The following is a 135,554-nucleotide window of genomic DNA, read 5'->3' as shown; positions in this document are numbered from 1 at the left end:
ATTACTTTACATTGACCTGTCAACATACATTGACATTGCTATCATATCTTATGATGGAAATACAGATGATCATGTTGTTATAACCTTAAATACAGTTTTAGTAGGTCTGTGCTGTTTTTCAAACCAACTTGTAAAAACATCAGCAGAGCAAGCTACTCACACCAACAAAACACAAAGTTAAATGACGAAACATATAAGGCATATTGTACGTTGAAGTTTACAAAAGAATTTGCAAACATTTAGCTGACAACAACAGCAAAAACATTTTCTCATTTTGTTCATTTTGTATGTTGTACAAACACAATAAGTTCAGCTCTGTAGAAACTACTGATCTGAGTTAACTGTTATGGCTTAACTCTGCCATCCCACACAAACTTCACACATCATAGCTACAGTGAATTCAGTCGTGTAAACTCAGTGTAGATGATGGAAATATGCGTCTGAAGAGGTAACCCGGCAAGGAATGGCTTACTCCTGCATTAAATGAATTAATAATGAGATTAGCAGAGATGAACAGTGGGTGGAGGTTGAAAGAGGAATGCAAAGCAATTGGAGAACATAAGAATCTGAAATTGTATTTTCCATTGGTCTAGCTTGAAAAACCGGGGAGAGGCAGGGGCAACACTAGTGACAAAATATCTTATATCGGCTTTTTAAGTTTAAAGGTATATTACAACTGCATGGCATGCTGTAAATATGTTGGTTATAATGTACAAAATGGACAAGTGCATCATGATTGAATACAGTACCACTTCGATATTTTGCAATGAGGCTGCCCCACACAACTTTAACAGATCAGTCTGACAATAAAACAGTTTTTATACAAGACCAGTGTCTTTCATTTCAGCATCCTGTCAGTGTTTGGTAGATATACTCAGCATTGATTATTCCTGTTTTCTCTTCAAAAGCAGTTTCTTTACTCTAATGTTTCCTTCCTCCTCTCTCAACTGCCACCTTTTTCTTTTAATTCTTTCTCTTTATCTCCCTCTTTTCAAAGTGCAGACTCCTTCCTCACCTCCCTTTCCTTTCCTTCCCAACTTCTCCAACCACTCCCCTCTGCTCAAGTTTTAGAAAAATATCACAACTTCCTTTCTTTTCTCTTCTCGCCCTCATTCCCTACACCCTCACTGACATCTTCCTTTCTTTGGTCCACAGCGAGCGTTTTGTCTGCGTCGCTTTGGGACTGTGATCCCATCACAGAGCTGTTGTTGTGACAGTGGGATGCAGAGTGAAATGTGGTGGAGCTGGCAGAGACGGGTGAAGGCGTGTCCGCATCTCTGTCAGGTCCAGAGCTGGAGGTTGGAGATGGAGGGGGGAGGGAGGAAGAGATGGAGGGCTGGAAGAGGAAAGGAGAGAAGAGTTATTGCTTTGTGTATATGTGTCTACGATGTACCCACCTTGCCCCTCCTTTTTATTGTCACATGTGCATATGTTTCTTCGTTGGTTTGCTCAGGTTTTGTGTACATTTACCTGTAATGAGATACTGGACTTGTTGGTCTTCTCTTTGACTTTAGCCAGAGCTCCTTTAAGTCTAGAGGACTTCTCTGTCATTTCCAGGGCAGCTCTCAGCAGTCTGGGAGTCTCCTGCCTGACCGGGGCTGCCGGTACCTGACGGGGTTCCTTAGCCTCTTCTTTGGGCTCAGGTTTCTTCCCCTTGGTAAGCATCTTCCTGTGGTTGAGACAATGACTTCAATCAGACTTAAGGACACTGTAATAACTACATACATGCAGACAAAGCTGTTGTTAGTCTCCTGGTAAATTATACAGCACTAATAAAGGACAAATACAGAGCAGATTTTTATTGATTATTGTGGTAATGTTTAACGCCATTCATGGTTGACCTGGCCTTCTTGCGGAGCAGTTTCTTGGACTCAGGGTAGTGGACCAGGATCTCATTCAGGTCTTTCTTGTCCAGGATGAAGAGATTGGCAAAACCATGAGCAATCACATTGGCTGTGCGCCTATTACCCCCGCCTACTGCAAGCAAACTGCCAATCAGAGAGAGAGAGGAGATAATTGCATGGTTTAATGTGACATTTTCTATCATATCTGAAAGCAACTCCAACAAACACAAACACCAAGTGTTAAAATCACACAAATATATTTTCTCTTGTCTTTTTGGTCAATGTGGTCATTGTCCAAAATGCTCTGTTGTAAAAAGTAATCCAGATAAATGCACAGCAGAATATTCAGCTAGAACCAGGGTGTGGGGTTAGAGGGTCAACAGGTCACCTGATCTCTCCAAAGACTGATCCTGCTCTGAGAGTGACAAAGACCGTCTTCCCATCGGGACCTCCAACCACCTGCACTTCCCCTGCCTTTATGATGTACATCTCCCGACCCACCTCGCCCTAAGCAACGAAGGGGGAGAAAGGCAGAGTCAGATGATACAATGACAATGACCTATACAAGTCTTCTACTAACAAAATACAGGCAGGCTTGCATACGGCATGTACCTTTTTGCAGACATAATCCCCTGGCAGGTAGACAACAGAGCGCAGGCTTTTCAGCATATCAAAGATCATCTGTCGGTCACAACCCTGTCAAGAGGGAAAACAGACCAGTAAGGGAAAATATACTGTATATACTTTCTGCAAATCTCTGGTGAGCTTTATATGGCAAGTACACTAGCATTACAACACAACTGGGTCTTGCAGAAAGACTGTTATATACCATGTCATTTTTCATGTGTTTTTATTCATTTTTACCTGAAATAGAGGGACTTTGCTCACGATGGAGTAGTTGACGTCTATAGCAATGTCCAGACGCATTTTATCTGGCAACTGAGTCAGCAGCTCCTGCTCATCTGGATGGAAAACAGTAGTAAGTACAGTATGACTGAAAGTTCAGATGTACAGTATACACAGTGGGGTCACAGCATGTTCTCCTTACCCAGCATGCCTTGAGATTGCCAAGTGTAGTTGTACCAGGTTTTGACGCGGTTCTGGACGTCTTTGGGGATGCGATATGAGGACATGTATTTAATAGTGTTGTCCATACATGTGCGGTAGTAGGTCTGACCTGCTGTGGCTGCACCAACCACATCACGCATCTGAGAGTCAAAATTAGTCAATCGTAAGATAAAGATAAAGTTAATTTAACACAATTATTGCACAAAGAGGTTTATGATGTATTGCAGTCCTTACTATCAGAATAATAACACACTGCAGCTTTTAAAGTTAAATATGTATATGTGGAAGGTAAAAATATGTCCATTATATTTATATGTCTACCTGTCCAATCATGATAGAGAAGGCAAAGACTCCAACAAAGTAGTTGATGAGTTGGAAGACAATCTCAAACAGGGTGGTGGGGTCTGGCAGACCTCCAATGGTGATCAGGGTCTTCACCGCAAAGTAGTAACAGCGAATGTAGCTGAGCAGAGAGAGAAAGACAGGAGGCATTGGAAAGAGGCAGAACAAGAAAATAGCTTCAAAATCAAAACCATGGGCAGGTGTTTTAAATAAATGATAAAAGTAAAAAGATGCAACTAAAATAGACCATGGGTGGTGTGTGTGTGTGTGTGTGTGTGTGTGTGTGTGTGTGTGTGTGTGTGTGTGTGTGTGTGTTTATTCTGCCAACCTGTTTCCCTCGCCATTGTACACCCATTTGGTAGATCCCAGTCCTTTTAAGGCAGAGCCCCAGTAGTAGAGACAGGCATTACAGTGGAGACAATAAAGAAGATAGGTGGTGGTACGGATCACCCTGAGAGAGAACGAGACAGCAGTACATGTGAATACTCTGAATATCTAAACCTGGTTGTTTGTTCAACTGTTGCCCTTCATGGAACCTCTGTCCACCACATACAGACAGTATTTAGTAAGGTCGCAGCTAACCTGTAGATGTAGGCTTTGGTCAAGATGGCCTCTAGACGCTCGTTGAACTCGAAGAAGGAGTTGATCTGGGATGCATTACGAGAGAAGAGAAAAAATAAATATTTGTAAAGTTTGGTTTCAAAATTGTCTATTTGAAAAAGTGAAATCTAAATAACTGAAAGCTGATTTACCAAAATGGATAAATGATGCCTTGTAAAATTAACATTTCCTTTACATCGGCGCCATACTTAATGATACTGTGTTTGATATTGGCATTGCAACATTGCTGTGTGTGGTTCAGAATATTTGATACACATTACTGGTGACAAAGGTTTGAATATACAGTAATAAAGCCTCACCTTCAGCAGCCTGGGTAAGCGGAGCAGGGGGTTGATGCCGGTTTTAAAATAGAAGAGCTCCAAGGGAACAAGGCTGGCTACATCAAACTGAAAAACAGTAAGGTACCATCTCACTCTGACTAAATTGCCTCAATGATTGATTCACCAATTAATATTCAAAACACAGAGAAGCAGAACATAAAATCGACTTTTATTCAGTTCTAGTTACTTACTTTGAAGCGTTTGGTTTTCATGTAATTCTTCCTCATCTCTTTTTTGTCACTCTGTGATGAAAACAAAATCATTACAGACCAATTCGTCCCAGTTGGTGGGATGGTGCTCGATTACAGTAAAAGCTTCCAGTGTCACACTCACCACTATGTCCCCTCCACGAACAAACTGCAGACGTGGCTGGAAGACGGTGATGTCCAGGATGTAAATGAGGTCACACAGGTAGTCAGTCAGCAGCCAGTAGTAAATATTGTCTGGAGTCTGATAGGGGAAAGCCCAGCGCACCGGGATGAACCATACGTTCCAGTTCCACGCAAGAGAAACCAAAAACATCCACAGCACATACATTAGGTCTGCGGAAGAAGAAATTAGGGAATTAAACAACGAGATAATTGACAGAGGTGTAGTTGTAGACAGACTGGAATCAGTCTTTATTCACAGAGCAGACGTGATGGTCACTAAGCAAGCACCAACTACCACTATACACTGTTACAACTAGAGCTTGATGGGAATAAGGGTGTGACAAATAAGCAGGATCTAATCTGTATTATTATTAAACATTTATTTACATTATTGAGAATGTGGTTTTGTGCATAAGGAGAAAGAATGGCAACAGTAGAAAGTAAGGGAAGAGAAAAGGGTAAATGACAGATGATTAGACAGGTGTCTGTATTGTGACAGAATAAAACAGTAGATTCACCTTTACCCAAACTAAATAATACCTGGTTATTGAGCTCCACTCACATATAAACACTATAAGTCAAAAGAATATTTCTTGTGAGTTAAGTTTCTTTGGGGACGAGCACAGAGCTCAATAAATGTTTCTCAAACCATGATCAATGTTATTTCTAAAATTTGGTCACAACTTCGTGGCTGAAAAATGAAAAAGGGTGATTGATAAGTTTGTGGCATAAGGTAAAAGCTAAAGCTAAAGTTATTAACTTCAAACTTTCTGCATGACCACTCAGATAGTTGAACTGCACACGTGTGTCACTCCTCTCCTTCTACCTTAGGCCACTAGCGTATCAATCACCCCCTCATAAGAACCAATAACTTCTGAGTAGTTTGAGTAAAGAAGATTCTACTGCACTGTACAATATGGAGTAGGTGGCAGGGGGTGGCGTATTCGGCTGGGTTCTCACTGGTGAAAGGGTCGATGCTGGCGGGGAAACAGTAGTGTACACAGGCTCGTATCCACCGAGGAGCTTTCACCTTGCAACAGCTGCTAGACTGCTCCTCCTCTGCCTCACTCTCCACCCCGCCTTCTCCTCCTCCTCCTCCTCCTCCTCCTCCTCCTCCTGATGGACCTGCTTTTGCCTCCTTCTCTCCCCCATCCACCGGCTGCGCTCCAGGAGCAGGCTGAGGAGCTGAGGCCTGAGGAGGAGCTAAAGGGAGGTGAGAGGGGACAAAAGGTCACAAGAAGACATGACAGAGATTTTAAAAACACACAGGTTTAGAATAAGAATTACAACGTGTTGCAGACGAGGTGTTCTTGCCTGATGGGATAGGATGCTAAGAGAAAGGTTTACAATCTCAGAACGGATCAGAGTGCTTCTATTATAAAGGGCACAGAGGTGTTAGCCCTGGTATTTTGGTCTTAAAGCTGAATAATGCAGTTTGTGTTTTTAATTTGGTAAAAGGATATGAAAAACTTTCTGTACAAAATGTCAATGAACAAATCTGGAAGCACCCTTGACCCATCCTTAAAGCACCTACTTTAGGGACCACTGAGCTCCGTAGCTTTTGAGGGACTAAAGCATTTATTTAGGAATTGACGAAGGACACTGGTGGTACATGTTTAAGGAAGAACGAGGGGAAGGTGGCAGGCTGGATACAAGCAACTACTGCTTCTACTCACCTGTGTGAGTGAGTGGGCAGTTTCAGCTTATTCATTAAGCTTTTTGTTTATATAAAGGGCGGTCCAAGGTGTGGGTATAACTTTGTGTAGTTTTGGGTATGAGTGGGTGGTTCCCCCGGCTGGACAATGCCGACTCTCTTAACCTGGAATTAAAATGTATTGTAACACCTGCTACTGTCTATACCAGCTATTATTACCTGTATATTTCTGACTCACACTTATTTTGTATGTCAGCTTGCTGTAACAGAGGGTAATAGAGAGAAAAGAAGAAACTCTCACTCACAGGAGATGACGCTGTCTTCATCGGAGCTGTCAGGGTCAATGAGTTTCTCCTTGGCTTTCTCTGTCCTCTCTTTAAACATCCTGACCAGCTCCTGCAGACGCTCGTTCACCACTGTGCTGGTCTGACTGGCTGAAGATGCTGGACGTTCTTTAAGACTTTAAAAAATAAAGTCAAAAGATGATGTCGAAATGATGTTTGTGTGTGTGTGTGTGTGTGTGTGTGTGTGTGTGTGTGGGTGTGTGTGTGTGTACAGTACTCACATGTCGTCTGTGCTGTGCAGGCTGGACTGGCTGGGCCAGGCTCTGACAGGGATGCTTCCATCTTCATCATCATCTTCACTTTGAGATTGCAGCCTTCTACTGTTAAGGTTAAGTAGAAACAGCAACATCATTGGTTCAACTTTGAGATAGTACTGCCTTTGTTGTCTCTTCTCTTTTTTTTGTCTTAAACTAAAACACACTGTGATGTGGCTTTAATGTGTAGCATGTAAAGTGGTATTTGTAAATGGTAAAAGGCACACACAAAATCACATCATTCTCATATTCACAGAGTTGTGCCTAAAAATGACAAATTTTGCCCAAGACAAAAGAAAAAAAAACTACATGCTGCTTTCATGCTCAAACTGTATTTGTGACTGTGAAAAATAAAGATGAATAATCACTGAAAATGATAATGTAATAAGTGAATGAATAACGACAGATGGGAAAAATTAGGGATTAATAAAGCACAATGTGAGGATGAAAAGGATGGCAACTAATAGGGAGATATTTACTAAGGGTATATTTACATCTTTGTCCAGATAGTCCTACGATTCCTTCCACTACTGTTGTGCATGGTCAGAGCAGGAAGACAGGGAGAGAGAGGGTTTGTGTGTGTGTGTGTGTGTGTGTGTGTGTGTGTGTGTGTGTGTGTGTGTGTGTGCGCACGCCAGGGAAAGCATGAGGTTAATCCAAGAAACAGGGAACATGTGAAGATAAATCACCTACAGTACTCTACAGGTAGGTGACACAGTGAAGATGCAAGTGCAAGATTGTAATGCATCGGTTTATTGACTTCTGGTATGTTATGTCAACATCCATACAATAGCCAAAAGCACACAAATCTGTAAAAGTCATGCAGAAGTGAACAGTACCATCACACTTCACAGAAGAACAGCACAACAGAGGACAACACAAGACAGGAAACACTTCCACAAACAATTTTTGCTCCACAGTGATTCATACAACAAACTGTCTTGTGTTTTTGCACAAACAACATGTGCGGATCTGTTTGTGTGTGTTATATTAGCAGCTCTTATTTCTCGTTTATGCACAAAAAAAAAAAAAAAAAACTTTTTCTGAAACAGCTTACTTCTTGCACACACATGCTTTCTGCGGGACACTTAAATACAGACCACAGTAATGATTCTACTGACTCTGGACAGACTGTACAACAAGAAGATGAACAGTAGAGGGCGTAGAAGTCATTTCAAACAGCACTAAACAGAGGGAAGACTGTGAAGCGATTCATTCCAAAATAATAAATGTAATGACTTATTAAATCCACAAATAATAATTACATTTAAATCTGTGACTGAAATTGTTATTTTAATCAACAAATGGTAGATATTTCCAGCTATAAATATTTGATTCTATCTTCTTTTTGATCAAAAGACTTCACTTGCAAACAGAGAAGCTAGCACCATGACAAAAATACATCCTACTGATGCTTTCCATTTCTGTGTTATCAAAGATTTTGCTGTGAATGCATATAAGATAAGTTTCCTTACTCTTTATCTCCTTTGCTGTAGTGCAAAGCATGAGGGCAAAGAAAAAGATTAGGAACATCTTAGTGCGCACCCAGATAAGAATTTCTTGAATTTCCATTTCAGAAACAGATAGTGTCTACAGTACACCTGTCAACATCTTTCAAATGTGACATATAATAGCATATATTACATTAAAGTACAATTGTCTTAGATAACATACTTACCCCAAAAAAAGAAAAATGTTTCATATTCTGTAATTATGTCATTTGTTGTTTAAGCAGCTACTTCTCACCTCTGACGACCTCCAGATGGGGTCACAGGGACGGTGAGGGTTGTAAGTTTGGGGTCCTGTGGGGTGAGAATTTGGGGGATAGTACTCTGCTCCTCATTCCCTCCTCCTCCTCCTCCTGCTCCTCCTTTTCTCTCATGGTCTGAGTCAACGTCCTCTACATTGACGGCCGGACGAAGGCTGAGGCTGGAGGTCTCTGGAGAGGTTGACAGACACAATACATTTGTTGTTATTTAGTCATGGGCATCACCAATAATGGTATGAACAGTATATTAGCATTGAGACAAAACTGAGGTAAGTCCACTTGCAAAGACACGATATACTGTAATAATACATGAATGTTACATTTGGCAGCATTGCAAGATGCAAAGCAGGTCACAGTTACAAGCAGAAGCAGGGCAGGACAGGGAGGCAGGCAGATTTAGCAGGACCTACATCAGACTAATGCAAGAGGATCCACCTTTGAACTAGGCCATGTATAAAAGTGCTCTGGTAGCTGAGAGGACTAGTTTACTCATCTAGCAAACCATTCAGTCTGGCTAATCTGGCTCTTGGCACACTTCTTTAAATAAAAAAGTACCAAGAGTCAGTTTTCTGCCTCCTGATGTACATGTTCTATCAAAGCCATTCAAAAAAAATCTTTTTATTGGTTTTGTTTTTCTTGACGAAATGTTGAAATAGAGTGAAAACTTCCATATATTCTTTTTATCCAAAAATATACCTATTTCTTTCCTTCAAAGCTCAACTGAACAAAGTAACATTGGTGCTCAAGTAAGATCAAGATTTTGTCTGAGACAGATAAAGAAGATAGGGAAATGCAAATATATACAAAAATCCACTAACACAACACGAAACAGCTAGCTTTTTTCCTGACAGCATGTTCATCCTGCAGAACATGTTGTCAGTGAATCTGCCATGACATCTGAACTCAGCTGATACAGCTGTTACTTTTTTTGTATATTTCTTTGATGAACACTTTTAAATACAGTTTAGTGTCAAATCAGCTGTTAATTTAATTTTAGGGCTAATTTACGAATCAGTTTATTCTGCTTATATGTAGAATTACTGTTCATCATTATGACTGAGTTCATGAATGCACATTGTATGCAAGGAATCACACGAGGACAGTAAACTTTCCACTGCTTGCAGATTCACCTGCGGGTCTTATTGCTGAAATGTCTGAGTCATCTTCAATGAAGAACGCTGGGTTAGAGAGACCAGACAGCTGGTGGGACGGGGAGTTGAGCTGCTTTGACGGGGGGCTGACAATTGGAGGCAGACGTGGATAGGATGGCACATTGGGCAACTCGAGGGCGCTACCACTGGGGGAGGATGGAGACGGGGAGCGGGACCGGAGCTGAGGATGGTGAGGAGGAGGGAGAGGGGAGTGTCGGACGAGTCGGTTGAGTTCTACGTCTTGCTTCTGTTTTTGCTGTTGTTGCTGTTTCTTAGGCATCTTGGGGCATAAGGCTGTTGAGGCGGTTCCGGACGTTGAGGAAGTACTGCTGCGTCCGGCTGGGAAACTGGGAGAGTTTCTCCGGGATGTTTGAAAAGCTCTGGGAAAGACTGGACAGACTGGGACCGACTGAACCCTCTGAGCTTTTGGGCAAAATTTCAGTCAGAGTCTGGGCAATGTTTCGGGGGACCTGTGTGAGTCTGATCTGGGAGAGCTCTTGGCGTAATTCAGGGGGTAAGGTGGGTAAGTACTTGGTCACGTCAGAGAGTTGGGTGGGTAGCTTAGGCATGGAGGGTATTTTCGGGGGGGAGATGCCGTTCTCTTTGAAGAATGCGTTGATATTGCCGAGGCACTCAGAGGTGTGAGGAATGCGCATCAGGCAACTCTTAAACGCATCACAGCTGACTGGAGCTATAGAAGAGACAGGTGGATAGGCAGATATATAGTCAGAATACAAGCAGGATGGGAGATGGGCACTGTTGACAGTCTGAATGACAATGTCAGTAAGAGTCTGAGCCTGACAGACGTCCACTCTAACTGACACAGAGATGCAGTGATGAAATCAAATACAGTGGTGGCTGTGTAGATGTATGTGTATGTGATGGGACAAGTTTGTAGAATGACAGTCATTTAAGAAGCTTGAGAGTTCAACACAACATAACCAATCAGGCAGACATACATGCAGTAATATGACAGCTCTAATCACGGCAGTATACAGAATCTGTAATGAGAAAGATTTTCCTGATGAAAAACAGAACAACATAGTAAAATAGAATAGCACATACCACCGCAGCCATCCCCTGTAGCTTCCTCCTCCTACAATAAACACAGTGTATGTTAATGAATGGCAGCAGAGTGATGAGCAACAGTTGTATGTGAACATGGTTGGTGCTAAAAATTTAATTGAAAAAAAATTATAATAATTGAAAAATAAAAATGAATAAAAATGTCAATTAATTGCAAAACATAATTAATTGTAAAGAGATTTTACAGTGGGTATATTGATGAATAAGCTCAGACTATTCAGGGGGTTAAATTAACTGACACATGTATTCATCACTGTACATGTTCAACCCCTGGACATTACTTTTTCAGCAGCTTTGTCAGCGTTGGTGCCTTGACCGTCTTCCTCTGCTTTCTGCGGCTGCCGGGTGATAGGCTCAGCTTCTGAATTGGCTTCCTGGGTCTTAGTCTCTGGTTCTGGTTCTGGTTCAGATTCAGGCTCCGACTCACAGGACTTAACTGATTCAGGACTTGGAGGTGGAGATGGGGAGATGCACTGAGGCTCTGCTTCCTTCTTTGGCTCTAGAATTTTTTTTTAATTGAAGATATTATAGAAACAGACCAGACCTTTTCCAGCTAAAATCTTTTTGAGGGGATTATATTGTCAATTCAAAAGAAAGATAAAAAAAAAAAAAAAGAAGTGTTTTCTCTTGACCTCTACCTGGTTCTGTGGTGGCAGGCTCCTCGGTCTCTTCCTCTTCCTCCTGTTCTTCCACAGCAATGCTCTCTTCCCTTCTGCAGGACAGGACAGGGAACAAAACAGTTGGACAGTGCATCAAACAGACCGTCTAGCAGCGTGAAAGGCTGCATTTCAAATACAGAAAATCTTAATACTTGTCCAAAGTATTATTACTTGACTAATTCAATTAATATCTGTTTACATGGCTTTATAAAATCTTGTTAACCCCATCTGAAAATGGAGATTTGGCCATATTTGTGCTGGTTAGAAACATGAAAACATAGAACTCGAATGTGGCTCAGAGAATTATTCAATTTATATTTCGGTGTGCAGAACACATTAGGTAACATGCAATGTGTTGAATTGATGTCGCAATGGAGGCACACAGATGTGATAACAATGTCAGGTCCTTTTATAGACTGCCCTTACAGTGAAACATGTGACTATTAATTAAAAATGGTTCTCTCTTCACTTAATTTGAATTGAGAAATGACCTGTATGATACAAACTAAACCAAAAAACACAGGTGACATCCACCAAACTGCCACACTACCTTGATACTGAAAAATGAGGAAGTATGAACTCTGCTGACCTAGTAGTTAGTCTTTTCTCTCTATGTTAGCATAACACGACTGACTCGGTGACCACTGACCACCTGTAATAGGCAAGCTGACATAACGCCAACTGTTTGCATCAAGATAGTAATTAAGTTAAGCAATAATAAGTAATAGGCGCATTCATTTCATGGCATATAGTAATCTAATACCTAAACGCGACGTTATCACATTGATACTCACTTTCTCTGTAAATATTCACGTGCTTTTATCGTCAATAGTCCCGACTCAAAATATCCACGAGCATCGACACACGACAAGTAACTCAAACTCGGCTGTGGGGTCGTATAAACCTGATCAAGAGTTAAACATTTTTAGAAAAACACAGAGAAAATATTCGTCCATCATTTCCCCTGCGTCTCCAGACGTGAAACAACAGCAGCAGCAGCAGCAGCAGCAGCAGCAGCAGGTGTTACCGGGGGAACCGCTGAGAGAGAGTGGGAGGGGGGCGGGTGTTGCCAAGAGAAGCTGTGGTTGCTATGGCACGGTGGTGTGATGCTTTTATATATTGTGCTGATGCAGCGCGCGGCAGGGATCACGTAACGAGAACCCACGGGATTTGGAGCGAGACCTGCCAGCCAAATGACAATGATGCAGACGTGGAACTGGGGATACTGTGGCTGTAGGGTCTCCTCAGTGGTGGTAAATTTATTTAAGTACTTAACTTTCCTGCAACTTAAGGTCAAGGAGTTGTACTTTAATGTTACTTTATACTTTCACATTCAAACGGAAATATTGCACATTTTACTCCAATGCATTTATCTGATATTTGAGAGTTGGTACTTTGCATATAAGATTTAAAATAGAAAACCTACGATCTTCTTATTCCAGATTATTGCATTGTTACAGATTAAACTACCCATGGGCAAAAATACATTACTGATAATAAAATAATTCGACAACCATAAGTCTCTGATATGGGTCATTATGCTTCATAATACTTTTGCTTTGCTTGCTAATGTATTTTTACTTGAAATAAAAAAGTATATTTTACATTTTAGCATTGCTACTTTTAATTTTTTCCAACACCAAATTCAAAATCTCATGGTGCCAGAGACATTGACAACATGCATAAATTTCAACTCAAAATAAAATAATTGTTAAGATAGTTTTTAAGTAGATGAATGCTATAAACGTTTTTATCTAATAGACACAGCACAAGAGAAGAACTATACAAATTCTAGGCGAAAGACTAAGTGGGTTAAGGGTCCTACAGAAGATTTTAAGGAGGTTAACTGAGGAGAACTGAACTCTTACTCTGTGACTTTACTGTGCTCTTCTTCACTCTCTTCTTCTTCTTCTGGCACTGGCAGCCTGCTCACAGTGAACACACATTGTCACATCATTTCACAGGGAGGCTCCCATTGCCAAAAATACAAAAATGCCAGAAAAACACACACTTTCTCTTTCTTTCTCTAATAGGACACATTGTCTTACTCGACTTCAGGCTCATCCAGCAGTTCTTGACTCCCTAGTGAGAGTTTGATGGAGTGTCCCTCACTGGCCATCTGTCTAATGGCCATCTCAGCTGTCTGCCTGGCCACCTCCTCAGCCATACGTGCCATCTCCATGCGCTCCTGCAGCAGACTAAATAGAGAGACAGACACATTGATATGATGCGTGCTGTGCGTGCTTATTAGTTCATTAGTAATGTGGTAAATCACATTTTGGATGTGTTCTTCTTTATTGTAGATACTTTGGATTCCACAGCAAAACCTTATGGCCCTGCAGCCAACCAGGTTAATTTAGCCTTGTCAGTACGTTTCGACTACTGTGAGATAGAGATTGTTCAATAAATACTCTTAACTTGCAGTTATTTAAATTATTTGATATGATACTGGACTTCCAGCTCTGGCCACCTCCATCCTCTTGTGCTCTACCTCTCTTACCGTTCCTCCATGGTGGCCAAAGCTCCATCTTCAGCCTCCTTCTTGATGCTCTCAATAAACGGCGTCCAGCGGCCTGTCTGAGTCTCGGCATCTTCCTGAGATATTTTTGTCACACACTCTGATGGCTCTGGTACTGGACTGGCATCATCGCACTTCTGGGACTGCATGGATGCCATGGACAGTGAACTGGACTGTGTCTGCTGTGTTGCCTCCAGCTGTTGGTGTGTTGCCGGCGATGGTGGAGTCAGCGATGTGGAAGGTGCTTCAGCTTTGGAACCACCCTCACATTTCTGCTGACCCTCGTTGTCTGACTCCATGTCTTCCAGTACCATGTCAGGTTTGAGTTTGGATGAAGCTATCAGAGGGTGACAAGGGTCAATTTGCGTCTAAGATGCAAAACATGTAAATGACATAGGACCTGCTGGTGATGGATTCGGTTCTAGCTTTGGATGTACAAGGGATATTTGGACACAAAAAGTGGAACAAGAGGTATGTAGGACAGGACTGGTCTGTTTATGATACAGATATATACACAGATATTGAACTGTTGAGGACTCAAGGAGGTAAGTAAAGGTGTTTGTGGGGAAAGACATTATCAGACTTCAGTTGTTTTCTTTATCTTCAAAGTAGTTTCTTGTAACAAACACCACGTAAATTGGTTCATACTGAATCTTTATTATACCTGCAGTGTTCTTACATTACAGCATATCATTATACCAATGTATTGTACCACCTTGTCTACTTGACAGTCAAAATGTTTTGAATGTGAGCAAGTGTGCGTCTTACAAATCAAGCCAAACCCCCTGACACAACATCACACCACATACCCAGGCCACATTTCACAGTTCAAGGCCATAGACAGAAATCACATGGATCACAGCAGGCCTCATGCTGCAGTTACAACCTCAGTTAGACCCTTGGAAAAGCTTACACATACTGTAACGTGATCAGGATCCAAACTGACCTCAACTTTCTTTGAGCACAAAAAATACAGATTTTAAGGAGTAGGACTTACAGATGAAAAACAATCTACAATAACATTTTCCTCTACAGAAAATGTCAAGTATAAATACTGATAGAGATTACACTTTATCCACATATAACAATATTAAATGAACATAGCTGCCATTTAATCATTATTTCCAGATTTCTGTTGGAAAGGAAGATTTTACCTTTTATCCTGAGAGACTTCTGAAAATAACTACATTTATGTTTAAATGTAAGATCAGTATATCACACTTTTTTTTCTGGTTATGTTCTTATGCTGGATATGAAAATGGCAACATGAATATATAGTCTGCATTTCCATAGGCTAAAGCACAATAAAGTAACGAAAAGATCTCACGTATGCATTCCTGTGCATTAAACCTACAGTTATTTCAAATAAATGGACATGGAAAGTATTTCTGTGTCAAACAGAAAATGTGCAAATTTAAAATCACAAAGTCTGAAGATAAGCAGCTACCTAATTACCTACAGAGTATATAGTACACATTTTTATCAAGTTTTATCAGTGCACACATTTGAAGTTGTTATACATTCATGAAACTGTACACTGAGTACAGTAAGGTGAGCTGAATATATCTCTATATTCTTGTAGTATTTTACAGCTGCCAAAAGTTTCTGTACTGAGCTGCACACTGTACAGCAACTGTGGCTCTGCCAATAATAAAATTTGTCTATTGGTGTCTGTCTGTGGGAATCAGAGCATCCCCCAGTCGTCTCCTCCTGCTGTTTAAGGGGCTCGCAGCGCCTTCCCCCCTGAAACAGAAGGAGAAGAGGGACTGAGTTAGGCTCCGACCACCCGACCAAAACACCTCTTCAAAAACTATGGGGGGAAAAACAAGAGGATGCTTCAACAGAAAACACACAGATCCACAGGAGTTACTCAAAAGGATATTTCACCAGAAAAATAATGACTTGAATTGTTAAAAAGATGTTTTCTGCTAGTTTACATCAGACATGATTTATTAGCAAGTTAACACTCCTCTGCAAAAACATTATGCTATATGATATAGATCCACTTGATTGAACTGTGAATTGTGGCACTTAAGAACAGTGGTACTGGCAAGATGTCAAACACAGGGTTTCTATGACTACAGGAAAGTATAATAAAGTGCATAAAGCCTCAACTCACCTTTCTGTAGAACTTCAGCTGCACCCTGAGAGCAAAAATAAAATAGAAACACCAGTTGTATGAGTTGAATTGCTATCAATATAGTTCTAGGAAAATGTAAGTGACAAGACAATACCAGTTGAGATGGTAAAGGAGAGGTTGACAAGTGGAAAGGCAAGAAGAGGTGAAGGAAGAAAGAGGCAAAAGTTACCTCAGCATCATCTTTGGGTTGAATGGCAGGCTGAGGCAACTTCAGGCCCAGTCCTGACACGAACCAGCCAACCACACTGTGGAGAGACAAAACTAATCAACTGTATGTACCGTCTGTTACACATTTAAGTGTGGCCTGTTGATGACAAATTAACTCATTTAAAACCCTCATATCTGTTGCACTCAACACTGATATTATTTTTTAAAATAGCATAAATATAGAATAGGCGTTTTTCATGGAAGACATTTTGTCACTGTAGGAAAAGCAAAGGTGTAAATGATAAAATCAATGATGGCATAATTCTATTTAGTTTGAGCGTCCTGGTGCTGTGCACGTTGCTCACTGTCACACTGTTTACTGGAACCACTGAATATAATGGAGTCATCATTGTTACACTTGTGCTTTTCCTACTATGACAAGTCAAAATGTCTGCTGTGAAAAAGGCCCATTATTTAACACTCTCTAGACAAGAATACCCACTGTCATCAGCCTAAAAAAAAAAAAAACACACTACTTTAAACACACAATCAGATGCAGTTATCCAGATTCCTGTTTTCTTCATGAAGATCATCGAGTGTCATTTTATCCTGTGGAAAGAAAATGACGTCCTCTCATTAAAAATGACAGCGAGGGATCAAAACGTACCCTGAGGCCTTGCTGTCAGTGTCCAGTGAGATTCCACTGAGAGATTCAGGTGGTGGAGACAGAACTGCAAAATTAGAGAGAGACATGTGGTCAGTGTACAACATACTGCACAAAACACGTATCAATCCCACAAAGTCGCAAAATGCTTTATGCATCTCTATGTGTGCTCATATTCATATTCTTGAGTGTGTGTCAGAACGTGTGTGTGCATGTACGTTTGTCCAGAGATGAGCGGGAGGACTTGGCTGATGGTTCTATGGGCACGGCACCAGGGGGCAGTATAACTGGCTGGGGGATGATCTGCTTTATCCAGTTCACCATGCTGCAACAGAGGAAGAGAATGATCAGCTCTGAACACATTTTTACTTCTACCTGCTACCTGCTGTTTTTAATTCACATGGTACAGGGATCCAGCAGATCCAACTACTGTACTTTGAAAACTTTGGTCATATGTTGGTGTATCAGGGTTCAGCTTTAATAATTGTGAATGTATGGTTAGAGGTGATTCATACTCACTTGGGAGGGAACTGAGGGTTCTGACACTCTACCTCCGACACCTCGTCATCTGACATCATCTCCACCACTGGGATGTGTGGGAGGGGATCATAATCTAGAGACAGACCAATCACATAGCTCAGTTAGGTTGGGAAATTACTGATCTAATTTAACACAACTTGATTACTTTCAAATAAATTAATATGTAATCATCACCAGTCAATAGTCATCCTCTGTAAATAGGTAAAACTCCCAGAAACATGATAAAAGAAACATACCTGGCATTGTTGCTACATCATAGACCTGAAACAGCAGAGAAAAATGCATTTAAAGTCAAGCCATCAACTCCACACAGCTCTACATATGTTTGTGTGTGAGTGGGCGAGTAATGTGATCAGGGTGCGATACAAATGGGGACTAATGTGAGTGAGTTATTTGTCACAGTAATTTGATGATTTCACATGAAAAAAAAAAGAGTTTAGACGTAATTTAAATCCTTCTTTAATTCAACCTTAAAACTGAGATAGATTATGTATATTTTACTTTTACTGGATCACAAAAACCCTAGAATCACTAGAAACATTAAGTATATCATTTTGTCTGAGAAGTAAAGTGAAGATGGGTGTCACATGAAGAGGCTGATTTAAATAGCAGTGAAGTTAATGGAGAGGTTTAACCTGGCTAAACCCCCTGTAGATACCTTTATAAGATTAACCTTTACACATGATTACCGTAGTCTTATAAGCCTGTGGGACGATATTAAGTTGCTTGAGTCAAGTGTCACAGAGATCAAAGACGTTAATTGTCTTGATGCTGGCTCGATTAATCCATTTACTAATGTATGAGCAATGGTGGATTTCCTTGAAACTGATTGCTCGGCTGAATAGACAAATAAATGAAGTCCTCTGTGTCTCACCTCAGTGTGTTCTTCATCGTTGTCGTCGTTAGTCTCTCTGTACTTTTCATCAGGCTGAGGTAGCACCTTGGTCAGACCCTGAGTCACCCAGCCAATCACTCCAGACCTGAGAGAGGAACAACCTTTAATTAACCTTTGCTAGATCATATTTTTCTTTAAATATTCTCTATATTTCTAATCATACTGTACCTCTCTCCATCCTCTCCTGACTGGGGGGTGAACAGGATGATGAAAAAAGGAAAAAAGAAAGAGGAAACATTAAGAGGCAAATGGTTCACAGGACAGAATAGATAATATGTATTTAGCTTCTAGCAAATCACTCTAACTCAAATTACTGTATGAGTTTCTCCCCGTTGTTCAAAATTATAATAATACCTTTACTAAAGTAGCTTTTTGTGATAATCTATAGCATTCAACATATAGAAGGTTAGAGTTTTATCTATATGGTTATGGATATGCTGTTATTGTTAAATTACATCTCCCCCTTACTGTTTTTTTAAGCATTAACATTAACTCCTTGACTCCTTAACCGGCCTATTTAATAATGGGGAAAGTGTCTTTAAATGAGAATTAATATCTAAAATCCACTGATACACCAGTCAAATCAGAAACAAAACATCATCACCCGCAAACGCCACAATAGAGAAATGAAATACACTGAGCCGAATTTTGGGAAAAGTGTTGTGAAAATGTGATACAGAAACTCAAATACAGTAAAATGTCGTGGCATTCCACATTTGGCCACTCCATGTCACTCGGAAATTTCATTCAGAAGTTGCATTTAGGTGTCCTCAAGAAGCAGATCATCACAATGGACAAAGCTGGCTAAGATATGAAAACCAAATATCAGCCTGATATACTTTACAAACAAATATCTCTTGTTGTCGAATTCCTATAATTTAGAGTTGTCTCAAAGACTCTGATTTGTAGTCAACACAAAAAATACACTTTGGCCTTGTTATTAGAGGACTACATGTTCACTCAGACATCTATACACTCACCCTGGCATCAGAGTTGGCCCTGCTGAGGCGAGGGGAGCTAGTAGGTTGTGGCAGAGCGCTGACGAACCCATTGGACAGCCAGCCCAATACTCCAGTCTGGCCCTGGCTGTAGAGGAGATGAGGAAAGATGGGAAGAGTTCAGTGCGTCTACACACACACTACACACACAGACACACACACACACACAGACAAAACACATTCAAAGAAGCTGGAGTAAGGTGAAATTTACCCATCCTCTGTGACCTCATCTGTGTTTTTCAGTGGAGGACTCTTCACTGTAGGAAGGTTAAAAACAAAAAATACTCATGTTTTAGACAGACAAATGTATGTGAATATACATATCTAAAAGGTGCATAGTATATAACAAGTATAAAACAAGTTGAAAGTAGTCCTCACCCTCTCTGTTTTTTGTAGTGGGCTGTAATGTCAGAGAGAGAGAAGAGTGAGGAAAAAAATACTCAGCACATACTCTGTATGTGTGATGACGTGTGTGTGTGTGAGCGTGTTATCGTACAGCAGCAGGGGAGTCGGCAGCTTCATCTGTCCCGGGAGCTTCAGGGAGTTGGGGGACCACTTTCACCACCCAGTTAAACATCCTGTTGAAAACACAAACAAACACACACACACACACACACACACACACACACACACACACACACACACACACACACACACACACACACACACACACACACACACACACACACACACAGACAGCCTCTTAACAAGCCCTTCATCAAACATTGTTGATAAAGCTGATGATAATTCCTGATAACTCTTTCCTGGTGGCTTCATCAAAGTAGCCACTTCATGTGTCAGGCAGAGAGCCCTTAACTGGAGCTAATGAGGTCTGTTGACTTGTTCAGTTTTGCCTTCATCTCATGGGGACAGTTTTGGCCCAACCTGAAATTTCTCTCTATGGTCTCGACTATTCTTTTCCATATAAATCTTGAAAATTGTCTTTAGTTTCTCACCAGACACGTTTACAAACATGTATGTGATGCCTGGAATATGAGTTAGAAAACTGCTGAATTGAGTTTAATTATAACATTAGTCAGGTAAAGCTGGGATCTTGTATAACTGACTATATTGGTTCGTAATGGGTAATGTAAACTTGACTTTTCAATCTATCAAGTAACTGAGAGTAAACCTGCACAGGAGTCAAAAATCAGAGGAAGGGCAGAGGTTAACCTCATCCAAAAAGCAGTGCAACAAAAGCTACTTTAGCAGCAGGCACCACGGGTGACAGAGGGTTAAAATCAGTTAGACAGAGAGAAATCGGTCACAAATGTAGAGGAAGAGGAAAATGTAACTGATAGAAACACAAGCTATAGATTTACAGAGCCAGCACAGGTGCCACTCATCTGATCTAATCTCAAATGTGCGTTTTATCCCCTGTGAGAGTTTATCAGCCTGTTGAGCTAATCCACTTCAGCAACGGGTCAAAGAGCCACTGACCCTGCAAGATTTCCGGGTAATGGACCACAGCACACAGGTCGAAGGCAATCAGGACAGGAAACCCTAGTGAGACTAGAAGACCATGTTTCTGTCTGCCTGATGATTCATGACCTGAAGGCCTAGAAGAAGTTGGAAGTGTCACATTTTTAGCTGCAGGAGAGGTTTTCTATGGAGAATCTGTTTATGGAAAATCCACATACAAGGCCTCTTTAAAAAAGCAGTTTGATCTGTTGTTGTGATCCCACTGTGATCCCTGACACAATGTCCCAATCAGATCACAGGGGCTTCTTCCCTGACCTAATCTCACATGCATAGCATTGTATTCAATAGTGCAGCTCTGTTCCCAAACTAATCTACAGCTTTCCTCACTACTCCTGACATACGCCTCCATCAGCCTAGATCATTCTCAGTCATCAAAAGAGCATAAATCGTGAGGAGGACACCATAAAGATATAATTCTTCATCAGCTAAAAGAGTTGGAGGGATTTTTTCAGTTTAGGCTTCAGGACAAACCCTCACTAGCAAACACCAGAGGCTATTGTATATTTCTCTATATTACTTTTACAAATATTTCTGATGCAACTTCACCCACTGCCCCTAAACCAAGACACTGCTCATCACTAATCACTAATGCACCTTTCTTTATCTACAGAATAATATACTTGTTTTTCTTACCTGTGCGTCTACAGGTGGCTCTGCATACCGGTGGTGTAGAGATCCAGAGTGCGGCACAGCCAGCACAGGTGTGCTGGGATTTCCACAGTGGCTGCCTGGGGCTAACGGGATTAACCAGCACCATCTGAAGGTCAAGGCACAATCCTGGACTGTGAGCAATCGCAGATTAACTGCAGAGTAACGTATTGTCAGGACATTATCCCTGTAATCTATAAACTGTTGTCCAACCCCCACCAGGGAAAACAGCAACAAACAAAAAGTGGTGATTTCCACCTGTGTGATAGAAAGTGAAAATGCTCCTTTTCTATCAGTTGCAGACTACAACCATTAAAAACAGTGCAATGTGTAATACTATATGTTTGTATCTGGATCATGAATTTTGTTTTGTGTTAAAGTATTACACACTGCCTTTCTGCCAAAGAAGGGGATGATTTTTTTATTTTATTTTACATAATTTGATTCCCATTTCACTTTGAGTGTAATACTATTTACAAAAACAATTAAAAGTACACATTTCAAAACATGTCTCTTTGCTGTCCTTTATGCACAATGCTCTCGTTGGTATATGTGGCAGCTGCTCTCTCCCCTCCATCTCTGTTCCCCATTATCTCCAATTCCATCCTCATTACTGTTTTATCCCCGGCAAGTGACGCAGTGCCTCTTGCTGACTGGCCGGCAACAAGCTATATAAAGTCAGCCTTTTAACTAAATAACATTCAGGAGGAGACAGAGGGGAAGGCAAAGCTTATTAGTCAGTCTCAGGGTCTGACCAGGGCTCTGATGATCTACTTCTTATCTTGTTCCTTCAGCCACACGAAGACCTCAGCTTTACCAGACATTTGTATGAATGTCATTCCTTCAATTTGGCCTTAAACAGTAATCTATTCCCTTTTGCCAACAAAGGCCAAATACCCCAATAGACAAATGAATCATCATTGTAATCTTACTTAAGTAGGGAATTGAATAACTTGCACTTGTTATTTCTTGTAAAATATCTGAGTACTTCCATTACTGTTTAACAATAAGAAGAAGGTGACAGTGAGGATTTAAGGGAGATAAACAGCATGTAAAAAACAGTGAAAGAAAAAAGGAGGAGGAGGAGGAGGTCAGAAATCAAAATGAAGATGTTTGGTGGAGAGGAGAAGAGAAAGCATGGCATGATGCCTGAAAGTGATTAGTGGGGATTTGGGGCTGCCCTCGCTACTTGACCAACTGGTAAACAGGACGTGGCACATTTGCTTGTATGGGTTGTTTTGTAAGAATAAGAGAACAGCTCCTGTGATGGACAAGTTTATGGAGATACAAATAAACAACCTGTATGAGCATAGGTCATAGTGAATTACACATGTAAACGTTTGGGGCAGATAATCTGAAAGCCAGTTAGAGGTAGAAAAACATCACCAGGTCAGACGGGTGGATAGATCGCACCACCTCTAGTGAGGCCTGTTGTTGTGTTTGAGAATGGGAACTACAGAACAATTTATGGTGCTGATGAGGCAGGAGGCAGTGGGCAGATCCCATTATCAGCTCAGCGGTGGATAAGCTGGGAGAACAGCTCGATGACACAGACCCTTGGCCCTTGGCTGGAAAATGCACCACTGAACTGGCCTCAATCCGAATTGAACAGCTGGATACGACAGTGGACAGGGGCAGTTTGGGCAAAGACTCGGGAGAGCGGAAGAGAGTGAAGATGAGTGTACATAAACTGAACAACTACATAAATTGGTGGGAAATCAAAGTTGTTATGCACTACTTATGTTTTATCAAATGTTTTCATATTGAATTTAGTGTTGTATGAATGGAAAAGGACAATATGCTACAAACATGTGAGGACATACAGAGAGAGAAATGAAAAAAAAAACCCACAGAGACACAGTGAACAAGATGAAAGAGAAAGCGGGTGCAGAGGTAAAGCTATAGTGGATGATCTGTGACAGAGGCTAATCCTGATTACCTCTGACATAAAGACATGCGGGAGGGCGCTCTCAATCACTCAAAACAGACAAAGGCAATCACACATGGACCTCATGTGCATACAGTAGCACACGCATACACTCTGTATACATCACATCTGTGCAGCAGTACTCAGATTCTCAACTTAGGTAAAAGTAGTAAAACCACAATATAAAAGTACTCAAGTAAAAGTTCTCATTATGTAAAATTGGCCATTTTGGGATGTTGTATCATTAAATGACTAATAAAATCAGATTATTCTTGTTGTAGCTAGTACAGGTAACTAATTTTAATTACTTTACACACTGTTTGGTATTGCAATATTTTTATATTCAAATTTTATAAGATGCTCAAATGTTTTAAAAGAAAGTCTTAATCTGCAGGGAGGGAAATATTGTACTTTTTACTGAACTAAATTCATCTGACAGTTGTATTTACTAGTTACAAAGCAGAATTGCTGTGATGAGCTTATAAAATATAATGTATTAGTATACAGAAATTAGAGTATTTAGAATAGCTTCGATCAACTCCAGTTCAACCAGCTATATTCAAATGCTGCATGCATATTGATGCACCATTAATGGTAATCCAATGGTATAAAATGCTACATAATATGCACTTTTACCTTTATGCTGCAATTACATTTAGCTGATAATACTCACATGCTCTTACCTGAGTACAGTTTAATTGCAGGGCTTGTAACCTATGCCTCTCAAACATATCAAGTTGTATGAAATCTGTTAAGGAGCATTTAAGAAGAAGAAAAGTTCTGTAAACGATCACTGCCACTAGATGTCGCACTAAACCACCAGCATCTCAGAGCAGAAAAAAATGCTTGGTCGGCCATACTTCCGGAGTCGTTTGACCTCAACTCTGCCTCCCCCTCTCTTCACGTTCTCAGTTAGCAAGGTGTCATGAAGGCCAGTGAGAGCGGCCACTAAACACACAACAAGTAGCATATTAATAAAAAGTTACCCTGTGTACGAGAGCCGACAAAAAAAGAAACAATCCCATCACAACCGTAAACCCATGCTAGCATTGCCGAGATATGCTCCATAACAAAGCTGGCAGTGGTTAGCGATAGCAACATTAGTGCCGAACACTTATAATATCGCTAACAGCAAGTTAGCTAACGTTATCTTCTGTAGCCGGTCATTAATGGAAATAGACACAATATGACGTAGCAAGTCAAGTTACTTACACATGGAGGAGGGAAAAAAGCCAGTTCCGAGTCAAGCTACATCGCTTTAGCCGCTCTTTAGCCCTTTAGCTTCCATCTCCGTAGAGGCAGACCAGTATTGGCTCCAAGGAAAGAAATCCAGCCTTGGACTTATTCGGGGGGGAAGGGGAGACAGGTCGGTGGATGGAGTGAGTAAAACTCTAAAAACCTGTTTTGAAGTTGACATGTTTTTTGTGGGCCAACGACAGACCCGTTTCTTCGATGGAGGAAATTCTGAAAAGGTCGCTTGCACTTGAACGCTGCATTCTGCATTGCGCCATCATCTCACCTGTGGGCGGTCCCTTCGTAAAGGCAAAGATTACTCCATAACTTTCTCAACGGTCACTGATAAAGGTAAGATGGCCGAATGTTTAACAGGAGGGACTCACGTGCACTAACCAAAATAACAGAGAAACTCACCAATAGAGGTGTGACTTCATTCTCTGCTCAGGGTGCCATTACTCCACTTTTTCATTACATAGAAAATCATTCTTTGCCGCTATATTATTGTTTAAAATCTCATTTGCAGAACCAATAGGAAGATATGTTGAGTAGAACAAAATGTAAACACTTAGCAAGTATTATTACCTCCAAACTATAATAACATACAGTGCTTCGGTAAAGGTACTTACTTAACAGCATTGTATCTGTGTATAATCACATATACACACGTATTAAAATGAGGATGTACTTCCTGCTTTACTCTATTTTATCATTTTGTTTATGTTTGTGCTAAAAGTAGTAAGCATTACAAAGATTTCTCTTCAACATTTTAGAGACAATGACTCCCTCTTGTGGCCAAAACTAGAATCAACTCCTTGAACTTGACATTTGCACAGCAGGATAAAGGTGTATAATTACATGAAGCCATGAACTGCAGCGTTGTGTTGCTTTTACCTGTGAGTTTTATTGTGAAATCTCTATTGTACTCTACACAGGAGTGCACAGGCCTAACAGAACATGCCCTGCATGCATCAACATCATTGTAATAGTCTACTGCTGTTCTTACAGAAAACCTGAACAGAAACAAAATGTACAAAACTACAAATGATTAGTAAAAAAGGGAAGAAACACATTTTTAAAAACTGTCCCTCATGCTATTTATAGTAAAAAGACATTACCCCCAATATTCACAGAAAAAAGGCACAATGAAACATGTAACACAGGCCAAAACAAAATACAAGCACAATGTCAAGGCAGAAATATAAAGCTGAGAGGTTAATGATTGTAGCATGTGAATACTGGCTTAAGACAGAGAAAAGCAAGGTAAAGACAGACAGACAGATAGATAGTGACAGGATCACAACACATCCTGCAGATGTTTCTGTGCATGAATTATCTTTTAAATGCTTGAGCTGATTTTCCACAAGAGTGGAGAAGAAAATGAATACATTTGGGAGCACAGACGCGGGGTGAGTTACAGCAATTAAACAGAAAGGACAGACTAAGAATGGAAAAACAAAAAGTAAAAGAGGAAACAGAAAGGTTAGGAGAGGGGGGTCGCAGAGGAAGTCATCTCCTGCTCATGACAACAAGCAGAGCAGAAATAAGAAGAGTTGAAAAGGAGGAGTGGACTAAGTGGCCCAATCTAGGTCAGGAGGCACAACGCCAGCGCTGCCCCTCCCCAAAATCCCTCCAACCTCCCTCCCTTGGAAAGGAAATGCTGGCAGAACTCTGCCTCTCCCCCCCTTTAATCTCTGCCTCCCCCACTTTCTTTCTTTCCCTCTTCACCTCATTCTCTCTCATTTGCCCTTCTCTTATAACTCCACCACCATTTTTTATACCACCTTCTTTTTTGCATTTTTCCCCAACTCCCCTCTCTCCACCCTCTCATGCCTGACACTACTAAATCAGCAACATGTGGGTTTAATGGAAACCAGACCCTGACCCATTCTTCTCTGGCCTGCAGGGTTCTCCCTTGTACACTTAATTAGCTTCGACTCTGTTTAGCTTTAGAATGAAAAAGGAAGAGGAGATACAGAAAGATAGATACTGGTGCTATGTTTTTACTCTTCACAGGTTGAGTTGAGATGGACAGAATTTGTATAAACCACAACACTTTTCAATTCTACTTGTTAAAAGTGATTAAATTGCCCCCTCGTGTATTTCATTCCAGCCGTGGCACCAGTCATATATCAATATGTCTCCGCTGGGATTGTGTTTTTAGTGCTGCAGTCTGAACAGTTATCATGGCTGTGGTGGGAGGAGGGGAGGCTGGAGCCCGTGTGTCTGTGTGCAAAAACTCTATGTGCCTTTGTCTGGGGAAGTGGTCTCTATGTGTTTTTGTCTGCATATGTGGACATGCATGCACAAATGAGTGCACTTAGGGTTTTTTTTTTTAGATCATATGATGTTGGGGCATGTGTGCATGTGTGTGTATATGTGAGAGAGAGAGAGAGAGAGAGAGGACAGACATAATGGGCTCAGTGGGAGACGGGCGGTCATGGACGCACACAGCTGTCTGACATTCCTGCGCTGGTCGGAGGACGAGCTTCTCCTGCGAGTGTCTGTGTGTTTACAGAGAGTTCTGCTTTGCACGAACACACACGCACGTCAGCAGTGAAGCAACCTCAGCAAAATAAAAACAACAAAAAACAGAATCAAAAGTGCAAACTATCTGTTCTAAACAGAGAGAAGAAGTCAAGATTGGCACCTTGGCACCTTAGTCAAACGTATGAAAGACTTGTTCATATTAATGCATGTATTTGTATTTGTTTTAATCGTTGTGTGTATGTACAGTGTGTGTGCTTCTGGTTAAACTATGTGCATTATTGACTTTGTCTGCATTTATACTACAAATACACCATCTGTCCCTCCTTGGTACAATTAAGAGTTGATCGAAACTCAGATTCCTTGAGTGTCTTGTGTCTTTTACAGTACACATTTGGTGACACATTATTTTTTTTAAGTTGGATGGAAACGGGCATGATTTTGAATAAAGAGGTCCTTTTTCAGACATTTGAAAGGCACAAAGGGAGGCACAGGAGAAAAACTTCAAGGCCAGTAGAGGGGAAAGTACACTGTAGCTCCATAGGCACCAACTTTACCACTTAAAGATTGTTTCACATGAGCAATAAAAGTTCTCACAATGAATGGGACTCAAAAAGTTGACTTCTCCTCAGATTTCTTTGACTTTAGTACTGAGTCAAAGCTTCTTTCCACCGCGCCGTGAGTAAAAAATTTGATGCCAGCGTCTGCACCTGACAAATGATCAATACCCGCTCTATGCTCTCTAATTCCGTGCGTCACACCCAGTCCTGCAGTGAACGCTTGCAGTGCACCAAGGCCCTCGGCGTCTCTTTGTTCTGCAGAGTCCTGAGGATGGCGTAGATTAGGATGAGGATGCACAGGATGAGTACCAGAGGAACGATCACCATGATCAGGGTCATGACCTTTGATTCATCGTCAGCCACAGTCACGACCACATTCACCTCTTTGTCCTCCTCTTCCTCTGTGCTGTCAGGCTTGGAGTTTGGGTCTTCCTCTGAGTTTGTGTCTTTGTCTCGGCCTCGGTCTGGCTCTTTGTGCTCGTCTTTGCCTCGGTCTGAAGGCTTCACTGGTTTGTCTTTCGGTTCCTGCTCAGTGTCAGTGTCGGGCTCAGGTTCAGGGGCTCCCAGGCAGCCCATGAAGTCCTTCAGGATGGAGCGAGGGTAGCCTTTGTCTGCTTCTGTCTTGCGGTTGTCAAACCTCCAGTAATTAGTGCCTTTGTAGAAATATGTGTAAGCTGCATGAGAGAGAGATAAAAGACATTTCAGTCCGACAACTCATGTAGAATGGATAACTGAATCAATATAGAATATGTACAGCACTGATGTTTGGCATCAAGGCTCTGGCCTCGTCACTAACCACTAGGAAACATGGAGTTCAGGGAGTGGGGGGTGAAGATGATAACTTCCCCTCTAGGGCAAGGTTGAGAGCCTATAGGTGGATGTTGGGTGAGTAGCATAGCAGCAGAAGAGTGAGCAGATTATTCATTACGCCAGTTTGCCGCCATAATTAACAAGGTGCGTTGGACATATGATGCAGTGAGAAGAGTGTGTGAGTGTAGCGGTGAGCTAGCTGGCCTTGCTCATTTCTGATATAAAAAAATATTTTGCATTTAATCTTGTCATAGATATATTCACCCGTGTTTTTATTTGCTTTCTTGCTAAGAGTTAAAGGAAAAGACTGATACCACTCTCCACTGTATACCACTGTATGCTAGACATGAAGCACAGACATGAGACAGTTAGATTAGCATTAAAGACTGGAAACAGGGAAACATATTTGGATAAAGTCAGGCTAGCTAACAAAGCTAACCCACTAATTGACTTGTTTTTCCTTGTTTAATTTGTGCAAATACTGAAGTGTAAGAGGGAAAATTTGCCATTTTATGGAGGGCAGAAAAAATAGGTCTTCTGTAATGTTATGTTTCTATTTTCAGTCTTGGTGCTAAGCTAAAATAACCAGCTGCTGACAGTAGCTAGATATCACTTTCCTCATCTAATTCACCTTGAAAGCAAATTATCCTACTTTCCAGACTGTCTCACTATTGCTTTACTTCTGTCAGTCTGATGGGCTTGGCTTTACAAAAGTGATCAAATGATTGAAGGATTGCAAGAATCATAAAATGGACAGTGGTATCTTCTCGTCTTCTTTTAAACAAAGTTTACCTCCCAAAATGTTGAACTATTCATTTAATAACCATAAAGAAAAAGCTGGAGAAGTATTTTTAGACAAAAGGCAAAACACAGCAAAGACTGAATGACTTCTGGTTCATTTTACAATATGATTATTTTAGTCCTTCAACTCTTTTTGTAAATTAAAGAATCTATGTAGATATTATCTAAGAAAGTTTGCAATCCCATGAAGCCCATTTAAATGACAGACTTGCTCTGATTCTGCAAATTGTCATTTCATTTGTAACGAGTGCCTCATTTACTTTACCATTCGCCTTGACAAGGTAAAACTAAGTTCAGTTTTTGTGTAAACAAGAAAGCACAGTCAGGAATGTTTCTTTAGGAACCAGTTTAGTCTTTGTACTCTCCCCTCCATTCCCACACTTCAGACCAAATGGACTTTGCAGGGCCAGAGCTGACTCTGGGGTTCAACAACAGAATTTACATAAAATATCAAACTACAAGAAAGCAATAAAAACATGAGCTGAGTTGCTTTAAGGCAATAAAATTTGGCAGTGAGATGCAAAAACAAACAAACAAACAAAAAAACCGCACACAATCTTTTTTGGGGTGAATTTCTGGGTGTAAATGTGGCTGTGTAGTGAAAACCAGGCTTGCAGAGACATTCGAACAGTGTGGGTGGAGATAAGATCTGACTGTTACAGAGTGCATTTAGAGCAGCTCTGCCACAAATCTAATTTCCAAAGGAAGGACGGGCCAACCCTCAAACCAGAGCTCTCATTCCTCCTTTCTCTCTCGCATCCCCTCACTTTTCTCTCTGCTCTGCTTGCTTCAGCCTCACCAATCTCAAATGTAATTTTTTCCTTCTGTCTTTTACACACCCCATTTCACCCATCCAACCTTTCACTCTTTCCCTCCCTCCACCTCTTCTCCATCATACTGTTCTTCTGCTTTCAACACTCTATTAACAGCTTCTCTGATGTTCCCTTGTTGCAAATAAAACCTCTATTTGTCTTATTTAAGTTTTAGTTACCGCCATCATCACTGAGGAAGGCTCCTTTGGGTGAGGGAGGGATCCTGCCCCATCTGCTGATTGGCTTGGGGAAGTCGCGGTCTGTCGTCCGGGTTTCCTCATTGTATCGCCAGTACCTGCGCACAGACGTACAAAGATTTATACAGTATACATTACAGTATATTCAATAGCTGACTTTATATAGACATTGATAACAAGTGATGACACATTTTGTTGACCTTGTTGCATGTTTGTGTGTGAGTGTGATATACCTGTCTCCTGTGAAGAAGTATGTGTATCCGTTGGGCTCCCACCAGATTGCTGTGTCAATCTTGTGCGCAGGAACTCCTTGTCCATACTCATGTATGGGCTGTGGGTATCCTGGCAGCACGTCGGCCTCCCTGAACACCCAGTATCTATCATCTGCAGGGACAGAAGGGTTAAAAGTGTTTTTCAAATGTGTAAATGTTTCTCCAAAAGACATACACTACAACAATGTTTGTTACCTGGCTAGGAGAATGGAAACATGAGGGGAAGTTAAGGAGGGAGAAAAACAGAAACAAAGAAGGAAAGGCAGGACCATAAAGCATGGGCAGAGAAAGCGATGGTGAGAACATCTGGCACAAGTCATTGGGTTTACTCACTCCAGAAGTAAAGTAGAAAGGACATGCAAGGTAGAAATGCTAGGCATAACACTGATTTTCCAAGATTTCCTTATGTGGAAGCCAGTTTCTCCCCTAACCATAACCTTTGGACACACTTTCAGCCACTTTCCACCTCTACTGCCAGGGTGCTACAGTAGTACAGCACAACACTAATAGCTAAACTTGTGCACAAGGGTTTTCACTAGTTATAGTGCACACCTACTTTGAAACGCTGCTTAACCATTTTGACCTGATGTTTTGTCAACTACAGCGGTTAAATCATTTTGGCTTCATATTCTGGCCACCATTTCTGCAGGTTTTGTTGCATATGCTATCCAAGAATCTTTGGAGTAGATGCAAAAATGTTTTCCTCAAAACCCTCAAGAATGAGATGAAAAAGCAGGAATAACGACAACAACAGAAATCATTAATAGAACTCTATGGATGCTTACAGGAATAAATCTGTGATCAAGAGCACAGAAAACCTTGAAAATGCATGACAAATCAGCATATGGCTTTGTTGTTGAGGTGAAAGCTCTGCAGCTGTTCACATCTGGAGCAGTGCAGTGCAGAGAAGGCTGATGCAATCCTCCACCTCTCTCATGAGGCCTTTTGGGGCTCAGCTGGACTGGAGTCGTACTGGGCCAGCAACAGCTGCCACGCTGCACAGACCTCATTCAAGACACTCAGTGAACTCAGTAACACAATCTAATACACTCATGGTCGCAGTCATACGCACACGCATAGACGCACAAACTCAATACTCCCTCTTTGTCTGCAGCCATATTATCAGACTGTTTAAACAGTGAATTGTTTGGCTGGTGAAGTTATTTTCTTTTTCACGTAACTTCAAGTGTTTTAAATATTTCTGTGTGTGTGAGGGAGTGTGTGCCAGCTACAGGGAGTTATAGCCGTGTTGAATTATTACCACCTCCCTGTAAATCACACTGAGTGGGGGAAAAAATGCTGAGTCTGCACTGTTTCCTTTCAGCCTGATTAATTCAAATCAAAGCACAGATTTGTGTTTTGCTCTCCATTTTGGGTTTACGGAGCGCACTCTTAAACAGCTACACGCTGGCTTTAGCTTCGCTCGGTGAAAAGCAGCTCGACCCTTTGTTATGCCTTTAAGCAAACCATAAAAAAGCTCACCCATACTCTTCTAAGAATGTCTTGACGTAAACATATCACGCAGTCTGCTCAGCCTGTGGAAATTGTGTTGGCAGAGTGACAGGTTTTACTGTTAATAAACAGCCCTGACAAACCTTTAAAGAAGACAAATTTTCCATCGTGGCGTTCATAGGCAGCGTCGATGTCACTGGGCAGGCCGATCCAGAAGACGGATATGGGCATGGGGTAGTTATCCAAGACCCGGTTCCTCCGCACCCTCCAGAACCAACGACCCTGCACAAGCAAGCAGACAAAATAATGCTGTTTATCTTTCATCAAAAATAAGTATCGTTCACTTCCACTAGCACAACCTGCTGCTGTTGCGACTCTGTTAGTTCCTCGATTTTTAGACGCCCCCCTGCTGAGTAGGTCAGGGGTTATAAAAATACCAGGGAGCAGTGACATGCCCCTTGATCCACAACATGTGGTAGCTTATAGCTTATAGCACAAACTCTTGATTTAAACACTACATCTGCACAGATGTGATCAATAAGGTAATCACTTCTCACCTTGAAAACAAACATCTCCCCTCTCAGCATGGTCACCGTGTCAAAGTTGCCGTCACAGATGTCGGGGGCCTGGTTGTCTGGCAGCTTCGGAGGCCGTGGAGGAACAGAGGGCCGAGGAGGAGGAGGAGGAGGCGGAGGAGCTGGGACATCTTTTCTAATCACTGGGGTGACAGGCTCCGGCTCAGGCTGGGAGTCGGTGGTGGTGGTGGAGGTGGGGGGGACAGGAGTTGAGGTTGGGCTTGGGGTCACCTCCGGATGGGCTGGGGCATCCGGGTTATCGTCGGTTGGGTTGGGTGTTTCGGGCTGGGGGTCGGTGGGGGAAGATGAAGTGGGTTCATCTTCAGGAGGAGAAGCGGAGGTGGGGGAGTCAGCGTTGGCTTCGTCGTCAGGGTCGCGAGGAGCAGTGGGTGGAGCATTGGTGATGAGAGGAAGACCTAGGAGAGAAAAGATGGAGAGCTTGTGTTCAGAATAAAAAGGGAAAAGTTTAATTTCATAGTTAAAGTGGTGAAATGGAAAAAAAACCCCAAAAAACTTCCAGCTGAACTGAAATAAATCTCTCCGGCCTCTCTGTGCGCCAATAGACATCAATCATTTCTTTCATCTTCTCCTTCCTTCCCCTCACAGTATCCTCTCTATCTCTCCCTCACACAAAGAAAATGCTATTTTCCATTTTGTACAGCCGCTATAAGCTCACTTGACTGACTGCGCCTGTGCTGCTGCTCTTTGGAAAATGAGCCCAGCTGGTTGCTAAGAGAGGAAAACACACAGATACAGCCAGTTATGTAATATACGGACAGCTGATGGGCCTAAATACGCGCTGAGTTGCTCTAAGCCAAAAATATTCCCAGGAATATATCGAGGCTGATGATGGCCGGTGACTCAGCCGTCAGTATGTGGAGAAATTCAGCATTTAACCTGCAATATAGTCAATAGACAGCAAGGGTGTGTTGTTTGTTTTCAAGGCTCTGGATTTTTCAGTGAAGCTTAAACAGTGTCTAAAAACAGCAACAGGTTCATGCTTCAAGTTTTTGTGGTCACTTAATTATCTATTTTAAATGATCTGTTGTTACTTGCTCAAATCTGTGTTTGATTCTCTGTTTAATTCTATTTCCACACACAATGGACTCTTCTTTTTCTCACAGTATACTGTATTTTAGAGCCTTGGTAAGTTCACTGTGTGATGAACGATATATTAGTATATTAGTGTTAATGCGTCTATGACTCCACACACTGAGGGGGACAGCACTGTCAGAATTAAAGCTACTGTACAGAGACAGGCAGTTCAGAATTACACAGTCTATCAAATGTATTCAACCTTAAAGCTTTGGACCTTTGGGAGCGATGGAGCACGATGCTGGGCAAACACAACACTGACTATCTCCATTTAACAGATATAGAGCACCATTATCATTCATTTGGAGTTGGTGTTTCTGACCACATTCACTTCCTTTGCTCTCGACCAACTCCAGAGGGAAGGTGCCTTAAGCTGCTAAATTCTCTTCAGGTTTATCACTATGAGCGATAAACATAACACACAGTCATCTAATCCAGAGTCTTGGTTTGACTATATCTTCATATCCCTTTAAAACTTTCCTTTTTTGTCAGATACTTCATGCGTCAGATGAACCCAGACCTATGGCAATATTTGTGTATTTAAATGTCAAGTATTTTAACACTTCACATTACTTCTATATTATTTCACAAGTTAGTTTGTAAAATAACTGGTTATCTTTTACAGCGAGAAACAAAGCTCCAGGGCTGGGCAGGAAGGCAACAGATGAGTAGCTGATGAGGAAAAACCGACCTGGGAGGCAGAAAAATGCAAAACTGCCGGTCTCTTTCATAAAAACGCCTACAAAAGGAACCCAAATGTTTATTTCTGCCAACAAAGATTATGCTGTGTTGGTGTCTATTTAGAGTCTTCGGATCCTTTTTCTTATCCAATCAGAGCATTCCTCCCACACAGTCATTTAGATCTACTTAATAAAGTAAACTACTGTATAATTTCAGTCAAAACATTTACCTTACAGAATTTACAGCAGAAAACTTTTCACATCTGCTTTGCCAAATGTCTAGTTTCCTCTGGTGAGGACCTCGAGTGTAGGCATATCAACAGGCCAGAACTGTGTGGGTGTGGAAAGATTTTGGGTTTACTGGGGAAACTAAAACCGTAGACAACATTCCCAAAGTGAATTGGATTTTTGATCTGTTATGTGATACCACAGATGTCACCGGGACAAAACAATGAACAGCAAAGAAATGTGGGTAAAAAGGGAGACATGTTTTCTTTGTTTTTGCCTAAGGCAAAAGAAATCATAAATCAGTGATTCGGTTTTTAAACAATGTCTGTGATAGATTCACATCTGCAGGCCTCTAATTACAGCTTTATTAGGAGGCCCACTGTAGAAACACACCCACACATACATACAATACACTTTAATACACATATGAGCCCTGTCTCTAACCAATGCACGCACACACACACACACACACACACAATGATGTAATCTGTCAATTAACAATGCCATCCATTCACAGAGAAAGCATGATAACATCATAATGGCACGCATGACACGCTGATCTGAGTGAGGTCCACTGGTGTGTGTGGTTGACCGTGTGTGTCTGTTTGTGCACTTGTGTCACAAAGCTTCTTTACAAGGCTTCCTGTCGTCCTCTTACACAGGTCCAGATGTTATATAAGTGTGATAAAATGAAAGAAAAATAAATACATGACCAACCGTGGTGTTTTAATTGTAGTCATGGCCTTGACCTAATACAATGTCAAGAAGAACAGATTGTTTACACTACAAAGCTGCCAACAGTTGGACTAGCTGTCTTTTAGTATCACAGAAGCGTAGCCAAAGCTTATCTTAGCCATACTGTTTTGATAGCGTTGTCCAACGTTAATAAATATCAAAGTCTTTATTCATGAAGCTCAGATGGCTCGCTAAATTGTTTTCACACAGAAGAATAAATAATCTCAGTGAGTATTACACAACATGTATTTGGAGAGCAAGTAAATTAAAAACATGTGGAAACCTGCTTTACAAGATCAGAGTAGTTGTTACTGAAAAACACTTTTGTTTTTTTGTTTTTACACGTAAAGCAGCTTAGACAGTTGCTCCCCTATACGAACATCTGTGTGCAAGTGTAATTTACTACGAGGTTAATGAGCATCATTTGACTGACTGATGAACACATGCTGACAGCGCTCTAGGCGCATGCATTCCAGTCCCACTATTTTTCCCGTCATCTCTCCTGTGTACACAGGCCTGTCTGACCTCCCTTTGCAGTCTGCAGAGAAATTGCGACACCTGATGTGAAATACTAGCATTCAGCAATCTGAAGTTACTAAGTACAAATACTAATAAATAAGTGCATCAGAAAGAGTATGTGCTTCTCACCATATATGTACTGTATTCCTTTGATGTCATCCTCATGCAGAGTGAAGTTGTGTGTGTGAACCCACTGGTAAAAAGGAGCCATTACGGCACTGGGGTTATCGGAGTGCTCCAGACCCAGCGCATGACCAAGCTCATGGACCGCAACCAGGAAGAGGTCTATACCTGCAAGACAGACAGTGACACAGATATAGTATGTGACCATAATTTGTAAAAGAAAATATTTAACTCACATCATGTGTTTGTCTGAAATAAGATTGATATTTACTAGATTAAATGGCACAGACACAAAGCTGCATTAAAATAAGCAGCTTAGAAAATCAAACCAAGTGAACCCTGTTTTTCTCTATACAACGTGGGACATTTCTGAAACACATAATATGAGCTTTTCCACCATTTTGCAAATGCTGATGACACTACACAGATGGTGTTTATTTAGCCCAGGATAAGGAAAACCCTTGAATTAAGGTAATAAATTACGCTAACAAGCGAATAAGCAGTTTAGTATGGCATCAAAGCAAGATAGTTTAGAAATCAAGTGGCCATCTGGTCATGTGACACAAGTAACAAGTCCCCAACATTGTTGACACAGTTCAGTTCCTGCAAGAAAAAAAGAAGAATCAACCCACTAACCCTCTGGATTTTGGTTCTCAAGCGTCCAGGGCTCATCAGCATCAAAGTGTGTATCGCCTCCAATGCCTGGTCCGGGATAGTAGGCGTGTGCCAGCGACCCCCCCTCGCCATCAAACAAGGACATATCGCCGTGGAAACCAGAGGCAAACAACAGCAGGATGTCAGCGAGCTCTGTCTGGCTGCTGTTGATGTTGATGTTGTTTTCAGCAGGCAGCTCCTCAAAGGTGAGCGGGGTGACCTTACTCCACACATCAAAGGCCTTGCGGATTGCTTCATACGTCCAATCCGCTCCCAGCGATGAGGGGATGAGCTGGTTCATTATACTGAAGCCAGAAGAGAAAGCATATTAAGGTTACTGTGTTAAACTTGCTGCTTAATCATTGTCTTATTTTTACTTTTCAGTACTATAGACCTGTAAGTGATGTGGTCTTTGTCCCACTGCTGCCCAGTGAGTGTGTAGCGTTTCTTCCTCGCACCATCGCCCACCTCCTCTGGTTTTCTGTCTGGGAGGCCACAACGAGGTTGGCGCATGGCCCTACACAACCAAACACACACATACACACAGATAATAAAGTATTAGCTATAATGGTCATATTTTTAACAGCCTTAGCTCAGCTTTTATACTCTATGCATTAGCTTGTGAGAAATTTGATAAAAAAGTTCATTTCTAATCTTCCTTTTCTGGTTCTCTTCTGAAGTTTTTTTTCAGTACTCAACACTGTATTTTAGTGCATGTATATGAAGCTACAACCAGCAGCTGGTTAGCTTAGCTTAGTATAAAGGCTGGAAACAGGAGGGAGGGGGAAACCTCTAGCCTCTGTCCAAAGGTCACATAATCTCCCAACATGTCCTTTAGAAGCTTTAGTTTTTGTCTGGATAAAACTACAGATATTCCATGTTAATCAGAGAGTTTTAGAGGTGCTGGTAGGCCAATGTTATCAGAGCCAAGCTAGCTGTTTCCCCCTGATTCCAGTGTTTATGCTAAGCTAAGCTAACCAGTGGCTATTTGTAGCTTCATATCTGCTGTACAGACATGAGAGTGGTATCAATAACAAAGCATATTTCCCAAAATGTTGAAACTGTTGCTGTAAGACCTTGTAATGCGTCCCTCACCTTACATACAGTATAAAGCATGAAAACAATGGCCTTATACACTGCATCAAGGCTGCAGTGGAATAAAAAGGATATGACACAATAGAATGAGCTTCAATAGTGAAGAAGTGATAATAAGCAAAAAGAAAGTCAACTGCAATGTGAACCTTATCATCGTAAAAAGTTATTAAGAGCTGGCACTGTTTCAGTTGTCAGTGGTAATGTGAACACAGTAATCTGGCGATATCATTGTGTTGGGGAACAGCCAGTGCACTGCAACACAACTGCTTCAGGATGCATGGTTGTTGAGGAGCGGTTTGTTGGCCAGCAACCTGAAACTTGTGACCTTCCTTGTATCATTCCATCAATACCATGAAATGCATGAAAAATATATTTCTACGGGCTTTAAAACACCCCACAAAATCCCTGGTTTCAGTTTGTGGTCACTGCACACAAATGTTTGATAATGCTGCATGTCACATGAGACAGACATCATGCAGAAAACAACCACTGCTCCCAAACAATATAGATCTTACGTGACAGTGGCAGGGTCCATCTTTCCAGTCACCTCCAGCCCGTAGACGCGCTGCATGTCGCTGATGGCTTTGGACAGAATCTGAGCCGACTGCATGGTGGACATCTGTCTGCTCGCCTGAGACAGATAACCAAACTTACGAAGCCATGCCTGCGAGAAGGAAGCCGGAAATTATTTTTGCTCAGTCTGGCCTCAGAAAAGTTGCTTAACATGTGCCTGTTTTTGTGTGTGAGTGATGCATGGTGTATGCATGTGTATGACAGCTTCAGCTGTTGGGAGGGAGGCACTGTTTTGCTAATCCAGGAACAAGCCACTGTCTAATAACTGCAGAGAGCATCTGAGGAGTTAAAAGAAAAGAGAAAGTAGAGATACAAACCAGATGGCTCCCATTAACATTACAACATTCCTGCTTTTTCATTCCTGTACTGACAGCCAATATGAGGAGAGGAGAGGAGAGGAGAGGAGAGGAGAAGAGGACAGGAAACACAAAAACTTGACAATAATTAAACAGTATGTCAGTTTGGTGGTACACTACAAAAACACACAGTTCTGCTTGTGTGTCTGGCTGACACTCTAGAGACAAATGCTGAATTTCCCCTCTTTGTTTGATGTGTGCTGACAGTGAAATTGAGTGTGTAGAGCCACGTAGCCAGGCAAACAGGACGATGGCTCCTAGGAGGGAAAAACTTCTGTTAAGCTTTAAGATTTACCCACAGGCCCACAACACCACAGGCCCTCTCACACAGCTGGGTCATGGGACTTTCTGCTTTCATGCATGTACAGTACGAACACAGGCCGGGGGCATCACACTCAAAACCATTGTGCATGCACACACTCAGAGAAAGAAAATCCTTCAAGATGATTTCTACATAGCATGACAAGTCTCAACCAATCTAATGTCAGAGCAAGAATATTCATACAAGTGCCTCAAGAAAGGAAGGAAGGGGGCAAAACTCCTCATATAGTAAGGGTGTGCAATATAGCTGAAATCAGTATATAAATAAAAATATTTATTATGATAGTAACCTCCTTGTTAAGAATTTATATCAGTGATATATAACTACACACATTAATTAATGCTTAGTGTGTTAGAAAACATGGACTGTTTAAACAGATGTATAAATCATTTACAGCTCAGTTTAAAGATGTTTGATTGTGTTCAAAACTCATGAAGACGTGAAGTTTGAAGAAGATTTCAGTCTTCACTTTGAAAAAAGCAATTTGACTAAGAATTCTTAACTCAAGGTCAACTTGCTAGATTTCTTCTGGACCTTTCAGCTGCATCTCATTGACTTTCATCGGTGTGAATCACTGTCAATAATGCATTATTTGGCAACAAGCCGGATAAGAATGGGAGAATTTAAAATTGAGACTGAAATAACTGGATAGATAGATAGATAGATAGATAGATAGATAGATAGATAGATAGATAGATAGATAGATAGATCTGCACCCTTTCCATGTGTGTGCCACATGTGCTGTGTTGATGTTATTTGGAAAAAGGGCAAAAGGTCAAATTACATCCCTGTAGTGCAACAGCTGACCTGATGCTTTGATGTTTTGGCAACACAAACATGAAGATTTGAACTTATAACCTGCTTATGAAGAACTATATTTCTAAAATAAGACAGGGATTTCCTCGTATAATCAATAACGATGTAATAGTAATATCATGACAATTGTAAATGTATAAACACACAACACACGATGGAAACAATGGACTATTGTGATCATCTAAACGAGATATCTGGTCGGTACCATGAACCCAAAGACATTACTGTACCTCAGCACCGAAGCCTTCTTCCTCTGGGACATCTGCCACAGTGCTGCACAGGATGAGGGAGCATAGAGACAACAATGTGATCATGATCTGTGTCCAGGGTTGCTGAGATGCCATCTTCTTCATGATCTGCTGCCTGGGGTCCCCAGATGGCAGCTCAGAGTTGCGTAGTGGCGAAGATGTGGTGACAAAAGCACTGTAGAGTTTATCTTCTTCTCCTCCTCTTACATTTAATCACAAGCTCCCCAAAAAAAGTGAGCTATCGGCTCATTGTTGGAGTTGGCACATAAGAAATCTTTCAAAAAAAAAAAAAAAAAAATTGGGTATCACACGAATGAAGGTGTATTTACAAACCCTCCGAAAATCAAAACGATACTAATCCATTCCTGGTTGCAGGCAGTCCGATTTGTCCCGGGACAGCAGCCTCATGGCTTATTCAAGTGTTCATACAGCAGCTTCTTTCATGCATACAACTACTGTAGCCAGCGGGCAAATGAATAAGTCCTTGCCCCTTTCCCAAGTCCACAATGGCTGATCAGCAGCAGGGAGCACAGTAAGAAATCCTTTGAGCCTCCGTCACCCTCTGCAAACACAAGCTGCGTCCCAGCGCATGGAAAGTTCCTCAGAAGTTAACTTTGTGTATACGAAGAAAATAAATAAATTCAGGAGTGGGCAACACTATCACATTTCCTCTGCAGACTCTCGTGGCAATGGAAGTCTTCGGTTTTAACACAGGACGGAAACGCGTTGCGTAAGCACTTAAGAGACCACCATCACACACTTGTGTAGCAGATAAAAGATTTCTAATGATTTCCTATGAAGAGGACCCTCCTCCCTCTTAATAAAGCAGACCCACCTCAGAGGGCCAGAGGAGGTAATGGTCAGTGTGCCATCTGCTGTTCCTATGGGAAACTACAGCAAATTATCAGTTATCGTTCTCATACACCACAAGTATATAAATCCTGGTGTTTTAACTCACATATATTTAGAGACTGTGGTTGTTTTATATGGTACATTTGGTATTATGCATTCCCCAAAGTTAAAGTTTAATTCAACTTGAAACTTTCATATTGACTTGTCATAGCAGGTGAAGCACAGGTGCAAGTAATAATTATAATGGCTCAGTTTAAGTGCCCTGACTGTTTAATGTCATCAGTTACACTTGCGCATTTCCTTCTATGACTTATCAAAATCCTCCTGTGAAAGTCTAATAAAGCTTTTGTATTAATAAAAACTGTTTCTCGCCAGGAATGCTGTTGCTTTCATTATTGTTTGATAGTGTTTTATTCCTCTTTGCAAGTGCAAGTGCCCCCCACCCCCCCACCTTCAGTAGTTAATTTAGTTTCAAACCAGAAGAAAATGGATTAAAATCTACATGAAGCTTCCTGAACTGATTTAAGGAACTTTATTTCAAGTGTTTAGAGAAAACATCACCATTGCTTCTTAAGCTTGACTTTGGAAGTCACATCTTTGCCCAGTTTACAATTTAGTTTTTAATATACAATTTAATTTTAGCTTGTTTTGACTATCATATATCAGGACAGGAATATAAGAATACATGGACGTTTTTTTAAAGTTTTATTCAAACTGCAAACGCAGCAGCATTGTTGTCAGTGCTCCATTTGTGCGACCCTCCTGCTGCCTGCCTTTGCCACAGTGATGAGGATGATGAGGAAGAAGCCCACAGTCCAGACACATGCCACAGGCAGCACCACCGTCATCAGTATGCCTGAAACAAATGTTGAATGGAGATAATAGACACATCCAGATCAAATACAGTGGGATAACAAGGCTTCTAATGAGGCCTACGGAGTGAAAACATACAGACAACAGTGAGAGGATCTTACTGGACAGAGGTCTTTCTGGCATTTCGATTTTGATGGGTCCATATGACAGCAGGCCCTGGACTGGGTCTGCTCTCACTGCTTCTCTCTTACTAATCGAATTACAGTTCTGTAACGAAACAAAAACAAGCCATTAGAGACTGCAAAGTGAAGCCATACAGGCAACACAATAAATCCTATAAAGTCATACACATCCCTTCATTGCTCTTTTGAGACTTTTTCTTTTTGACTTTACCAGTGTTAAGACAAGAACATGACACGTCATATCGGCATCTTAAACTTGCTAAGTATGACAGTATGATGAGAGCACTCACGGGGGTGCAGGACTTGTGGTCGTCTGGCTCACACAGCTGTACAGTGCAGTGAAGATACAGGTTGTGCGGCTCTGCTGTGAAGCGAAACATGTCGAAGCTGTAGCGGATGGTGGAACTCTCTCCGTTACGTCCAGACTGTCCCGTGCTCGCATTAATAAAGGAGACGGTTCGGTCGTTCACGCACCTGAATCGAGAGATGGAAAGGAGGAGAAGGCATGGCATTTGTGGAATTCATAGTAACTGAGACGAACTGTCCATATTGAGAGGAGATCGGACCCGTTTAGAAGCAGAGTATGAACTGATCCCTCTGTTGTGTTCGGCTGGGGAGACGGTGTGGCCCAACACTCATTGACACGAAGCAGGAAAAAATCTGCAGGCTCTGTCACTGTCACCTCCACGTACACCTGGACACATTTTTTAAAAAACTTAAAACTTAACTTAACTAAAGCCATCTCTGACACATTACAAAGAGCTTAACCAAGAGCCGATTAATATTTAGTTGCACTGATTGATCAGAGCATCATCATTTACCTACCTTGTCTCTGAGCTCAATGGTGGGGGCACTGCTGAAAGCCTTAGTGTAAGTGTGGTCTGTGTATAGCATCATCTGTATTGTGGCATCAAGTTCATCTACGCGCATCACCTTCTCACTGTCCGAGTGCAGAGGAGAGTCAGGGAAACACAAGTAATATGGCACACACACACACGCACAAAAAAACATTGTGTGGCATCTCTTAGGTGATGGATATGCTCAGTTGCCATGGAGACGGGGGGGTTGTAAACTATCTATCCTGAACGGCCTACTTGTACTTTCCTTTCGTACTTGCTTACCTGGAAAATGGGACCACTGGGAAAGGCAGACTGACTCTCCTCATGTATGGATAGACGCATGTGTAGGCCATCTTAATGACTGGATCCCTGATGATGTTTCCACTAACTTGAGGGTCTGATAGTAGACTCAGAGTGTATGAGATGTGAGTAAAGTTTTTCTGTGAGAGGGGAAGAAAAAACAAAAACGTTGCTATTGGTCACGACTACTTGTCCAATATTTGTGTTTCTATTGTGTAAGTTAAGTGACATTGGTTTACATAGTCTGTTCTCTACTAAACCTTGAACTCACCAGTGAAAGTAAACCTTTACATGAAATGTATTGCTGTGGATGTAAATAGATAATATTGCAGTTGTACCTCCAGCGGCTTGCCTCCACAAGTCACATATTTGTCTTTGGATATCCTGGATATGTAGAATGGCACATCATCAATGACTTCTCTCTGAGCACGACAAGATTTGTTGGGCAAGTGCAGGGACTCCAGCGGCACGTTATGATACTTGAAGAAATCCTCCACTGCTCTGATTGCTATGTAGTCTCTGCCACACATAACTTTAATGTGTGCATCTGTAAAAGTCAATTGTGATGCATATAAAATATCTTTATTTTACTGCAGAAACTTAACGCTTGAGATTAATAATTGGACTGCTTAGTCGGCACATCCCAAAAAAAACACAGTAGAAATACCTTAAAGGGAAATTTAGGAATTCTATGTAAGTGACAACCACTCAATGAGTAGCCTACACTCCCAACTTCATGAAAGTGCAATACTAAATTGCTGAAGAGGCAATTTAGGAAGTTTTTGGAGATTTCCTGAAACTAACAGCTAACTAACTTTTGTGTTAAGTAAAAGAAAACAATATTATGTAAAAAAAAAAAAAAAAACCAACAAAAAAAAAAAAATTTACCTACTTTTGTCACACTGGTCAGAATAATATCCCATGGCACATTTGCAGCGTCTTTGGTCTTCGGACAGAACACATCTCTTAGAGTCAGTGCAATGTTCCACACTGCAGATTCCTGGAGATACAGCAAAGAAGTTACTAAATGATCCGTCAAGCTACAACACATCTGATACGTTTCTACGAACAGACAGCCTTACCGTCAACACTATGTCGCGTGAGGCCGAAGAGAAGCACGAGGACAACGCTCAGCTGGTTTGAAGAAAGAAATATTTCCACTTTAACTGTGTAAAGTGTTAAATGATTTATTAATATTTTAGCCTACCTTGTAAAAAAAAAGAGCTACACAAACAAACATTGAGCTTACTTTTCTTCTAAATGGACAATAATTTTACTACTACTTTAATAACTTACACCCATCTTAAAGCCGATTAGGATCATTGCTGTAAAAATATTTTATAGCAGTTTAATTATTTTTTATATTCCTCTAATTTTGAATACAATATTTTCAGTCAAACTGAACGTTTTCTCTGTCGTCGTCGTCGTCGTCGTCTTCAGCACCTGCTGCTCTCCAATTATGAACACCTGTTGTTTTTTTGCAGTGCTGGGTGCTCGTGCTCGTTAACGCCTTAAAATGTAACCATTTTCACGACTGGGAAAATGAATCCTATATTTATATATATATATTTTTAAATTTTATTCATCATTGTATGGTCTGTCAGTTATAGTCATTGGTGAAATAAAACAATTTCAACCAATTTCTACAAAAATTTTGGAAACTGTAAACCCGGAAATAATTAATTTGAGGACGTAGCTTTTGAATTCTGGAAATTTTCAGACATTTTATCATATTTTATCGATCAACAAAAATAAGTGCAGTTTTGATAACAACAGAAAAACATACACTTTATCCACTTACTTCTATGTACAATTAAATTGAATCTCCACCAGGTGTCACTATTGTCAGCACAAAGTGGTTCAGTGCTTTGGCAAGTTTACCCCATCACCACTTACAGTATGTGAAATAGCTCTACAATCAACATAACGACCAGGAATTATGAAACTGAAATGTCAATCATTCAATGCTCAATTTATACTACTTCTTTTAGATCCCACATTTAATAAACCTAAACAGAGAAATATTTGGGTAGAAAAGGGAAAGAAATCATGTTTTCTGAGTCAACAGATCAAAATAGTAGGGGGCTCTGCCATGATGGTTCCATGGTAGGAAATTACAGTGTCTATAGGGAATACCATAAGTGTGTCACTGTATTTCTTACAGTGCCAACTCATCTCACCCGGAGGCTGGAGTCCATATTTTCAGACATCATCAGGCAGGCCTCCCTCCTCTTTGGGCACAGACCATCTGTTTTTGTTGGGACATATCAGAGCCACAATAAGTTGTTGCACAGTGATTGAAGGTGTGATCCCTGGTGGCAGATCACACCTGGTCATCATTTCACGTTCTGAGATAATGATAATGATGTCTCCACGCTCAAGTCGATCTCCTCCTCCTCTGATAGATAGTAAAAAATACAAATGGTCTACAAACATTAAGATGGGACATCTTTGACTGAAGGATCTGGCTGACCATACTCAGTTAGAACAACTGTACTGCTTACAAGTGAAGGTTTAATGTTCTAATAAACTGACTGAACTCCTACACAAAAAGGAGATTAAAAGGTTCCAAACTGATTAGCCTCGATGTTTAGCATCGTTCAAATTGCGTCTCAACTTTTGTAGCCCAATACTGAATAGCATTAATATGTGAAGATGGGATTATTGAACACTGTAGTCCACAAATCATCCAACCTGTCCCTCTGAATTAGACAGAATGACAACACTTCCTGCACTGCATATAGATGATGTGATGATGATGTCATGTTGCTTTAAAATCACTTAACCTCAGACCTTTTAAGGTTTTTATGCCACCAGATCTGCTACAGCCTTACACTGGTCCACTGGGACAATTATTCAGCCAAACATGACTGATATTCAACCACTGAAAAGTCACAAACCATATTCTCTCTGGAATTTGCAAAGTATTTCTGCCATAGTCTGTTAACAAAACAGGTTGTAGTGTAAAATAAAGTCAGTGAAACATGTTTGTAACTAGTTCTTTAAAAACAAATGACTTGAAACCATGATGGTTTTTTTAATGCCCAAATAGTTACTGAGCTGTGTTTAAGCCCAGGCAGAAACTGAGTCAGAGGATACAAGATTTTTTCAAACCTAAGGCTCTTAATGTTTTTTAAATGATGGCAGTAAAGTTTGGAGGCATCCCATTATGCATGACAAAAACATATGGTGAGGAGGGTTTTAGTTCATACGCACCAAGACACCAAGTATCTTAATTAAACAGTTAGATCGCTCCAATGAAACTAGTACATTTTATTCGACTCATCTTTAAGTTGTATTTCTTCTGATCCCATCAGTTTTTTTTCTTCGGTGAAATCAAAATAAAGTGTATCTGAAACTGAAATTTGTTAAAAATATTCTTTGTTTTAATAAATGTGCTTAAGCGACTTCTACTTCAAAGTTTGGACACAAACAACAGAACATATCCACAGAGGAAACACTGGTAATATTATTTATTAACAGACCAAAAAGGTAAAAAGGATTTTACAGGTTTGTGCTTTACAGAGTGCTGAGAGGGGTTTAGAAAGTTCAGTGAATATGTATGTGTATATATATATATGTGTGTGTGTGTGTGTGTATATGTATATGTATTTGTATATATACATGTGTCCAATTTATGAATGGGGGGGGTGGGGAAAGAAAAATGGATGTTTTGATGAGATGGAAAAGCCATAATGTCAGCACAGCAATTGAAACTGACAAAACCTACATTCATGTCACACAGAAAAACACACTGTAAGAACAAAATATCAGTATCTGTATAGAGGCCACTGAAGTAATTTTTCAGCGGTCTTAGCATCATCTCTCTTAGCAGCATCATGTAGTGATTCTTGGTCTTGTCGGCAGTGGTGCAGTGCCACCCTGGTGTTGTGAAATAGCCGGGTTATTGGAGGTGTTTTTCATCGGCCTGATTCACAACACCAGCTGCAGCACACACACCTGAGACGCACGTCTTCTGCTGTTGGAGGAATTGGAACGAACGAACGAACACACACACACACACACGGCAGGTTGTAGAAAAACCACATCAAGCTCGTTCAAGAGGGATGTAAATAGAGATTATACTACAGTGTGATTGGTCAGGAGTCTCTGCGGCAGACTTGTTGAGCTGCTCATCAGCATCAGATTTTAGTTGGGAGTATCTACTCCAATGTCATTTATAAACCAGGAGATTTTCACATTGGCACAATAGTAAGTGTTAGAGGGCCGTGCTGGGTCTAGGTAGGTCTGGGGTACGACAGCATGGATCCCATAGTAATTGGCTCAGCTCTGTCTGTGGCCGTGGATGAACTTCACATCTCTGTACAGTTATGTGGAGCAGCCAAGACAGAATGAGCCTCCATCTGTGTTCTCTCAGGCCAGACTGGAGGACAGAGAGAGTGGGCCACAAATTTAGCAGAGGGGGTGATTGTTTCTGAAGATTAACATGTAGTCAGTGTCTTTTAAACCTCAACAGAAGTCAGTTTTTGCTGCTAAATGTTGAACAGGATATTGGTAGGCTGTTGCTTGATACTTTCTTGGGTGTTCAAGTTGATTGCAAAAGGTGTCACTAGGTGGTTAAAAGAAAAAAAAACACATTTGATATGTTATTCTTTCTGAGAAGTTTAAGCAAAGTGTAACAAGGTTTAAATTTGTAGATCAAATATTAAGAAAGTCCAATAAACTTCAAATAAAAGTGGGTATGAACATTTTTCACAACCTTTCACAACATGTAGCATCAAAACTGCGGGACAATCCTGGTCATACGTTTCATTAAAATAGGCTAATTTGATTAAGGAACATGCAAAACTCTCATTCCTTTTATTCACCATGTAAAATACTGTAAAACCTAAAATGGATAGCTAAGAGGTATGCTCTGCATTTAGTGTTAAAACATGTCTCCTCCATTCATTACCACAGAAATCACCCCTCTGGTACAGAGACACAAATATCCCTCCAGTCCCGTGGTCGACTTCAAGCCAACCAGCCATCTGCCAGGGGAGGGGACGTGTCAGATACTGTACTACAGCCTCTGGACAACAACATGGCTCGGGCCTGCAACACTCCAGATCATCCACTGTAGACAGTAACTTGCTTATGTTAAACCAGAGTGACGTGAAATGCCTCTTCTTAGTGTCTGACGAGAAATATCTGCAGCTTCTGCTAAAACGATATGAACAGTGTTTTAATTCTGTTCATATTCTGTTAATAAATAATCCAACATGAATTCATGGTGACTTCTCCGTCCAAAGCTGCTGTACTCATGCATCTTTTTAGCTGTGGTTTGTTTGAACATTTTAGTTATCAATTATTCATGAGAACAAATGTATTAATTTATGCATGAAAATAAATGATAGAGTAAAGTACACAAACTAAGACAGACCCTGTGGAGGACAATGTTTCTTTCTGTAACAAACCTGTGAGCCGATTCGTCCATGAAAACACACTGGAAGGTGTGATCATGTCTATCAAAACTTAACACCTGGTTATGAGGTGCTGTATAAGACGCGCACGCTCAGGACATTCATTACCCTACAGGCTTCAGTCACAGTAAATGTAGAGCAAAACATCCATCCAGCAGAAATGACTTATGAGTTTAAATGGTGGAATGAATCCACCACTGAAATAACCAGCACTGAGAAAACAAATTTAAATAGCTGCAGGATAAAGTAATAGTACTGGAACCATTATAAAACGGAGAACTGATAGTGTGTCCAATTAAAACGACTGACTGCTCTGCGTGTGCGACAATTATGGTAAAAACATGAGGTAAAATGAGGCAAATGAATAAAAAAAAAAAGAAAAGGCTGAATGAAAATAAAAAATAAGGTGTTTTCAAATAAAAAGGCAACTGAAAAGTACACTTATTTTTTTTTATTCCAAATCATCAAAGATACAAATATGAAACAACAAAATGGGAAAAACAACAGAACAAAAACAGAGAACTGACGACGGGAACAGGTGATATAAAGACGTATCTGTTGACACACTGATGAATATAGTGGCCTATACAAAACAAAATGGCAGACAAATGAGTGTGTGTATGATTGTGTATCCAGTAGTGTGTGTGTGAGTGTGTGTGAGTGTGTGTGTGTGTGTGTGTGTGTGTGTGTGTGTGTGAGTGTGTGTGTGTGTGTGTGTGTGTGGATGTTCAGTTCATCAGTAATTCCATCTGCACCAGTCTTGCGTTGGTGTCCCCGGCCATGTTGTAGGGAATCATACCAGCAAAGGTGATCAGGGCTCTGGCCTGGCTGCGCAGTTGCTGTTTAAAAGACATTTGAAGCGTTAACATGCTGCCACTAGAAGAACAAACTGCTTCTGTACTTCTAAATGTGTATCACAACAGAGATTGATTGGAAATATCTATCTACATAAAGTCCAGTCTTGATTTGACTCTTGATTAATAAAGCACAATTCACACATAAAAGGAAATTCAAAGAGCTTCAAATGGACTAGATTCTGGCCTCTCACCATGTCTCTGTCCTCTATGGTCCTCTGTGGTCGTCCTGGTGTGCCCGCTGGCGCCCCCTTCAGGCGTTTGTACTGGGTGAACAGGATGTTCATGGTGGCCAACAGCACCTCGGACAGGTTGTGCCTCACCTGGAGACACAGAGGAAGTTTAGAGAAAGAGAAAAAGACAAAAGCTGCGTGTCGTGAGAGAGTCTGAATGTGCCTTTTTTGAGCGTTCAGAAACCGATCCCACCTCATCACTGAAGTTCCTGAAAGCCGCCACTCTCTCCTCTACACTGTCCTGACTGAGAGGGAGGAGCTTTAGACGCTCCATCACCTGACAGAGAAACAGAGAACATTAACAAAGGAACTGTATATGTATTCAACACGGTATCGTCAATACAATATAGTAATCAGGGTATCACATACTAGATGTATGACAACATTTTATTACAACCTGATGGCTGTGAAATGACTGATGATGAATGTACTGAACAGAGGGACTTTGGGCCAGTTCTTCACATCAGCCCCCTCCCTATACGATCACAGCTGTACTCACGTCATAGGCTCTGTCGACGTGACCTGCGTGGTACTCATCAAAGAATGTCATCAGGTCTAAGAGCAGGTAGAAAGTACTATCGACTGACTTCTCTCCTGCTATGCCTTGAGAACGATACCTGCAGTGGCAAGAGAAAACCATTCAAGGTTTATGCATTTACAGGATGCTCTTGACTTGATTCAGACTAGTCCACGGTGCATGTGTTGTTACCTCTCAGCAATGGCCACTGCAGTGTTTTTTAGCCTCTCCTTGTTGGACTGAGGAGCGCTGACCTGGGCGATGACCGGACTCAACAGTCTGTTCATCAACTCCAGCACCTTGTCCGGGTTCTACACAGACACAAACAAAAAGAGAAAAGGACAGGGGAGGTGAAAGTAAACAGTGAATGGATTCAACAGCAGTTCTTCGCAAATATTGTGGCGCAGCATGTGGATGCAAAGGTCACCAAGAAAAGGTCTGCTCACCTTGGCCAGCTCGAAGAGTCTGACTGCCTCCTCAAACAAGCCCTTGTTCTCTGCCTCTAGAGCCACTTTACTGATGATAGCTCTGGTGTCCCCGGCAAACTTATCTATGACTCCAGGCTAAAGAGAGGAGGAAGGGAGATCAGAGTGAGACTGAGAATACTACAGAGAATACTGTTCTACTTCTGATGGTAGCGCAGAGGATCAGTGGACTGGTTTGATTTGAACAAAGAAGAGAAATTTTAACAGTCTAAAATGGGGACCTGTTAGCCTTAGTCAGAATTAAATGCCTGTGAGCCGGTTCATGGTGAAGAAAGTGTTTTGATTATAACAAGTGCAAGTGACAGGCTGACTAACACTTCAGCAGCCACCCAGCATAGCTCAACAAAACTGCCATTCGTATGTATGTATGTAACAGTCTTACAGTCATATACTGTAAAATACCAGCCTCCTTTAAAGGTCTATGTATATACAGCAGCATAAACCAACACTGCAGTCACAATTTAACATCCCATGAGTTCTGTAGTTGACGCACTGTAGAGCAACCCTCGACTGAAGAGTATTCACAAGACTTTAACAATGTCAGACTCCGCACGGTGTGTCTGTCATGTGGGTGGGATGAAACATGCAGCGATTTGAATATGAGGGGGGGAAATATCACATCTTACAGAGTTCAGCAAACACTGTGAGAAATGTCAAGAAACTTTGGAAGCAGAGGCTACAATGAAGCTTTGTGAAGAGCTTTTTGATCCATGACAGTGTAACAGAGCACTGCTAAATGGGGAAATGTCGAAACATGTGGGAGGCGTGTTGAACAAAGGGAAGATTTCTGACCACGTCTGACTGACTGAAGCCGTCAAATAGAGTGAAGAGAGGAGTGACAGAGGAGAAATGTGAAGCAACAATAGAGAGAGAGAAATACATGGCTGGAGAGCAGGTGAGAGGTAAATGCAAGCAATAGCAACACAATAACCACAGGAGAGATGGGAGGAGGACTTAGAGCGACCAAAGGCATAACCTGCCTACCTTCCTGCTGCCGTCCTTCTCTAATCTTCCCAGCAGCATGTCAAACTGTAAAAGAGACAAAGTCAAAACAACTATATCAAAAACATGTAAAGTTTACACTGTGACAACAGGGAAATACTGTAGGTACACCAGTAGAATAAAATGCAAACCAAGACATCAGCCCTGAAATTTATTCATCGTTGTTATTTATTTATCAAAGTCAGTTACTTTTGAAAAAAAAAAAAGAGGTTTAGGTTCAACTCTGTGGTCATTTTGGAGAGTGACGTCTGTGGTGATGTTTTACTGTATTGCATTAAAACTGAAAGGTTTTTCCACACCCACATTTTGTCCACTTATATTTACAAAGATAAAGAACAAAACATCTTGCTCAACCTATGTTTAATGATGGTCTAAGTCCAACTAGTACAAAAACAGTGACAATACTTTCATTACCAGTAGGTGTATAAAGTGTAGCAGTATTTTGGCCACATTTCTATGTCCATTCAAAATTGGTAGTTTTACTCGATTTGTTTGCAATAAGTCTCATTCTCCATCTAGTTTTGTTTTAAGCCACAGCCCACCTGTCATTAATTTATGTTATCTACATCCTGATGTTGATGAAATGATGATGATGTAATAACTGCACACGTCCGATGTATAGGATGAGGCCAGAAACACAGCAGAGCAATTACATGGAAATACTGTGACCCTCTTAAAAGAACCAACGCTCTATAATAGCTCTTTGCTGGGGTGCAACTGTCATCTAGTGGGCACTTGGTATTGGCTCCAGCTGTGTTAACCGTGCTCACAGGGGTTAAAAGACTGTATAGGCATCTTCTCCAGAGGGCGTTGGTGTAAACGTGGGTCACTCACCTCTCGACTTTCGATAACAAGCTCACTGACGCAGCGCATGAACATGTTTTCTCCCTGGCTGTCCTTCTCATTGCTGCAGAAAGACACATACAGTGTGAATTACAAGCAGGAATTAAAGTAATTATCATTTAATAGAAGCTATAACTGAATCTGGCTGATAATGTTTATCATATTATTGCCTCTCCCTTCACCAACTATCTGTATAATATGGGGTGAAAAACAAACAAACCAACAAAAAAAATCACCGAGCAGGATGTGCTTGTGAGAGTGAGAGTGTGGGATTATTTACCGTAAGAAGTAGAAGTACTGCAGGGCTTCCCGTGGATCAGTGGACTCAAACTTGCGAGTGTAAAGCATGAGCAGGCGGATAAAGTTGAGGCGGCGCACCATGGGAGGATCCCCAGGCTCCTGACTCACTACACACAGAACAGGTGAACACAATTGTGTTTAATCAAATTGTTTTTCTCAAGTGTCTTCATTACCTTCCAAAATGAAAGGTGATCACACTCACACAGCTGAGCGCTTTGGCCGGACGACTTAAGCAGCAGCCGTAGCTCGTACAGGACCAACGCCATGTGCACGGCATGACTCCGCAGTCTCTCGACACGAAACAAGAAAGCCACCGCCGCCTCAAACTGAGCCGTCAGGAACAACACCTGGAAATACAGGAAGGGCTGCTGGCTTGCGGAGAAATGGGACTCCCCTGTTGGACAAAAGAAGTGACAGAAAGAAACGTCACGGGAAACCCTTTAATAAAAAATAAAATAAAGTATTTCTGTATTAATTAAACATGCAGTTCACGTCCATGTCTGTCCAGACTCATATAATATACATAGTGAAGACTTTGAGGAAATTTAATAAAAAGGTATTAAGTGCATTTTTTGATTTGTGAAATAGGGATATATAAATAAAACTGATTTGACTTGCCTTTGTTAATCTTGTTGTTGTTGCTCTATACAATCACTACAGTTTCAAGGTGAGCACCTAAGATTAGTGTCACAAAGCACTGAAGTGTAACCGCCATCTAATGACACCAGTCTAACTTTGTCAAGACATACCATGTCAAATTTTGATAGTTTCTACGGCAACTAACATGTAAGAATTATTTTGAAAACATTTTGTCTAGTGCAGGTACTTAGTCATCAAGTTTACTTTTTAATTATAATTCTTAATCCTCTTGCTGGCTGAAACTTTGGGTAGCAGAACAGGGTGGACCATGTCAGCCATTTTATAGCCTTATCTCAGACTTACAGCACTTTAGTTCAAAAAACGAGAGCGTATGAGAGAAGAAGAGAGAGAGGGAGAGAGCACTGAAGAGAGGAAAAAGGACGAAGGAGGAGAGATAAGAGTGAGGGAGTGAGGGGGTGTTGCAGCAGAGTGCACAAACTAGAAATGAGAAAGAACAAATGCGCATGCGAGGGGGACAACATGTGAAAGAGGACGAAAATCAGTGGGAGGAAGGAGGGAAATCAGTGGTGCAGGTGTGAGGAAAAATAGGGATAAAGAATAAAAGGAGAAGACCGAGATGCAGCAAATGAGGTACAGAGAAGCGGAGAACAGACGAGGCTGCGGAGCATTGGCAGTATGTAAGAGAAATAAAGAGAGGCTTTGGGCTTTACATCCTGCTGTGAAGCAAGATGGAGGACAGCGAGGGACATAGTGCCAGACAACTGAGGGAGCTGCGCAGCAGGGAGAAAACAGAATGAGGCTTCAGGCTGTATTTCCCACTGAGCAAAGGGAATTGGGAGAGGGGACTTGGGAGAGGGTGAGGGCTACGGAGAGAGAGGAGTGCTGTCTTATCTGAACGGAGCAGGATCGGCCTGTGGAGAAGACAGCACCCACGGGAGAAAACTGTGCTTTCTGAATCTGTGGGAGAGAAGGCCTAATGCCCTCATGCTCTCCTTTTGTATGCGTTCGGAGTGGTTTAAGTGGGTAGCTTTATTTTGAAATGAAGTGAGGTGAAGAATCAAGGTCAAAGTCTGACAAGCTCATGCTTCACTTGAGTTTTCTGTCATTCAAATGGCTGTTGGGAGATGTTGCGAGAACGACATGTTTACTCTGTATTTGCATTCGTGACATTAGGTGGAAATTTAAGTTTTCGAAACATAATGATCACTCAGCCTCTCACACAACTACTTCCATCACCTTCCTTGTGTGCAGCAGCATGACTACCTTCAAGGAGGGACTATTCAAAAGTGTGCCCCTTGTCCTGTCTTGTAATATTCATTGTGTTGGAACATCAAGGACACTGAGCTCTCAGAGAGAGGTGTGGTCAGGTGACACATTGCACGTCCTAGTTTGTTTCAAGCATACTGAATTCTTATGATTAATTTCTTTTATCCAATCTCAGTCCCACATGAGTTTCACCTACAGCCGTTTCCTTCTACTTCACTGAAGGTATTTCAGAAGACCTACAGAGAGACAAAGTGGGAGGCAGCAGGTGACTGGCAGCCGTAGCACCCAGCTGAATCATAAGAAGAAAAGATGAGCAACTGTGAAGCTATTTCTACATTTCACACTTTAAAATCAGTTCACAAACAAATTCCCGCTCTGTTTTCCTCAAACTCATGAACTTTTGTTCCTGTGTACTATGCCAAAGCGCTCTGAATTTGCTACAGCTCTGAGTCACTCTGGCTGGCTTGTTGTCCATAGCAACAGCTGCTGAGGCTCATGGGTTCTGTAGTATTTAGAGCTGTCCTACAAACCAAACTGAAGAAAAAATAAGATGATTTTTCAGAAACAAAGCTGAAATATTCATAGCCGTTTGCTTAAGTGCTGTTAAATTATCCAGGAGACTCCTGTGTTTCTCTGTTGAGGAAATTTCTCAAGTGAGAATTTACAGTAGGGAAACGAGATGGAAGCCGTTACATACCGTAGTCCTCCAGCAGCTGTTTCTGTAGCTGTGGCAGGGTCAGTCTGTCCTGAGGAGAGCTGCTGCCGTCATCATCAAAACACACCTGGTTCAACTGCAAGGACAAAACAGGGTACACACTATGTAAACTTTGGCTCAAAGAAGACTTGCTTTACTAAAAACAAAACAAAGAAGTGAGATAGTGGATCTAATCTAAACTAAACTAATCTAATTAAATCTAAACTGCATATACGTGCGAGCTGCTGGACATTTGAATTTCCCCAAGGGGGTGATTAAAGTATCTATCTAACTATCTATCTAGATGACCTACACTAAGGATTGCCAGCAGTGATGCTTTGGAACTAACTATGTTTTTAATGGTTTAGTATACTGTACCTTTAGCCAGAGGTAGTCTTCAGTCTTGTCTGCCACCTCTCCATGGTTATCACTGATGTCACATTTTCCAATCAGGCAGTAGACGGCTCTCTTGTAGGGGTCAGCGCTGTTCCTCAGCACTCTGCGGTAGTGGAGACGAAGCTTGTTCTCTGAAGTTGGGGAAAGGCTGAAGAGAGGAGACAAAATAAGATGAGAGGAGAAGGAAGAGATTTAAATACAATTTGAACTTCCTTGACCTATATAGACATCACAACATAAAAACTGTTTTCACCGTCTGTCGGGGCTGTTCATGTACTCCTGGAACCAGGTCTTGAAGTCTCCCAGCTGATGTTGCACTCTGTTCACCACCTGCATGGCTGCATTCAGGTCTCCACAACGCAGACAGTAGTAGATCACAGCCCACACTGGGTGGCCCTCTATCTCCCCGTCCTGTTGCATGCACATACATTCTTAGTTTCTCAGCATAAATGTCACTTTTGGTTGCAAACAGGGCATGACCAGGATTATCATGTTAGTTACATCATTTGTGCAGTAACTGGCCTCCACAGGAGTTTAGCAGGAAGCAACTATGGACAAAGGGGAAGCCTCTGGGCTTACTCCAGGCCTTTACTGTAATAGGAAGGCATTTTAACTCTGTCCTTGGCTCGTTGCAAGTGTTTGCAGATGAAGCCCTGAGGCTTCTAAATTGTCTACAGTTCACCAGTTTAACTTCTAGAGCACTTTGCATTCACCTGTAGTTTACTACTTCATAACTGTGAGCACCCCGTCATTCTTACTGTTGCCTTTGGAAATGCAGGCAACTATACTTTGGTAAACCACATGACCCTATGGTCAAAACACTGCCACTTCTCATCAATCAAAAATAAACCAGTGTAGGCTGAATGTGTTCTGGGCACTGTCGGTAACTACACTATGATAGCAGCGGCTGACTTAACAAACTACGCTGTTTTTGTAGATGAAAGCTTGAAGAAAATGTTTCATCTTAGATATTTTTCTGATAAATGAATCAAGTCATGGTCATATATATCAGCCAGCCAGGATATCATTTATTGTAGATTAGGATCTTGATATTTAGCAGTTATATGTTCTCAAATTCACTGTTAGTGGGTTACAACTGGCAGGTTTACCAAAGAGCTTGACAGCTGGCAAATTTGGTTGCATTTCAGCTTTAGCAAGTAGCCCGTCTGTGTGGTGCAGGTGATGGTTTCATTTACCCAAAAGCATTCAAAAGTGTGTGTGTGTGTGTTACCTGCATGCCTGGCAGCGGTCCTGGTAGTTTAATGTTGAGGAAACTGCGGACTAGTTGGTACGTTCCTGGCACCCCTCCTAATTGGGCCTGATGGAGGTTCCCAAATACTGTCACCATGGTGTAGTTTTTGTAACTGTGAGGGAAGAGACACACACACACACACACACACACACACACACACACACACACACACACACACACACATATATATATAGAGTACATCGCCATGCTGGAGTTAAGCTTCATTTTAGACTACTTCATATCCACCAACCACTGGACTTTAGACTTGATGAAAACAAAAAAAAAACCGAGCACAGTTACCTGTTCTCAAGGAAGCTGAGCGCCTGATGTACAAAGGCCATTTGCATTTCAACTGAAGTGCGACTCTTGAGCGTGTCTTTAGCTGGAACCAGCAGCACATCCGTCATCTGCTTCACCATCAGCCACATGTCTGATACGTTCTGAAATGAGGAGAGCGGGAAGGGCACAGGTACGCGCACAGAGAAGACACATGGAGTGACAGTAACCTATATTTTCTGCAGAGGGCAAAATTGCTACATCTGAAAACAATAGTTAATCTTATGTTGACAGCAGATGTGACAGTCAATGTTCTTACCTTGTCATCCAGGCTCTCTGCTACAGAAGCACACAAGTCTCCCAGATTAGGCTGAATGTGACCATTTACTATCTTCTCATTGAAAATGTAGATCTGAGGGAGACATGGGCGGTGATAAAAGAGGAGAAAGAGAAAAAATAAAAAAGGTCGTTGATCACAGTAGCTCCCAAAATTTTCAGAGTTAGTTTCCACATCTGCAAGCTAATGTGAAAGAAAACTCCATCCTCGGGCTCACGAGTAAAAGCAAAAGCTATGACCATCGAGTGAAATGGTTCACAACAAAGAACAAGAAGAAAAGGATCAAAATGTTTAAAAGGTCATCAAAGAGGATAACGAAAACCAGGCAAATGACTCCGCATGCGATGTGTCGACACATGGTCAGAGGAAAAAACATTTAAAGTACTGCGTCATATAGAAGATCAGAGACAAACACTGGGAGCGAAAAGAGAAGGTCAGACAGGATGATGAGGAGGGAGCGATGGTGGAGAGACCTAGAGACATAGTGAGTGAGAGAGAAAATTGCCCCTCTAACACCCAATCAATCAATATGTTTGATCTGCTACTTCCTGGCTTGCTGTGACCCCATTTTAACTCAACAATCAAACTAGGCATTACAAACAGTATGACACATCTGTGTTTAATTCACTTTAAATACAATTCAAGGGGTGGATTTTATTTTGAAATCATCTGAGTGTTGTGCAGCAAATTAATTTCAAAGATGAACAGGAAGCTGTCACGACCAGATATATCATCTCTTTTACTATATTAACTATGGCAGTGTCTTCCCTTAATTTCCAAATTTTGTCACCGATGATTATTTTGAACAAAATAATAAAAAAAAAAAACTGATGTTTGTAACAGTTTGTAACAGGAACTGACCGATAAATCAGTGGATATTTCTGACTTTGACGCCCCCCAGTGGTATTCTCCATCAAATATAAATACTGTCCACACTAAATTTAATCATGTTTGCTGAAATTTCCTGTCCCTGCCTTGGAGTTTTGATGAACTTCAAAATGATTAGACCGAAGGTGACTCACCTGTCGTCCGTAGGCCACCTCCACGCTGTCCAACGCACTCCTTCCTGGAGCTGTCACTTCACTCACAAAGCTGGGCTATAACAGACAGATGCCACACATGACTTAATAGACACGCTGCACACAAGCAAGTGGCAAGTTAAATACAATTAGAAACATCAGTGATACTGTCAGTTGTGTCTAATGTGACATTATCAATTAGCATCTAATTGAAATGAAATATTAATCTTCTTTTCTTCATGCTGCATATTCTGCATTTTGAAAATCTTTCCAGCTCAGACAGACGGACAACAGTGTCTCCCTGCCTGTTGTCCAACGCATGCTGTCATATGTTCCCACAGGATGATACACAGGACGGAAGACTTTTACTTTACTCAGGGAGAACATTTCTTCTGCCCTCTTCATTATTAAAGAGCAACAGTGGTGGACCTGCCATTTTCTCTTAGAAAACGTATTCATTTTTTATGGCATATCTTGTTAAACAGAGGCGGGGTTGTGCGGGGCTGCGTCCAAGAGGCAGTAAATTCTGCCTCAAATTAGCTAACTTATTGATGAAGTATCTTCCCAACAACAGAAGCTATGTTGCCTTGAGCAGGGGGTTTAGCCTCCAAAAATCCCTGCAGCAAGTATTCTACAAAATCTAAACTAGCTCTTGTCCTCTGAGGTGTTTAGCAGACTCCTTTGGTTTTGTCCCCTGTAACTAAGGTTCTTCCTCCTAAAGCAGCTCTGCGTCATGTGTCCTGTACCTCCACATCTTGACTGAAGTCCAGTGCGTCTTCTCCTGCTCCGAGTAACGTGTGCAGGACTCTCTGCTTCACCTGCTCCCACTGGACCAGCATGGACTCACGATGATACTCCTCAGCCAACAGGAACGTCTGAAACAGATGAGGGTGGGAAACAGGTATCCGATCACACTCAGCGCATTACAGCGCGCAAGTTCAAGGGCATCCCTACATTTTGTGTGTTTGCAAATGACAACAGTCATTTTGAGGCAGCAGGTATGTAAATGACAGTTTAGCGGTGTGTTGCCGTAAACAAACTCTTGTCCATATATGTATAACATAATACCTTGCCTCATATGCTAAATATCAAGTGATGAATTAATGCACCTATCTCCAATGTCTTGAGATGTGCCTAAATTTTTGTGGTGATTTTAATTTGCTCAAGTTCTACAGTGAATAAATACTAACAAGTGAAACATTCTGTGACCTATTGATGTTAATTGGGCCTATCTATGACACACACACACACACACACACACACACACACACACACACACACACACACACACACACACACACACTAGATTTAGCAGCAGACCTCAGTCAAGATTGCACTACTCCACCAGGACACACTGCAGCCTATTTTAACTCTCCACAGAGACTCTAAGTGAGATAATGGGAACGTGAGATAATTGAATCTCCAGCTCAGGGAGACAGAGATCTAGACTAAAGCCACCATTTACTGGGTTAACTTGGTCACTGCCTGGATGTCAAAACTTTAAATATTTCTGAGATGAAAAAGCTAGAATAGGTCAAAAGATATTTAACATCCAAAAAAGATGTAAAATTTAGAGGTGATTTAGAAAGCGTTTTCACTACATACATAGTTTGTCCACCAGAGAGCACCGATAAGTTCATCTTTCAACAGTAACATGTCACGGTCAGTATTGGCTGATATATCATTATACGATTTAGTTTAAATGTTATAGTGGCATCGGCCTTAAACATTTACGACTGACAGTGATAAAAAGGCTTTAAATTTAAATGAGATCATACTCATTTCATATGGTTGCTGTGACACTGGACGACTTGGACTAAATTGGTTATTTTTCTGTGGTGTAAACGCTACAGCAGTCAGAGAGAAATCTGTAGGAACATTTAACATCCACTTTCTTTTAAATCTTCAGTGCATTTGGTTTTTCCACTCATGCACACAAGTCCTTTTTCCTCTCTCAGGGAGCGGAGAGAGATAATGGGAACAGCAGCTAATTAAACACAGGGCCTATTAGCTCTGCACATCAGGGAAGCCATTTCAAAACTATTCCCTAAAGGTTCACACCAGAAGGACTTTGAGATCACAGCACGCAGAAATTACTACAAATTTGGTTTTTAAGTGTTCCTATATTGTGATGTGCTAATGTTCATGCGTACTACAATGCTAATCTGAATGTGAGTCACACAACACTGTATGTGACTAGAGTCTAATTACTGTATCTTGTCCTTTAAAATTCAAACATTATCACGGTAAAGAATGAAAAATAATGGGAATAATATTAATATGTGGGCTTCGCAGGCCTGTCTGTATTTGAGCCGTGTCCCTACACCGCAGGATTTAGATTCTGTAATCCATCTGTATCTCTTTTTCGTCATGAGACAAAATACTGACCCTGCGGCGAGACTCCTCAATGGCTGACAGGAGGGCGTTGTCCCTCTCATTCTTCAAGAAGCCCTGTGGACGAGGCAGAGGCAGACAGACAGAGAGACAGACAGAGAGAGGGGTTGATACACAGTAACACAGTGACAAACAAAGAGGGAGAAGAGACAGGAACAGAGAGAGAGAGAAAGCAGGAGATATTAGTTCAACTGGTGAGGACAAAATGAAACAGCGATAAACTGCAGCAAGTTCTAGAGGGACAGATTTAGCAGGCGCACCATCATTTGCTCTACGGGAGACAGAAACAGCGTCTCAATTTTCCATCCTATTTTCTTTGCCCTTCTCAGACATGTGCAGTCTCATGCACTGTCAGGATTAGTCAAACATATGGTCGCCATTTTTATCCAGATGTATAGACAGGCCAGAGCGGTGTCGATGCTTTTCACACACCACTTTGCTATGAGACAGCAGTCATCATAGCCTCCATTTTGATGTCAACTCAAGATGGCTGCCGCTGCATACATACTCCGCGCTGTTCTGGCCCTGTTGTATGAACATGGTAATTATTCACATCTTGTTCAACTGATAATAAAACTACTTATCTTATACACAAGATCTGTGCTGTCAAGTGAGTAAGTGGTACTTATGTAACAACTGGAGTATACAGGAGCGAACATGATCGAATTGTCTCTCCTCTACATGCAGACACATCAATACGAATCCTTTACGATCATGAAACCGATGAAATGGAAATGTTTTTGGTTTTTATCTTTGTTACTATATTTGGTATAATGCCAGATGGAGACAAAACTGAATGAAAAAAGTGCACTGAGGTCATTTAACTGCATAATAGACCTCAGTGGCATGACCTTGTCTAAACTGGTTTGGTCAAACATGAAAATGTTTTAATGCTTTGAGGAAAAAGGACCATTTAAAAAAAATCAATAAATGACAATAAATATGTGATTATCTTGCATCATAAGCAAGATTCATATTCAGTAACATCACCAATCCCTTAGAATCATGTATAAGAACGATAAGATCTGCACGTTTAATGTTTCACTAAAATGTTATACAATGCTGTTCACTGGCTAAATAATTATTTTCATTATTTATTAATCTAATCTTTTTTCAATTAATCATTCAGTCAGGTATCAAAAATAAAATCATGACAATGTTGCACAATTAACAGACCTACATACAGTATTAATGGGAGCACTTTTGTGGCTGCAGAAAATATACAAAAAGGGAAACAAATTAATTAGTTCAATCAAAGAAAACAATGAATTAAATTGGACTTTTCATTTGGTTTTCCTTTACTTATTACAAGGACATTTCACTCCCTAAAAGACTTAGGGACTTAGTATTTATGACATTTAGCCTAATCTGGATTTTATAGATTTAATATTTGTCAGCGTTGTTGACTTACAGGCCAGAACACCATCTAGGAACTGCTGTGTGAAAATTTTTTCCCATGATGTTAAGTAGTGCCACTCCTTACTATGCAAGAAAGATGTGCTTCTGCTTCTGACATAATAGCCTCTTAAATTGGCGGAAAGTTGTTCCCTTTACCAGATAATGGCATATAAATTTATTGGTGACATTTCTGGCACCATGTGTCTTTCCATCTTGAGCATGTAGGATCATTTTAGCTTGTAGAATAATCACCTGGTAAGAGACATAGCATTTGTCAAAGCCAGCTAGAGATTATTCTTCTCTACAGGGATGTGGGTGCTCTTGGCACCCCTCCTCCTTGTATCTCTCCTCTCATTTCTCATCACCTCTCACTTGCACCTCTATTCTCCCACCTGCTCATTGCTCTGCCCACTTGAGTCTCATTTCCACCCCTTCCTTTCTTTCCAAGCTCTCAGCCTTCACCTCTGTCTGTCATTGCATTCCTCTCCTTCTCCTTCACTTTCATCCTTTTATCCTGACAAATCAGGGCAAACTGGAAGCAGAAAAGCCAATACCAAAATATAATAGAGTGACCGATAATTACTGCATTGAAAATGAAACCTTATGAAAGCTGGAAAAGTGTAAGGACACTCTATGATCTGGCTGGGTCAATTAATCTGCCCTTCATGAATTGTGCTATATCAAAATGCAATTAAAAGCTACTCTTGAACTGGATCTCCAACTGAAACTGAAATTGATAAAATAATCAGAAGCTTTTACATGTGATGATCTAAAAACCCTGGTGCTTTCCAGGGAAAAACCATCTTAACATTGTCTGGTTTTGCAGGACATGACGTGCTTAGTCCAACCTACCTTGCTGCTGCAGCAGCAGGACTGATGACCAGGACTGAACAGAATGTTAATTATAATGTATAGCTTGTAAAGTAAATTTGGATTGATTTCATTTGATTCCTCACCTGAAGAGACAAATGAACCAGCTACATTTGATACTGCTTGTTAAACAATGTCTTTTTAACACTGTTTGTGGATTATACAGATCCAACCAGGTAATCTTCTGTCTATCTATAACAATGAGTTTAACCATGTCTATTATGACATCTACAAAACCACAGAAGAAGAGGTGCTATCACCTGACAAGAGCAGTGGTCAAAGTACCAGTCGCAGGGATGTGTCGCACAAAAAAAAAAAGGAAGTCTGACCAAGTCTGATATTCTGCTGCGTAAAAATAGGACACTGATGCATGCTGTTGCAGCATGGTTACTGCAGGTGTGTGGATTTACATGGAAAATAACTGGTGGCTCTTTTTTCATGTCGCACTGCACTTGTGTGCATTTCGAGCCAGAAGCAAGAGCAGTTTGTTTCACGTCATACATTTTTCTTCAAGGTCCTTCACAGACAGAAAGACATGAACGACTGTGTGCCTTGCTCAGTCGTAGTGACAGCAGATTTCTAGATCTAAGTGGGTTAGTAATGTGCCTTAAAATTAAAAAAAAAAAAAAAAAAAAAAAAAAAAAAAAAAAACTGCACATTCAGGTCACAAACAGGTCAGACACTCACTCATGGAGAAAAACAATTAGACTAGTCAAGTTTCCTTATGCCTTATCTTGAAAACCGAATCAGGGTCTGAGCCAATGTAGGAGGACAGTGATTCAGTCAAATACGTATTTTTAATGTGGTGGGACAATGCTACAGGGGGTTCTTGCATGATATTAGTATCTTGGTAATCTGCTGACGGCACGACGGACAAAAGTGTTAGTGAAAGCTTTCGGTTTTACAGTTGCAAAACTAACATTACCTGGAATTTGGCTAAAACAGTCCAACTTACTGTCTTGGTGAAATGCTAAATTGTATTAGTCTATTTGAACCTATTAAGGAGGAAAATAAGTTTCTGCCTCCTCCAATCTGCCCGTTTAACCCTTTAGTCCATTCCTCATACCCCTGGACCCCTCCCACCCCCGTCTTTCTCTCTCTCACTTTTTTCCCCAGGAGAGGCTGACAATAGGTTTATATTTAACCACTCTAACCAGAGAAGAGCTCAGGTCAGCGCTCACTGGAGAGCTGCACTGGAAAAGGGAATAGAATAGAATAGAATAGAATAGAATAGAATAGAATAGAATAGAATAGAATAGAATAGAATAAAATAGTTGTAACAAGAGCTTGTGGTATGTATCTACTACAATACAAGAGAAGACAGTTAGAGAGTTTTTTTAATCATGGTGATGACTCTGTTATTCCAGTAAATTGGAGGAGGGGAAATGAGACGGACATCTTTTCCAGAAAGAGACGGGGGGGTGGGGGTGGGGGGGGCTGCACTTTCCAAACGGCTCTAAAGCAATGGCGGCACATTGAGTAACACTGAATGACTCTGCTCGGCAGTCGGCTCAGCATTTTTGTTTTAACTGGGGTACAACAGGAGGCAACAATTTTTCATCGCTGTCATTTTGGCGTGGTTGCCAGCCGCACTTGCACTGCCAGTGACTTTGCCTATACAACATTTTTTGTGCCAAATGTAAACTGACAACTTAGCCAACAGCAGTAGCCAAAATTCCCATTTTGTCTGAGATACAAATGCTCTTCCCTCGTCACGTCTTTCTGCCTCAAAGTGTTTGGATGATATTACGGTTAATAAAATTAACAGCGACAAACAAAGAACTGTCACTGATTTTAGCTTTTACTTAAAAAAGAAGCACATGTCAAATGTTTTTTTGGACTGTTACTAACTTTGGATATTGTCCCCCCCACCCACTTAAGGATCACGTTTCAGTGGAGAAGCTTACCAGTCTTACAAAATTTTGAGAAGATTTAAAAGCTTTATCACAGACAGGCATGAAATGATTGTTGCTAATTTCACAACTGCGATGTAATTTTGATTAAAACAATATGCAAGATTTGGCATCTTATTCAGTCTGTACCCAACATTTTTCCCACTGACTAAACAGTGTCGACGCTTCAATTCCTCCTTGTTAAAAATAAACACAAAGTAGAGGAAAGGGCCGCGGTGAAACATTCAGACCGAAAAAAGAAGACGTTTTGGCAGAACACTAATGCGTGCATATCACTTTCTATGATCAATTCAGTACTGGGCAATAGGTGTATCTAAAGATGTACATTTTCTGTTGCCCCACCCCTGTCTTATGTATCCTCAGAGATCTGCAACCCACTGTGAACACCCACAGCCTGCTGGCCAGACAGCCCAGAAGCTTCTACAGGAACAGGAACACAGCCACAAAAAATAATTTAATAACTGGTGAAAATTCAGGAAATACTCCATTGCTGTTTAATACAGATATTAGATATTGAAGTGGGTAGGAAGGTAAAACTGAGGACTAATCTGCCATCAATTGAAAAATACAACTGAGGGAAGTTTCAATCTTTGTCTCTGTCATATATAATTTCTGTCATAATGTGCAGATATTAAAAAATAAATATGTATCTATCTATATATCTAATATCTAAAAATACACCCTACTGTAAGCCAAAGAACATACATGACCATTTCTTTGACAGTAACATAAGTACTTCTTTAAATTTATACATTTGGTGAATGTGTGTTTCCACACACACACACACACACACACGTTAACCTGTACGCATGTGTTCATCCTCTGTGCCAGCACACACAGGCCCTCCTTCAGGGAGTCTGATTTATCACTCATTCGATATGGCTTTATGCTTATCACACACACTAAGAGATACGGTGTGTTTCAGAGATACAGGGTCATGAGGAATCTAAAGGCTACATAAGGACACAGTCAACGAGCAGTTAAAGAGGAAATAAGGGTAAGAAACCTTGTTTTCTGTGCCAGTCATCATGAAAGTAATAGTGGGAGGCTTTCTGTCCTTATTTGCCATGACACAATGAGCTGTCCACTGGCCGTGTGTGTGTGTGTATGTGTGTGTGTGTGTGTGTGTGTGTGTGTGTGTGTGTGTGTGTGTGTCTCAGAGAGAAACCCCACCCTTCACTCCTTTGCTTCCTGTGTAGCAAAAATATGTACGTAAAATACTATGGCATATTTTCACACATATGTGAATATATATATATATATATATTTGAGATAGTGATGGTTGATTGAAATCGTTTACAATCAATTTATACAATCGTCATCATTATCATCATCATCATCATCGCCATGGTTGCCAGCCATACACAATGTAGCATAACCAGATTAGAGGTTTAGAAGGACAGACAGGTGACAAAAAAAAGTCTGACAGACAAAGCACATGCCTGTCTGTGAGTGAGTGTATGTGTGTGCGTATTCATGTGTATGGGCAATACTCACTCATGCTGAGCGCCTGCCTGCCTGGCAGACAGACAGACAGATGAGAAGAGAGGATGAGACAAGAAAGAGTAAAAAAAAAATAAAATAAAAAAAAAAAAAATAGTTTTTCGTTTCTTTGTCTGCCCAGGTATCTGGGCTTTGACAGCCCAGGACACCTGCATCGCCCCTCTGCCTGTCCATCCCTCTGTGTCGCTGTGCCAGGGGAGTAGCAGTGGCCGCCATGCTGGGGCGTGTTCCCTGTGCCTTGTCGAGCCGGCATGGCGGTCCGCTTGCAGCCTTTCCCCGTTCGAAAGCAGGCCAATGACTCTTGCGCGTGAGCCGGAGAACCAAGTGGAAGTGCCACATCAAGGCTCACTGGAGGTGGTTTTATTGTCGGAGGGCTGTACCAACTGAGTGCTTAGACACAGGGGGGGATCCATGAGAAGGAACTATGGATTCATATAGAATATCAGTTCCTACCATCAGCTGACACCCCCTCACTCCCTCAGCCCTCATCCTCCACCCTCTCTCGCTCTCACTCTCTCTCTCTCTCTCTCCCTCCTTCACTTCATCCCAGCATCTCTGATGGCCCTCCGCCTCCTCCCTCCCTCAGTCCCACTCATTTTCTTCCTTTTTTATCCATCTATGCATCCTTCCTTTCTTCCCTCCCCCAGCTCAATGCAATTATAGTAATGGATTTTTTCCCCCTCGGTTGATGGCTTCCGACATCCTGTCTTGAAATGAGGCTAATCATGCTCTTAAGGGTCATGTTTAGTTAATGAAGGGTTTGGGAGGCACATGCGGGTGGGGGGTGGGGTGGGCGGGGGTTGGGGGGGCATTCCTATGTTCTGGCTGACTATCACAGCACACACAAAGCAAGCATGTTAATACACACTTGTAGTCTTGATCACACGGCATATACTCATTCACACATGCCAGAAAGCTGCTTTCATATGTGCAGGCCAGCACAGACAAGGATGAAAATGCATGCGCCACGTGCAGCCAAATCTACGCTACACACACACACACTCATTCATAAGCACATGGAGATACACTGTATATGCCAGAAATCGATCGGGGCTGACACAGATACAGACATGCAAACACAGCACACAACACACACATATCTTGTGAAGCAATGTCAGTACTGTTCGTCTATCTCAGCAGATGCTCTGGGCTTAGCCAACTGCATCCGCTGAACGCATGCCATCACTGCTGAGGGATATGTGTGTGTATGTATGGGGTTGGGGAGGGCAGAAGAAGAGAAAAGGGAGGGAGAGAAAGGATGAAAATGGGAGAGGGAGGAAAAAATCGGAGAGAAAAGAAGGTAAAGTAGAGAAGAAAGGGTGAGCAGAGGCAGCAGCTGAAAGAGAGTGAGGTGAGGAAAAGCAGAGAGAGATAGAGCCCTGGCAGAGAAAGATGGAACAGTGAAAAGTGAGACGAGGACACAGAGACGATAAAAAAAATTGCAGCCAGTCGCCATTTTTCTATCAGTATCGCTCTCCGCCTTCCACTTCTACAGTTTCATTTTTCTATCCATTTTTTCCAATGTGATATACTTTCTCAGATTTTTTCCTGTCTCTCTGTTTCACATTCTCTGTTTCTGTCTGTCATCCTCCTCTGTTTACCTTTGTATACATGACAGTAGAACAAATAAGCCCTGGTTGTCACGCATGAAACACAGCATTTCATCAGTGACAATTACAACACACAGAACATAGAGTACTAATGCCATACTGAAAGACAATAAAACAAGGATAATTGTAAAATAATCTACAATGTGGTGATAGCCTAAGGCACATCTGTACACAGATGTGTTATGTAGGATTAGGTTTAGGTGTAGAGAATTGGCTTTCCTGAAGATGAGACGAGAACAAAAAATGGTAAAAAAAAAAAAAAAAAAAAGAGAGAATCAATAAAATCTGTTTACTACCCAACCCTTTCTAGCATACAAATAATAGTGTAAAATAATAATGATTTGGACAATGTGGAACAAAAACAATAACGCGAAGATCTTCTTCCACTATGAATATATTAATACCAGTTATTTTATTTTTTGATTAATTGAAAATTGAGGCAAGTCCGAGGTGATGTCATCAGATGTCTTGTTTTGTTTCGTCCCACAAAACACTGCGTTAACTTCATTGTTATGACGAGGACAAGCACCAAATTCTTGCATTTAAGAAGCTGGAACCCTGAAATTTTTGGCAGTTTTATTGATAAATGACTTAAATTATGAATCAGGTTGACAAATCAATATTCTGTTGATTGATGACAGATCGTGTATCCATATAAGTGTCTATTTCTAAGTGATATCCATATGTTTAGACTGTGCAGAAATATGACTTCATAATGTTGATTAATACAACAGAATTGTGTACCATGATTCATGACGTTCTATATACTACCTGGCCACAAGAGTGACAACAACGAATTATACAATATTATTTCTGAAGTGTTTGGGCTATGAAATGATTTAAATTTGCTGAAGCATCCCATTGAATTATTTAAATAGATCTTAAACTTAAGAAGATCTTAAACATCTGACAAAGGGGTAAGATATAAAGAGAAACAGAAAAAATAACTCATTTAGAAATAAACAAAAACCATCTTATTAAATGTGTAGATAAGAAACATGGTCCATGAAGCGCTAAGTCTAGGGCTGTGTGCCTATACAGGCTTCTATAGTAAGATCTAGACTAATTTGCGCTCAACCACACATACAGACGCATCACTCACACACCAGTGCTCTCAGTACTGTAAGTGTGTGTGTTCCAGGAGACGAGGAGGCATTTATCAGCTCACTCATGCACAAACATACATACACACATTTATACAAGCGCACATTCACAAACACTGACAGCATGTTTGCACTGCCTTTGTGTCATTTCCTTCTACGGTTTCTCACCAGATACACACTGGTGCTGCTACACAATGAAGTTTGAGTACTCAAAGCAATAAGATACTATACACGGTAGGGTTGCAACAATCTGATACACATGATCAGTATTTGATTTGATTGATACTGACATTATTAGGTATTCTCACTTGCTTGTATTATTTTGCCATGCAGTTACTGTACAAAAGAATATAAACATACAATATTTCCTGAATGACAGGTGAACTCCACCGCCTCAAACTGGACATCGGAGAGTCTAACGATTTCGCAGTTCAAAGTTCAGTCTGAGTGAGGGAGGGGGGTATGCTGACATCGATCTTAGGGGAAAAAAATTCTGATATCAATATACTGGCCGGTATTCTTTATATATAATCTATATAATTTTGAGATATATTGAAAAGGGAAAATTATGAAGTTGTTGATTATTAACTTTTTCGGCAATGTATTTCACAAAGCAGTTAGCAACACAGTGAAGACTCTGCACCACCATCTGCTCAGCTGTGAAGTGGACTCTGCTACATGTGCTGCAGATAGTGCTGAGACAAACTATGTGATGACACCATTTCTAAATTGCCCCAAGCATCTTTTTCTGCATTATTTTCATATTGGCACATATCAGACAACGTACAGTATATGGCGATACCGGCCAATATCAGCTGATAAAATCGACCCACTGGTCGAGCTGATTGTAAGTATCTGATACAGGCCTGTTTTACAGCCCAGAGGCCCAAACATCTGACGCCAGGCTCTGCACTGCTGCATCTTTGAAATGTAATGTCATTCAAGAAGTTTTTGTCTAGTTGTATGTTTTTCTAGTTACCTTCCAGCTAGCGTTTATCAGTATGATACAGTGTGTGGGCATCTTCTTTGATATCAAAGTTTTAACTGATAGACCAATGCCTTTACAGTGTAATGAGTCTTGGATGGCAGAGAATGTGTGTTTAGTCTAGTGGAACACAGCTTATTTTTTTTACTGAAAGTGATGCTGTTGTCTTTTGTCCTACACCTGGTATGTCAATCTAATATCGTGCTGCTGTCTTGTAATATCTCAGTACCACTTAACCTCTTTTCTCTTCAATGTACTTAGTGATGTGAAGTGACTGAGACTCTGCCAACACAACGTTAAATGCTTATCTGTAGGAGAAGAAAAAGTCTGCTGTGATGCAGCGCAACGTTCTTCAGAACTTGGCTCAGTTTTCTCCAAGTGGTCTATTTATTATACACTAGAAGTTTTCCCTGTTATTTTGGTATTTCATACTGAACAGACATAGATGCAGATAAGGTAGATAAAATATTAGAAACACCTTTCAGTATAATGGAGTCCATTATAAAATCCTGTATCACAATACTCTGATTTAGCCATGTTTTAAAATACTGTTAGGACAAAAGGCTCATTATACCGCTGAAATGCAGATTTGATGGAGAGTTTTTCTTAAAGCCCATTATGCATTTAGACTATGACTGCATCATCTCCTGTTTAGTTGTCATTGTGTTTATGGTTGAATGAGCCACTAAGAGAAAACCTAAAAGGGCCATTGCATTCTTTTTTAGAGCAGTGTTATTTGTTTTAATAAAAACATGGATATAATATCACTGAATATACAGGCTTTAAAATGAATGCCAATACAGTGCTCCTATCTGTGCTGACTTTTATTTTATTTTGACCACCTTCCTGGAATCTGGTCGATCAAATGGAGCTGTGGTTTTGTCTGTAACACTGAACAAGATATAGTACATTTATACTGAAATCAAACTGTAATGCACTGTCTCCTTATAAACCAATAAGGGGAATAGAGCAAGTGCAGAGGGGGAGTGTGTGTGTGTTTGTGTAAGTGCTCTTCCAGTCAGTCAGTCAGTCAGTCAGTCAGTCAAACCCACACAGGCTAGCAGATATCCATTTGACCAAGAAGAATGAAAACAGATGAGTAAATGTAAAAGAAGGAAAGCTGGACAGAGAAAGAGAAATAAGTGGATACAATGAAAAAAAAAAAAAAGAGTTAAACTGGAGCAAACAATATTCAAGACAAAGAAACACTGACTGGTCCAATATGTGCTGCAGCTAATCAATACTGCAACTGACACTAGAATCATGTTTTTACTAAAAAACGAAGCTTATTTTAGGCATTATTCTTATTTTAATGCACATAAGATTTAACCAAAATGAGATTTAAGGATAAGGATTTAGTGGCACAGGGGAAACTGCTTTATGCTTCTGCTACTTTTCTGGGTTTACTACTTCCTGGAGTTGTCTGCTTATTGATTGCTGATCTTAATCAATCTTAATCAATCCTCGCTTCAGTTTCTTGATATATTAATTGAAGTGAAGACACCAAAATATGTTGAAAGCAAATGGCACCTTTTTTTTCCAGATTTAAGGCAAACACAAATTGACTGTATGACAGTATTTCTCCCACCATATGTCGACCAGGTGCTCATTAATCTCAGTCCATAATCAGATAATATTTCCACAGGAAGCAAACCTACCATTTTTTCATCTGCTGTAATTAAGTCATGATAATTAAGTGTCCGTTACCGCAAACACAACACTTCTTCCTCTCCCTGCTACACAATTAGAGCTCATCACTACATCTTTGACAACTGCAATGACCTTTCTCCACGGTCAACAAAAACAAAGCCTGCTAGTCAAGCTGCAAACGTTTTCCTCATGATTTATTCACTGAAGGGTCCCTTAATAACATTCAGTAACATTTCATCCTCCAGACCTAAACTAAGAGACTTTGTTACTGTTGCACTTACACTTTCTCAGCTGTAGCCAAGTAATATTATTTCTATTCCTTAGCCCAAAAACAAAAATGTATCCTCTGGTTAATTTGAATTACGTATGCTCAGCCAAAGATGGCTTCAAGAGCAAGTACCATCAATCGCTACCATTTTGACATTTGAAACAATATAAAATGGACCGTGTCCTTTTGACAAAAAAAAAAAATTCACTGGTTAGTGTTTCTCTAGTGAAACAATCAATACGAGTGTGATAAGGCTGCTAGGCTAGCAGCTATCTGGACTCATGGTCTGTTATGTCATTCATACCTGTATGTCAGTGTCTTTGACCGGCTCCAGGGGCTCAAAAGTGGTAGCAGCACTTAGACTTTCCAACCTCTGAGAAATGTGGAAGATGTCTAAGCCTCTGGAACCAAGGAGGATTGACCTGAGAGTGAGACAGAGAGGTGATGAGAATGAATGAACGTGACTGAAGGACTAAACTGAGAAACACTTAGAAAGAACTGTAGTTGTGCTTGACGCCCACAAGAGGGCGCACAAGGCTTTGCAACTATTGCAGTACTATAAAGATCACACCACACCAGCTCCATAAAAATTACTCAGGGTTTATGTTAAAACATTTATAAGGAAAACTAATTATAAAATAATGGTATTTATAAAATATTTAATGGGTGAAAATAACTCAATTCAACTATTTTACATGTTTCCTAAACTAAGAAGCCCATACCCCAAAATAATGTGCAGATGTGAGAGGATCATTGAAAATTACTTTAGTGAAATTAACTTTTTTTTATTCATATCAACAATTTGGCAGTTTATGTGCTTAATACTATATTATCCATGGCCACTTTAAGAATGTCAATGTCAAAATTAAAAGGTACAATCTTCAGACACATGACACAGAATCCAGGACAACAATGGAAAGATGTCACAAATATTTGGATTTTAAATATGCAAGGATCTATTACTCTAGAATGAAAAGGGCTGGTTTAAAAAAACAAACAAAATCAAATCAATCTTGATCTTTATTTGAATGATCCAATATCAATTCTTAAGATTCTGAGATCCATCTTTGTGTCTGGGTTTCTTCCCAGTGAACACACATCTGCACTAAATGTTATGTGTATGCAGTGGTTACTTGCTGTAAGGGGTTCAGTTAGAGCTGCATGATGTGAAAAATTTGGAAATTAAGTTATTACAACTTGCACAAAAAACATTATTTTAAGTTAAAAAGTAACAGACAATATATATGAACTGCCTTGAGTCGCAACAGACTGGTAAACTGTCGTGAGACCACATAGATTGTAACTGTTCTTCTCACAGTTTATGAGACTTTTGTGACTCAGGATGGTGACCACATGTGAACATGACATTTTTCTTACGCTTTTACGTCTGCAGCATCTTGTGATGTGCGCGTCAAGGTGCGCGATCGAAGCCTCTCTCCTGCCTGCTGGATCTCCTGGAGGTTCCTCTCAACGTGTGGCAGCTCTGACACTGCTTCCGTCTCTGCAGCCAGCTGCTCTGCCTGCTGGAGCAGCTCCCCAAAACCCTCTGCATCCATACCTCTGCACAGAGAGAGGAAGAGAGTGTAAATAAGTGAATACAGCAACAATATACTGGGACTACATCTAAATGTAGATGGAAGATACAGTACTCAGTGAATAGTGAGGTCAATAACTATTTTGGACAGTGACAGTGCAATTTTTTTGTCTTGTTTAGGTTCTGTGCTCATTGACTTAGCAAATAGTCTAAGAGTTGATTTTTACTAAGGTGTCTCACTACATTTGAAAAAAATCACAATAATTAAATATGAGCATTTTGCAATGTGATGAAGCATCATGATTTGCCAGGTAATTAATTCCCTGGATTAGCCAGAAAGCAGCATTACCATATGTTTATATTTTTATTTTATCTACAAACAGCTTCTAGACCTAATTTAATATCTTATGGATATATCACTAAATACAACATGATAGAGGGATTTACCAATATGGCCATCCCCTATAATTAGGTAAGTATTAGTAACTGTGAGCAAGTCAGGGCACAGAACACCAGTGTGGTACATGACAGACAACACTTGAAGAAAACCCTCTTTGACTTGAAGAATGAAATGAAACAGCAGAATTAACACAGAATGTTACAGACACATTTTGTCTGCTCAGATAGATGCAGCAGCACAAGGACCCCTTGACAAAAAGCTCAATGAATTTTTTTAGTGCCAATAAGGGCAATGTTCTCGAGCAGTTAATTAGTCACCTGCCTTGAGTGTATTTCACTTTCTGAAGACCATGGTGATGGCAGAAAGCCCCCAAACCAAGACAGAAGCAAAGACAACTGCAGCACAGGCCTGGCAGCGCATTACCAGTATATGTATCAAGAGCCTGCTGATGTTTGATGGTTGCAGTCTTTAAGCAGTCATTCACTAAGGAACATGCTACTAAAATCCAAAATATGATAACTTAATTTCAAGATTACTTATCACAAAGAACATTTGTATCTCAACCTCCATCCCCCAAAAGGGTCTCTTTCGTTACAGGTCACTGTACTATAGCCATTCATTTTCACAATAAAGGTATCAAGTATCAAGCACATGCCAAACAGACTGTGAATGAAATATATGTTGGTCAGCGTATTAAGGACATACCGGTAGCGGATTTAAACAGCTGACGTAAACAGACTGACACCTGCAGCCCGCGCATGGAGTGCCGTGGTTGTCAGAATAGCTTAGCGTTAGCACGGTGCACCTTGGTTAGCTAGGTTACTTCATGAACTCGCCTTAATTGTGACAACAGAAAGAGACCGTCCGAAAGGCAATTTCAGTTGCTGCAAAGGGCAAATAAGATGCCAAAGTCACAAATACTACAAGAACCTAATTTTCTTTCCCCTCCTTGCTTTGTTAGAATACTTCACTTGTCAAAATGAATGGCGCTCCAGAGTTAGCTAACAGGCTAAATGGCTAACGTTCACATGCATGCTCGCAGTTGAGTCAACTTAAATTGCTAATATTGTACTTCACACTGTTGGAAAGCGACATGCTTCATACCCGTTGTATGGGACGGATGTAAGTATGGTCCTGTCTGTATTCCTCTGGTGATGGTGTTTCCAGTTATTACCTCTTATTCGGTTTTGATTAGCAATACAACATGCACCAAAGTATATTATTTGGCCCGGCACTTCTGGAGTCGACGCTGATTGGATGATTCCCGGCCCAAACCGGATGTCACTCTTACTCGCTTATTATCATGACGTGACAAACCCCGCTGCCCTGCCTGTTGGACAGGAGGACTGGAAACCTACTGAGACGACGGTCCACAACAGTGATGTCAGACCTAAAAATCATGTCACTTACCAGAAACATGAACATGACAACTCGTGACACAGTCCAGGTTACTCACACACTAAAGCAGCTTGTTTTTCTGATTTAATTCCAAGACTCTTATTTTATCGATTACTTATAACGTGAATGTAGATTGTAGACTGGTAAAAAAGGTGACATGATACATTTTTTTGGTAGGAAAATTACAATACTACTTTTCCAGGTACCTTAAATGACTGCAGATTGTGCATGTGACTAAATTTGATACTCAGTGTCCATAACAGCAACATAATTCCTCCATCCTATATACCTGCATGACATGCACTAAACTGACTTTACAAGGTTGAGATATATTTTCTCTTTCACATTCACTTTGAACCGGACTCATAGTGAATCTTATAACTGTTTTGAAACAGTCTCTTAAATTGTAAAGAACGTATCTTGTCGATGTATATCTGAATCGATCACCTCACAACTATCACACAAACTGTTTACTCTATAAAAGTTCATGACCAATATGTGAAGCAATACAGCAGTGATAACAGTGAAGGCTAAATTACCAAACATACTCAGGTCAAGGGAGTTTAGTGCAATGTAGGTGAATAAATGAGTAGACAGACTTTATCTGTATGCTTGCAAAAGGTAACATATTTTTGTTTTCCCCTCTTGATGTTTGTGCCTCTCTATCAAAGCATCTCTTATAAGACTGTAGTTTATAATCCAATATAAGAAAAAACATCACCACCACCTTCCTGTTTCATGTATGGTAACAGTTGAAAATTGGTGTCAACATGATAGCTCTGCACACTCAGTATGTAATATTCATTAAATGTATGTTTATTTGTATTCTACATACACATTTATATAGAATATAAATTAAATTATATATTCATATATAGATTTACTATTTAAATTTTAATGTGCACAGCATTCACTTGTTTGATAACTAGGGGTCGTTACTGATCTGTCTGGGAGGTCCCCACATTGAGAAAGGGCCAGTCATACCAATGGCGTACATGAATTTGAAAAACACTGAAGTCTCTTGCTGTTTTGCTTTTAGCCTTACTGTTGCTACACGAGAAGAAACAACTGGCTGTGATCACAAAGCCCAGATGGTTGATGAATGCCTGTTTCCATGCCACAGTCTGTTGCTTTGTTAAAACAGATCTGGTCATGTGGAGTACAAACCCCCAGAGCTACTTCATTACATAACACAATGTGTACAACTGTTATACAACACAGAAAGCAAACCACAGAAGTGCTTCTATGACTATACTACAAAAAACAGAGATCTTTCACCTTAACCAAGTTCCAAGGGTGTCAGAGATCATGAGTTAACCTTGTGATGAGCCAATCTTATCAATCTCTCAAAAGAAAGAGACATTTTCTGTGGATGTCTTGTGTTAAAACCCTTCAGGTGCCTTACAAACATTTTGACATGTCACAGGAGAAAAAGCACAGATGTGAATAATAACATCCCTAATTGTTTCATTTCATTTTTTTAATTATTAGTTCCACTCAGACTTTTCCTGTTTGACAATTTCAAATATCCAAACTGAAAAAAACTTTTGTATATTCAGAGCCATGTGACCTTTAAATCTGCGTGTATTCAAAAAATCATTTTATACATTCTGGACATTTATATTCAATTGTTTAGACATTTAGGACCATCACATACTCCTGAAAAGTAAATAGAAATTACTGTAAACTTTACATTGTTGCATTTTTGTATAACCATTAAACATTTTTTTAAGTTCTCATCTTTACTGCACGACAGGAAAGCGTCGACCTGCAGCCCTAAATACTTTTAATTTATCTACTGTGGCCAAATTGTGATCCAGTCTACAAAACACATTGTTCTCCTAATCTGTCCTCTATTATTGTGACCCACATTAAGGATCTGACCTGCCAGATAGACACTGGCCTACATTTACCCATCTTCTCATGAATCACTGTCTGACACAGAAAGCCTCAAATGTCTGTCTATATGAATCATTCAAGCATTACACATGATACATTTTCATATTTTAATACCAAAGGATAAAAACATGCAATATACATGTTTTCAACTAGAATTATTCTTAATTTCCTAGTGAGTATGCAAATTTGGGGTGGATACATTCACATACAGAAATGACTGTATATGAATGAATAATAAAATACTTGAATTTTGTGGTTTTCAATTATGATCATAACTGAAAATATAGGACTGATGTGATCAAACCTTTAGGGGCATAACAATATACGGTACAAATACTAGATTCACTTCTGTCTAATGACTGAACTCCAGACTTATTCAACCATCACTAAGTTTATTATTTACACCTGTGCTGCTCCTTCTGTGTCCTGCCAAAATGTTTTCAGTGGGTAAAGGTGCATTGGTGTTTTGTAATCCTGTTTTTAAGGTTGCAATGAAAAAATATATTAATCATTGATTTATCTAGAGATATTTTTTCTATTCATTTAGTAATTATTTAGACTACATGTCAGAAATAGTAAAACAAATTCCTGATGTCTTAAAACAATTAGTCAGTAATCACAAATGTTGCCAACTACTTTTCTGACACACAGCTCTAGCAAGTTTACATACAAATCTCCTTTAGCATGTTTTACTGATTCAGTCTTATTTAAGGTGTTTTGAGAAATCTGCACAAATACTCTTTTTCAAGACCTTTACACAATATTTGACAGTATTTACAACTATCAATGGCCTTGAATTCACAATGTCAAACTGCGAAAGACTTTCTCAAGGCTTGCAGATATCACGGTAAATATTACACCAAAAACAAATGTCTTAAAAATACCAAACAAGTTTATTTTGTCTTTTAATTTTGTACAAAATAACATTTTAAACAAATTCAAATGGTCTATAACTGGTCTGTGACTTAAAGATCTATGTTAAGATGCTGATCCCCAAGACCAGTATCATAATATGCAACACCCACACATATAACCAGTCCTTTTTCTCTGTGTCCAAATATATGCAACTCTTTTTGTCCACTGGAGTGCTGTTGCCCCAGACAAACTGGTGGGCCAATACCGGACAGATCAGTTCAGTCGAGCTGCAGGACCCACTGTGGTTTAGTGCAGGTGAATGCGTCCACAGGATAACAGTCACAGCAAGTCTTTGGCCCTCAGTGAGACTCGTCTACTTGAACTGATTGTCAATGAGTGTGCCCTTCATCTTTGCCTTCTTGGCCTCCAGCTCAGCCAGCTCCTGCAGCCTTCTCTTGCTCATGCCCTTCCTCTCCAGCTGCTTCTCGATCACTTTGGCGTTTTGGGCGTACGAGTCCGCCACCTCCCTGGCCTCGATCTCCTCCTCCTCCTCGTCTATGGTGGACACCGTGACGGAGCTGAATTTGCCCATGTCTTTGGTCCGCTTGGTCATCATCACGCGGACTTTCTTGGGTGCTTCCGGCTGCTTCTGGCTGTAGACGCTGGTGTTGCCGAAGCCCTGTCCGAACTTGACCACGGCTCCATCCAAAATGAAGGTGGCCGGGTTGTTCTTCTCCTGGTGCTGGTAGAAGAGCAGCAGGCCACACTTGCCGCACTTCTTGCGGTGCTGCTTCTCGATGCCCTCGGCTCTCTTGATGTACGCGTTTTCGTCGTCCTCCACGTTGCAGAACTTGTGAGCATGTTTGGCCGCGTCGATCACCCTGGCTCGGTCCCGGGGCCTCATGGGCAGTTTCTCCAGCTGGCAGTCCAGCACCAAAACCATTTGCCCACACAGGCAGTAGTAGACATGAAGAGGCTTTTCTCCGTCGTCGTACTCCTCTCTGTCTCTTGTGTCCGAGCACACAACACTTCTGGACACGACCTTCGGCATGTTCGGCCACTTAAACTGGTTTTAATCACAGTGCGGTTTAATTAAACTCTACTGCCGAGACGCCATGACGACAAAATCAAGACTTGAGTTTAAAATTGAATCCTGAACACAGAAACAACGCAGTACTTCCTGTGTGCGTCGCTGTTACTGTTCCTACCAGAAACCAGTATCACTTTCTTTCCGCCTGGTTAGGAAGTTCCATCTCGCCGTCTTGTAACCCGCGTGTTCCTCTAATATATTTTCATATATGACAGCATTAGATGATTAATACTGAAGTATCGGTGTGTAAGCTGCATCTTACTGTTGGAGCTGCCAAAGGTGGAGCAAGTTTGAACTATTTTATATACAGTTTTATAGACAGGGACAAATAAATTTAAGGGGTTGTCAAATGATTCGTTGTTCGTGTAAAATTTTATTGGGACTCTTGTAGCTCTGTTATTAAATCCTGAAATGTTTCAGCAGTCAGCCTGTTGAAGATGTTTTAACATTGGGGTGGTTTGATCCCCCACTCTTCCAGTTCATGTTGAAGTCACCTTGGGCAAAACCCAAATTGATGTATCACTATCACAATGATGTATCTTTGGTGTGTGAGTGTGCGTAATAGAAAAGTGCTGTATGAATGTGAATGTGGTTTGTAGTGTATAGTGCTTTGAGTGGTTGATAAGACTAGAAAAGCACTATAAAAGTGTAGTCCATTTAATTTACCATTTATCATTTAATTTACCTCTTTGGGCCTGACATTGGTCCTGCTCAGATTCCTCAGAGGGAGATTTAACTTTACGCTCCCTCTGTTCGGCCCCTTCTTCATTCTCCTGTTGTTGGTGGGATGTGCATGTGCTTCTTGTTTGGAGGAGGCTGAACAGTTTTGTAAGACAGCAGCCTTGCTTTGTTTGTGGCCTGTCTTCATCTTCCTCTTGGTGGATTAAAATCCAAAAGCAACATTAACATTAGGTTGTTCTTCAGAGTAGGTAGAATTTATGAAAACAGGCTCAGTTTCAGTGAGTCCTGTCTTTTTGCTCCTAAGGTTGGATGAGCTTTCATCTCTTTTATTTCTTGAGGATGCTGAAAACCACCAAGCTCTACTGATTTACTATAGTTTAGGGGCTTAGCCAGTGTACAATCTCCTTCAGCTGCTGGTTATGGCGACAGCTGGAAGTCCCTGAATGAATGGAACAAAAATGAAAACAGTAAAACCTCAACCCTCTGTATTATCTACGATAAAGTTGTTTCTGTCATGATAAAGCCTAAGAAGTTACCCAGGAATTTTCACAGGATGACTGATCTTATCTCTTCAGCACTAATTCTGCAAGTATCCAAATTTGAAACTCGAATGTTTGTCTCGTGACTGGGAACAATTAGTTAATGCACAACAAGCGGTTTAAGAATTTTCTCAACGACTAAGTAAAATGACCTTTTGACAGCTGGGTCTGAGTTAACCTTGTGCAAGTGTACTGATGTCTTTGCACTAAAGACATGGCCCATACACCTCTAGCTGATGCTGCAGACACTTGGACAGTGTTAAAACCCCACAACATTAAACCTTTGTTAGTGCCAAAACACCCAATAGTCTAGCAATTCAGTTTAGGGCTTTTACATGTGATGCCTGGACTTGACCCTCCACATAGTGAAGGACTTTCCCCTTCATCATTGAAGTCAACAGAACTGCAGCTTTACAATTTTCAAGCATGTACACCCTCGTTGAGTCTGACCTTGGTTAGATTACTACACTGCAGCAGCACACCTCAGTCAGCTCATTTCATATTGACATTTGAAGCCACATTGGCCAGACATTTTAAAGCCAAACCAGGACAGCCACGTTGAGGAAATGCGTTTATTTCAACATTGAAAGACAAGTACAAAACAATTACTCTTTAGACATTTGCGACAGTAAGCAATTCAAAGTTGTTCACACAGGCTCCATCACACAGGGCAGCTCTGGCGCCATGCTGCAGGGTCCTCACTGACAGCAGCTGGTGTCGCATGTCTTCCCTTTGCACACGCAGCCAGAGGCGCACTTGCTGCATCCAGATGGACAGCATGGGCAGCAGCCTGCAATAACGGGTCAACATTCATTAGTGACAGACCAGCAGTGTGTAATGCATTTCCACTTCTACATTGCAGCTAATTAAGCCAATCAGAGCCACCTGGGCAGCTGCCTGCGTTTCACGTGGAAGTGATTCAGATACACTAGAAAGTCAACATTAATAGAAAAGTGCCTAATTTTAATGATAGGCTGCCTATAGCTAAAGACATAATTAGCGAATTAAAAAAAAAACAAAAAAAACATATTGCTTCCAGTATGTCACGGGTTAAGATTTTGTCACGAATACACTGCTCTCGATATTTTGTAAATTTAAGGACTTACTCTTCTTGCAGGTGGTGCAGGAGCAGTTTGTGCAGGTGCAGGATCCACCGCAGTTGCAGGTTCCAGCTGAACAGAAAAATACAAGTCAGATTAGTTTCGTCTTGTCCGGTAATGACAAATGCTCTAATGAAATAGTAGTCATGTCAAATGTTATGCTCAGACATAGTCATTAACAGCTGTACTTACTCTTGGAGCACTCGCAGGGGTCCATTTTATACGGCTTGAGTCTGGTTTGTCTTCAGAGGATGAAGTGGATGTGTTGTCTGTCTCGGTTGAGTCAGTGTTGTGATTTGGAGGTGAATGGGCGGCTCTTTTATAGCAGTCCTAGGAACAACAGGACCGGGTGCAAAACGTGCCTGTCATGCTGCACGCTGACACGTAGGGGATGATTACAGAGAGATTTGTGCACACGAGTTGATTAACCACCTAGCAGCGGGAACAGGGAGATTCCCAAGCCAGGAAGAGTTGGCGTGTCGTCTGAAAATTACATAAGACCCCCGGAGCCCCCCCCCCCCCGAGTGACATACCAAATCCCGGAATAATTAACATGTTTACACGGAGAAAAACATCATTGTATAAGGGAGCAGCCTATATAGAACACATTTCTTCATCATCATCATTTTCATAGCTGACATGAAATGCCACCTGCGTCTCCTGTATTATAATTTCCTCTCTTATATGTGTGTGTCCAGTACTGACTTTATGTGGATAAATACGGGGTAATACGAGAGAAAAATTATCACATGATTGTGCACTCGGTTAACATTTATTTTGCGCACGGTTTAATAAACTAAGGGGAAATTAGTCAGCGCTTAAACTTTTATGGGCACAGTAAAATATTCCGGTGTGTATTGAAATTAAATGATTTAAGGAATTAAAGTAATGTCATGTTCGTTTTCTATTCTAATTCAAGTTGAACTATGTTGAGATATACCTCTTGCTTAAAAAATATCAGTGAATTGTACAATAGCAAATATTTGCCTTATTGTGTAATTGAGTATTGAGTGTAAAATGAACTTAATGAACAGATTATGTGATATTATCTAATAACATGCATTAGTCTGTGCTTTCGTGTAACTGTGATAATTACAACATTACATCACTTACATTTAATTTGTTTATTTAATTTTTCCACATTAGAATTTACTCATTTTACTCTGAAGGCCAGTTATATTTCCGGAATTCTTGCTTCAAAATATATTTAAAAAATCTTTTAAAAATACACAATGTATAACCTACATATATGCCTTTACAGTTCACTAATATTAAATTGTTTAATTTGTCATGTTATCCATAAGGGCTCCCTAAATTTACCCCAAATAGTTTTTTTCTTTAAAAATTTATCTCGATAATGGTTAGTCAATTTCATATTGAGGTTCAATAATAGACAAAAATGCTGGAGTGCAGCTTCAGATGTTCACATGTAAGCAATCAGTCTTCTGTGATGCTTCCAGTGTTTTCGGCACTGTGCACACGGTACAAACTGTCTAGTGTCTGTTGTCATTCCTCCGCTCCCTCCCGCAGCTCTGCACCCGGCCGCTTCACCCGGCTCTCGTGAGCAAACCAAAGTAAATAGGCTATTGTAATATGCTGCCTTCATGTACTGTGTGCAGTAGGAAATATTATATTTACCAGGAGAGTGCAAATAACAAATGTCTGACAGTTTGCTTGATGTACCAGAGAGTATACAAACTGATTGTTTAGTTAAATTAGCAAGGTATCGATCTTTTTTTTTGTACTATCACAATTTCACCATGAAATTGACCTGGTTAGTCTGCGACGGCGAAGTTAATTGACACTCTGTTATTTTGAATCCCGTTGGAGATAATTAGCATGTTCACTTCAGCAAATAACACTATTGTACTCCTAAGTGAAAGGCTTCATGTTTATATGTTTGTTTTTTGCTTCTAACACACATTTCCACTGGTGGGAGACTTTTGATATTCACTGCACACGGATATAGGAGCTTGTGTTGGGAGCCCGAAGGCAACATTGTCCCTTTTTTGCGCTCGGTCTTCTTTGGGAAATTTTCCCACACAATGACTGGCAATGACATCCTGCAATGAGCTGAGTCATTACATGACTTGACCCCTGTAAACCACAGAGTGCAACGAGTGAAACACATGATTTAGAGTTGTGTGTGTGTGTGTGTGTGTGTGTGTGTGTGTGTGTGTGTGTGTGTGTGTGTGTGCCTGCGTTTTTTGTTTTTTTGCTGCATGCTGTATATATTTATTGTAGGAGCCATACATGTAAGTTTGCATATTCACAGGCGTGGTTTGTGTGGGCACACTGCATTGGCACTTTGGTGGAGGGTGTGACACTGTGGGTTGTACTACGAGATTATTTCTAACTCCACTCACCTGTTCACCTTTTTTTTGGCTTTGGACTTTGGTGTGGGGTGAAAGTCGGAAGTGAAACTCTCTGTTGACCGTTTCTCTTTGAAACATTACATTGTGTAATCTGTGTGCTTTGCTTTGTTATCTTTGCTAGGGCGTCTGTAAGTTATTGGAGCTGCATCGCTATGAGGAAGTAATAAATGTGACAGAGCCTCAGAAACAAGAATGGATGTTTATTGTGCGCGTCAACAATTATCTCCCGTATTTAGCCCACTGCGGCTCATTGAACTTTAGTGATCGCCAGTTTAGCCGCAATATTTATGTTAATATCTTATTGAGCAGGTCAGATCAGGGACAAAACTTTATACACTTAGTTAAATTTAAGGACCCAAGTTTTCTGAGAATACCAAATGACACAGATGTGTATAAATGACAGACATGTAACTTTTCCTACTCTCTCTCTCTCAATAGCTTAATTCCAATAAGTGTCCATGAGATGAAAACAGCACCAGTAAACAGGGACATTTCTTGTTTACATTAACATGGACTTTCCTGAGCTTACCCTGAACTCAGTTTCTATCATTTCTGATTGCACAATCAGCTATTTGATTGTGGGCAAAGACATAATTAGAGATGGTAGGATTATTCATACTCATCTGAAGGCCTAGTGATTATGATGAATTATTTAAACAAGATGTTTGAGAGTGGAGGTGAAGCACTGTAATACAAAAACACTTAATTAATCAGGCTCAGTGATCCCTGATTCCTTGTTTCATCTGGTGAGAGTCAGTTTGGGTTCTGGCTTAGAAACTGAAACACAAAGGTATTAATTTGTCATTCATGCATTATTTCTGATTCACACTGCAACGATTTACTCTGTTATTCAGGGTTATGGGGGTGACAACCATGAAAAGCAGGCAAGGATGTACAGTAAAAGTTTAGAATACATGAGGGCACTGCGCACTGCACAGAGAGGTGCTGTTTGTGTCAGAGAACTCTAGAGGGAGACATCTACAGTTTTATAGAGAAAGTTTTCCTTGTGAGAGCTGTCTGGTTCTCAGTCATTTCCTCACTATTACATATGAAACTTCTATGCAATGAGTGCAAGTAATTACTACTTTTATCATTAGAGAGAGGTGAAAGATACCAAACACTACAACATAGGGGAAAACAGTGTAAGAAAGCCATGTAGTAGAGTGTGGACTTTTACTTTGAAGGAGCACACAGCCAAAAAATTATCTACACATGTAAAACACTGATACACATATTCATTGTCACAGTCTTGTTCACAATCTAGAGAACTATACAGTAGCCCTACATTAAATATACAAGAAAGAAGTGATAATATAAGTGATAATGGATAAAAAAAAAAATTAACATCAGCTACAGACAAAGATGGAGTGGAACATAAAGCTCTTTGTGTGAAAACATTCACTGTTCTGTTCAGAGTCTCTGTGCAAGCGTCTTCCTCCTCAGTCTGACACTAAAAGATAACATCATCCACTTGTGTTTCTTGCTGAGTGACAGTATGCACACTGTTGTCTGTGATATATTTGTATGTGACAGGTTGGAAATGCTGACGCACAGACTCTCCAGGTCTGATAAGATGTTTTATGATCATTAAGGTACTAAATATTTTTTCCTTCTGATCAACTCATATTTTACTTTTGCTCTGTGCATATGTATGGGATGCGTACGTGGTGTGTGTGTGTGTGTGTTTGTGTGTAAAGGGCAGACAGTTCAAGGGGAATTTGATCCTACAGCCCACCATGGGGCAGCAGACATGCTCTGTAAAAAATGACATTTACCCCTGTAAGAGATTTCATTTTGCATTAAAACAGATACGAGTGGTTCAGAATTTTCAATAAATGGTTTAAAGGCCATAATGCCATTTCAGATGTCTCATCAATGTGCCTATATGCTATATAAATACATCAGATTTGAGACTAACTCATATTATAATGAAGCACATTTCATCACTTGGAAGCAAATGAAGTATGTGCCGCTAAAACTGCTCTGAAATGACCAGAAAATGACTGTAGGATCATGTGTCCTGCTGTCACTGAGCTCCTTGTTATTTGCTGAGCATGCTAGGATCTTGTTCCACCAGGATTTATATTTGCGTCTCCCTCACTCCTCTCAACAAACTCACTGCCTCAACAAAATGAAGCAAGCAAGAGCCTCCTTTTAACCTTCTACGGGAAGGAATGCATGGTCAATTCATATTAGTGTGTGCTTTATCCGCCACTAAACAATTTTCAACATAAGGCCACATGCTTTCTGTCACAAATCATATACTGGTGGTGTGGAAGAAGGAGGACCCCTCCACTTTCTAGGAAGGTTCACACAACTGATGTCGTGCCCTGGTCCTAAAGCAGGTCAGTTCAGCAGCAACTTTTTTGAAAATCCTGATAAGATAATGCTTTTAAAGCATGAAACAGGTGTGTGAAATATCTTGAAATGGCCATAAAGATGTATACTGAAACAATTTGAATTAGTAAATCAGAATACATGGTAAAGGTGCTTGTAGAGCTTGGGATTTTTTTTCAGTAAAGGGCAGTTGTCCTGCAGCAGGTGTACAGTTATCATTTTGCTAGTCCACCTATTTGTTTTCAGTTAATGCCAATAATATTTGTATATATTATAATGAAGGCAAATATAAATTCATACAATTTTATGCTTAATTCCTCCATTATGAAAAGCAATGAATTGGGCATAAACATCTAATAGAACTGAGTATAAACCTTTATGAAGACTGTAAAAAAGAAACTGAAATCTGCATCACTTGAAGCACTGCTTTGCTGAGCTATATCCTGAAATGCACAGCATCCTTCAGCAACTGAGTGAGAGGATTCCTTAACAAACTCTACTGTTCTTTCCTGCCTCAAAACAATTCCATTGTTTGCAGATTCTCTGTTTTCACACTGATTAAAATTGTGTGGTCATTCTAAAACAGAGGAGTGGAGACTAATGGTTGAATATAGTCTAATTGACATCTTATCAACAAAGTTAAACAAAGTCAGGACTTTGGTCTAATCATCAGTCAGCAACGTACAGCCAACAGTTAAAACAGCATTCACTCTAACAAGTACAGTTATATTAATAGAAGCGAAATTAGAGTCTTTTGAGCTTCAGTATTATGACACTGGGATAGCAGCCTGCACTGGGACAGTGGCCATTTGTACAGGTATGGAAACAAAACTGATCTACATAGTTTTTAGTAGTTGCAGTGGAGTAAATACTACTTTTACTCAGTGCTGAATAATATATCATTTATAGTTTGTGTACTAATGTTTTTAAACTAACTCTGGCATGTCGGGCGCAATAAACTGCAAAGCCTTTAAATACAGTTTACAAGGATTCACAGTTCTTTCAAAGTGTCTTCTCGGAGAAAACCATTTCTGCACCTTTACGTGTTTTAGTTTTTGTCACAGCTAAAATCCTTGGAATGTTCAGCCAGTTCTTCTTCGTCCTACAGTGATTAGTTTGTTTCTCTCACACATATCTTTAGTTGACTTTGTCATGGTGGTGAGGAGTAAGACTGACCTTTCAATTGTTTTTAACTCACAGATCGTGCCATGGATCATGTGTTGAACATCGCTGATCATTACTTCTTCACTCCATACGTTTACCCGGCCTTGTGGCCTGAGGATGAAGCTCTGCGCCAGATTATCAGCCTGTGGGTGGTGACCAATCTGGGAGCACAGCTGATTTACCTGGGCTTTGGTGCTCTTAACTTCTACTACGTGTTTGACCATAAGCTCATGAAACATCCACAGTTTATTAAGGTAGGCTGTTTAATGGATGAGGCTCTGTATTCACAGACCAGTTTATAGTTAATGAACTGACTGGGGGTTTGAACTAGTAGTAACTGTGACTGTCCTGTCTCTGTTATTTAAGATAACATTAAACCTCCTAACCACTCCAAAGCAAACTTCCTCCAGATACTAACTTTATGTCTTTGATCCAATAACAGAACCAGGTAAGAAAAGAGATACAACTAGGAACTGTCTCTATCTTCTGGATGAGCTTCCCCACAGTAGCCCTTTTCTTCTGGGAGGTCAGGGGACACAGCAAACTTTACGACAACAACAAATCTTCCCTAGGTAAAAAAAAAAAAAGTTACTTACAACCTTAAAAGCGAGGCCATGGTTCATGTAAACATTGATTGAAATTCAAAATTCAAAAAACATGATTAACTGACTTATCTGAATCCTGCCATGAATCCAGAATTTCTTATATGATAAACATTTTGAAACATAATTGATCTTTATGACTCATTTGTTTCTGTTTCAGGCTGGCTGGGAGTGTTCCAGAGCATTGCTGGTTTTTTGTTCTTTACTGACATGTGCATCTACTGGATACACCGGGGCATGCACCATAAGAGCATTTACAAGGTGAGGGTGGGGTAAATTTGGAAGTATTTTTGGGAAGTCAGGGCTCGACATTTGAATTACAAATAAATATATGAAATCCATAACTGTACATTTCTAAACATCTATTTGTTAGATGGATCACTTAGGATGTTCAAATTTCATAAAGGTTACGGAATATGACTCTTTCACTCCATCATAATTACTTATCTTAATTTACTCTAAATTTATGAGTCCCCTGTTTGCATGGTGTCTTTTTCACTAAAATAGTCCTAATATTCAGACCACTTGTGTTTCTTCCCTTCAGCACTTACATAAGCAGCATCACATATTCAAGATCCCCACACCATTTGCCAGCCATGCCTTCCACCCACTTGACGGCTTCCTGCAGAGCTTACCCTACCACGTCTACCCATTCATCTTCCCCCTTCACAAGGTGGTGGTCTGACTGTCACTCTTTACTAAATATCTTCATGTTAGATCTGAGGTTTGAGGAGAAAAAATATTGCAAATTATGAGTGCACAATCTTCACTCACTGCACTGATTTAAACTTTAATTGAAATATGAGGACAAATGTGGACACATTTTGATGACACAGGTCAAAAAGTACATCATTAACAAGGTATAAGCTCTGTCACTTATCTGTTAAGTGTTATAAAATGACATTTGGAATATTTACATTGCAGGTGGTCTACCTCTCACTCTTTATCTTTGTCAACATCTGGACCATTTCCATACATGATGGAGACTACCGCATACCCAGCCCTCTGATATATCTGATCAACGGCGCTGCTCACCACGTAGACCATCACCTCTACTTCAACTACAACTATGGACAGTACTTCACGCTCTGGGATCGCCTGGGGGGCTCCTACCGACACCCCTCAGTTCTTCTGGGGAAGGGGTCACATGACCATGTCCGCAAGCTCATGGCATAGGCCGCAGAGACAGTGATGATGGGAGCTGCAGCCAGGATATTCTTTTCTCATTGCAACCTCTCAGGGAGGTTTCCAGAGAGGCCTGGAGCCAAGAGACTGTTGCTTCAGTTACACCAACAGCCATCTAAGCATAGATCTGACAGCCACAGGAAGAGATAATATGTAATTTTCAAAGCAGAGTTATGCATGTCATGACATTTTCCTTCGAGTGTTCAGAATAATATGGTTAGATGCACTGCCTCAAGATAAGAAGGCAGGGAACGAGGTCAAAATAATCCACATTTAGGTATAGTATAGGTGAATAGCAATTGATTTTGTAGGCCTGTTTGTCCTGTTGTAATACAGTCTTAGTAGTTGTGAGATGAAGTATAGAGTTGTTTGGAAGTGGCTGCAACTTGCGTTATAAGTCTTTCAGCTTCCAGTGCTCGGTGTGTTTTCATGAAGGCTCTGCAGGGCGAGGTCTGTCCACTTCATCTCTTGTTCTTTTACAGACTCTGTGGATCCACCATTGTCCTGCTCAGCCTCAGGCAGTTCACTCTATCAGAGAACAGAGAAGACAAGATGGCATGAAAATGAGGAGCAAGAGGCTCACGAGTTACATCCATCTCAGTTCACTATATTTTTTATTAGTATGATGGTATAGCAGTATGATGTTATTGAGATAAAAGCAGAGAGCATGCAAAGCCAGGATCACAAATGTCATGGATGTTCCTTGTGCACTTCATCAAATTTGTCAATTGTCTAATTTCTGTAATGTGTCCTATTTAAGCCTTTTAGCCTAAAACATTAGGGAGTACCATCATACCAGCTGGAAAACAATATTTGGACTCCTGTACTCAAAACTTTCACAAACTGATTACAGATTGGGTTTGTTTTGTGCACACTAAACATTATTAAGACCAATAAACTTCCATATAAGCTGAACTAACAGTAGTTTAAAAAAAAAAAATTAAAAACATCTCCTTAATGAAAACCAAATCTATGTGCATCGATGAGAAATCCCTGCACCTGACTGTAAACAAACTCTGTGAACGTTTGTTCCTGCTAATGCTAACAATAATCTGTGTAGCGCAGTAGCACCAATGTACCAGTGGGATGGTGACATCTTCATATGGCAGCTTATCTTCCCTCCAGGCATCATCAGTGAGGTCAAGGACTCTCCCATCTCTTTGGATTTCACTGTCCATCTTCTGAGCAGGACCCCAGGTCGAGCTGCTCACGTCTTCTCCTCTGACCGTGTTAGCCTCAAGCTAACCGCTTCACAGGTCACACTGTGGAAGAAGGTGTAGGCAGCGTGTCAGAGTCCACCGCTACACTTACAAATCTACTTACAGTTAGCCAAAACAAATAATAAGAAAGCAACAGTAGCACGCGGGCCGCCAAAGTCTCTGAATAATGCGGTTAGAGTTTCGATTTGTTCAGAATTCTTTAGCCGTTTGAAATGAGTAGACGCGGTAGTTGTGCGTAAACAGCTGACGCTTGGTGATGATGCAAACCGATGATACCTTCATGTGCCGTAGTAACATTCTGGATTACATATAAAACACGATTTGGTTGTGTCGGTTAATGTGAGTTGTAACCAATGTACAAATAGCTCCATGAAAGTCAGAATTTGTAATTGTAGATTTTAAAAATCAATCAAACTAAAATCAAAATTACGTTGTTAATGTATTGTAAATCCCACACAGTGAATGATTCCACCGAATGCATGTTGACTCCACGACAACCAAGCAAACTGCAAAATTCTGATGAAGACAGTGAGCTGAAAGGTCAGATAAAAAGCCTGAGGAAATTTATTTTGTTGCACTACTGTTGAGAATGAATTCGGCTGGCCATCCCACGTAATGTTTCACGGTTTCCATAGTAACCAGACGCTTTTTCTCTGAGACGTGCTCTGGCTAACACGCTTTTTATTGCATTTGAAGGTAACTATATGAATATGTTGATAATTAGCTCAGCTACGCTTAGATCAATACTTTTGGAATAAAATAGCTGTTGATATTTCACTGTAGACACTTTTTTTATTATAAATTAGCTTGGTTTTGTGTAATCTTGCACCGAAGCTTCAGTTCATTAATTCTGATATCATTTTCTTTTTATAGGTACTGCAAGGATGTCAGCCTCTCAAGAACAGCAGGTAAAAAACACAAAAACCTGTGCTAGCCCTGGAAACCCAGTTTTCTCCTGCATGATGACTCCAGCAGTTAAAGGTGTACTGCCAGCGTCGTGGGCAAAGCCCCAGAATCCTCTGTACAGGACCACTTCCAGCGACTATGGTCTTCGCTCTCCAACCTTTGAAAGCTCACCGTGTACCTTCCACCCTAAATCACAAAGATTCTCTGAGGACCTGGGCAAGAGTGGGATGTATTGTGACAACTCCTTCAATACAGCCCTAGACCGAAGCAGAGTGTATGACTGTCCCAATTTAAAGCACACCATTTAAATGTTTAGTTGACTTAGTGAAAAACGTTTGGTTGTGTGTTTTGAACCATGAGGTCTCTTATTGTAGATCAGTCTATGTAAAATGGTGTAAACAGAAAAAGAATACCTATTCAATGTATGGACAACTATCCCATTTGATGATGAGCTAAAACCCTTTTATTACAGCATTAAGAATGCAGGTCAGAGCATGTAAGCCTTTTCATTCTTTCAACTTTATGAGAAATTATATGTTTTGAGCATCAGCCATTTAAAAACTGATAATATTAGTGAATTTAGTGTTTATTCCCTGACTATAGGGAAAGAACAGATATATACAGTATATAGATATATTTTGTTGTGGTCTGTCACATTTGTTTCACTTCATATTGTGGATGCTTTTATTTACCCAGTTATTTTATTAAATAATATTATCAAATCAAACCAGCCTAAAGTTGTTAAACCACTTTAATGGACTACGGCCTGGAATATGGACCTGGATCCTGCTGTCACTGAGCCCACCTTCAGCTTCTCTCTGCTGTATCATTCTGATTCCCGGATCTGAAAGACCTTGAGTTAATGTTATTATTTTCGTGTCAATAAATGTTAATAAAAGAAATTTAATATCATTAGAGTGGATGTTCTTCTGTTGGCCTAATATTCAGTTCAGAGTAGTGAAGACGTTTACTTGGCCTTGTGGATCCATGACTGCTCAGTTAAAGTAGCACATATTATTATTGTCTGGATTTAAATGTAGATTTGTCATCTAAACATTAAATCTGTGAACTCTACTCCTGCATAGTGTAACAAAAATCGGTTTCAAGATTTGTGATGCTGTTTATGCCAAATTCATTCCCCACCTATCTCATGTAAATTCAAAATAGTAACATGAGACAATTTTTTGCCTCTTTTTATGTCACTGTAGTGAAAGGTTTGGGCAGTGCAGACTCTGGAAAATTCCCTGAGGGAGGAAGTCCCCTGAATATCGAATGAAGTTTGGGCTAAGCCTCGAATGTTTACAATGTCTGGCCCCGCCCCTGGTGTAATGTAACTACTTTCAGCTCCATGCTGCATATTCATCTCATATAGACTAATGTTGTTGTTGATTTTCTTTTTGCTTCTCACGATCTTAATTCTGAAGCTATCTTCTTTTGGGGATGTAGAACTGATTTCCTTTAATGTTTTTTCTGTCATAAAACAATACATATACAAGATACAGAAACATAAGTCTACACAAATCAAAACTAAATATTATAGCTAACGTAATACATAATAGATAATGAAAGAGAGAGAGAGAGAAGACAGAGAGAGAGAAATAAAGTTTTTGTTTTATAGTATATGGTCTTGAATATATGGTCTGAATGTTGACGTTGTCCTCAACAGATATCCTCTTCCCTCCTTCGTCAGCGTCGCCTCCGCATCCACAGTTAATGATGGCCAGCCTTTTAACGTTAGCTGCTAACGCTACGGAACTTAGCAGGCAGCTAGCGGTGTCGCGTCTTTAAAATGTGTAAGAGGTCCCAGCTAACCGTCATATGAATGTGATGTTTTAGACTTCAGCAAAGGTGTGTTGCGGAATATAGGCGGGTCACATAAATGTGCCCCTATACTTCACCTGTGTTTGGGTCGCACGTTTAGTTCATGGCTAGTCATGTTAGCTAACTTGTGTGTCGTTCGACAGTGGAATCAGAGGAGTGTCCAGCTAACCGGCTAACAGCTAGCGTAAGCTAGTTAGCTACTACACAACGCAGCTAGTTAGCTGCCTGTTCTGTCAGCTACTTTGTTCTGGCTCGCATGCGTTTGAATGCTGTTGTTTTTCAAGTTGTAGCATCGTAAGTATGCGTCAAGGTTAAAATTAAACCATTATAGTGTACAATGAAATGATACGTGCGAGTTTGTGAGACTTGGTTTTCATTTTGAACTACTAACGTTACAATGCTTGTTTGGTGGGTGGCTAGATTCCTAGCCAGCTAACCGAAAAGCTCTTGTTTATCAATATTACAAAAACATTTATTATAATGAGATCATTGTTAATACACTGTAACTTTCTACTTAAACAGCACAACTCTAGATTAAAACAGCAAGACGTATAGTAGCTACTTGGCTTGAGAGATGAACAGCTAATGTTGATTTTCTTTCTAGTTTTCATTCTTTTATCACATGTATCACTTCCGCCAGTTTTGAGCTTAGCTGGCAGATTATTATCAGCTGTTAAACTTTATATGGGATGTAAGGGCAGAGTTTTACTTTTTGTGTTTTGTTTGTGTTGCTTCCACAGCTGTGCAGCTGGACCTGAATCTTGCTGTCTATGATGCTTAGAGCCTGTCTCCTTGCATCAACTCACCCCTCCTGATTCATTTAACAAGCCATATATTACTGCTCCCAAACCAATCCCACATCTGTGCTTGGCAACAGTATGATCATTTACGCTGACCCCACCCAGCCCACTGGGGCAAGAGTCCCCCAAAATCAAGCTCTCCCAATGATATGATAGTAGCCACCTGGATCACTTTCTGTGCCTGCAGGAGCCTTGCAAGGGTTCTGCTCTTCCCTTCCTCAAACTCCCTTCCTTCATTCTGGGAGACCCTTGCCAGTGTGGTCTCCAGCACTGGAACAATGGGTAACAGCTGTGTGTGCCGGGAGGATAGTGACTTGGAGGACCATCACCATGGATCAGCGAGGGCGCCCCGAGGACAAGCTAGGCGGGTGGATCATGGTACAGGTGTAGGTGCTGACGCTGGAGAGGCTCGTAGCAGTCGGCCTAGGGACCCAGTCAGACCGCCACGCCGAGGGCGAGGGCCTCATGAGCCACGACGGAAGAAGCAGAATGTGGATGGCCTGGTGCTGGACACACTGGCTGTTATCAGGACACTTGTAGACAAGTAAGTCTAGTTATGCTATTAATAATATAAGGTTGAGGATGGAATGAAGAGTCAGAGTGGTCTATGAAGTTTTTTTTAAATTAATATTCTAAACTTTCAAAAACAGTATCTGTTGAGCTCTGACAGTGTCTCAGGTAACTAAAAAAAATTCTTGAAACAGGATCATGAGGACATTCTGTCCATTAAAAGTTTGAAAACTTAAAAAAATATATTATTGTCATTTACATGTAGATACTTCTACGCTTAAAGTTGTGCAATTTGTAGCAGCAATAGGCCAGAAGCAGTGCCCTGGTAAAGTAATCAATATGTACCAGCCTATTCAGCAAGTGTGTTGTCTCAGAATATTTGAACCTTCTTGATTCCTTTGTTTGTTTTCATACAGCGAGTTATATTTCAACATGAGGGTTGTAATTCTGTCAGCTAGAGCAGTGGGGATCAAATGCCACAATCACACATCACAAACACACACACACCTCCACATTAGCTGCCCAAACTCAAACTCAGTCAAACACATGCTCACTTGAATCAGAAAAACATGGAGGTCTCCCAGAAGGAGCATCACATGAGGTTGTTTATGGTCACTGACACATAAATATCGCATTCACAGGTTTGACAAAGGTGGTTCAAGGAGTAATGGTTACAAAGTAAAGTCATGCCTGGAGATGAGTCAGTTGTTTTTCTTTGGAACAAATAGTAGCACAGTACAATATATTGTGCAGAAATCCCACAGGGAAAATCCCAAAGATGTTCTACTTTCGCATTGATTGTCGTGTTATTGAGGAACTACCAATGATATAATATGTGAGCCAAATGTATTTAAGCTGAAATATCAATAGTTTTTTTGTTTTTTTTTTGTTTTTTTTTAATAGCTATAGCATTGTGGAGTGTGGGAACAGTGCAATCATTGTTATTAGGGACACACTCCATACTTTTTGCTTTTGGTGGGCATCTGTTTGGTTGATAATGCCAGTGCAGTCATTAAAAAAGATGTCCACGTTCATAACCAGGATTTCTCGTATAACTGAAAGATAATACCAAAATACATAATTGCAGGTTATTTGTGTAATAATTCAGTAACTTCACAAAACACCTGCCTAAAACATAAAAATGTAAAGGCTGTGGAAAAGAATGATCAATCAAGGGGACAAAATAATTTAACTGACTTTTTTCACCTGAGCTAACAAAAAAAAAACACACACAGTCATTCTTTTAACAGAACTTTTCTCTGTTATTAAATTGGTGTGACAACTTCGTGCAAGTCAGTTTTCTCTCTTGGTTTGGTGATGACTTGCTGCAATGATATAGCATGTTGTGAGGTGTTGCTTGCTTCAGTGCTGATCTTCCTCTTTCACTGAACGATCATTGTCTTCTGAGAAAAGCTGTTCAGTGGGACCCCTTTGGAGGTTTTCATCAGCATGGGTTTGGTTGGCTTTGAGAACAAAATATGGGCAGGATGTTGAGTGCGGTACGTTTCAGAAAATTTAATTGACATGTAAAATTAAAATGAATCAATGTTAAAATAGGTTGATGTAAATTATTGGCACTGTAGTCTGTCATGTTTGTCTGGTTAATAGTCTGATCCTATTAGTGACAGCAGGAGCTTAATAGTATGCCCAAGGTTTCTCAGCCTCCCTTAAAGAAACCCTGTCTCTATTCCAGGCTGGTGAGGAAAAAAAGCAGTGGACAGAAAACAGAAAAATCAGAGGTTAAAATCCAATGCAGTACAACTAACCCTACAAAAATTAAAAACCATTGTGCAACTTCTGATGTTTGTTTTTAATTGACTTTCTGTCAGCGAGATGTTGATTTAACTGGTCACTTTTGAAACTGTAGTTTGTAGTGTTGTATTGGTCATGGTACTAAAACATTTAGCTTTTTACGCAGTAAGTCGATCAACTGTAAAGCAGTTTTCAGCTTGGGATGAGCCATGAAAAGCAACAGTCATAGCAGCAGCATCATCAACGCCACCCAGTGAAGTAAATCCATCACAATTATATGCTTACATTCTTCTCTGTGGGATAACATTACTGTCCATAGCCATTACTGGAATGATAGAAACCCAAAGGCTGAGTCGTTTGTTGTCAGACGCAGTGATCACAGGGTTATAAACACTTTATTTACTGGTTGAATGGTCTTACTGAAAAGCACCATGTCTATTTTTGTAAAACATGCACATAAATGAGCGCACATATCACTAAATGCAGTTTTGAGTTTGTGATGTTTAACAGTCAGGTAAACACTCCTAAACCAGGCTGTTATCATATTGTGTGGTCTGTTTTGTTTTTCAGTGACCAAGAGCCCCCTTACTCCATGATCACTTTGCATGAGATGGCAGAGACGGGTAAGGAAAAAAAAAAAATGAAATACTCATTCACACGCTGAGTGTGCACTTGCCAGACAGCTTTTCATCCATATATCAAATGAAACAAAATTAAAAATCATTGTTTTTAAAATAGGGAAAAGGTATGAACATTAGCTCTACTCAAAAACAGTAATTTGACAAGTTGGCTAATGTTGTATCCACCAACTGAACCGTGTTTTAATTGATTTTAGTCACTTGTATAACTCCTTGGACATGAGGTTAAGTTCAGTGTTTCTTAAGGTTGAAATGAAACTAACTCAGTTTGACATATTTAGAGCTGTGTTCTGTTATTAAGAAGAAACACAATTTTAGTGACCAAAATGTACAAATCCTACACAAGTAGGACAGGTAGATTTGGATGAGGTGTAAAAGAGGCCATTTATGTCAAGAGAAACCTTCACTGAACAAAGGAGGGAGGCTGCAACACCACCTATCTGCTGGTTACAATCTTGCTGTAATATTGCTGCCATAGCATTTCTCCAAAACATCCACTGGCCCTGCTCAGGGTAACATTACATCACCTGGGGAAGGGACATGGTCACGACTTACACTGCCAACATCATGTACGGGCCGCTTCATGTAAACTTTGTCTAAATAGGATTGAAATATTCCTCTTCTGTTTTTGATAGTTTTTGCAGCAAGCTAACAAAACATCACAGAGTTGCTGTATTCTTTTGTTGGACAGTAACCGTAAAGTCTGTTTCTTATTTGGGTTTGTGTTTATTCTGTGGATGTTTGTGTGTGTTTTTGGTTTGTTGTGTGTGCTTTCTTGTGCATATGGTAAATGATGCTTTCATGCTGTGTGTGTAAGAGAGAGTGGTTGGCTATGCTAATGTGGTAGCTTGTGTTTTGGGCCTTGTGTCTTGCACATATGGTGTTTGATGCTCACATGGTGTGGTGTTGTGTGGCTTGACAACAGCCAAGTTGGGTATTAGCTTGCAGATACTGAACCCTGAAGGCAGCCAAGCAGCAAGTCAGTCAGCCCAGCCAGTCACTTTCTGTTTGACATGTGCTATCACGTTACATTATTCATAAGCAAGTTGGCTTTCATCAGTGATAGGGTTATGGAGAGAGTGTTTGTTACTGAGTCATCTAATGGACAGGAAATGGGTGTTTTTGCATTTGAACTGCATCCAATACTCATAGTCCAGGAGACTGTCTCACAAAGAAATTTCAACACATTTCAATTACCTTTGAGTTGTCTGGTTTATCATGAAGAAAACTGCCAAAGAAGAGAAACATCTGTCTGAAGACACAATGTAGATATAATATAACATAGATACAATGTTGAAGTGTTATCCAGTCTTCAATAACAACTGTGGCAAGAAGATAAAGTATCAGTAGGGTTTTCCCAAACACTGTCCCTGACATATTTTATTATTTTGACCAATGTGAAAATTATCCTCCATCTGTGGAAATAAGTTACTGTTGTCATATGTTTTTTGCATAAGTGAAAACAGACTCAAGGGTATTGTTTAAGACCTCCAAAAGCATGCACGACTACTGAAATGGATGGTATATCATGCAGGCATGATATGCAGTTAAGGCATTGGGTTAATAAAGATATAATAACTTGTAATAATGGCTTTTAAACACCTTTCGACAAACAGCGTTGGAGAATGGTCTGGCTGCACCCATTTCATTCTCTTATTGGGGGAAAAAACAATCTGGCTTTTTTGCATTTCTTAAAACCAATCCCAATTATCTTAGGTGCTGCTGCACCCAGGATGTGGCGACTGTGCCTCTGCAAAGTAGTGTTTGAGGGGAACTTGAACATGCTAAATCCAAGCAAAGAAAACACCTCAAAAAACTGCAGCTATGAGTGTTGACTATGTGATTGCATGATCCAAATCCTGATCAAAACTTGACATTTTCAGTGTGTAGGTTGTTAGCTCGGAGGTTGTTGTTGTTGTTTCCCATAGCGAAGGGGATTTTGAGAACAGTAACAGACAGGGGAAGCAGAAAGGAGCAGAATGCTGCCTGGGATAGTCGCCCAATGGCAGGCTTATACCCAAAGCCTATATCCGGTGAGTCACACTAACTGCTCCTTTATCACAGTTTCCCTGCGCAAAAAATACCAGACGAACTCATGGCTTAGGATGAAAATCTGTTTAAAATAGTCTTGGCTGCAAGAAAGAAAGCCATCATATGGAAGTGGCTGTAGCCAAGCCCGCAAAAACGGACTGAGTGGTCTTTCATACAGTTGTATGTAACAGGATTTTTATGAATGGTCAGATGAATTCAGTCAGTTGAACCTCAAATCAAAACTTTCTTCTTTCCTTTCTTAGATGATGGTTGGCTGGAGGTCGTCCAGTCCCTGATTCGAGTGATCCCATTGGACGATCCGCTTGGCCCTGCAGTGATCACCCTTCTATTGGATGAGTGTCCCCTGCCCACCAAGGTTTGTGTCTTTTGTGTGTGTGTGTGTGAGTGTGTGAGTGAAAAGCTGTAGGTTCATTCATTTCCATTGGTTTTGGCAATTTAATGTTTTTTGTGCAGCTCTGTGTGTGTGTGTGTGTATTTATGTACGTACGTACAGGGACATAGCTAGAAATTCTGGCATCTGCTTTCCACCCCCTTTTTTTAACCCCACTTGTTTATTTCCCTTTAGACAAATAAAATCTGGTTAGGTTGATACCAGCTGATCCAGGTTTCTGGTGCAGCAGTGACACTGTGTCCCTGTTAAATTTAATTTTCTTGATGTGCTATCTCTGGCTTACAATTACCTCTGTCTTTTCCTGCCAGCAGTAGTAAGAATGTGTGTATGGGTGCATCTGTACATACGCCCCACTGTATTTTGCCTCACACTTGACTTTATTACCTGGTATTATGACCTGTGTTGTAGATTTATTCATCACAAATGTCTGGATTTTGAAATCTTGACATATTTTATCTCTCCATCCTTCCCAACCTTGGGATTGTTTCATAGAAACTGTGTGTGTATGTAACTGTCGTTGAAGTAACTGGTCCATATGCTCTCTCCAGGATGCTCTCCAGAAACTCTCTGATATGTTGAGTCTGAGTTCGGCTGTAGCACAACAGGACGCTCTAAACCCTGCTAAACACAGAAACACCACAGCTGTCCTAGGATGCCTGGCAGAGAAACTGGCTGGTACAGTTCATGTTTACACACACACACATATTCTTGATCTTTACTGCTTCCATTGGCGTGTTACTTGCTCACTGTGATCGTGCAGACAGTCCAACACACTCAACCACTGACTGCGAACAACTGATTACAAGAACACAACATTTGTCAAATTACAAGGCCTTTTGTTTGGGGGTACTTTTTTTTTTTTTACTATTTTTACTACTTACCCAGAGTCCTTTATGTATCTCTACATACGGATTAAACTAATTTAGCTCAGTTACTAAATATTCTTGGTATCAATAAGCAGCTCATCTCAATGGCAGGAAAAAATAAATACTTTAAATACTTTGTCCTCATGACAGGACCAGCCAGTATCGGACTATTGAGCCCTGGAACCCTTGAGTACCTTCTAGAGAGCCTGGTGAGCAAACATATACACACACAACCACTTGTCACAGTTGCACCTTTTGTCGTTCTTCAGCACATTCAACTTGAAATAAAGTCCACACACTGACGACGGTTTCTTTCCTCCAGAGTTCTGAGGCCCACCCTACTGTCATGCTGTTTGCTCTCATCGCTTTGGAGAAGTTCTCCCAGACCAGTAGGTTCACTCCCTGTATCATAAAGCCATTTCAAAATCAAGATTAATGATGAGACAGGTGAACACAAGTGACTTCCTTGGAAACGATACAAAAATAAGAACGAAAGTGACCTTATCAGAGCATTAAGCAGAGATGCTGTTTACCGTTTCCATGACAACAGGCCTGTCCAGTGTTTCTGCTTTAATTTTCTTCTACTACCTCGTGGTGCTTTCATTAGTTTTATATATGATATTATGCTGTGAGACAGAGACAGGATGGGCTGCACTTCTGACCTAACAAGTTAGTCTTCAGCTGCCACCAGCTAAGGGTTTCAGTCAGTTGCAACTTCTTCTTTACAATGTTTTAAAATTGTTTTGTTGTGTTTATTCATTTAGTCATTCCTCATCAAACTCACTTCTTGCCCTCAGGTGAGAACAAACTGACAGTGTCCGAGTCTTGTATCAGCAATCGACTTGGTGTCCTGGAGTCATGGGCGGAGCATCCCGACTACCTGAAGAGGCAGGTTGGATTCTGTTCACAGTGGAGCCTTGACAACCTGTGTGAGTTGCCCCATATTTTCAACATTGTATGTTTGTGTGGGATCACAGATTGAAGAGTCGGCGTCAGTCTGTTTAATTAGTTAAATGTGTGTGTGAGTCGGTGAAGAAAGAAATTTGCTTTGTCATCCCCTGTCCAGTTCTTAAGGAGGGTCGTCAGTTCACCTACGAGAAGGTCAACCTCACTAATATCAACGCCATGCTCAACAGCAACGATGTCAGCGAGTACCTCAAGATTTCCCCCACTGGACTAGAGGTTAGTCTGTGTGTAGTCTTATGACAATAGCCACATTTATTAGAATTCAGGGATGTTCATGCGATCAGTAGCAGATCCGCTCATTCAGTACTTATTGATGTTTTAATATTTTATATTCATTAACCTAATGTAAACGTTTTTATCAAGTGTATATATAAAATCTGAATAACTCATTAATGCTTTCTTCCTCCTTTTGCTCTCGTCATCAGGCACGATGTGATGCCTCGTCCTTTGAGAGCGTGCGTTGTACTTTCTGCGTGGATTCAGGCGTTTGGTACTACGAGGTGACCGTCATTACATCAGGCGTGATGCAAATCGGATGGGCCACCAAGGACAGCAAGTTCCTCAACCATGTAATCCTCTTCAGTGTGTTTACCGTTCAACCTTTGCACATTTCGGTTCTCTGCAGCCATATACTTAAGCATTTTGTGTATGTGTGTGTTACAGGAGGGTTATGGAATAGGAGATGATGAATATTCATGTGCCTATGATGGCTGCAGGCAGCTCATCTGGTACAACGCTCGCAGTAAACCTCACTCTCACCCCTGCTGGAAAGAGGGTATGCACTAAACACACATAAACACACACTGTTATTACTCAGGACTACTATTTCAATGTACAAGAGAGGGACACCTCACTTTAAATGTCAGATTCATTCGTTTAGAAATAGATATATTGTCTTTGGTGTCTCTGAAGTGCTTTGTGATTTTGGTGCCCACATGCTGCTGTCACCGCCAGCATTCAGGCTCTGATTTACCTCCCACATGGAGGCATAATAGAAATACTAGCATGTCAATACTTTATTCTTCTGCATGTGTTTGTCCTGTTTAGGAGATGCCATTGGCTTCCTGTTGGACCTCAGTAAGAAGCAGATGATCTTCTATCTGAATGGACATCAGCTGCCACCAGAGAAACAGGTCTTCTCATCAGCCACGTAAGTCCACGCAACTTGTGAATTTCTGTTACTTTTTCTACAGTTTTTGTTTTATGGCTCTTGTTTCAGTGGAAAGACCCCATCATTCATTTCCCTCCTCTTCTTCTGTTCTTGATTTTTCCCTCTTTCCTTCCTTCTTTGCTTCTTTTCTCTCTTCCTTCCTCTGTCTGTCCATCTTCTCTCAACTAAACCCCATTTTTTTCCTTCACCTATGTCTCTGACAGGTCGGGTTTCTTCGCTGCTGCCAGCTTTATGTCATACCAGCAGTGTGAGTTTAACTTTGGGGCCAAGCCTTTCCGTCACCCACCCTCTGTCAAGTTCAGCACCTTCAATGACTTTGCTTCACTGATGCCCAGTGAAAAGATCATCCTACCCAGGTACAAAGTGAAACTGGTCCTCGAAGTGAATCATTTGTTTGCATACAGTGTTCAACACGTAGGTATGACTTTATACAAACATGACTCATCGTTTTGGGTTGCTTGTGTGTACATAGAGAATTTTCATCACTCTTAAATTTGTTGGCTACATTAAAGCAGCTCTTTAGACTTTTTGTAAATATGATGACTTGAAAAAGACTTTATTTAGAAAAATTAAATGTAATGAAATAAACAGGCTAACATGCATTGGAGTTGTGCATCACCTTTATAGTCTAATGTTGTACTATACCACAGACCTTTCTTACAGGAGACACTTGGTTATGTCTCTTCAATGTAGGGTTTCTAGTCAACTGTGGCAGTGACCCAGGATCCACAATACTCCACCAACATGAAATGCACCTATTAATGATACTTACCTGTGTTTAACATGGCAAAATGTCAGCCATGTGACACGTCTGTGGCCGTGTGATAAACACCATCTTTGTGGAGATTTTCACCCAAACCCTTAGGCAATCGAGTGCAACAATGCGACCTTGAACATTTCCATATTAGAATCAACCCCTCTCTTATGCTGTGTCAACACAATCTGAACACTATAAACTTGACAAAGGAAAAAAATGATTGCAGTGTTGTTTGTACTGCATCAAACATGTACACATTGTCTGCAGTGAGCTGGCGCTGACAGAAAAGTTACTGCTGTACATCACTCACATGTATCTTGTATTTTGATGCTTGCTAAAGGCATATACATTGCTCCTGCCTTCAAAATAAGGTCTTAACTCAGATATCGCAACTGATATTTATCTACTTATTAAAAAATTGGTCATTGGACTATTATGATATACAGAAAAGAATATAAGAATTTGAATAAAGTGTGACATACCATTCAGCAGGAAATGTAGCTATCGTGGGCTTTCATTTCTGTACACTGAAGAAACAAGATTAAATACATGTCTGTAAGTGGAAATATATTTATCTGTTTTTGTGTGTATGTTTGTTCCCAGACACCGGCGTCTGGCCTTACTAAAGCAGGTTAGCATCCGAGACAACTGCTGCACGCTGTGTTGTGACGTCATGGCTGACACGGAGCTGCGGCCCTGTGGACATGGGTATGTGTGCATCTGATTTATGTTCGTAGAAATCTTTGCAAATTTATTAAAAATCAAAAACTGAAATCTCTTTTCTTTTCTTTTTTTTCTTCTTTTTTTTTTTTTTCTTTTTTCAAAAAACCCTTTGCTGAGCCACTCCAAATTGTGGTCAGCTGCATCCTGTTTGGTTGCTTTAATAGCTTAATAGTGTTTAGACCTTGATCAGAGTCCACCTCTGGCAAATTTAACTGATTGGACATACTCACACTCACACACACCTGTGTATGAAAGTTCCCATAATAAATGCTGCATGTCAGGGACGTGAGTGAGAGTGCACGTGACCGGAGACTGAGGTGATGGTTCACAGTAATGGGATAAACTGCCCAACTCCTGGTGTGCAAATCATGTTGAAATTTACCCAAGAAGACTTGAAGCTGTAATTGCTGCTTCTACAAAGTACTGAATTATGGGTCTTAAGTATATGACATTTCAGTTTTTGATTTTTACTAAATTTACAAAAAATTCTAAAAACATGTTTTCACTTTGTCATGAGTGTAGATTCATGGATAAAATAGCCACTTTTGTCCATTTACAATCAAGCTAGTTTTCTCTGTCCAGCATTTTCTATGAATGGATAATAAAATCTTCCTTTATGTTGTGTTTTCATCCATCTTCTTACAGTGGTATGTGTATGGAGTGTGCCTTACAGTTAGAGACGTGCCCCCTGTGCCGCCAGGACATCCAGACCCGAGTCAGACTCATTGCACATGTCTCCTGACACACTTCCTGCCCCTCCTCTAGTAAGGAGAGACACACAAGCCCTACAGCCTCCTCCTCCTCCTCTAATCCCCTCTCACCCAGCAGGGCTGTGAGGGCGGTGCCACAAAGCTGTGATGATGCCAGGACTGTAAGTTCTGGTCAGAAGAGGCGACGATGGAGAGGTGGAGGGAAGAAAGAGAGGAAATGAGAGGAGGGGAATCAAACCACAGCTTGATCCCAAGGAGCATTCCCTCATTTACCTATATCTTCTCTTTTGTATCCTTCTGACAACTCACTGCAGAAGCTGGGCCAAGAATCATCAACTTTCTACAGACAGTGTGTTTTTCAGACAAAAAGAGCAGACGTGAGGAGCAGAAAAAATGTTACCAGATTACCGACAGCACCAGCTTCTTATCTGCAAGCCCCTGCATAGAGTTATCAGACATCCTTTCAGATACAAGGATCCCACTGCGCTTTCAGAGGCCCAGAGGCTTCTACTATTTAATCCCATCACTGTCATGCACATGTCTGCAGATCTGAAAGGGCTGGGTAGCTGAAAAGGACACAGCTTGTAGTACAGTATTAAACTTAAGGTACAGAATAATTTGAGATGTATCACACTGTCATGTTTTCGGGTATAGATATACAATTTGTTGTTCTCGAGGTAGCATTTTCATTCTCTTTTCTCAAGGTTGTACCAAAACCTATCCATTGATCAGCTTCACTGTCTGTACTGATTGATCGCCCAGTGGTAGGGTTTCCCAGTTAGAAAAAGATGCCAGAGTTTGCGCCCGGTGTCAGAGAACTTAAAAGTTACAGGATTACTCCTAGAGTTCAGTTCTGTGATTCAATTTACAAAAGATGCTAAACATTAAATCAGATGTCATACAAGAGAGAAAGTTAATGACAATGCTTGTTTTACAACTAGTAAGAAAATGACATACTTGAATCTTTATTAGGACTTACCTGATCTTCAGCATGGCTGACCCTGCTGCTTTTTGTGCTGTATTGTCTTTGCTCAGATGTTGATCTTTCCTCAAGTCTCAGTCATGTATGTCACAACTACAACAAATAAATACACAGGGATTCAAATTTACATAAAGTTATATTAGTGCTTATGGTTGCAGAGCCAGTGAGGGGGAAGTACACAACTCAGTTTTCACCACCACCCTCTTGACTCTGTTTTGGATTGCTTGATTGCAGCTGTATAACTAAGTCTTAATTTTTGTTTGTGATTACAAACACATGCGTCTGTATTAAGATGCCTATTTTCAATCCAGAAGATGTGATATAATTATGCATTTTAAATGATGGTGAACACTGATGTAGAAAATTGGCTGAGAAGTACAACAGCTTTTGTTGATTGACATTGTTTTATCAGCAGATCAGTAAATCCTTAAAAACATATGCAAAATGTTTACGTGAATTGTCTTTCCTCAGTATCAGTTTACTAAATATCCTAGGGTGTCTGTTAAGATGATGTCATTTTGGGTCTGATTTGGCAGTGAAATACTTAATCCAAATAAGCAAAGAAACTACCCACAGCACAGTGACATGACCTAAACTGTTTGGGCTTCAGCACAGAAAAAAGAGGGTTTATGTTTCATTTGCTAAAAATCACATTATTCTTGGTGAGATTTATTGCATACAGTATTGACCCTGTCAAAACAGATTGAAGTTGTATCTCCCAGATGACTGGTTCAGACTGAGAAACGTTTCCCTTTGTGCTTTATATAACAGCACATCTCTGTTCTCTCAAGTTGCCATTTCTCCATCTCTCCCTACGTCTTCAACCTTGTGTTTTCCACCTGTCTTTCTGTCTATCCTTTACTTGAAGCATCTCTGGGTTGACTGAATGATATTTGTCTTTTGGAAACAGGTGACAAAATGAATTTATGAGAGATTGAGATTCAAGAAAAATTCTATTTGTACAATTTAAAAAAAACAACAAAAAAAACAACAAAAAAATCTTCAAATTAAAACACTGAATAATTTTGATTTCTCTTGGTCAAATAGTTTATGAAAGAGTTCTTACTCCACCAGATTGCATGAACAAGATCTGTAAAATCGTTCAGACTATACTGGAATAATTTATTAAAGATAACATGCATCTCTCACTACGACAAATGACTGGTCTGTTTCCGATTTGCTACCTTGTATTTCCTGGAGCACCTTATACATTTAGGTGAGAGAAATTATATGGTTGTCTCCACGGTTGGAGATGAACTTCACGATTGTAAAGAATAAGTTGTGAGCTGTATTTAAAACATCTATAAAGGAATTTTGCCCCAGAGTTCCCAAAGATGTGATTTATTGAAGAATTGTTGTTTCCTGGATTGTGATATTTGTAATAAATGTATGGTCATGTGATTTTTTTTTTGTATGACTGAATTCTGCTTATTTACATCTCAAATATCCTTTTATTATCATCATAAATCCTTAAAATCTCAATGTTCTGTTCGCTGTTTTTACTTGACTACTTTACTGTATCTACACAGACCTTTAAATAACAGACGATCTCAACCGAGGTAGATACCAATACTTTTACTGGAAACTATTTCTTTTTTTCCCATTTAAGTGAAGCTAAAGCACACAAAGCAGGGGAACTCGAATAATTGATCTACAGTGTCTTGTCTCATTTCTATAATCTCGCTAATGTCCTTAGATAGGAACTAACTTGCACAGATTTTGTTCCACCGGATGGGACGGAAAGGCGCACACATGTTCGCCGTTTCCTTGGTAACAACATTACGTCCAATATTTACCATCCGCGTCAACGACTCATTGAAACGACATGGACATCCAGGAACGAAGTAATGAAATTAAATGTATTTAACTAACATTAATGTAGCCTAGGAAACGTGTAAATCAACACGTTTACAAAGGAAAAATATGAAATATAGCTAATACTGTACAGTCCGTATTCATCTAACGCTACATGTGTTTAGCTAATGTTAGCTAACATGTACTTAGCCGGTCAGCTACCTAACGTTATTTTTCAGTAACGACCAAAACTTGTTTGGTTTCACGGGCAGCTTTGTGACTGAACGTCAGTATTGCGTTTGTTGTCAAATTTAGCACTTGTCAGCTAGCTCATTTGTTTTATATACAGTGTATGGTTTTGTTCAACGGATAACGCTACTAAAACATGCGTGCTCAAATGTTGCCCCCCCCCCCGTTCTCTAGATGTTCGGAGCTGTGGAGAGAACATTGTAGAAATGGTTGATATGGACGAAGAAAACTTTGCTATTTCCAGGTGGGTTGTCTGAATATGCTTTGAAGCCCGAGTCGAGTCTTAAGTCTTAAGTCTGTCAAGTCAAGTCAGATCCAGAGTACTGCAAGGAAAAGTTACTGTCATTGTTATTTTATTTTTTATTTTTTGACTTGACTACCAATTCAAAACTTGAGAGTGGGGCTGTGCTTTCACTCAATCGACAGGTTTACATCAAGCACACATTGGCTCTGTGTTAATGTAATAACAATTGGTGTTGTGAGTCAAACTCTTCTACCTTTAAGTGATATGATCTTTATCTCATGCTTTTCTCCCTCCAGTTCTTCTGCTGCTGATGCCGCTTTTGATGCTGTTATTGGCTGCATAGAGGACATCATCATGGGTAGGACTAATGATGAATCCACTCTTTTTTGATGTTTTATTGTACTTTGTCAGTCTTTTCTAAACAGTTATACAGAGTTTCAGTCATACTGTTTGTTAATTCTTCAACCTGACTGAGAAGGGATTGTCATTGTCTTATTTTGTAAAACATATCCCAAACTATGATATTACTTTATGTGGGTATGACAGAAAAGATATTTTTTATAAAGGCCTGTATGCTAGACCAGCTGAAGACTTCACTGTTTCACCAGTTAATAGTGAAGATATGTTGAATGCTCTACCTGTCCATTACCTTTTTTTTAGAGGAAGAGTTTCAGCATCTTCAGCAGAGCTTCATGGAGAAACACTACCTTGAGTTTGATGACTCTGATGAGAACAAACTCAGCTACACACCCATCTTCAATGAATACGTGAGTTTTTGGGCAACTCTCTGTGGTCTAATGTAATACACCTGTCTTCAAGGACTATGGCAAACTATTATCTGATTTATATAACCTTGTCTAAGTGTAGTACACTGTTACCCTCAGTAATATGACAGTATATCATTTCATATATAATTTCCACCAACAGTTCTTTCAGAGATTATAACTTTATACTGAACTTCTGTAATACTAGGGAGATGCACTAAGATCAAATTCATATTAACTCATGTACATTGTGTAGGTTGACCTGCTGGAGAAACACCTGGAGCAGCAGCTGATGGAGAGGATCCCCGGCTTTAACATGAACACTTTCACAGAGCTGCTCATGTAAGATGTGACATCACAACTCTTTCCTGAAGCCATTTCATTCTGTCTGTTTTCCTCCTCGAGCAACTCAGTCACTTAAATTCAGTTGGTGGCATTAATGGTGTCACTGGCAAGAACCAGTCAGCTCACACATTGGTTTGTATGATGCACCTGTGGCGCTTAACAAATATTATTTTGCATCACGCCACTAGGTGGCACACCAGTACATTTAAAATATGATGAGATTCACAGTATGTCTCTGTTTCATCTGCAGGCAGCACAAAGAGGAGGTCCCAGGTGACATCTTTGACATGCTGCTGACGTTCACTGACTTCATGGCCTTCAAGGAGATGTTTCTGGAATACAAAGCTGTGAGTTGTCTGGAAGCCTGGGAAATCTTTAAACCTCATTTCCCTAAGCAGCCCAACACAACTGATTTTTGAGCAGGATTTCTCTCTCATTAAATTGGCATAATGACAGTTGATGCTATAGTCCATAATTGTGAACGAGTCTCTGTGGGCTCATAGTTTTGACTAATTACATCCAATATGTGAAGATTGAATGTGAATTAAACCAGTGTGCTTACAAGTCCAGGAGGCAAAGACGACAATAGCAGTGAATTATTTAATGTTGATTGATTGATCATGTTTTGATTTGATGATCATGTCCTAAGCTTCTGTTTTACACCACATGAGCGCCAGACTGCCCGTAGTGCTGTAAGGGAATCGCCTGTCATACTAAGAAAAATATATGTACTGTTTTGTAGGACAAAGATAGCAAATATAAACATAGCCTTAGCATAGGTCAACTATAATACACTGTTAAAATATACATCAACTGTTGAATGAACTTTAATAATAGTACAATATATAATAACAGCATAAACAATTAAACAAACTAATGTGTGCTTAACTGGTTCGAACACGACTCCTAATTGTAATGGCAACTTTCTGTCACAGATGTATCATTGAAAGTCAAGCCCACTACCTGCTATGTGTGCGTGTGTGTTTGTGTGAAGTGTTTTGTTTTAATACCAGCTCTATGCATCTGTGTGTTTCTAGGAGAAGGAGGGCCGAGGTCTGGACCTGAGTCAGGGACTGGTGGTTACATCTCTGATTCCTGCTGCCTCCAAACACACCAGCTCCACTGAATCACAGTGACACTCAAAAAGTCAAACACTTGAATTGCCTCTTCCTTCATGTGTTCATGTAAAGTTTTATCCATGGGCCTTCAGAAAGTTGTCAGCTTGTGGTCAGTGGTGTTTGTGACTTTTTTACCCTGATGGCGAGATTCAGGATGCACTCTTCGTCTAAATATAAATCTACAGCCTGTGCACAAATAGCCCCTAATGGCAAATTCATATATGCATTCCTGTGTTTTATGTGGTGGGCGGGATGGTATTTGCATTCAGGAGCCTCTCTGTAGTCAAAGAGTAAAGATGGAAGGTTTTGACTTCTTTCTACTCCCCAACAATTGCATTGGACATATGACTACTTGAAATATTCACATCTCTTGAACTGGGATTTGAAAGTTCAATTCGATTTGAATTGACTGAGGCCTAATCCTAATTTTACAACCATCCTCTTATTTACATGCAATCTTATTAAGATTAAGCATTTATGAGTTCTGCTTGGTTGAGGAGAAGGATTCCAATATTCTGGTGCTTGTACAAGGCCAATATTTGTGATTTCCTTCATGAAAAGCATCAACAGATCCCTCAGTAAGTAGGGAAAGCATTTGGTATGATTGAATGTTTGACTCTGCTCTCTTTGCATGGTATGTTTTTTTCAGAAGGAAAGAATGTAGCAGAACTAATATGTTTTTTGAAGTTTCAAATTAATTTGTTAGTTTGAAAACTAATTGGATTGAGTTTTGTGCCTGTGAAAGTGATTTTTAATGTATATAGTGATTGTGTGTGCGTGTGCTTGTGTTCTGCGATCAGAAATAAGATCTACAGTATAGTTTTCAGTACAATGTCAAAGTGTTTTCTACTTGTCTTGATATGGCAGTTTTAACTGTAAGAGTATATTTATGTCACTGCTGAAGTACTGTTGATGTCAAATTTGTTTAGTAAAAAGATATTTTCAAATAAACAGGTAAAAGCCTCACACTGAAATCACCAAGTGCTTTATTAGAACATAAGTGCTTGGTTTAGCACTAACAACAGAATTTCACTAGTATTCAAACTCTTGGTACAAAAACACAATATATTTCATAAAGGTACATACAGTACAACAGGAGTTGAGCAGTGTGTGATATGAATCAGAAAAATATGTTGCACACTTTTTCCACAACTCTACGAGTCGCTAGTGGACTAACATTTGAATCATTAAAGGAGTCAATAATGTCCTGCAGAAACACTGCCAGCTTCAAGAAATGTTTGATTCACACTGTATATTTTGCAATCTATGTATGTATATTTTTATTTTCATCATCATTTCGGCTTCCTCAGTGAAATTATTTGGGTTCTATCTGAGCGCATGATTATAGTCTGGATAATCAATAGAGGAAATCAAAACAGATTTCTGCTGGACAGATACTACGGAAACACTCATTCCTCACACCCTCCTCCATTACCATGTCAGTTTATGAGAGCAACATCATACTCTGTAAACAAAAAATACAAAACAAACTTTGAATAGTTATGTTTCCAACCTTAGACATAATACACTCCCTAGTCCACACAAGGTATGTTTAAAATGAAAGTTTTTGGTGTCAAAGATTGTAGTAAGTTCTTGTAACCAGGAACTTGTTAGATTGTCCTCTCAAGCCCCACATTCACAAAGGGGCAGAGTCATTTTCCATTTCATGATGCAAATCTGATTTATATGTCACTGACTGTCCAAGGCCACATCATGTTTTTTTCCCCTTTTATTGCTGTGAAGCAAAAATAATTATTGCCACAAAAGTAGTAGTAGTAGTTACAAAGTTTGTCCCCGGTGATTCTATTTTGTTTCTAGTAATTTTAACTATGTCCACTGGTTTAAAATTGAAATATTGTGTTGTCTTTGAAACCTACATATATTCAAAATGCTTTACACTGCAAATTTAAGTTAAGTCCTACTTTAGGCAAGTAAATCTGAAAGATTATTATGCAAGTTTTAAACTCAGACATATGAAAAGACCTTGCATGCATGCTGTTTCCTGTTTATAGACATGAGGTAATTTTGCCAAAACTAATGTCATATCAAAGTTGGTCCCATTGTGTAAAACATTTGTATATTTTACAACATTCTCTGATATTAACATTCTCTGTGAAAATGAACACATGTACTACTTACTGAACTATTTACTATACTACTTCTGATACTAATATACTAATTACTAATTACTATTATTAATACTATTTACAATAGTGTTATGAAATATATTATTTTAGGAAGGCCTGAATGTGAGGCCTCAGTGCAGTCCATCAGATCCCCTTCAAAGAAGTATTATGTTGATATTGTGTTGCTGAGATACAGTATCAATATTCACATTTATGTGGATAACCCAGTGTTGATATTCAACTTATTTCCATAATGTGAAGGTAAAAGTCTCTTGAGTTTTACAGAAAAGTAATGTGTGGATATCTTCTGTCTGGATTAGATTTCATCTTATTGTTAATACTGGGGTGAGGCTGAGGTCAGGGTTTGGGTTACCAGAGTCAGCAGTAATAGTCAAGTGACACTAGACTATCCAAATAACTACAGTATCTTGAGGGAAAGAAAACAAACTTTTCCCAAAGCAGCATCACATGTTCTAGTCCTAGGTCGGCACCGTGCTGGTGGCAGCATTTCCTCCATCTCCCTTCCAGTCCAAATAGGAGAAGAAAGCACTGGCACCGTACGCCAGGGTCACCGCAGCACCGAAGAACTGGGCAGACAGACAGGCAGAGACATCGGTAGGAAGTGAAAAGGGGAAAGGAGAGACAATTACACCTCTTAAATGACTTCATGAAGCACCGCAAAGGTCTGATATAATCTATAGCTGACATAAATCAAGGATAAATTTACATCTTTATCTATTCACATCTATACAGATTCCAGGTACTCGTGATTTTACATCTTTGATAATGCACTAATGGGTAATTATCCACAGTAAAAGCATCTTGACCTGTGTGTCTCAAAGTAAGTAAAATGCAACTGATAAGAGTGTGTGATAGGACAGGGCAGGGCCATGTATGTCTGTGTGTGAGTGTGAGTGTGAAATTGTGCTAAATGCTACTGTAGCTGTAAACCAGAATGGACTTCAGCCTGTGGAAGAGACTATAAAATGGCATATTGAGCCTGCATTTCCTGACACTGACAATCTATAGTCTATAATATTTGGTCTCTCTCTCTCTCTCACACACACACACACACACACACACGTAGCTCCTGTGCATCCACTTCACACCTAATATATATATATATATATATATATATATATATATATATATTATATATTTAAAACTGAACAATGACGCCTTTAAACAGCAGAGGGGAGGAGCAAGTGGCAACCGTGGTTCAAAGGTAACAAAAGCACATGACAAGGTTTTCTGCCATGTGAGAAATTTTAATGATAAGAAAACCTCACCCTCCTCCATCTTACTCTGCCTCTCCCACTCCAAGTACATACACCCAGAACTTTTGTGTATGTACTTGCCACAGCCTGATAAGTAAACATATAGAAATACACCTAGCCAAACAGTGAGAGGGAAGGAGGGAGGGTCAAACATGTAAAATTGCACCCAGTGTTCAAACACTGGATGAACAGTATCAACAGACATATCACAGTGTGATCTTAGAGTGCTTTCTTGCATCTTTAACCAGTTCTTTGTATGGTAGTCAGTGTGAGGGGTGTCAGGCGTCTTACTGCAGCGGCTGCCATATGTCCGTAGAAGTACTGAAAGCGGTAAGGGTGGACAGATGCTGCGTTGGTCAGGAAGGCAGTTAGATAGAGGACCGTGGCTATGCCGTTATATGCCATCACCTAGTACAAGAGGAGAAACGTTAGCCACATTTCCTCAGAGCTTTGCCTTTCTATCCTGTTGCCCCTATGAGTCCAGGTTTAATGATTTCACATATTTGTCAGTGTTATTCGCCCTGATTTGAAGTGGAAAGCAAAGTTAAACTCTTCATAAATAAAAATGAATGCCAATGATGTCTTTTACAAGCTTTGACTGTTGCTATACATTTTAGACTGAAATCAAGTTTTCAGGGGCCTAAAGGCCAGAAACTGCTACATAGAGGCACATTTGATCTACTTTCTGTATAAACAAATAAAATAAACAAGTCTCAAAATTTTATATATTCATCCTTTCTCCCTTTCCTTTCCCTCTCCCTCCTTACTGTCAGAGGCCAGGGGACAGAAGTGAGTTTTCGCTGGACGCTGAACAGGATCATGAAGAAGAGGATGGTGGTGAGGATCCACAGGGTGACTGCCACAAACATCACCCAGCCATATGCCGGCGCCCCCGTATAGGGTTGAGTTCTGGCTATCAATGCCCAATGGAGCAGACCTAGAAACTAGAGAGGTGACAGAGAGAAAACAGAAAACACCAATAATGAAGAGGAGAGGTGAAATGAGGAGGTCACTTAAAAGGTGCTGGAAGTAAAAAAAAATCATATCAATCATATCATTTTCTATAAATCATGGCCCAAGTAAAATAGGGAGATTAACCACATTCTCGATGAAGGCCTTGTTTGTTCACAGTACAAGTGTGAAATTTAAGCCTAAAGCTCCTAACTTTGCCTCTGTGTCTCTCTGCCTCTGTCCCATCAGAAAGCACATGAAAGGACAGTCTGTTAGGTATGCAAAGATCATGTTTCACTTTTTACACACCTGACACACACATACAAACAGGTGGCACCACCTTAACAAAGAACTGTTATGACCTTGAGGAACTGTAGATAACCTCAGTTTCCTGATTAAATCAGTAAAATGTTACTGTTGTCTGCATTCATCTGCTAGGTCACTTAGGGTTATCACATAATTACTAGTTCACGAATGAATTATGTCCTTGAATTACTTTATCACCTGATGGTAATAGTATATACTATAAGGGCTCAGTTAAATTATTAACGTATGTAAGGTAACATTTAGTTATTAGGTCAACTGATTTTCATATCAATAATCCTTCTTGGAAACATCACCCTCTTCACAACTTAGTGTTAAATGCAGGTATGAAAAAGATACACACACACACACACACACACACACACACACACACACACACACACACACACACACACACACATTGGAAATCCAGCAAAGGTCTGTTTACTGAAGATCATACCAAAGGTCCACAAAAACAAGCCAACCCTGTCAAATACTAGTATAGCAGTGGGAACCTATAGCATACAAGCCTTTAAATAAACTGAGACTGTCAGTTTTATTAGCAAAATACACTTAACATCTTACATTGTTAGGGATTTTTGTTTCTACCTAAGTTTGACGTAAAGCAGACTAAATATATTAAGTAGGTTACATACTGTAAATCATGGAAATTAAACTGATGCCCATTTTTCACAATTGCTATAAAGTTTTATTTACCATGCTGTCATTGTGTAATTATGAAAATGGTGCTGTAATTTAAATATAAATCCAGATTCACTGAAATCTGCCATAGGCTAGCTCAAAATAGCTGAGTGTGAAAAGTCAAACCAAGTAAATCAGCTCTTTGAAACAGTCCTCTCACTCTGGATAAGACTTTGCTTGGAATTAAGTTTGACAAATCAGCTGGGTAAGACATTTTAACACTCCCACCAGAACCAAATCTGCACAAAAACTATATTATATTATATTATATTATATTATATTATATTATATACTTTATATGTTGATGCCACTGTTGGTTTACTGCTTTACAATTGGTGTGTTAAAAAATAAATTCAAACAACTGTGTTGTGGTTTATGACATTTCTTTTATGACGAAACTTACTCTGGTTTATTATTTTGAGAAAACGTTCCCTGCTTATTAACCTTACCAAGACATAACTACTAATTTATGTATGGGTACCAAAGCTCTGGGCGTGAAGACTCACTCACAAGTTAGTTAAGTATTTCTAGTTTATTCACACTGGAAAAACGTGTATGGAAAGCATGTACACAGAAAACTCAAACACTCATTGTAGCTGATGGTGATATGCTTGAATCTTTGGGCTGACTTCTTGTCATTTGGGGTCAGGGAGGGGGGATGACATGCAGCAATCACCACGGATCGGGCTCTAACCCGGGCCGGTGCGGTTGGGATTGAGAATTCATGGTACACGCCCTACCAGATGAGCCACCTGGATGGTCCTTGATTACGTTTCTTATTATCGGCTAATTAACGGTGCGATTTGCTGAACGTAGTTTCTTGCAGGGAGCTTCAGCCGTCGTTGCGTTTACAAGAAAATTGGTTATAATACGCCCCCTGAGCGGCGCGACGTCTTCCGGGCAGATTGGAGGCTACAGTGAGTTGCTACCAGAAAGTGAGGACACGGCTGGTTAGCATGCTAACTTCAGTAAAAGAAAAGACGTGGTAGAGACAAGAGTGAACATTGGCGTTGCTTTCCACTGCTGGAGACAACTCTTGGCGAGTAAAGTAATGAAGTTTGATGCTGAACTCGCAACGTTTCTTCTAGACTGGTAAGTCAACAGCTGCTAATGCTAACGCTAGCATTAGCAATAGCAAAACTACTCACAAATAGCTTCTTTAAAGAAGTAGGCAAAGATTCGTCAAACTTGACCAGATTTAATAAACCATTTGAACACAACACTAGTAAATTACTGCTGACCTTTGCCTAGCTGGCCCTATTACGACAACACCATCAAAAGCCAATGAAGCTTACAACTCATAAAGCATGAAGGGGTGGCAAATGTTTAACAGTCATATACAGAATGAACACCAACAGTGGTCCCTCTGTCCTTGAAGGCTATATAGGTTCAGTTTATTAATGGGATGGTCATGAAGGGACAGACCTCCAGGGGACAAAGGTCTTCTGCACCTGTCATCCAGCCAGTCACATGTCCTCTGTGCAGACAGAGTCTAGTTCAAATATATCACTGAAGGGGGGAAATTAGTTTGAGCTGATGCTCAGTACCGTTTTTCTGATTACTTCTGTGCTCCATTTAATCCCACAACCAAGTATCAGAGCAAACATAACAAACCTGCCCTGCTGACTCTCACAATCAAATTTCATTTTCAGCTCTCAGCTCTATGGAGCGGCCAGACACGACTGTGTGCACACAGCAAAGCCTAAAGGCAGTGGCGTTGACCAGTGACAGGTATGTTTTTGTTGATAGATAGCCAGTGACATTTATGATGCACAGACTGGAGCTTGTTGGGACAAATTTAAATTCCTGTGGCACCAGATTAAGAGTGCAGATATACAAATATCTTTATCTGGTGCTGCTGTAATGTTGACTACAGTACCATGAGTTTATAAAAGCGTGGTTGGCCTTTAACACATCCTTGATAAGGAATATAACGGGATGTATATTTAGCAAACTGGTCTGTGACTGATCCTGAGCTACCCACACTCTGTCCACATGAGTTCTTAAACTTTTTTTTTGACATACTAGTGCAGCTCTTACATGAGAGTAAAATATGACAATTGCTTAGGGCTAATATTATAAAATTAGGACAAATGCACAAAACAACAAGCAAATACTGCGATCAAGGAGTTACAGGATATGTCTATATGATATTTTTCTTACTGTCAACAAAAAATACAAAAGTAAAACTGAAAAAACTAAGTACTGCCTGTGCAGCTAAAACCTGGTTTATCTTTGTTGTCTATGCCATAGAACTTCACTGTTGTTCAAAAGCTATTAAAAACAATAGGCAACATGTTCCTTCTTTATGATGAACATGGGCTCTGTAGTTTATTTTGACTCAATCGCACATAGACCATCCTGCTGCCACAAACACCCTCTAGAGCACCAAATGTGTATTTATCCACAACTTAATCTAGTCCTCAGCAAATTAACTATTTCCTTCTGTTTGAGTAACATTTGCTAAAAAAAACAACAGTGACCAGCTGTTTTAAGAAAGGTTGAGAGCCACAAACAGGGGTAGGTACTCAGAACGTACTCTGAGATGGACTAACTCATTGTTGGTTTTAGTCTTTTCATGGGTTTTGTTGATAATAATGTTAATAACTGTTAATTGTTAATAATCTGTAAATTAAGATACTGGTGGTGTCATTTGTAAAGTGCTCGAACTCGACAGACACAGAATAGAAAAGAACAGAGTAGAACTGAAAACAAGTTTGTTTTGAATAGAGTAAAAACAGAGCAACTCTGGATGTGTCACGTACTATTTCAGCAATCATGAGGATGGCTGGGATACTTCGGATAAACGACATGTCCATCATGGTGGTGACATTAGCGGTCAGCCCTCGGAGGCTGTTGCCCCCCTGCTGAGAGCTCTGGGAGTTGGGGGAGCTGGTCTCTGTGGTAACTTTGGACGGGAAGTCTGCCATGTTCTTGCAGCTTATTTGAAGTTGGGTGTCTCGGAAACAGCCGTGTTGACAACAAACTCCTTCAGGCTGTGATGAACGCTCAGAACGAAAGTCTTAGAAGAAACGTTTTCCTCCTACAGCAGTTTTTACTCCTTAGAACATACTTGAATATCGGGATTCAGTAACCATTGACTACATCAACTGCTGGCTGCAGCAAAGAGCAAATCTTCAAATTAAAGTTCAGTAATGTCCAAAAACCCAAATATTTCAAAAACATAAATCTACAAAGTCTTAATTGTTAAAAAAAAAAGAAAAAAGAAAAACAGTCCAAAGAGTCAAAGAGGAGCCCTCCGGTGAAATCTCCAGGTTCAGATATTCAGTAGTTAGTCTCCACCTGCACTGACAGGTGTCTAATGGTGGTGGTGTGTGAGTCTCTCTACACCTTGCTCTCTCTCTCTCCCTCTCTCTTTCTCTCTCTCTCTCACGCACACAGTTAATGTTTCGTCATCCTATCTCTATTTGTTCTCTTTTACCAACTCTATCTCCCCCTGCCACCTCCCATATGGCTCTGAGACCTTTTACCTGAGTGACTCATTAATGTGTTTGAAAAGTGGGAGAAAGAAGGAAGTGGAGGGAGAAAAAAAAGGGCTCTGTAAGGCCCTCTTGGTGTGGATATTTTTGTACGTGCATACCAGTCCTTCACATGTATCTTGATAAGACAAAAAGGTGATGTGTTGCTGCAGCGAGTTTAATAAATGACACATAAGATCTGAGCAGATGTTGTAAATGTTTAACTCAAAAGTGAGGGAAAGGTTTGTGTGCTGGTGTGTGAAAGTAAAACTGGTTGACTGTTAATAACACAGAGAACAAAATGCTATTTTTGCTGTTCTCTGGGGGTGGAAACTTTTAAGCAAAAATTTTAGTAGAGGAAAGTGACTAAGTATATCTACTTAAAGACTGTACTTAAGTACAGTCTTAATAAATAATTGTGCTTTACTTTAGTGTTTACATTTTACATACATTTATACTTCAATTTCACTACATTTCAGAGGCAAATATTGTGCTTTTTGTGCCACTGCATATATTTCAAAGCTATAGTTACTTTTCAGACTAAGATTTTACACTCAAATAAATGATCAGCTCATAAAGTATGACATGGTATCGAAGGGTTACCTACCAAACGAACAAACAAGGAAAGGAAAAAATGTTGTCATTGTTATTAATGATACTGTAACAATATTACCATGAAGTACAAGAAGTGGATGATAGTGCAATATTTATTTGTTTGAAGCTTATTTTATTTTCATTCTTTATGGTGATATTAATGTATTCTGCAGTGACATAAAGTTCAGTTTCCTGGGTGGTCAACAACTGTTGTACTGTAACAGTCATGTGTATTCATGTGTACAATGTATTAGTTTGGGAAAAAAAAAAAGTTATTGTCAGAAGTGGGATTCGAACCCACGCCTCCAGAGGAGACTGCGACCTGAACGCAGCGCCTTAGACCGCTCGGCCATCCTGACATATAAAACCATACGAAACAACCACCGTATTTATAGATATAGTTTGATGTTTGCATTAATTGTCGTCTTGGTACTCTCACTATTTGGCTACGGCATTTGAACGTTACACGGAAGACTGTGTTTACGTCTTTTTGGCTCCGCGGCAGCAGTACAGCCTCGAAACGTGGATCTCTTGCGCCCTCTGGTGTTACAAATACCTACCGACAACTTAAGTCGGTTTCTGTCAACATTAACGTGACTTATGAACACAAGACACGTAAATACACACACATCAGGCAGTAGATAGATTTCACCGCCGGATGACACACGCCTTTGGGGAAAGGAGTGAAAACAACGGATTGTGGAAAAAACAATGTTTCGACCGATTATAGCGACCTAAACAAAACTTGTCACGCAGATTCCGTAGTAGGGGAATGAGATTTAAAAAACCAACGATTTTTTTCATGCAACCTTTACTATACTTTACTTACGGTTGAAGTAGTTGTTCTATATCCATTTCATGCTTGTTTATAACCGTACAACAGCATTTCAGAGGGAAAATGGTACTTTTTACTGAGCAAATGGCCTGAGCAGCGAGTCCCCGGTTCGACTCCCGGCTGGACCGCTAACTACGTGTCAGTTCTTCTACTCCTTTTCCCGTGTATCCTGTCACGTAACACTTTCACTATCTAATAAAAAACATAAAATTCCCGCAATAATAAAAACGATTAAAAAAAGTAAAAGTATTTTCACAAAAGAGCAAAGATTAGAGAACAAAAATATTCATGTAAATCTGTGTAACTACTTTTTTCACTCAATTCCTAGACTGGGAACCACTGGACTCCACAACAGTACAATGTTACTCATGTATTCGTTCATATTTAATTCTCTAGTATTAACAAATGTCATATATAACGTTACAGGGAACTTTTAATGCAGAACGAATAATTTAACTTTTGTAACTGAAAGGTTCTGCAAATGATCGCCATTGCCACTAGATGTCGCACTAGACCATACCACCACCATCTCACACCAAAGCTAATGTTTTATCCACCACACCTCTAGCCACCCTACTGCCACTTGGAACAATGTGAATTGTGATTTCGCCTCTCTTATATATCATCAACTAAGCACAATTAATACCTGAACCTGTGAACAATGTAAAATCAACACAATGTGGACTTAAGGCATTATTCTGAACTGATGTTGCTTACACTGACACAATGTTTTTTTAAATAAATAATTTTTCACACTATACTCAGTGAAACATAAAGTTACGAGTCACATTCAAGATTGGTGTAATTTGACTGACAGAGCTCAGAAACGACCTTCTCTGCATACTTTATTAATCTGGAGTTATGCAAGTTCTGGCCCTTTCTCACAACTGCTAATGATGATGAAGAAGGATACCTCTATGACTCTGTGGAGTTCAACCAGTACAACCATCACTTTTTTCTACATTAGTTTTGTAATGTTTTTTCCTTTTAAAATCATTATGAAACTAAGGAACACAGAAAATAGGTTCTGTACATTTCTGACCTCAAAAATGGAACAAAAAAGTCCTGACTCATTTTACGAAGATGACTTAATGTGGTGGTTTACACAGGAATCTTACTTAATTCTCACTAATAGGACAAGGCAGTTTCTGCTTCCGGAAATGATGAATGATAATGAGAGTTTTAGTTCAGAGTGTGACTCAACAGTTGTCAGCTGATCACTCTCTAACAGATGAATTTAGTGTCCTTAAAGGTTTGACTGATTATTGGAAATGCGGTTCCCTTCTTGGAAAAGAAGTGAAAGTAAAGCAAACTAATAATGAACAGTAACCGCAGCCCTATGGAGCTCAATTTCTCCACCACTGAAACTTCAAACAACTGATTATAGATTTAAAGGGCAATTAATATCAATTATATATCTATAATTTATAACATATATCTATATATTTTTATGTGTTAAGCACATAATGAATGTTAAACATGAGTGAACTGACTGCTTAGTGTCATAGGTTAATGTGCACCTGAACTCTATGTCAGGAAAAGTGAAGACCATCAGACAGCATATCAGTGAAAAGTAAAAGTGTTGTACTTTTTACACTCCACAACATAAAAGTGATATACACATTAATGCATCATAATTATAATCCATCAATATCATATATATGTTAAATTATTCTGTACTTGACCATTCTGCATAATGAGTACTTTTACTTTGCAAACTTTAAGTATCTTTTGACGGTAATGCTTTTACTCAAGTACAATTTTGAAAGCAGGATACTTACTTGCAACATAGTTTTACGACACTGTGGTGTGGTGACTTTCTACTATTGAATCAAACACACACACACACACACACACACACACACACACACACGCAGTGTGACATAAGGTCATGCCCTAAGTACTACTCATACTGTATATTCACCCTATTTCCCAAAGAAGCATAAGGAAACATTACTCTACATCATCGTTAGTTTCACAACAGAGCTACTGTATCTACGTAAATGTACTGTAATGTGCTAATCTTATCACTTTCATTAGTGACTAGGGTGAAAAGGTAATTTCCCCTTTTATTCATTTTGTCATACTAAGAGATTTCCTATTTACGTGACAATTTTCTCTTTAAGTCACATTCTGTAGCCTAGATTACAGTAATATACATGTAATTTGGTATACTGTATGTATTGTACTTAGAGGTTGCTCTAGATTCAGAAATAAAGCATATGTAAAGAATAGAAATGTGCATTATGTGATGCTTCAACCAAACATACACAGATAATCACACACACATAGACCTACAGAGGACAATAGGGTTTTGGTAAGTGATTTCAGTGGTCTCAGAGGAAGATGTGGTGTAGTGAGTGACTGTTTTAGGATGACTGTGTGTCAGATACGCTCACTGAGTACTTTATTAGGAACACTGTACTAATACTGGCTGGAGCCTCGTTTTGATTCTGAGATTCTGGTACTACATGTTTGTCAGCTGCATATTGATGTTCTACCACATCCCTAAGATGTTCTACTGGATTCAGATCTATCTGGTGACTGGGGAGGCCACTGAAGAGAAACTGAACTCATTGTCATGTTCATGAAACCAGTTTGAGATGCAGCCATTAGAAACTGTGGCCATGAGAGGATGCACATGGTCAGCAAAAATACTAAGAAAGGCGGTGTCATTCAAACCATGATTGATTGGTATTAAGGGGCCCAAAGTGTGCCAAGAAAATATTTCCCCACACCATTACAACACCACCACCAGCCTGGACTTTTAGCGCAAGGCAGATTGGGTCTATGGATTCATGCTCTTGACACAATATTCTGACTTAACCATCTGCATGCCTCGGCAGAAATCCTGACCATTCTCTTCTGGCCTGTCATATCAAAAAGGTCTTTCTGTTTGCAGAAATGCAGCTCACTGGAAGTTTTTGTTTTTTGTACCATTCTGAGTAAAAACTCTAGAGACTGTTGTGTGTGAAAATCCCAGAGGAGCAGCAGTTTCATAACTACTCAAACCAGCCTGTCTGGCACCAACAATCATGCCACTATCAAAGTGACTGAGATAATATTTTTACCCCATTCTGATGTTTGATGTGAACCCGCTTACGTGTATTTGTATGATGTGATGCACTGCACTGCTGGCATGTGATTGGCTGATTGGATAATTGCATGAATAAGCAGGTGTACAGGTGTTGCTAATGTTCCTAGTAAGCTGCTTGGTGAGTCCCACACATGAAGAATATTCTGTACAGTTTAAAATTATATTGCAGATAGTCAACCCATAGCATACTGTATGTCAGACATCAGTGTTAATGACATGTCAGACCAAAAGCAGACCTGTGAAAAAATCTTTATTGAAAGCAGACTGTGCATAGTTTCATATCAGCATGAACACTCCCAATTATTATAAAAAAGAATAAATATTAGGATAAAAAAAAAAAGGTAGCTTCTTCCAATCACGGTTTGTGTATTTGAAATAGTGCAAAAAGATAATTAAGAAACAAAACATACAACAACAGATTTTCTTTGATCTGATACTTTTCAACAGTAACAAATATATAGTATAATGTGCTACTCCCCTCACATTATCTCACAGTTTAGGATGTGTCGGGTTCAGAGAACTCTAAGATTAAAATCCAGAAATCATAAATCTCTTGCGGACAACCACAGTTGTGACTCCCTTCACGTCCTTCAGCCTATCGGAGTCAAAATCCACCAGGAGCTTCCTCACCCCCGCCCTCATAGGCTTGAAGGACAGCTTGACAGACACTTTCTGGCCTGGAGAAATATCACCACTGATAGAGAAAAGAGAGAGAAATAGATAAATGCTTGGGTTTGCTTTACTCAGTTTTTGTGGTCCTGTCATGAACTGAAATTTTAGTCTGTAGCCATTACTACACAAAACCACCGACTTTTAATTCTAATATGTGTAATATATGCAGTGATATAAGGAGTTTGTAGTGTATATTGCTTGTCACTTCTATGCATATGCCTATGCACTTACTCAACACGGATCTCAGAGGCAGGCAGTAGACCGGCCCCCTCCACAGTGAACACACCACCCTTCAGTGGGACAGGTAGAGGATTGGTGAAGAAGATGTGGGCTGTCACTTGTTCACTTACAACAGCCTTCCCAGGCACCTGGAGAAAGAGGAGACAGCTCAGTGTTGTATGGAGGCATACAGTGTAGGACATTACAGTAGAGGCCTTCACAAGTCCACCTATCATTTAGAAAGGCCAAATCTGTCCAACCTCAGCAATGCCTTCATAGTCTGACTGCGACCTCTCTGAGTGTACCCACCTGTACGACGAGACTAGGTATGCTCATTTGGATGTTGGCCATGGTCATGATGGGTTCGCTCTCCCCTGGAGCCTCTAAGAATGCTTTCACTCTGATCAGATTGTGCTCAGAGACACACTTGACGTAGTCGTCGTAGTGCAGACGCATCACTTCCTTGTGGGCTGAACACACACACACACATTCAAGGTTAAACAATAAAGTGGTACGTGGTGGTGCTAAAAATAAAAAGAACAGTAAAAAGTCTGCACCCTAGGCGTTGTTGGGTTTATTTTTACTCACTTTGGTTAGCTGGCACAGTCACACTGGTCGTCTGCCTCTGGCACTCCCCCCGATTGAGAGAATTGTAAGTCACAGCTATGGCCAGAATGGTCAGCTCAGCATTAGCGTCTTCGCTTCCTTCATTCTTCACCTGCGGACAGAAGGGATTCATCATCAAAGAGGAAAATACAATCTACACCCAGCAGCAGCCCCAGCTCACTGTGTGAATTAATTTACTCCTTTATCATTTCATCCATCCATCCATCCATCCATTCATTCATTCATTCATTCATTCATTCAGCTACAGTCTGACGCTCCATACCTCAACAATCACATCAAAGTCTGTCCCAAATACAGGCTTAGCATGCTTGATTGACAGCTGCAGTTTGGCTGGTCCTGTGCTGTCATCACTGACTCGGCGCCCTGCCTTCTCGTACACCTCTCTCTCTTTCTTGGAACCTGTGGAGAAGTCGTTGGTACATGAGAACTAATCGTAACCATCAGTCTAAGTGGATGCTGATGAGAAGATATTATACAAATTCAACAGTGGGGGAAATTACAGGACACTGGAGCAATTATGAGATTTAACAGGAGGAGGCTTCATAGTGTTTGTAAACTCAACTAAATAAATGTGATTATGGTCAGTTAGGATTTTTTTTTATTATTATTATGGCTGTTGTAAATCTGTGCAATCATAGACCCTTATCTATCTACTCCACTGTTTGTGACTTTCCAACTAACCTTCAGGATATTTGTATTGAAGAGTGACATCTTCTCTTCTGTCGCCGTAGACGCTTTTGGTGCTGATATTCATCCCCACACCACTCTCATCCACTTTGATCTGTAACAATATAGACAGTCATCATTGTCATCGCTGTGGCCATCATCTTGAAATCTTTATAAAAGGTCTAGGGTCTTCATTTAAAGGGGCTATTTCTACGTTTTCTCTGTCGCCACACTTGGTTTCTTGCCAGGAGTGGGTGGTGGTGATTATTGCTTGACAAGAGCTTTGGCCATTAATGCATTTACAGGACGAGGTTATAATATGCCCTCTTAGCAGTGCTATGTCTTCAGGGCAGATTGGAGGCTACATTGATATCCGAAAGTGACCAGGTGGACCAGGGATAGCTGGTTAGCCTTTTAACTTCAGTAGAAGAAAAGACACGATCAAGACAAGAGTTAACATTGGCGTTGCTTTCCACTGCTGGAGACTCTCTTGGCGAGTAAAGGAATGAAGTTTGATGCTGAACTTGTAACGTATCTACTAGACTGGTAAGTAAACAGCTTTTACTGCTAACTCTGGCTATGTAGCAATAGCAAAACTTACAAATAGCTCCTTTAAGAAAATATGAAATTCAGCTATGAATGTAATTCTAAACCAATTAATTTATTTCTGTTTAATCAGTCACCTTCTGCCGCTGGCCATCTGATTTGACCATCCAATAGATGATGTCAGCGTTCACCTCAGCGAAGACAAACGGAGCATCGTACTTCACTCCCAGATTTCCCTCCTTAATGGCTGTCACTGGACATGGGCCACAGCAGAACTCACCTGAAGAGCAAAAATTCATTCAGTTTGATTTTCAGGCTAACGGGCAACACCAGTCACCGTTCATTCCAACATTTTACAAATCATACTGTAGGTTACCAAAGAAAGCCAGCGGTGACAGTCCTGAGAACAGTTTAGAAGAAAAAAAAGTCAGACATGATAAATGTACCATCACTCAGTTCTTGAGGAGTCGGGTCCAGAACCTGCCAGCCGTCATTCCCTTTGGGGAGATCATCTCTTGTCATCCAGGACTCCACCCAACAGTGGAAGTTCCTACAATCACAAGGAGAGGAGAGAATATTAGATGATGTCACGTCTTCTACTAAATCTTATTTTAAATCTTTGTGCGTGTGTGTTTATGTTCCTACCAGCTACTGTCCCTCCCGCCAACGCTCTCCAGTTTTTCATTCAGCAGGAAGTCTACAGAGAGGTTTCCGTCAACATCATGGGCTGAGGAGAAGTTAGTGATGAGGCGTGTTGGGATTCCCAGACAGCGCAGCACTGTGAAGATAATAGCAACACTTAAGACACCTCATTTCCTTTCTGCTGGTTTATTTTGGGATCCTTGAGTCATGCGGCAGTCAAATCTGTGAAAGCCTCACCTGTGCAGGCGACACCAGCAAACACCCAGCACTGGCCATATTTGACCGCCCTGACTCCGGTCTTGCTCCACTGCTGGAGGATAGGCACGCTGCCGGTCCATCGGTACGGTGCAACTCCGTCAGAGTATGGCTCACTCCAGCGACCAGCCAACACACCCCTGTCACCATTAGCGTTCACCTGGATAGGTAGAGGCAACATGTTTCATATATCTCCTGAGATATTTTCTTTTATGAGTTGGTCACTCGACAGTCAAACAGTAGGACAAGTATCATGATTTATCAAGGGATAAAATTTCAGTTTCTGTTGAAATGTGTTTAAATGTTTACACTAACTCTACAGCACACTTCTATTATTTATTCTAAAAAAAATCTATATATAAGATCTGCTGGAAACGTGAGGGTATTTCATCCAAATGCTTTTCCTTGTACTATTGTCAGTATTGTTTTAGAAGCGAGTGTAAGAGATCGTCACCATTGCAGTGATCGTCCTGCCGACATAGACGGGGTCAGATCTCTTCTCAATGTCCATCTGTGAATTCCTCAGGGCATCCTTGGAGTTGTCCAGAACTTCAAAACAGATGTCCATCACGTAGTCCTCAAACTGACAGAGACAGAAGCAGGAATATTGAAAGATATCAAGAGAGAGGAACAAAGAAAAGAGAGACTTCTCAACCAGCATTTTTTTAAAAACAGATTTCAAATCACATCCGTTTCCCATTGGTCGGTATCTGTCTGTGAGTCTCTGTTACACCACCTCCTGTCTGCTTATCTACCATCTATTGGTTTGCTTGTCTGGCACACACTGCCTCCCTGTTTGTCTTCCTCTCTTTCCTCCCAGCGAGCTGCGAAGGGACAAGCCCTTGTTTGTGTGGTTTGGTAACATTCTGACACCTCCTGTCCAGAAGTTTCCTCCATCCAACAAACAGATTTCCTGATCCAGCCAAAGCCACAGCGCTGTCACACTGCTGTGACAATTCACACAGGCCACCTACTGGCCTGATAGACGTGGACATATTCAACTCAACTGTTTGTGTGTGTATGTGTGTGTGAAATACCTGTCCATAATTCCAGGGAATGCTTTTGATGTTATCCGAGGCCCCCATGTAAATGACTCCATATTCATTCATAATATACTCCTGAAGCAGACTCTCATCAGGGAGGTACACATCATCATCTGATATACACACATGCACACACAGAAGACATGACGTTAACATTTAACACAGATTCAAGAGCAAAATGAATGCAGAGGTTTAGTGTCCTCGATGCTCTACATTAGAAAATCTAGAGGTCTACTGTCATGTCCACAGGAAAAGGAGAAGCCAAAGTGCGGATGCAACAACATAAATCAGCTAATATGAATTCTTTGCCCGTCAATTAGAAAAACACGACGCTGTAGTTCTGTGAGAAATTCCATCATTTGGTGTTTTGATGATGCGGGTGGAAAATGCTGTCCCACACCGACAATGTTCAAGTCTCCCGTAAACACAGTTAAATTGATATGTAGTGATAGGGACCTGTTGTATGGTTTATATACACAGGTGAGAGGACGAAGGTAAAAAAAAAAAACCCTGTTGAATCATTGAGAAAACACCTTCAGTTTGTTTTTGTTTTTGTTTATGCTGAGCGATTGAATCAAGACAAACTAAAAAAATGCACAAGCTGCATGATGAAGTTGAAAAGCTGCCGTATGTGAACACAGTTAGTCTGACCTCCTGGAGAGAGCAGAGCGTAGGCACTTTGATGTGTCTTTTACCTTTGCACCATGGGTTAAAGAGCAGGTGGAATCCAATTTTGTCAGTCTCCTCTAAAATGCGTCCATCCGGTGACACGATCAACGCAGCCAGACGGTACTGGCCAATGATAGCATCCGCTGGACTGTGCAGAGTCAGCAGTATTTCATCCTGCGCTCCCTGCTGGTTAAACCACCACTTTTCTCCAGCCTCATGCTCCTTCTGAACCTTGATCACCACCTCGTCTTTCTTACCTGAAGAAACATTAAAAAAACATTATATAATTCATAAAATAGATTGACGAACCATCACTTCATCATCTTGCTGTTTATCTGGTTCAGCATCACTGTATCAGCAGTGCATGAAGACGAGGTATGTTGTTTCCCTTAGGAACCCCCCTAACGGTCCCAGTGAATCTCCAGGCTCTGAGCATGCTGGGAGAATCCTGGGTCTGAACCAGAGGCTGGTTCTTCAGAAATACTGTTCAAATCAGCATGATGCCTCAGAATGAATTTAGTGCTCCGTGTCATAAAAATAAAGGAAATACATTTTGCCACCATGAATTAAATAGACCTCTCTTTGTCCTGCTGTAGCTATAGGAATTCAAAGGACATATAGTATAACCTTATATTTATTATTTATATTTATTAAGAGAACAGTACACCAGTCCACAAGAGTTGCTAAACAGTTAGCATAGAAGGGTCTGAGCTTCATAAAGCTCAAATGAGAGATTACTGAATAATCATTTTTGTGTTAAACTTTTTCCTGCTGTTTTTCCTCCAGCTGTTTGTTAGTACAGAGACATAATTGAGCAGAGTTTAACGTTACAGAGATACAGTAAATAAACTGTTTGTGAATGAGTTAAAACCGATTGTTACTATACAGTGTAAACAAGAGGCTGCCATTGCAAAGTGGCATCAGAATACTATCATGATAATAATAGTAATTTACTTTGTCTACCCAAACAGTATCTTCCAGGTTGGGCTGTACTCACCAAGGTGCAGCACCAGTTCCAGGTGGTGTTCAGGGGGCAGAGAGTCAGAGCATTGCAAAGTTATGGAGAAGGGCTGACCCCTGCGGACAATCAAGCGCTCCCGATCAATCTCCCTGGTGCGGTGAGCCAAGTTGTTTTCATGACTTCTCAGATCCACATTAGTAATCAAACCTAACATAACCAAAAGGGGAGAAAGTTCACCAATCAGCAGTCTTCAGTATTGCTTAATAAAATACTGGAAGTCATGGAAGAATTTCATCAATGTTGTGACATTACACAGAGTTGACAGAGAGCAGCATTGTGGTCACAAGTTAGGCTGAACATTATGATCAAGTTGTTTTCAGTACATGTGTTCTCTTTAAAGAAAAAGTTCAACATAATACACTTATTTGCTTTCTGGCCAAGAGTTAAATGAGAAGATCAATACAACTCTGTGCTGTCAATTTCTAACTTGCTTTTTGACTAGCCTGATACATGTTCTAGCTAGGCTCAAAAGCTGTCCTTGTATTTGTTGCAGGAATTACGATGGGTCATATCACAACCAAGTGTCAGGTCATATATCAGCACATCAGCACATTGTTCACACAGAGCATAATCTCCCAAAAAGTTTTGTACTAGATAGATACATAGATAGATAGATAGATAGATAGATAGATAGATAGATAGATAGATAGATAGATAGAAACTTACCCGTGCCGTTGGCCATCGCAAATCTTTTTCGTCTCTTCTAGTCTCTTAAAGGTTGCTCCTTCACGCTCTTCTTCTCATGCTCGGTGTCCATCACAGTTGTGTATTTATGCAGCACAAGACTGGCCCTCCCACCTCTATGACACACACACTCACCCCAAAATACACACTCACTCCACCACACCTCCCTCTGTGACCTCTGACGTCACTTACCAAAAAACCTGCAGTCCTCATGGGTGTATGGATGCACGTTGCAATGTGTGAGTGAGTGAGTTTAAAGTGAGTTTCTCATCCCTTCTGTGACACTAGGGCCTTTGTTGCTGTATCTGTAAAGGGGTGGTTGTTGCTGGTGCATGCACGTCTCTCTCTCTCTCTGTACTGTTCTGTCACTTAAAAAGTAATATCTCATCATATTTTGTCTTATTAGACTCTTACTAATGTAAAAATGGAAATACCAATGACGCTTGTTACATAAGAGCGATTTGAACTAGTGACCCTCATTTTGCAACATCATTACCTAACTGTTTCTGAAGAGAGAGAGGTCATGATTCTTATTTCCGCTGTATGTAGAAATATTCAGAACGAGAGGACAGACATGAATGAAGCACCCAGATGTGGTTAGACTTAAGTTTTCATATAGTTTTCTTCTAATGTGCAAAAAAAATGAAAGTGAAAGTGCAATTATGTTAAATAAAGGCCAGATAAATGTGTTTTCCTCTGAATTCTCAGTGTTTTATGTGCTATTTTAAAGGCTGTGCCAGATAGCGGTGGGTGATACCACAATATGTCTTTTTGATCCGATACCAAGTAATAAAGGGCCAGAATCTCTTGATGCTGATACCAAAACTTTTTATTTTTAAAAGCGGATTATGTATCGTCATGTAGGGGAGAGCAGTGTCATGATTATATATATGCATCATGCATCAGTATGTGCATCGTCAATTGGATAAATCTTATTACATTTTAATGGGCACTAAATGATTCGCCAAATGTTATCAATCATCTTAAGGAAGGTAGAATAGAAACCTGTGACACCTGGGTTTGATTCCCAACTGAAGCGTGTGTGTGTAGCAAGTGAAGCAGAACAAAAAGGGGCTTCATCTCTTTAAAAGTAATTTTTGGACATTTTCTGTCTTTTCCTAATGCAATACAATACGGCATGTTGATAGAAAGTACAGCATGTTATGTACTATTTAGTGTATGCTACCTTAAATTAAGTGCAACCAATATTCCTATGAATGTACCCCCATAAACTCTTAACAGACTTATTGTAATATTTCTGTGGAAACCTGAAGGTGAACATTAAATTCAATTTGTAATCTTCCAACGAACCCAAAGACCTGTGAGTCTTTAGGTGGAAGTGTCATGAACTCCATTGAGGAAGCATGAGTTCAATCGTCATGTCTCAAATACTGAGTCACATTTCAGGCTAATTCTAACAGGAAGAACGCAAATGACAAAATCACTATCATTTCACTTATTAATACACTAACTAACAGCCACCCCCTCTCTGGCTCTCTATCAAGGCCATTGCAAATCCGTTGCCCAATTCTTAATAATGTTGCCATTATCAGAGGGATGTTTCTTCATCAGTTACAGTCAATACATCAGAGTGATGTTTGCTCAGCTGCTTTCTCTGAAATTCAGGAGAGTTTTAAGTGATTAAATCTCATAAAATTACTCAATAAAGCAGTTTCATATGGAAAACCTTTGTTTCTGCGGCACTATGCGGCAGACACCAGATGTCTGGGAGGGGCTGGGAGCTGAGCTGCTGCAACATTTGCTCTGTTTGTTTTTATAATAGAAATGATGATAGATCCATATATATAGTATATAGTTAAAAAACAAAAGCTAAAAAGTATATTGTAAAAATGTGGCTAAAAACTGGACAAAAAGTCAATTTTGACCGTTTCTGGCAGTCAACCGTAGCGGTGACGTGTGCTCAAAGGGGATATGACGCTACTGACAGGTGACCAAATAGAACAGACCTTCTTTAAAATTACACATTTCTGTAGGTTTAGAAATTGAAGGAAATATTTGGGATAATGTAACAAAATATATAACATATGTCTAGGTGTTTTTAGACATTTTAATGTGGAATATTTACATATAATACCTTTTTAGAAAGAAACCGGCACACTTTGAACAGTGTTGGAGCGGTGACTGGTTCAGTACTCACTTTATCTTTGGTTTGTAATTCCTCTTTTTGAGGCATAAAATGTAGATCATGTATGTACAGGCAGATGTTCAAACTGGATTGTTTGCAAACTGAGAGAAACAGAATCTGTCTGTGCGACTTGAGAGCTTACTGCATTGTGTTACATATCTCAGTGCCCACAGATAGCTTGTGAGGGCAGCTGTATTGTCTCGCTCAGAGCGGGAAACAGGAAGATAATGAGGTCTGTGGCAGACAGATAGAACTGAGAAAACACACACACAAACTAACACACACATACAATGAATCCAGTACAGTAAAGAACACAGATGATGAACGCAATCACCTGTCCACACATAAACAGACATTAAATAGCCTGGAGGTTTGTCCCTATCTGGCTATAATGATGACGTACACTGACACATCTGGATGTTTTATTTTTACGCCACACACTCACACAGTTTTACTCTTAAAGTGATGCATCATATGTAGTGCTGGCCCTTGTTAGTGACTGACTCAGATGAAGGTACACGTCCACATGACTTTGTTACTGCTTTACACTGTAATCTCATTCCTAATTGAAACCGACTGAGGTGAATTTGATGTATAAAGGAGAAGTATAGTGCAAATAGAGGTATGAAGGTCACATATGAACCTTTTGCGTTCTAATGTGCTCTCTGAGATTCGGCAGTTCACGTCATGTGAAAAATTTCATGGAATAATCCTCAAACCTCAGTGTGTGCATTTTTAATGAGTACTCCAGTGATTTCGAATTGTACTTACTTAAGATGGATAGATTTACAGACACAGATTTAAAAAAGAAAAGTCAAAAACTGACGGAGCAGAAGCAGAGTCATGCTTCTGACTTTTACTCTTTTTCTAGTCCCTGGTGTGGTTCAAGTAACCCTGGATCCTACAAACCCTGGATCATTCATTAAACCTTAAAGCAACCCCCTATGCGTTCCTCTGTGTGTAAAACATCCACGTCTTTCAATGTCCATGACCTCATACTTTGTGTCATAAACTCAGATTTTCCAAGCTGTTGCTGAAATACCTGGGTGAAATCATTTGAATCATGTTCTCAGACAGAAGACATTGTACATCTTGTTCCATAGCTTTGTGGGATACCCGATGTTTTAGGGTTAGGGTTAACACATCCTGTGTTTCCATCTGTGCCTCCTTTATGCATTATCACTTCCTGTTACATCCCCATGACTGTTCGGACTGTGACTTAAAGCAGAAGAGCAAACATTTTACAAAGTAAATATGTGCCTTTATGAGAGTGCATCTGCCTGACTGGAAAACAGTGTTAGTATTAGTGTGATACTGAGCTGTGGAACGCCGGGACGGTCATGTTTCGGGAAAACGAGGTCTTTGAGTGACCTCAGCCTCCTGATCACACCAACGTGTTGATGGAGTGATACACTGATGGGAAGGGACTAAAAGTGCAGTGCACTTCATTGGTCTCTCACCCTCTTTCAATTCCCTAACACACACACAAACATGCTCACACATGCAGAAATGTAAACTTGATGACACAAGAGGAAGTGCGTGTGTTTTACTTGTTAACATCCTCACTTTCACTTATAGGGAACAAAAACAACAATTCTTGTAAAGTTTTCCGCGAGTCACGTTAGCACACTTACATATGGCAGCACTTTGGGAAATCCTGTAATAGAATAAAACTCAATTAAATTAGATAGACATCACTACAGGCATGATGGTCACTCAGCAGTAAGATCTGTTTAATTCATCTTTAAACACAGATTAGTCAATTCAAAATGTTTTCAAGCTCCTGCTTTTGTGTAGCAAGACTCGGTCAGACCCCAGTATATGCCTGAACTGTGTATGGTCAATGTGCGTACTCAATTTCGCACATTGAGCACGTTGTTTTGCTCATGCTGATATTACACTGAAAAAGCATGTAGTAAGAAAAAGCAGGTGTACTGTGAGGCCTTTGCGCATACGCAGGCTACATAAGTATTTCAGTTGATGAAAGCATGTTTAAATCAAAGCAAGATGTCCATAGTATTTACATACTTTCAAGCCATTACTAAAAATAAGCACAAGATGGCGCCTGTAGTGCATCAGGGAGCTTCACTCAGCTATATATTAAAGGATAGGTTCACAGTTTTTTCAACCTATGTCAACATTGAAAAGGGGACTTCTTGCTGTAACCATACCTCCGGTTCATACTGGCCATTAAAAAAAGTGCTTCCTAATACATTTTCATTGTAAGTGATGGAAGACAAAATTCGCAGTCTGTACAAAAATGGAAACGTTCAGCGATGTTTTTCACACGGATCTGACAGAACAGATTTGCTTCAGTTTAATCAATACAGTCTCAGGCTTACTAGAGCTTTACACATTTACACATAACTGAAACCCAAATTTTAAACCGAAATTTTACAACTCCAGTGGTTGTGCATTGTGCTTTAAGTCCTGCCACAATACTGGTGACCTACACAGCAGTACTGTGCATGAAAAAAAAAATCCTGTGATGGATGACTAAAGCTGCTGCTGATGTGCTGCTTTCACCAATCAGTTGTGTAGACATGTAGTAAACTTTCCAATGAGAGCAAAAATCAACATTTCTCCCCCAAATCCAGGAAGATTTATGATATATAGCTGAAAGCACAGCTATATTTCAAAGCACATCTTTTAAAGGCAAAGTTGAACATTTTGCAAAATACATTAAATTCCTTAAACCAGCATGACCATATAGATAGTGTTTGATTCAAGATTGTTTTTGAGATAGAGACTTGCAGATCCATTTTTCCATCATTACAACCCTTGTGCGCCTACAGTAGAGA

General features: G+C 40.3%; 12 protein-coding genes and 1 non-coding gene across 15 annotated transcripts; 3 read left to right on the top strand and 10 right to left on the bottom strand.

Annotated features, from left to right (window-relative positions):
* Positions 1 to 1,194: 1,194 nt before the first annotated feature.
* LOC111225166 (cyclic nucleotide-gated cation channel beta-1-like) lies at positions 1,195 to 19,961 on the bottom strand. Its single transcript, XM_022749859.1, has 37 exons — positions 19,881 to 19,961; positions 19,763 to 19,784; positions 19,596 to 19,641; positions 19,367 to 19,472; positions 18,555 to 18,574; positions 18,366 to 18,471; positions 17,728 to 17,752; positions 17,471 to 17,564; positions 17,170 to 17,276; positions 16,955 to 17,018; positions 16,310 to 16,385; positions 16,120 to 16,144; positions 13,983 to 14,337; positions 13,531 to 13,680; positions 13,351 to 13,407; positions 11,462 to 11,535; positions 11,105 to 11,322; positions 10,803 to 10,833; positions 10,052 to 10,428; positions 9,717 to 9,918; positions 8,565 to 8,757; positions 6,786 to 6,884; positions 6,526 to 6,680; positions 5,527 to 5,769; positions 4,529 to 4,737; positions 4,387 to 4,437; positions 4,175 to 4,261; positions 3,837 to 3,901; positions 3,583 to 3,705; positions 3,234 to 3,375; positions 2,893 to 3,052; positions 2,709 to 2,806; positions 2,457 to 2,540; positions 2,233 to 2,351; positions 1,842 to 1,988; positions 1,485 to 1,669; positions 1,195 to 1,292 (listed from the first exon to the last, which is right to left on the bottom strand). Exons 1-37 carry the CDS (start codon positions 19,959 to 19,961, stop codon positions 1,195 to 1,197), a joined length of 4,494 nt encoding a protein of 1,497 aa, XP_022605580.1.
* Positions 19,962 to 25,566: 5,605 nt separating this feature from the next.
* On the bottom strand, positions 25,567 to 40,355 carry LOC111225238 (matrix metalloproteinase-14-like). The gene is made up of 10 exons (XM_022749987.1): positions 40,067 to 40,355; positions 38,285 to 38,433; positions 37,069 to 37,191; positions 36,657 to 36,979; positions 36,027 to 36,188; positions 32,623 to 33,056; positions 32,209 to 32,347; positions 30,575 to 30,725; positions 30,324 to 30,439; positions 25,567 to 28,395 (listed from the first exon to the last, which is right to left on the bottom strand). The coding sequence occupies exons 1-10, from the start codon at positions 40,187 to 40,189 to the stop codon at positions 27,917 to 27,919; spliced, it is 2,199 nt and encodes a 732-aa protein (XP_022605708.1). The 5' UTR covers positions 40,190 to 40,355; the 3' UTR covers positions 25,567 to 27,916.
* A 1,318-nt stretch (positions 40,356 to 41,673) lies between these two features.
* Positions 41,674 to 45,268, bottom strand: LOC111225165 (uromodulin-like). The gene is made up of 10 exons (XM_022749858.1): positions 45,251 to 45,268; positions 44,153 to 44,204; positions 43,963 to 44,070; positions 43,409 to 43,617; positions 43,053 to 43,210; positions 42,757 to 42,871; positions 42,498 to 42,625; positions 42,222 to 42,405; positions 41,911 to 42,016; positions 41,674 to 41,792 (listed from the first exon to the last, which is right to left on the bottom strand). The coding sequence occupies exons 1-10, from the start codon at positions 45,266 to 45,268 to the stop codon at positions 41,674 to 41,676; spliced, it is 1,197 nt and encodes a 398-aa protein (XP_022605579.1).
* Positions 45,269 to 49,149: 3,881 nt separating this feature from the next.
* Positions 49,150 to 75,456, bottom strand: nup93 (nucleoporin 93). Of its 2 annotated transcripts, none has more exons than XM_022749894.1 (22): positions 75,300 to 75,456; positions 73,639 to 73,821; positions 72,566 to 72,683; positions 60,956 to 61,018; positions 59,314 to 59,442; positions 58,571 to 58,645; positions 57,531 to 57,623; positions 57,236 to 57,375; positions 56,915 to 57,047; positions 55,937 to 56,094; positions 55,666 to 55,831; positions 55,291 to 55,384; positions 52,930 to 53,121; positions 52,708 to 52,834; positions 52,419 to 52,491; positions 51,567 to 51,611; positions 50,544 to 50,660; positions 50,290 to 50,408; positions 50,080 to 50,197; positions 49,774 to 49,857; positions 49,542 to 49,670; positions 49,150 to 49,332 (listed from the first exon to the last, which is right to left on the bottom strand). In XM_022749894.1, the coding sequence occupies exons 2-22, from the start codon at positions 73,815 to 73,817 to the stop codon at positions 49,222 to 49,224; spliced, it is 2,463 nt and encodes an 820-aa protein (XP_022605615.1). In that variant the 5' UTR covers positions 73,818 to 73,821; positions 75,300 to 75,456; the 3' UTR covers positions 49,150 to 49,221. The 2 variants fall into 2 exon arrangements, with proteins under 2 accessions (XP_022605615.1, XP_022605616.1); XM_022749895.1 differs by having other exon boundaries at positions 75,370 to 75,431.
* Positions 75,457 to 78,362: 2,906 nt separating this feature from the next.
* cunhxorf56 (chromosome unknown CXorf56 homolog) lies at positions 78,363 to 79,534 on the bottom strand. Its single transcript, XM_022749929.1, has one exon. It carries the CDS (start codon positions 79,396 to 79,398, stop codon positions 78,721 to 78,723), a length of 678 nt encoding a protein of 225 aa, XP_022605650.1. The 5' UTR covers positions 79,399 to 79,534; the 3' UTR covers positions 78,363 to 78,720.
* Positions 79,535 to 81,211: 1,677 nt separating this feature from the next.
* Positions 81,212 to 82,061, bottom strand: LOC111225195 (metallothionein). The gene is made up of 3 exons (XM_022749921.1): positions 81,950 to 82,061; positions 81,764 to 81,829; positions 81,212 to 81,447 (listed from the first exon to the last, which is right to left on the bottom strand). Exons 1-3 carry the CDS (start codon positions 81,972 to 81,974, stop codon positions 81,356 to 81,358), a joined length of 183 nt encoding a protein of 60 aa, XP_022605642.1. The 5' UTR covers positions 81,975 to 82,061; the 3' UTR covers positions 81,212 to 81,355.
* Positions 82,062 to 85,148: 3,087 nt separating this feature from the next.
* Positions 85,149 to 89,570, top strand: LOC111225164 (lathosterol oxidase-like). The gene is given in 5 exon segments (XM_022749857.1): positions 85,149 to 87,887; positions 88,076 to 88,205; positions 88,396 to 88,496; positions 88,780 to 88,908; positions 89,160 to 89,570. Coding segments are annotated over 5 exon segments (981 nt in total). The 5' UTR covers positions 85,149 to 87,677.
* anapc13 (anaphase promoting complex subunit 13) lies at positions 88,985 to 90,875 on the bottom strand. The gene is made up of 2 exons (XM_022750010.1): positions 90,500 to 90,875; positions 88,985 to 89,948 (listed from the first exon to the last, which is right to left on the bottom strand). The coding sequence occupies exons 1-2, from the start codon at positions 90,596 to 90,598 to the stop codon at positions 89,823 to 89,825; spliced, it is 225 nt and encodes a 74-aa protein (XP_022605731.1). The 5' UTR covers positions 90,599 to 90,875; the 3' UTR covers positions 88,985 to 89,822.
* Positions 90,876 to 93,272: 2,397 nt separating this feature from the next.
* Positions 93,273 to 107,139, top strand: rspry1 (ring finger and SPRY domain containing 1). Of its 2 annotated transcripts, none has more exons than XM_022750004.1 (15): positions 93,273 to 93,394; positions 94,108 to 94,711; positions 97,000 to 97,052; positions 99,362 to 99,474; positions 100,059 to 100,185; positions 100,527 to 100,585; positions 100,699 to 100,765; positions 101,174 to 101,305; positions 101,443 to 101,558; positions 101,768 to 101,911; positions 102,006 to 102,117; positions 102,390 to 102,492; positions 102,717 to 102,869; positions 103,874 to 103,978; positions 104,639 to 107,139. In XM_022750004.1, exons 2-15 carry the CDS (start codon positions 94,317 to 94,319, stop codon positions 104,733 to 104,735), a joined length of 1,776 nt encoding a protein of 591 aa, XP_022605725.1. In that variant the 5' UTR covers positions 93,273 to 93,394; positions 94,108 to 94,316; the 3' UTR covers positions 104,736 to 107,139. The 2 variants fall into 2 exon arrangements, with proteins under 2 accessions (XP_022605725.1, XP_022605724.1); XM_022750003.1 differs by having other exon boundaries at positions 93,273 to 93,661.
* A 312-nt stretch (positions 107,140 to 107,451) lies between these two features.
* Positions 107,452 to 111,165, top strand: arl2bp (ADP ribosylation factor like GTPase 2 binding protein). Its single transcript, XM_022750009.1, has 7 exons — positions 107,452 to 107,529; positions 107,903 to 107,972; positions 108,269 to 108,330; positions 108,633 to 108,739; positions 108,993 to 109,078; positions 109,332 to 109,428; positions 110,119 to 111,165. Exons 1-7 carry the CDS (start codon positions 107,511 to 107,513, stop codon positions 110,215 to 110,217), a joined length of 540 nt encoding a protein of 179 aa, XP_022605730.1. The 5' UTR covers positions 107,452 to 107,510; the 3' UTR covers positions 110,218 to 111,165.
* Positions 111,166 to 111,168: 3 nt separating this feature from the next.
* On the bottom strand, positions 111,169 to 118,927 carry pllp (plasmolipin). Its single transcript, XM_022750008.1, has 4 exons — positions 118,324 to 118,927; positions 114,370 to 114,546; positions 113,894 to 114,010; positions 111,169 to 112,912 (listed from the first exon to the last, which is right to left on the bottom strand). Exons 1-4 carry the CDS (start codon positions 118,486 to 118,488, stop codon positions 112,805 to 112,807), a joined length of 567 nt encoding a protein of 188 aa, XP_022605729.1. The 5' UTR covers positions 118,489 to 118,927; the 3' UTR covers positions 111,169 to 112,804.
* A 980-nt stretch (positions 118,928 to 119,907) lies between these two features.
* On the bottom strand, positions 119,908 to 119,990 carry trnal-cag. Its single transcript has one exon. It is a non-coding gene; the product is annotated as a tRNA-Leu (tRNA).
* A 3,805-nt stretch (positions 119,991 to 123,795) lies between these two features.
* Positions 123,796 to 130,695, bottom strand: LOC111225252 (protein-glutamine gamma-glutamyltransferase 2-like). Its single transcript, XM_022750011.1, has 15 exons — positions 130,590 to 130,695; positions 129,900 to 130,070; positions 128,929 to 129,159; positions 128,228 to 128,346; positions 127,645 to 127,773; positions 127,173 to 127,350; positions 126,939 to 127,071; positions 126,740 to 126,843; positions 126,431 to 126,573; positions 125,763 to 125,862; positions 125,344 to 125,480; positions 125,043 to 125,172; positions 124,764 to 124,924; positions 124,467 to 124,603; positions 123,796 to 124,257 (listed from the first exon to the last, which is right to left on the bottom strand). Exons 1-15 carry the CDS (start codon positions 130,603 to 130,605, stop codon positions 124,092 to 124,094), a joined length of 2,055 nt encoding a protein of 684 aa, XP_022605732.1. The 5' UTR covers positions 130,606 to 130,695; the 3' UTR covers positions 123,796 to 124,091.
* Positions 130,696 to 135,554: the final 4,859 nt, after the last annotated feature.

This window comes from Seriola dumerili, unplaced genomic scaffold (genome assembly GCF_002260705.1).
Source record: "Seriola dumerili isolate Sdu_G_001 unplaced genomic scaffold, Sdu_1.0 BDQW01000147.1, whole genome shotgun sequence".
Taxonomy (NCBI): domain Eukaryota; kingdom Metazoa; phylum Chordata; class Actinopteri; order Carangiformes; family Carangidae; genus Seriola; species Seriola dumerili.
This window is presented reverse-complemented; position numbering and strand designations above follow the sequence as displayed.

What these genes read in the sequence shown, in the direction of transcription:
- LOC111225238 (XM_022749987.1), bottom strand. Translation starts at nt 40,189, where the DNA reads ATGAAGAAGATGGCATCTCAGCAACCCTGGACACAGATCATGATCACA. An exon ending in ATGGACCCTGCCACTGTCAC is followed by an intron (nt 37,192 to 38,284) that starts GTAAGATCTATA and finishes TTGGTTGTGTAG; the next exon opens with GGCCATGCGCCAACCTCGTT. An exon ending in GGGAGATGTTTGTTTTCAAG is followed by an intron (nt 32,348 to 32,622) that starts GTGAGAAGTGAT and finishes TTGCTTGTGCAG; the next exon opens with GGTCGTTGGTTCTGGAGGGT.
- LOC111225252 (XM_022750011.1), bottom strand. An exon ending in GGCGGGAGGGACAGTAGCTG is followed by an intron (nt 126,844 to 126,938) that starts GTAGGAACATAA and finishes TTGTGATTGTAG; the next exon opens with GAACTTCCACTGTTGGGTGG. An exon ending in GCCTCTGAGATCCGTGTTGA is followed by an intron (nt 124,258 to 124,466) that starts GTAAGTGCATAG and finishes TTTCTCTATCAG; the next exon opens with TGGTGATATTTCTCCAGGCC.
- rspry1 (XM_022750004.1), top strand. Translation starts at nt 94,317, where the DNA reads ATGATAGTAGCCACCTGGATCACTTTCTGTGCCTGCAGGAGCCTTGCA. An exon ending in ATCAGGACACTTGTAGACAA is followed by an intron (nt 94,712 to 96,999) that starts GTAAGTCTAGTT and finishes TTTGTTTTTCAG; the next exon opens with TGACCAAGAGCCCCCTTACT. An exon ending in GGAGAAGTTCTCCCAGACCA is followed by an intron (nt 100,766 to 101,173) that starts GTAGGTTCACTC and finishes TCTTGCCCTCAG; the next exon opens with GTGAGAACAAACTGACAGTG.
- LOC111225195 (XM_022749921.1), bottom strand. Translation starts at nt 81,974, where the DNA reads ATGGACCCCTGCGAGTGCTCCAAGA. An exon ending in CCCCTGCGAGTGCTCCAAGA is followed by an intron (nt 81,830 to 81,949) that starts GTAAGTACAGCT and finishes TTTTCTGTTCAG; the next exon opens with CTGGAACCTGCAACTGCGGT. An exon ending in CTGCACCACCTGCAAGAAGA is followed by an intron (nt 81,448 to 81,763) that starts GTAAGTCCTTAA and finishes CCGTTATTGCAG; the next exon opens with GCTGCTGCCCATGCTGTCCA.
- pllp (XM_022750008.1), bottom strand. Translation starts at nt 118,488, where the DNA reads ATGGCAGACTTCCCGTCCAAAGTTACCACAGAGACCAGCTCCCCCAAC. An exon ending in TCCTCATGATTGCTGAAATA is followed by an intron (nt 114,547 to 118,323) that starts GTACGTGACACA and finishes TCACCTCTCTAG; the next exon opens with TTTCTAGGTCTGCTCCATTG. An exon ending in CTGTCCCCTGGCCTCTGACA is followed by an intron (nt 114,011 to 114,369) that starts GTAAGGAGGGAG and finishes CTCTTGTACTAG; the next exon opens with GTGATGGCATATAACGGCAT.
- arl2bp (XM_022750009.1), top strand. An exon ending in CACCCATCTTCAATGAATAC is followed by an intron (nt 108,740 to 108,992) that starts GTGAGTTTTTGG and finishes TACATTGTGTAG; the next exon opens with GTTGACCTGCTGGAGAAACA. An exon ending in TGTTTCTGGAATACAAAGCT is followed by an intron (nt 109,429 to 110,118) that starts GTGAGTTGTCTG and finishes GTGTGTTTCTAG; the next exon opens with GAGAAGGAGGGCCGAGGTCT.
- cunhxorf56 (XM_022749929.1), bottom strand. Translation starts at nt 79,398, where the DNA reads ATGCCGAAGGTCGTGTCCAGAAGTGTTGTGTGCTCGGACACAAGAGAC.
- LOC111225166 (XM_022749859.1), bottom strand. Translation starts at nt 19,961, where the DNA reads ATGTTTAACTGGGTGGTGAAAGTGGTCCCCCAACTCCCTGAAGCTCCC. An exon ending in TCAGGAGAGGATGGAGAGAG is followed by an intron (nt 18,472 to 18,554) that starts GTACAGTATGAT and finishes TTCCTCTCTCAG; the next exon opens with GTCTGGAGTGATTGGCTGGG. An exon ending in TACAGGGGATGGCTGCGGTG is followed by an intron (nt 10,429 to 10,802) that starts GTATGTGCTATT and finishes TCTCTTCTATAG; the next exon opens with CTCCAGTCAGCTGTGATGCG.
- LOC111225165 (XM_022749858.1), bottom strand. An exon ending in TTCTGACCAGTGTGACAAAA is followed by an intron (nt 43,618 to 43,962) that starts GTAGGTAAATTT and finishes TGACTTTTACAG; the next exon opens with ATGCACACATTAAAGTTATG. An exon ending in CCATTGAGCTCAGAGACAAG is followed by an intron (nt 42,626 to 42,756) that starts GTAGGTAAATGA and finishes AAATGTGTCCAG; the next exon opens with GTGTACGTGGAGGTGACAGT.
- nup93 (XM_022749894.1), bottom strand. Translation starts at nt 73,817, where the DNA reads ATGGATGCAGAGGGTTTTGGGGAGCTGCTCCAGCAGGCAGAGCAGCTG. An exon ending in GATGCTGCAGACGTAAAAGC is followed by an intron (nt 72,684 to 73,638) that starts GTAAGAAAAATG and finishes TCTCACTCTCAG; the next exon opens with GTCAATCCTCCTTGGTTCCA. An exon ending in CGGCCAAAGCGCTCAGCTGT is followed by an intron (nt 52,835 to 52,929) that starts GTGAGTGTGATC and finishes TTCTGTGTGTAG; the next exon opens with TGAGTCAGGAGCCTGGGGAT.
- anapc13 (XM_022750010.1), bottom strand. Translation starts at nt 90,598, where the DNA reads ATGGACAGTGAAATCCAAAGAGATGGGAGAGTCCTTGACCTCACTGAT. An exon ending in AAGATGTCACCATCCCACTG is followed by an intron (nt 89,949 to 90,499) that starts GTACATTGGTGC and finishes GTTCTCTGATAG; the next exon opens with AGTGAACTGCCTGAGGCTGA.